The sequence below is a fragment of the Amia ocellicauda genome, chromosome 4 (assembly GCF_036373705.1).
Source record: "Amia ocellicauda isolate fAmiCal2 chromosome 4, fAmiCal2.hap1, whole genome shotgun sequence".
NCBI classification, from domain to species: Eukaryota; Metazoa; Chordata; class Actinopteri; order Amiiformes; family Amiidae; genus Amia; species Amia ocellicauda.
Window position 1 is genome coordinate 49,047,908 of NC_089853.1, and position 118,501 is coordinate 49,166,408.

A 118,501-nucleotide genomic window follows, 5' to 3' on the forward strand; every position below is an offset into this window, starting at 1 on the left:
ATAGACTGATCATTTCTTTGTCAGTGGGCAAACGTACAAAATCAGCAGGGGATCAAATACTTTTTTCCCTCACTGCATGTACATATTGCATGACAGCAAGACCTTCATGCTGTCAGCGTGCAGCACAGGAGCATCCAACTCAACTGAATAGTACAGAGTGGAAGAGCTCTATTGTGCTGACAATTAGATTTTGTACAAACGAACTATATACACCACGGGGCGCAGGAGCCGGCTCTAGTGCCACACGTGGAACACAGGAGAAGTTGACACCTACCAAATAGCACAGCTAATGCAGGGCAACTACAGCTCTTACCATGTCAATAAGTGAACTATGTACACAGCGGGGCACTGGAGAAGCTCAACTGCCCTCCACTGGAGGACAACAGCAGCGGTCCCCTTACTCCATGGCGTAACACAGCCAGAGCAGGCCACAGACCTGCTGACCAAGGAACTATGTACACAGCAAGGCAGTGAAACTGGCACCAACAGCTGAGCTTCATTCTAACCTTTCCAAAATGGAGCCACATTCCTGCTGTTTAACACATATTATATATACAGAGCGGGGTACATGCCAGATGCATGCACCACCACAACACAATGCATAATGAATGAACTATATACAGGGCGGCCTAATAAGGCAACGTACCTGTAGGCCACTTGACAGACCCTGGGAACACATCGACAGGGCTGTCAGCAAGTCCAGGAGCAGCTCGCGTGGGTGCTCGACTGGAAGGCATATTCCGGTTGGTGCAGCCAACACTGGAAGGGACCGGTCCCGTCATGTCCAACCTGTAGAACCGGGCAAATGTAAGCGATGAGGCCCAATCTGCAGCCGAATGTCCTTAATGCGTTCCAAATAGCACCTGAGGGCCCGCACAGGGCACAGCAGGTGAAGTCGACTCTCTTGCTCTGAAGTGAAGGAAGAGGATGAAAAGCCATCAATTCAATAGGCCTGTTGACAAGGAATGGAGACAGCACTTTATGCAGGGTTATGAGTTCAGTGGCTCAAATGGGGCTTGGGAAAGTGCGTCCAGCACTACATCAAGGCACCATGCGGGCAGTGAAGGGATGCGAGGAGGCTGCAGCCATCAATCTCATTTTAGAAACTGCACAGCCAAGAAATGAGACCCAGGGTGCTCGCCAGATACACTTTGAGCGTGGACGGGGACTTGCCCTGGTCCAACAGCTCTTGTAGAAATTGCAATATGACCTCGATGGGGCAATGAATTGGGTCTTGACCGCCGTCTTGGCACCAGGTGCTAAACGTCCGCCAGCGGTAGGAATACTGCAACCTCGTAGAGGGAGCTTTCACCGACTGAATAGTGGCTACAGACCCCAGACAATCAATCGCTCCCACTCAGGGGCCAGGCCCAGAGCTGGAGGAGGCCCGGGTTGGGGTGCCAAAGCGTGCCCTGCACCTGGGACAACAAGTCCGTTCTCACTGGGAGCTGCCAAGACTCTCCGTGGAGGAGGGCGATCAGGTCTGCAATCCAGAATCTGCGAGGCCACTGTGGGGCTATCAGCAGAACTGTCGCTCGTTCTCTCCTGACCTTCTCCAGGACCACTGGGAGAACGGGGAATGGTGGGAATGCATAAAGGAGACACCGTCACCATATGTGGGCTAGCGAGTCGATCCCCAGGGTTCTCGGATGGAGAACCATAGCGGGCAGTGTGTGGACTCTGCCAAGGCAAAGAGATCCACATCCGCCCACAATTGCTGTATCCGTCCATCGCAGACTGCTCCCCAACCCTGCTTGGAGGCGTCTGTCGTCATGACTGCTTGTGGTAGACTGGCCCCAGAGGCACACCGAGGGTCAAATTGTGAGGGATCTGCCACCAACGGAGCACCTTCCAGCACGCCGGAGTGACTGTGACTCAACGTGCTCGATCGCGGCGAGGGTGCATCCTGAGAGACCTGAACCACCACTGCAGCGGTCTCAATTGGAGGAGGCCGAGGGGGAGAGTCTGTGATGCAGCCGGTAGGAGGCCCAGCAGCCTCTGGCAAAGGGACACCCTGACACGAGCTCTCAGTTGGAAGAGGGAGAGACACGTGTGTATTGAGGCAACTCTCTCTGTCGCCAGTGTGGCGGGCATGGCAATGGAATCGAGGCACAGTCTGAGGAACTGTGCCTGCTGAGTTGGCATCAGGTAGCTCTTCTCTCGATTGACCTGTAGGCCCAATTCGGAGAGGCAGCCTAAAATCACGATTGCGTGGTTCTGAACCTGCTCCCTCGAGTGAGAACAAACCAGCCAGTCGTCTAGATAATTGAGGACACGGACCCCCTGACAACACAAGGGGGTTAACACAATGTCCACATACTTGGAAATAATGTGTGGGGCTAGTGACAGGCCGAAAGGGAGAACAGCAAACTCGAACGCTCAGCCCTCGAAGGTGAAGCGGAGAAACTTCCTGTGCGCCTGCGCAATGGGGATGTGAAAGTAAGCATCTTTCAGATCCACCATGGTGAACCAGTTGCCGGGCTTGATGGCCTGGGACATGGTGCGCATGTTGAGCATCTTGAAACAAAGCACCTTGAGGTGGCGGTCCAGACACCTCAGATATAAGATGGGGCAGAAACCACTGAAGAATCCACTTTTTAATTGCTCTCAGAAAAAATCTGACTGTAGAGTAGATTGAATCAAACAGAGTCTTTATTCAAGCCGCTTGGAGAAAAGTAATACACACAGACACGCAGGTCTCTGTTCTTACTTCCCTAAAATCATAGAGCTTACATGATGTTATATACATACTGCAATATCCTGGACAGGGTGAGTTTGAACCAATAAGAGGGAGACAACTCCCTATCTTATGATATCCTCACTATCTTCCTGATTAAGCTTAAACACAATGTTTTCTATTTTATGCCGAAATATGGAGACATATGTAGCCATTTCGTTATTTATATTCCACACGTATCTAACGCATGTCTAGATAGGCAAAGGGGGGTTGTGTGCCCACTTCCCCATCTTCTTGTGGTTTTACTAGAATGTACGTTCTGTACTAAATTTGTATTGTGTGTCTGCAGAGGGATGCATCTGATACTAACCCACAGAAGCTGGTCTCATTATGTGCTCTTTGGTAACCTCATGTACGGGTGAGGTATTTGGGGCCTCTTCACCACCATCTTTCTTGGGCACAAGGGGCACTTCGTGGATTGCTCACTTCTCCAGGAGATGGGCGATTTTGACGCGAAGCACCGGACACTGCAATGGGTCCCTCACTCGCGTCCACACCACGCCCTGGAAGGACGTGTCTGAAATTGAAAGGCGTAGCCAACTGATATAATTTGTAGCACCCAAGAGTCTTGGGTGTGGAGTTGCCAATTTGAGAGTTGCTGGGGGGTGTAAGGGTGGGCCAGATGCTGTTGGAACGCCTCAGGGACGGGGCTCAGGTGGTGGAGGAGGTGGGGTCGGGCCAGGCCCCCTCCTAGCACGAGCTGCCATGGTCTGCCGGGGGCCAGGGCGGCGAGCCTGGTGGGGTGCCTGTCTGTCAGTGAGACACTGGTGGAGATCGGCAGGTGGGCGGGGCTGCGCCTGAGCTGTGGTCTGGCCTGTGGCCTGGGCTGTGACCTGGGAGCCGCGGTCGGGGAGCCTCCCCGCCATGTCATGTATCCAAATTACCTCTAAATTCTAACCAAACAATAATTTCCCCTTACCTCACTGGGCGAGGTCGTGTGCCATTCCCTTGCCGATGCCGGTGTTAGCCCCCGTTCTCCCGTCCAGCACAGCCTGTCTCTGGCACACACCACCTGACAGACACTTCCACAGCAGAACCAGACCTGTGACACAGAGGCACCGCCAGAACACTCGCTGCCCTGCTCAGGAAACGTTTACCCCCACAATACCTTGACACCTATAAATAGATTTAAAAAGAAAACATGAATGCATTTCATATTTTCTCTCTGTAGAGCGGCCTTCCAGATGGCGGCCACACTGTACAACCTGGTCCTCACTGTGGAGGCAGACAACAGCCTCCTTTCCATGCTGCTGTTCTTCAAAAGCCAGCCCCAGGCCCAGCTGCTGACCTCCCTCCTCCGTCCCCAAGGCCGTGCTGCTGGAGGCTCAGCCTGAGGGCTTCACGGAGGAAGAGGAGATGCAGATCTGGACCTCAAGGGTTTGGCAGAAGCACATGGACTCTCAGAGCAACTCCCAGTGTTTAACTTCTAGTTTTGACCATTGCTTTTGCTTCTTCGACCTTGCCAGTTGGATTACCTCTCTTGTATAGTTTGCCTGATTGCCCGACCTCCTGCTAGTCTCTTGACCTGGATTTATGGATTAGTTTTGAAATAGTGATTGCTGGCCCCAGACCTTCTGCCTGTTTTCTGACCTTGTCTTCCTCTCTGCTATTGGATCCTTCACCCCTGTCCGCCCAGGCGTAACAGCCTGTTTGGGGCAGTAAACAGAAAAAGCTTAGTTTTTGTGTGATGTTTGTGTGATGTCTGCTCCTATTTTAAAATTAATTTTCCAGAATGTCTTCCTAAACAAATCTCTAATAAAAGAGGAATATATATATATATATATATATATATATATATATATATGGTTCTTGTTTTCCATCTTTGTCATTTCATTTTCATGAACTGGTTTGATTACAAATACATCCAACTATGTGCCTACAACCTGATTTTTAAAGGGGAATTTAAAAAGGTTTGTATTTTAAAAAGTTTACAGTTCATTACACACCCTGCATTTTATTTGCATGTGTGTGGGGAGGGTGGGGACTGAACTAGCCTGATATACTTGTTATGCCATCCTGTGTAGTACTTTGACCCCCTGTCCAGTTATTTTAAGCACTGTTAATGTTAATCTATTGAACATGTTGTTAAAAAGTATCTGGCATTTTCATATCTCAAAAGTGGCAACCTTAGTTGCAATCAAGGGGTGCAGGGGGCATGACTCCAACATGTGACCTATGGATTTTTATCTTTCAGTACTTGTTCGGGAATCCTGTATTTTATCTTGTGAAATATATATATACTACCTAAGTATTTTTTTGTGTATGTGATTGTAGTTGGTTTTGTATATAAAGGACACTTTTCTTACTGCCTCCAGGCGTGTTTCAGAATTGCAGTCAAAAGTACTATAGTACACTAATGTTATACTTGGCACTACAAACACATTGCAACAGTAAATAATGAAGTAGTTTAATTTTCATCAATGGCATTGTGTTCTAAATATGAATGCACTTGATCATACATGTATATATTAATTATTCATATTATTAGAATCACAATTATAACAACAACAAATAGCAAGAGTCTTAATCCAATCTATGACAAATGCACCCTCACACTGTCATATTATTATTCAATTTCTTAGCAGACACCCTTATCCAGGGTGACTTACAATTTTCACGTTACATCACATTTTATCAGTTTAAACAGCTGGGCATTTATTGAAGCAATCTAGGTAAAGTACAACACCTCAAGGGTACAACAGCAGTGTCCCTCAGCTGCGATTAAACTCATGACCCTGTGCTCCAGAGCCCTAACCACTACTCCACACATCCACTTGCAAGAACAGGGTCATTGCACTAAACACTTGAGCATTCTTTATGTATCTAATAATTAATTCCTTTACAAAAACAGTGTGTAGAGGAGGGACTTTTGAAGCCATAGGATGTATTCCCACTGGTTTGTACTCTAAGGTCTCAGGCCACTTTAACTGCCTGTGTGCATTTACATACACAATCATTAGGTTACTTGCAGCTGCCCTGCCAAAACAAGTCTTGTTCATGCAATTCCCTACTTACAGAGGACACAGTGTCCTCGTTGGTCCCATGGGGTGATGTCTTGTTTTAGGCAACACATGTGCTTTGTCTTCCACATGTTTCACTCCTCACTGTCTGCTTTGTCAGAACCCTTGCCCTGCTATCTCTGGATTCTACCTCGGCATGCATTTTACATTATGGCTTATATATTTATATGTGGATTACTAATATATGCCTATTTGTACTAATATGTCCCTGCACTAATAGCTGATTTAGTTTAAAATGTCCATGTAGACTGTACAAACAATGAAGAAAGCCTACCCTTAAATAACCACCTGTAGCTGTTATATTTCCCAAGCGATACTGAGGGGGAGGTGGTTCTTAAAGTGATAGATAAATAAATAAACAAAGAAGTAAATACATAAATAAGCAGTTCTGTGATAGACTGCAACACTGACAGGTCCGTAAAGCACGACGTCACACGCACCCCGAGCGTCGAATGTCCGCGCGCTCCCTCTCGCGGCAGAGCTACGTCACTGGAAGCAGTTGAGAGTCACGTGATGACGTTGCCAACATGGCGGCGCAGTGCTGAGGTAGCATCCCGTACGGCTCCACTCTCCTTGTGGAGTTCAATTCATTTATCCGTTTCTAATTGCGCAGCTCCGTTGACAATGAAGATTTGAATCGCGTCGAGAAATGCAACAGCAAGAGGAAAGCAACAAAACCAAGAGCATGTTCCTGTCACGGGCTCTAGAGAAAATCCTATCCGATAAGGAGGTGAAACGAACTCAACACAGTCAACTAAGGAAAGCCTGTCAGGTGGCACTAGGTAAGAAATCAGCTCCCAGTTGATTAAATAACTTCTCATGTGTGCTTTAACATGCCTTTAACCTCCTGTTTAACGAGGGTGTTGAAGATATTTGTACAGTGACAGCCCATCCTGTAGTGTTGTCAATGAGGGTGTGTAGGGCCTGCTGCCAATGCAGTGTTGTAATAAGATACTGCATCCAATTTTAACATTTTTCTACATCTTTTGCAGTCCAACTGGTCGTTTTATTAAAATGTGGTTGTAGTATTTCAAGCGAAACTTTCTGCTACTGTGTGATATTAATAAGGTGCTTATTGTGACCATTCGTAATGTGTAAATTGTAGGACTAAACAGCTTTCTGATCTACTATACGAATACATGTTTTTTATGTATTGCCTGATTTAGTAAAGTTTTCGAATGCATTTCAAATAAAACGTGAATATGCGGTTATTGGTCTGCACAGCACTGACACACGGCTTGTGTGTTGGATGGCTGCTGTCAGGTAACTGCCCCCAATGAAACATGAAGCACATCCGTGTCATGATACGGTGCTAGGTAGTACGTGGCGATTCAAGTTAGTTTAGATGATGTCACACATTGACGTAGGCTTCACATTCTTTGGGACACATTGCTTTGAAGTCAGTGTCCCGCATTCAATAAAACCTACCGAACTAACCAAACTACTATAACCACTGCATTGATCTGTATAATTGAACAAGTAACTTGAAATTCCAGCTGGTGTCGGCTGCACTTCCGCCTCAGTGACGTCAGGCTGTGCATGTGGTTGCTCGCTGCTGGGGACGGTGTAGGCAGGTGTAATGAGACGGTGTAACACCCTTGTTTGTGTTACTTTTTTTGTCGTTAGATGTGCATTCTCGATTTTTGAAAGGGGAAATAATGCAATGTATCAGAAATGTCCTTCGCAATCTCAGGGTATTGTGACAGATCAATCCACAAAGTAAAAGGTTCTGTTGTGTCATCGTGATTTTCTTTTCTTTTTCTTTTCATTTTTTTTTTACCCAGGATGAGGTGTGTATATATCTACAAACATTAGCCTAAATAGACTGATTAGACCATAACTTCTCTCTTGCCTTTTTTATATAGTGCCAGCATTTAAGAGAGAATTAAAGAAACAATTTGAAAATAAAATTGTTGTAATTATAAAGCTAATCTGATTATCCCAATAACCCATTCATGTGTCTAAATGTAGTCTGAGACAAAATGTTAATTTCATTACAATGTCAATCCATTGCTCATAGTTTGAAGTTTCCTGAGAAAGCAATTTTCTTTTGATAGCTTTTTTACTAGATACCGAAAAAATACCTAAGTTGTATCTCGTTCTGTTCTCAAATGCCTCACCTCCCAAATACATTGATAAAAAAACATATAATGGAACATCAGAAAGTGTTCATTGTTTAAAAGCTGTATTCAAGCAGTGCTGAATACATTGGTGTATATTTGGGCAAGAAAAGAAAATGTGTGTGAGAGTTTCTAGCTGTTCCCCACAAGATCTCCAACATTGTGAAGTTATCTTTCTGTTGTGCTTGTAGTTTAGGACTGATAAAAAAGTGAGTTATATTTTTCTAGACATATTCTCTCAAACTTTGAATTAGTGGAGCTCTTTTGACATTTACATATTCCTTCCCATTGTTCATTGTACATTAATTTATTTTCACTTTACTCCGTTAATTTTTTAAATATTGTTGATTCTTGTTTAATGTCCTGAATACTGTAATGTAATTTACATACGGATTCATTCTGATATTTATTGTGCTTATCAACAAAGTAATATCACAGATGTCATTACCATTTGACCCAGTTTTCCTAGTTTTTATATATTTATCTAAATATTGTCATACTTGGAGGTATTGGAAGAAACAATGACATTTTTAAATTTAAAGTTGCTTGTTACCTCTCAAATTGACCCAACCATATCATTGAGCATATAGCAGTAATAACCCCAACCCCCCCACCCCAACAAAAGAAAAAAAGTATACTGAGCACGGTGGAAATCTGACTCCAAATAGTATGTATGGTACTTCAGTTTATTTAGGTCCTTTGTCAATGATTAATCTCCAAAAGCTGCTTGTATTGAAAATCAATGTATTATTGAGGTCTCTGTCTTTCCATCTTGCAACATAACCAGAGTTACACCAACATACCAGAGGTCTCAGCTGGGCAGTAACAAGTCTGGAGACGGGGCAGTGCCAATCCAACCCTTTTCTTAGATAGCTGATGTGTTTTAAATCTGACTCTTGGATTTTTGCCATTCCAAATAAATCTTGAAATGAGTCTATTCCTCTCACTAAACTGTCCCATCAGGACCTGTATAGGCAATGTTTTAAATGTAAAGCAGCCTCTGCAAAACATTCATTTTACCAGCCTTCACTCTAGAACTTAAAGACAAGCGGAGCAAATTCCACCTTACAATATCCTCTTTAATTCTTAAGGTCTAGGTTTATAATTTAGATTAAATAATTTTGAGAGGTCTTTTGATAAGTGTATTTAATAGATGTCGACTGCCACTTCAGATTAGGCCTATATTTTTCCTTCAATTGGGCTGATGGGCTAAAGTTATATGATAACATTTCAGTTTTTACCTGAACATTTCAGTCTATATCCCCCCAGACCTTACCAAACTCCTCCAAGAGAATCAACAACAAGGGACTCAGCAGGTTGTTCCATGTATATAGAACATCTGCATGAAGTGCAATTTTATGATGTTGTCCATTTAATTGTATACCTTTAGTAGATGGAGTCTGTCTTATCCATTCTGCAAGTGGTTCAGCATACAAGGATAACAAAAGAGGGGACAGAGGGCAGGGACCTCTTCCCAGTTTGAATCTGTCTGAAACACAGCCATTCATTTGAATTTGTCCATGTACGAGTATATTGTTTGAATTATTTTAATTAATTTGTCATTACAACCAAATCACTCTAGTGTTGATATGGGAATACCCAGCTCAACCCTATCAAAAGCCTTTTCTGAATCAAGACTAACCTTTATCTCACTCATCTTGCTTGTATGTGATTCATTATATGTAGTGTTTGCCTGATGTTACCCTGTGTTTATCTATTTAAAATAAAGGCTGTTTGATCTAAGTTTTTATTAGTTGAGGTAAAATATAATCTTGTCTCTTGGCTATAATTGAAGTATAGCCTATATCTTGTAGTCCGTGCAGAGGATGGAAATTGGATGAAAAGAACACCATTTAGTCTGGTCCTTTCCCTACTGTGGAATTACAGGAATAATGACTTCCCTGCAGGAAACAGATGGCAGATCGCAGCATAGAGAATACTAGATCTCTGAACACTTTCTCAAATTCATTGAGGAAGCCATCAGCCCCTGAGGATTTATTACATTTAAGATATGATATAGCATTATTAATTTCCCCAGTAGTGATTAATCTTGTCAACTCTGCATTTTGTTCCACACTTAAGTTAGGTAAATTTAGAGAATTAAACCAGGAAATCAGTATTTTGTCAGTTCGGTTTCTCCGGTTGTGCATAGTTGTATAGTACTCAATGAAGGTTGTTCTAATGTCCTCTAGTTCCCTTGGTTTTTGGGTCTTGTCATTTATTAATTGTAGCCCTGGCCTGTTGTTTATGTAATCTTCTTGCTAATATATTCCTCGATTTAGTTCCAGATTCATAAAGTTTTTGTTCTAAAACTTTTAATTCAGATTGTACTTCAGTCATTTTGGACTTTTTTAATTTTTTTCTATGGGAAGTAATCACAATAAGTTTTCTTCTGAAGACAGATTTACCTGTATCCTCCAGAGTTCTTCCTCCATAAAGTTTTCTGCTTTTAACATTTAAATCTAAAGTGAAAAGCTAAGTGAAAAATATGTGCAGTGCAATTAAACTGCCACAAACCTACAATGTTAACCCATCTAAAAGCCAAACACCCTTCTGCGAAGCTAGCAGTGACAGGAAATGAAAGGGGAGCAACAAACATTAATATTACTAAATACATACATAGCCAGCTATTGCCAATAGGTGATAACTCGTTTATTATTGTATTATGTATTATTATTCACAATAGTTTTGAGAGTTGAAAGTTATGTTTTGGTGTTTCCTGCTGCTATATTGCTGTATTACCGGTTTCTCTTCAAATTTTGTATTGTGAAGTGCAAAAAACTAAAAATCAATATGTGACCTTTGCACTGTGTAATTTTTCACAGGTTCTTGTTGAATATGAGTCACCTTCAGTAAAGGCTTCAGACAAATATAAGAATATTTATTATCAGATCTGATAGTTACTGTACCACCCTGACATTACATCATTAATTATTAAATGATAAGCTATCCAGGGCAGACTGAACAGTATTCTGTATACAAAATTGATTGGAAAAAAGACTGAAATATTCAGTTGTATACAGTAACTCCTCAGGATCAGGATTGGAAAACTCAGATAGTGTTTTTAAATTACTTTTACTTTTAATTGTACATATTACTTCACACAGGTCTAGCTAATATATGTCAAATTCAGCTAATCTGACAACAAACCTTGAAGAATGCTAGTGCTACCAATACAAAACATGAAGATTCTGAAAGTATTATATATTATCATATGTTTTGTGACATTAGATGCAATAGACAGCTGCTCACAACACATTTAAAGGGTGTAGGTTTTATTATTGGCTTCATTGATTGCTGCACTCCTGAGGGAATGGGGGATGGAATATTGTGCCATTCCTGCAGCACAATTTTGAGTGCAATCAGAACTTTGCTGTTTGCAGTCTCTTACCTGTTCCCTCAAACTCCTCTTATTTTTCAAAATAATGTTTTGTTTTTTGCACCTACAAATAGTAATACCTCTATCAGATGCGATTTAGACTACTGCCTGTCTTATTCTTTCTCTAATAGTTATTTTGCAAAATCCGTTCCTTATGTTTGTATTGTTATACATCTATAAATACTTATTTAAACATTGTAGAATACTATTATTTTGACTTACAGATTTTGGTATTAGTCTTTGAACACTGCTTAAACATTAAACAAATGTTATGGTAATATAATACTCCAGTGCCATGAAGCAACATTCTTTCAGTTTCCAAATACATTTCAAAGCTATGGTGCAGATAATTGTTTGTTTGTGTTGGTGTTCATGTAAGAAATGTCTTGTTCTTTGTGGGTAGAAACATGGCAAACAACAAGAAGGAGAATGTCTGTGTTAATGTTACAACACGCTTGCAGCATTTAAGTTGGTTTCATTGTTTTGTTGTAAAACCATAAAAAACTTCAACCCAGATTTAAATAAATAATTTAACCCATATGATAATGACGTATAACAATTAAAATGTTCAAGGCAGTGTCCTTGACAAATATGCTATCCCTCTGACAAGCATGAACACTACTATTGTTACTAGTTTAGTAATTTAAGAACATAAGAAAGTTTACAAACGAGAGGAGGCCATTCGACCCATCGTGCTTGTTTGGTGTTCATTAATATCTAAGTGATCCAAGGATCCTATCCAGTCTATTTTTAAATGTTCCCAAACTTTCAGCTTCTACCACATCGCTGGGTAGTTTATTCCAGATTGTGACTACTCTCTGTGTAAAGAAGTGTCTCCTGTTTTCTGTTTTGAATGCCTTGAAGCCCAATTTCCATTTGTGTCCCCGGGTGCGTGTCCCCCTGCTGATCTGGAAAAGCTCCTCTGGTTTGATGTGGTCGATGCCTTTCATGATTTTGAAGACTTGGATCAAGTCCCCACGTAGTCTCCTCTGTTCCAGGGTGAAAAGGTTCAGTTCCCTCCGTCTCTCCAAGTAGGACTTTCCCTTCAGACCTGGAATAAGTCTGGTTGCTCTCCTCTGAACTGCCTCTAGAGCAGCAATATCCTTCTTGAAGTGTGGTGCCCAGAACTGTACACAGTATTCCAGATGAGGTCTAACTAGCACATTGTACAGTCTTAACATTACTTTCCTTGTTTTAAATTCTACACTTTTAACAATATACCCTAGCATTCTGTTTGCCTTTTTTATTGCCTCCCCACATTGCTTGGATGGAGAAAGACCTAGGAGTCTATGTGGACTCCTCACTTTCTCATGCGTTACTTCATCTAGATCTGTACCTCCCATAGTGTAATTATAGTGGACATTTTTGTTACCTGCATGTATTACCTTGCACTTGTCCACATTGAATTTAATTTGCCAGGTGTCAGCCCACAACTGAATATTATCTAAGTCCCTCTGAATAGCCTGTGCTGCCAAGATTGTATCTGCTGAGCCACCTATTTTAGTACATTTGACAAGTTTGCTAACTATCCCAGAGTCCAGATCATTAATATAGATTAGAAAAAGCACAGGCCCTAGTACTGATCCCTGTGGAACTCCATTAACAACCTCACTCCAGCTAGAAGCAACTCCTCTAATCGACACCCTCGGTTTCCTATACATTAGCCAGTTCATAATCCATCTACTTACATTACCCTGAATGCCTACAGCTTCCAATTTGAGGATCAGTCTTTGGTGTGGAACCTTATCAAAAGCTTTTTGGAAATCTAAGTATATCATATCATATGCTTTCACGTGATCCACAGCTGCAGTTGCATGTTCAAAGAATTCTAATAAATTAGTAAGACACAATCTGCCTCGTCTAAACCCATGTTGACTATCTCCAAGAATATGGTTTTCATTAAGATGCTCCTCTATCTTCTGTCTAATAATTTTTTCCAACATTTTACAAGTGATGCAGGTGAGACTGATTGGTCTGTAATTTCCTGGCTCAGTTTTGTCCCCTTTCTTGTGCATTGGTATGACTTTTGCTGTCTTCCAGTTAGTGGGCACATCCCCTATTCTAAGTGTCATTTGGAATAATTTAGTTATCGGCCTATAAATAATTTCCCTCATTTCTTTAAGTACTGTTGGAAATATCACATCTGGCCCAGGTGATTTGTTTGTTTTTAATTCTGCTAGTCCCTTTAGTACCTCCTCCTCATTTATCCTGCTCTCTCTTAGGGTTTGACTGGACTGATTGTCAACCTGTGGCATGTCATCTGTTTTTTCTTTTGTAAAAACCTCTGTGAAATACTAATTTGGAACATTTGCCACATCTTGTTCTTTTTCCAAGATACCTCCATTTTTGCCCTTTATCTGTTTCACTTCCTCCTTTATTGACCGCTTGCTGTTGTAATATTGAAAAAAGCTCTTTGCATTGGTTTTAGCTCCAAGAGCTACGTTTCTTTCTATTTCCCTCTTTGCTTTCCTGATCCCTTTCTTAAGATCTCTTTGCAGCTCAACATATTCTATGTATTTTGTTTCGTCACCATCCCTTTTGTATGCACTATACAACATTTTCTTTCTCTTGATATTTTTTTGCATACCTCTATTAAACCATTTTGGCCAGTGTTTTTTGGTCCTCAATTTGCTAAGTTTTGGTACAAATTGCTCCTGAGCCTCAAGTAGTATATTCTTAAAATATACCCATCCATTTTCAACTGACTCTGTATCCAATGGGCTCCAGTCTACCTCTTCTAAGTGCCGTCTCATACCTTCAAGGTTTGCTTTTCTAAAATTGTAGACCATTGTTTTAGACTTGGACCTTATTTTTTGAAAGAATGCCTCAAAGCTAACCATATTGTGATCACAATTTGCCATTGGTTCTCTAACTACTGTCCCCCTGACTCTATCTTGGTCATTTGAAAAGATCAAGTCAATACATGCACTGTCTCTGGTTGGTTCCCTGACAAATTGAGTTAGAAAGCAGTCATTTACCATCTCAACCATTTCTATTTCTGCTTCTGTAGTCTCCACTGGGCTTTTCCATTCTAAGTTTGGGAAATTGAAATCCCCAATTATAACAGCCACATCCTTGCTACATGCAGTCCTGATTACACTGTACAATGCAGCATATTTCTGAATATCTGAGTTTGGTGGCCTGTAACACACTCCTACCGCTAATCCTCCAGATCTTTTGTTCAAAAGTTTCACCCACAAAGATTCTGTTCCGTTACTGGGATCTAATACAAGTTCTTCTGCCTCAATGTCATTTTTCACATATAATGCTACCCCACCCCCTCTTTGATTTTGCCTGTCTCTCCTAAACTGTGTGTATCCTTCCAACTTGTATTCATCCCCATCATTTTCTGTAAGCCATGTTTCTGTCACTCCTACAACATCATAGTCACATGCTAGCACTGTGGCTTCCAAGTCTAACATCTTGTTCCTTATACTCCTGGCATTGAGGTACAAACATTTCAGGACTTTCCTACTGGCAGTTTCCCTTGGTTTTCTTTCCTTAGTGGAACATCTCCCATTGCCAGAGCTCCCTGCCCCCCTGGTTCCTAGTTAAATGATTCTCAATTTCACTGCACATACGCTCTCCCAATGCATTAGCCTCCCTTCTGTTTAGATGTAGACCGTCCGGTTTGTACAGGTCCCATCTATCCCAGAAGAAAGACCAATGCTCCTTAAACCTAAACCGCTCTTCCCTACACCAAGCTTTCAACCACGTGTTAAACTTTCTAATCTCTGCCTATCTCCCTGGCCTGGCACGTGGTACCGGAAGTATTTCAGAGAAAACAGATAGTTATCTTCATACCTATTAAACAGAATGGTTTCACGTGACCTCAAATCAATTAAGCATCTGTACTTTTCTTGTTTTTCCCCCCCAATTCCATGGCATTTTCAAATATTGGTAAAAACTATGCTATTTATGAAAATACATGACCATATCATCGAATAAATGAAAAGTCCAAAAACAAATCCATTACAATTACAAGCTTTTGAAGTACCCTGATGTCAGAAGGAAAAAAGGTTGTAATCTGTCTCGGGGAGATGACCTTTTTATTAAAAAAAATATATATATATATTTTGCCTACATAAAATTCCTGCTTTAAATATGTAAAAAGATGTTTCTTCAGAGCAGCACCTTTAGCAATTGGATTTTATGGTTTGAACCTTTCCTTTCATTGGACAAACTGTTGAGTTGAACAAATGCAAAATGTTTTTAATGTATAGGAATCCGTAACAGAAGGAACCAGTCTTTTTTGTATACCCTCTTAATTATAGAATCACCTGCTTGTAATTTTTTATATTAAACATTTCAGACCTCCAATACAGTACTGCATCACTACTTGTAAACAGTAGTAACGAATTAGAGTTGTGACATATTCATAACCTGGTATTGTTTCCCACCCCCTTATGTTATATTCTGCACTGCATTCGTTTTCTACATGCTCAAAATAAATACTATTATAAAACAAAATATTTGGCCCCCATTCAGCCCCTTTGGTTCAACTTAAATAAATCATAGTTTTGTTTTAGGTGTGAAGAAGCTTTTAGGTTTAGGCCTATGTGTCATTGTTGTGTGTGGAAGTATGGGTTTAAGATCTCTGCATTGCTAGCTGCAAGTGTCATTTCTTAAGAAATTGGGGGGGAAAAGGAGGGACAGTTCTTATGAGGGAGGGGCAAAATACCAAACTCTGTGCAGCATTGCTGACAGACCTGTAGCCCTCTCAATGACTTGACAATGGACAATGGACTGACAATGGAGGATGTTCTCTAATTTCCCAAGATGCTGCATACCTTTCAGCTGTATTGATGTTTTGTAGAAAGATGCATATTAACATTTTAGCGTTAAGTTAAATGTACAAAATGAGGTCATAATAGCTCTATTGTTGTAGTGGTTAAAGTTAAAGCAGGTGTACAATATAGTAACACTTACAAATACTTCAATTATGTTTAGATGTTTGTATTTCCTCCAGGGATTTAAACATGAAGTGCAGCTCCCTGTATAAAACCTTAATCCTTTTAAATCCAGGTTCTTAATCAAATCCTTCCCATAATATAGATGATCTCAATGTGTTTTTAAAATTATCACTTATGCTCATGCGTTTCAACATATTTGTTGTCTTCTGAGACTTGAAACCTGTGACGTCCTCAAGGACCAAATGAAAGGATCCAAGTGCAGGCTTAGATATGAAGCAGATAATCTGATAAGGGCAAAATGAGAGAGAGATAACAAGGACAATCCAAGGTCAATCGATCAGGCAAACAGGCTAGTAGGGAGATCCAAAAAGGGGTAAACGAGAGAGAGTAGCAAAAGGTCAAATACATGGTTAAGCAAACAAGAAACAAGGCTCGGAATTGATCCAAAAGAGAATGCAAGACTTCGCAAAGAAGCTAGGAAACAGAGGGGTTTAAATACTGTGTAGCAAAGAGGGTTTGAACTAGGTGAATGAATGACTAACCAATGACGGGAGAGGAGGACAGAACAGGTGCACCTGGAAGGAAAGAATGGGGAAGAACTGGTTGAACTGGACAAAGGAAAGGAGAAGCACTAGAGTTAGTATTCGTGAGAGGGAGACCTCTGGTGGTGAACTAAGGTAGAAGCAGGGGAGACCGTGACAGAAACCAAGATATCTGGAATGGCATGCAAGCTTTTAAATAGGGGAAGCTGTCATTCTTTCTACTGTAATATTATTTTAGCTTAGTGAGCTCAAGACTTAATAAAGGTTCTTTGAATTGCATGTTTTTTTTTTAATTTATTGCTTAAGCCCCATTAATATGCAAATACAAGAAATAAGGCAACCTCGAACATATAATGGAAAAAGGAAATAGAGAATTACTGAGGAAGTTGCTTCATATTGAAATCTAAATCTATCATATCTAGTATATGTTTTCATAATTCAAAGCAAATCCTATTTAATTGTTCAAAATCTTCAATGTATTTGAGTTTTGAAAAACAATTTACATTAAAGATGTATATCAACATCTGTTCATCAGCAGAAATAATGCTCAGATGAATGTATTACCTTTATTAAGCAGTAATAAAGCTGCAGCCCTGTGTTATAGGCAATATCGTTAGGATTGACCAATAGGAAGGAATGCAATGTAAATTCTGACTAAAATTAACCAATAGAAATAAAATATATAATGTACAGTTTGATTAAATGTAAATGGAGAAACTTTTATTTACAAATCCTGAATTATAGCAAAGTGACACCTGCCAAACATTATCTGAAGGTCTTTGGGTTTTCTGAATAATTTTTTTTATTGTGATAATTAGGCCTTAGGCTGGGCGTTTATGGCCAAAATATTGTATCAGGGTATTTTTCAAATTTTTGACGGTATGACTTTTTTTTTTTTTTTTACAACAAAAAGGTCTAAATATATTTAGACTATTACCACAGAATGGCAACAAAATAGTGGTTTTAATGGCCATTTATACTGTTCTTAAAGCAACAATAATAGGACACAACTAACATTTGAATTACATTTCGCTGTTCTGTGTCAGTTGTCTTGAAACCAAATCATGTCCATACTATCAACAACGTCGCACCTTTCTTCGGGACAAATTCACTGGGGTCATTTTGCTGGGAAGTTTCATATGTAGAATTATAAGGGTCAAAATTAGTCAATTCGTAAATTAGTCAATTCATAAATCACTTCATTAATTTATTGTGCTGTTTACTAAGTGATCTTTCAATTTCATTTACAAAGTGAGCTTTCAATTTCATTTGCCAATTGAGCATTTATTTTCGGTAATTGGCTGGGGCAGCATTCATTCCAAAACGGTGATCAAGTTCGAGAAGTGCAGAATCACCGCAGCTAGTGCAGCTCTGAAAAGTTGCTGCGGAAGGTGAGATGTGGCTGTGAGATGATGCAAATAAAGAGGGATGTGTTAAATGAATGAAAATGAAAGGCGAAGGTCAACACAATGAATCTCTGAACAGCGTTGTCAACACCATAGTTATAGAATCCTAGATCGACGATTCAGCTTTATTAAATAATGGCAGTGCTTTCATAAATAATTACGTAAATTATTTTAATGAGTATTATTTAAATCTATGATGCACAATAAAGTTGTAACTTAAATTAATTGACAATTCCATTTTTTTTAAAAATAAAAACTAAATATAAAAATGACAAATTAAGTGATCCAATTACATCGATTTCTGCAGGGTTTGTGAAGAAAGGCTGTCAGGTTCTTGTAATGCAGATTTGCACAGTTCTTCGCAGATCTAAAGAATCCCACTGATCCCATTGGTGGAGCCGTGCAGATCTGAGCTAAACGAATGTGGCCGGAGTTCTTTGATCAGATGCGTGTGGTGTCAGACAGAGCACCCAAAGCAGCCCGCTCAGCAGTTTGTGGGATACAGGAATGTTTATTGGTAGCTGAATGCTATGGCAGAATGACACATTTATTAGTACATTACAGTATGAAGGTATAGTAAAAGATCAAACCGGTTCGTAAATTAATTAGTATGCAGTTGCATCTTAAAACAATCAATGTCAATTGAAAAGCATTAACAATGCAGGCAATTAACATTAAGAAATAATACAAAAGGTTACAGAATAAAACTGAACCTAGTCAGTATCTAACTTGCCTAAATGGATACTTGCATCCTATGTATTATTATTGCTAATTATAATATTCATGTACAATGACGATAATGTTGCTATAATTACAATCCTTCTCAGGAGTATTCTATAGGAATATTAAAGGATTTAATTTAGGGTTACTGTGCACTCATTATTTAAGGGATTTCCAGACTAATACCTAACTTAACACTTCTCGATGTTCCAATTTACAGGGTAATGATGCCATGACAGATTAATTTTAATTTATGGCATCAATTTCTCTTATGTTATCAAAACAAAATACAATATTTTTTATTATTTATATATGTATATATATTTATTTATATATTTGCTCAGCAGAGTTAAATACCAGCCATAACATTATGACCACTGACAGGTGAAGTGAATAACACTGATAATCTCGTTATCATGGCACCTGTCAGTGTTTGGGATATATTAGGCAGCAAGTGAACATTTTGTCCTCAAAGTTGATGTGTTAGAAGCAGGAAAAATGGGCAACCGTAATGTAAGAGAATTTGGAAATGCTTGGTTTTTTAGTCAATCTAAATAAATAGTTGAACTGAAAACTCATAGGTCAATTGGTTTCTCTTTTAAGATTCTTTTTAGAGGGAAGATGCGGTCAAGTCACAGATGTGCAATAATCATTTATTTTGACAAAAATAGGAAACTAATATCATTCAATTATATTACTGAAAATAAGTAATATTAAGCTTCTGCTGGATTACAGTAAGAAACAGATAATACCCATTTTCTTTCTCCTCACAGTACAGCTTATAGGCCAGTCTGGTCAGGCAGGAAGCGGTGTGTCTCTCTCTGTCTCTCCTCTCCAGCTCTGTCTTGTGTCTCGTTGCAGGATTCAAATTCTCTTTGTTTTCCCTTTTATAAGGTTTCCTTCCAACCAATAGCATTTTGCCACCACCATGACTTGGGTGCTTTATGCTAAAGTAATTTAGAAGTGGGGGTCATTTTGAATTTGGCTAGGAGCCAATCAGAGGACAGGTCCCTTTTGGTCTCTGGTCATAAAGATAGGGTTACCAGGGCTACCAGGGCTACCAGGGAACTTAGATAAAAGGGAGGAGGTCTGTTTCCTCTACCAAACCAGATGATATAGAATTTCCCATAGAAAAATATATTCTAACAAATAATATCTTACAGTAAGGTTCTGAGCGACTTTGACAAGGGTCAAATTGTGATAGCTAGACAACTGGGTCAGTGCATCTCCAAAACTGCAGCTCTTGTGGGGTGTTCCCGGTCTGCAGTGGTCAGTACCTATCAAAAGTGGTCCAAGGAAGGAAAAGCAGTGAACTGGCGACAGGGTCATGGGCGTCCAAGGCTCACTGATGCACGTGGGGAGATCTCAATCCAATCGAGCATCTGTGGGATGTGCTGGACAAACAAGTCTGATCCATGGAGGCCCCACCTCACAACTTACAGGACTTAAAGGATCTGCTGCTAACGTCTTGGTGCCAGATACCACAGCACACCTTCAGAGGTCTAGTGGAGTCCATGCCTCGATGGGTCAGGGCTGTTTTGGCAGCAAAATGGGGACCTACACAATATTAGGCAGGTAATGCCATAATGTTATGGCTGATCGATGTATGTAATCATTTTTGCTGTATCAGTTTCTCTATTTCAGTTGACATGATTCGTCCACATGCAACTTCATTTTGCTGCTATGTAAAGTATGTATGGTAGTACATCGTGTTGTACTGCTTATGTTTCCTTGGTGAGTAACCTGTCTAGTTCCACCCAAGCCATTCTATACACAGCCAAATCTGTAGTGTTGAAATCCCAGTGTTGTTAATATAGTGTTAAAATCAGTGTTGTTTCAATACTAAAAAGATTCAGTTGACACATTCAGAGTTAAACCATATTGAGAGTCAGTGATAATACAGGGTGTCAAATTAAATAGTGTTGATTTTACACTGTACTGGTGTAAAACCAAAGAACTTACCATACCCACAATGCATTGTGGTAGCTTCCTGAATAATTGTTGTTTTATGGTTTTATTTTTTCCTAAATAATTGTATAAATGTTAATTATTGTACATTATTGTTTGAGGGTAAAATGTATCTTTACCCACCAATATATTTATATTTTTGTTGTACAATTTTTCTACCCTAAGTCAAACTCGTGTCTTTGAGTCAACCCCAAACCAGAATCTTTGTCTATTTAGTGAAAAGTAAATTGTTTATATACAGTGAGGGGAAAAAAGTATTTGATCCCCTGCTGATTTTGTACGTTTGCCCACTGACAAAGAAATGATCAGTCTATAATTTTAATGGAAGGTGTATTTTAACAGTGAGAGACAGAATAACAACAAAAAAATCCAGAAAAACGCATTTCAAAAAAGTTATAAATTGATTTGCATGTTAATGAGGGAAATAAGTATTTGATCCCCTATCAATCAGCAAGATTTCTGGCTCCCAGGTGTCCTTTATACAGGTAACGAGCTGAGATTAGGAGCACTCTCTTAAAGGGAGTGCTCCTAATCTCAGCTCGTTACCTGTATAAAAGACACCTGTCCACAGAAGCAATCAATCAATCAGATTCCAAACTCTCCACCATGGCCAAGACCAAGGAGCTGTCCAAGGATGTCAGGGACAAGATTGTAGACCTACACAAGGCTGGAATGGGTTACAAGACCATCACCAAGCAGTTTGGTGAGAAGGTGACAACAGTTGGTGCGATTATTCGCAAATGGAAGAAACACAAAATAACTGTCAGTCTCCCTCGGTCTGGGGCTCCATGCAAGATCTCACCTCGTGGAGTTTCAGTGATCATGAGAACGGTGAGGAATCAGCCCAGAACTACACGGGAGGATCTTGTTAATGATCTCAAGGCAGCTGGGACCATAGTCACCAAGTAAACAATTGGTAACACACTACGCCGTGAAGGACTGAAATCCTGCAGCGCCCACAAGGTCCCCCTGCTCAAGAAAGCACATGTACAGGCCCGTCTGAAGTTTGCCAACATCTGAATGGTTCAGAGGAGAACTGGGTGAAAGTGTTGTGGTCAGATGACACCAAAGTCGAGCTCTTTGGCATCAACTCAACTCGCCGTGTTTGGAGGAGGAGGAATGACCCCAAGAACACCATCCCCACCGTCAAACATGGAGGTGGAAACATTATGCTTTGGGGGTGTTTTTCTGCTAAGGGGACAGGACAACTGCACTGCATCAAAGGGATGATGGACGGGGCCATGTACCGTCAAATCTTGGGTGAGAACCTCCTTCCCTCAGCCAGGGCATTGAAAATGGGTCGTGGATGAGTATTCCAGCATGACAATGACCCAAAACACACAGCCAAGGCAACAAAGGATTGGCTCAAGAAGAAGCACATTAAGGTCCTGGAGTGGTCTAGCCAGTCTCCAGACCTTAATCCCATAGAAAATCTGTGGAGGGAGCTGAAGGTTCGAGTTCGAGCCAAACGTCAGCCTCGAAACCTTAATGACTTGGAGAGGATCTGCAAAGAGGAGTGGGACAAAATCCCTCCTGAGATGTGTGCAAACCTGGTGGCCAAGTAAAGGAAATGTCTGACCTCTGATTGCCAACGAGGGTTTTGCCACGAAGTACTAAGTCGAAGGGAACAAATACTTATTTCCCTCATTAACATGCAAATCAATTTATAATTTTTTTGAAATGCGATTTTATGGATTTTTATGGTTATTCTGTCTCTCACTGTTGAAATACACCTACCATTAAAATTATAGACTGACCATTCCTTTGTCAGTGGCAAACGTACAAAATCAGCATTTAATGGAGTAACACAATGAAAATGTTTTAACACTGAGGAGAGTAAAATTGTATAGTAGAATTAACACTGGTGAGAGTAGTGCAGTGTTAAAAAAAAAAAAATTAACACTTATAAGAGTTGCTTATTTAACTCCCTGAGGGCAGAACTTTTAACTCTGAGGCAGTGTAAAAATGCAAGCTCTGCTGAAAGTGTTAAGTTTACTCTGGTGAGTGTGGATTATATAAACAACAGTGTTAAATTCTAAAAAAAAGTGATGTTAATTCAACACTGGTGAATTTACTATGGTAATACCTAGATAACTAAATCAACAGAAGGGAATTAGTATTCCAAGTTACAAAGCAGGTCCTTAAAACAAACAAATGTATGTTCAACAGTTCTGAAAGGTGCAATTTACTTTACAAAACCCTGTTATGTCAATGCATTATTGACTTAATTAGCATACAGTAGCTGGACAGTGGGCATTGGACAGTAATAGTAATACTTTAGTAGTATAGTTTTTATACAACAAACCAGACATCAATCAAAATTCAGCTCTTAAAATACTAAACTAGAGTGACTGTTTCTTTAAAATAGCTTAAATGCGTCAAATGTAGATGTAGTGTATTTAGTTGTAGGTTGAGGGGCATTTTGTATTTGCCAGTATTACTGTAAAATCAGTTTGCTAAATTTTTTTATATATAAAAAAAGAAATATTTAACACATAAATGCTGTAAATGTGAAATGGAGCTGAAAAAACATCAGCTGAAATTGAATGTAATGGAGTACTTTTATTACTATTATTTTACTGCTCAAATTACCAATTGCATAAGTCTGCAGACTAGCGATGCATGATATTGGATTTTTGCCGATATTCCATATGCCGATATTTTCAAACTCATTTTGGCTGATTGCCGATGTCGATGCTGATACCGATATATACACATCTTTTTTTAAATGACTGAAGTAGAGGCTGCGGACAGATTTTTGCCGGTGCCTTTTTTTCTTGCCTACTTTTCAGAAACTCTTCGAGGTGTTCAGGATGACGGCTCTTAAGATGCATAATTAAATTGGTAGTGTTAAAGGAGTGTGATTTTACCCCTCCTCGCATCACTGTTGCTTTACAAGCATTGCAAATAGCAATTTTGTTGTCTGTTTCAGATACTTCAAAACACTTCCACACAGCATCATGGCGTGGGCGTAGTTAACGCGTCACCTTATCGGCCGTGAAATGTTTGTCTGCCCATGCCGATAATTAACTTCTTCAGTTTTTATCGGCAGATACGATATCATTGTGCATGTCTACTTCAGACATTTTGAATTAACTGACCAGATGCAAAAGTTACAATTGATCATGGTTTCTTAAGTTCTTAACATCTAATACTACTATTAATAGTCACTTTACTACTTACACGTATTTTAGGCTAGTAGTTCTAATAGAGCAAGGAGCTCTGAGTATCACAGGGGGAGTTGACATGCAGGGGTTTAAACTGTGAAGTGATGATGCGCTGGCAAGTTTGGCGTCAGTTATGTGGTCAAGAAAAAACATTCAGAGAACGACAGGGTCAAACCCAAATACCCAAGTAAATTCTGTTAAAATTAGGAAAAATGAAAAAGCACGCCCATTCCAAATATAAACAGTATTAACCTTATATATCCTTAAATGACCACATTATAGAAATGCAAGATTTAAAGGTAAAGTAATTTAACGATGGACGTTTCATTGTTAGTAATGTTGTATTTTATGTTAATAATGCACAAAGCTTTTTTTTCTATTCTCATTATGCTTGCAGTGTGGGTCTGTTGTGCACCATTAGGTACTTTACATTGTGTTGTAATCCTGCCTTTAAAACACTAATACAAAGTTTTAAAGCCGCAAGCCACAGCTGTACCGGTTTAATTTGAACACGCTGTCACATGACAGTCATGGATTCCGGGATGAAGTGTTGAAGTGTTATTCTCGCGCATGTAAACCAGGCATTTTCCTGCAAAACCCGCCCGAGAGCCACACTAGAACTACTGTGAGTGAGTTAAACACACACATCAACTCCACCATAGATGCCACCAACACTGAAAATACATTAACTTCGTAGGGTGGTACAGAAAGATACACTTCATCCTGTCTCGATACTGGTTAGTTTTTCACCAGAACAATGGGCTTTTCTTTTGTTTAATTATAGTTTCAGCAGAAATGTCTTTTTAATAGCAGAATCAATTTTATTTGTGAAGAATCACAAGCATCATTGATTCACACTCATATATTTTTTTTTATTTCATTGCCTGATTGGTCCATACTACATTGTGGAAAACCAACACTTACAACACAATACACTCTCTCACAAATATTTTATTTGTCCACAAGATGCCTTCATGTACATATAGAAATGTAGCAAAGTATTTTTGAATCAACCCCCCCCACCACGTATATTTGTAACTGGGTTTGTGCTTATCTTAAATAGCCCTTGAGATTGCTTCATTGTCGGAATTCTGCCAACATTCTGAAATCTCATGTCTGAAACAAATGCATTGACCCAGCTTACTATGCAAAAGTAGGCTGATCAAAACCGTTCCACACAACACTTGAGTGCTGTCCTGAACCATTTGCTGGTACTCTCTTCAGTATAGTACAATAGTCTGCTATTTTCACTGCAAGTTTTTGACTGCATTACCATAGCAACATGTAAACACTTAGTGCCTATTTCTCATTAAGAACTGAAAGCAAAAAGGCACATTAAGTTAATTATGTGAGCACATCATAATTAAAATAACTCAAATACCCCCAAAATCATTGAATGATAAAATAATCGAATAATTATCCCTGTACTGTAGTAAATTATTCTCCCTTTAAAGGGTTTCTGGTTAACCACTTCCACATTTTAAATTAATGTTAATCCCATAGTTACCATGCATGTTTTTTTAATAATCAAATACACAAATCTGAATACTTTAACTTGAGCCTGATCTGATATGCTGAAAGAAAACAAAATTCCAATGTTATCTTAAATTACCATTGAGAATTTAATGAATAACCTTCATGAACAAAACCAATCTGTTGAGCAATTCTGCTTTATACTAAAATGTTAATGCTATAGAAGTTTTTCTGGTTGTTTGGATGTAATGTTTACAAGAAGGATTTAAACCCCTTCCCTTTTTTTGTAAATTTTTTTAGAAATTATTGTTAATTCCAGCCACAATCTTATTCTGATTTTATCAACAAAGCCTGCTTTCAGTCCTTTCAACAGAGTTCGAGTTATTCTGGCACACATTTTGAACTTCACAGGATTTGTGTTTAAAGATTAATTAATGTAATCAATCAATACATATACATTGTGTTTTGTGTTTTATATTCTCCTGAAAACATTGTATTATCTATTGATATTTGATCTGTAATAATTCATCCTTTTTTCTTTTCAGATGAAATCAAAGCAGAACTGGAAAAACAAAGGTGTGTAGCTTTCTTTACTGATTTATTGTAATTTCTCTGATCTTCCAACAAACCCACTGGATTAATAAAATGAAAGTGGTTGTATAATTGGTAAAAGGACAATAATTTGAGTTTAGAGCACACATGCCCCTTTTCCACTGGTGTCTGTAAACTCTGGTGTTTCCACTGAGTGTTACAGTGGATGTGGCCGATCATAGCCAGTTGCTGTCAAAAGTGATCAACCCATCCACAAAGGAAATATGTAATTTTCAGCAATGTGTTTTTTTAATATGTGGGCCCACTGGAAATAGACATGCATTAAAACTATGCTGAAACATAGAATGTCTTGGTAATTTAACTTCAAATTTAACAGTAACTTTGTTTTATGAACTTAAATTCCTGCATATATATATATATATAAAAAAAAACATATCTCACATTACTTAATTTTCTGTTTTCTGAAGAGCTTCTAACAATGGCCTGCTCCGCATAAAGTTCATATAGGAGGTCCAGCCACTCCGGAAACAAGACAATCGTACAATGCAATGCAAGGCATCAGTCATTTCTAAGATATCTGTTGGTGCTTGCTTTAGCTTTCAAATCTGTGAGCTAAGATTTTTAAATGTAATTTACTGTGCCATCTGCATGATTCAGAGGCCTTTACAGATGTACACTGTCAGGGAATTTGAAAGCTATACTTGGTATCCAGGTATTTACATGGTGTGTGTAATATCATTTTCCTAACTGGCTGGAATAAGTCATGGGTGTATCATGAATTTGCCATCCTTGGCTTGTGACCTGAAAAGAATCAAAATTGCTTTTGCATTCCATTGATTTGTTTTTTGTCAACAGGTGGGTTATTTCACAACATTGACAACATCCCCCACCATTGTTGCTTTGAGATCAGTTATATTAGGGCAGAGTGGGGCATTGATCAGGAAGGAAAATTGGCAAGTTTTCTATGATGTAAAGTAATAATACAGTACAGGTACAGCACAGAATTCGTTTTATTTATTTTTCAAGAGCCTGTAAATGTGTACCTTATTGTTAGCTGTTCGTAGAGCTTCTATAAAACTTTACAATGTTGTTGTGTGAATTATATTCATACTGCTTATTTAGGGGCTTTTCATTTTCTTCCTCCAGGGATGGTTCTGTTGTTCCACCCAAAGCTAACTACATTGAAGCTGATAAGTATGTCCTTCCATTTGAGCTGGCCTGTCAATCAAAATCCCCCCGAGTGGTCAGCACCTCCCTGGACTGTCTACAGGTATCATACAGCACTTTCTACTGCATTCAAGATGTACTTTGTTAAAAACCTTTTTGTTTTAATGTTAGTATTTAATGTTTTAATGCTATATTGCTGCTTCCCCTGGAAGATATATAACTCTGTGGTCTCCTGATCTCCATTAATGCTTAAACTCAGAGAGAGAGAGAGAGAGAGAGAGAGAGAGAATATTGGAAATAGGTTGTCATGTATGGAAAGGTTTTGTTTCAGATCATGTAAGTTCATTAGAAAATAGCGGACAATGAGTGGGTACAGAAAGAGAACAGGAGGGATGCTGCTGTTTCGTTTTCCTGGATGGATGTGGTTTTATGGATCACAAGCACACAGTTGTGGCATACAGAAATGAAGCTTTCTTATGGAGTGAATTCACTGTCAAAATTAGCGAGCACAGAAATACAACTAGTACGTTCAAAACTACAATTACGGTATTTATTTTACGTTTACAATTCAATTCTGCGCCGATGAATATCGTTTACATATTTGTAGTTTCGTTTACACATTTGCAGTTCTGTCTGCGCTCGTTCATTCTCGTTTTCACATTTCACGCTTCTCTCTACGCGCTCGCAGTTCTTTTATCAATAGATCGCACTATCGATCTCCATCACACATGGCTGACCATGACAGACGCTAAAAAAGCTTAACATGGCAGGAAGAACCGTCACTCAAACCTGCTGGACCAATGGAGACCCTGTAAATTCCACCCTCACGACAAAACAGTGCCAAAACTCGTAAACGAAAAAAAAATATTGAAAGCAAGGAAACTGGCGAGGAAAGCAAAAATTGCAGCATCGCAAGCAAAGAGAGCGACTGCAGGCGAGTTTTGCGATCGTTTTTTTTTTTTTTTGCTTTAGATACACTGTTTTTGTTTACAATTCTAAAAAATTTGTTTTCGATTTTTTTTTTTATCTCAACATCCATTTTTTCTCATTTATTTTTTTGTTAAAAAAAAAAAAATGAATGCAATTTTTTTTTTGAATGCGATACTTATGGCGCTAATTTGAGCCCATAGAAAACAGTCACAAATAACTGCGAGTATGTAGAGAGAAGCGTGAGTGCGCAGCGAGATCTGCAAATGTGAAAACGAAACTACAAATATGCAAACTATATTGAATGAGCGCAGAATTGAATTGTAAGCGTAAAATAAAAACCGTAAGTGTAGTTTTGAATGTACAAGTTGTATTTCTGTGTACGCTAATTTTGACAGTGAATTCACTCCATACTTTCTATTCTATATTTGTGTGCGTTTGACTTGATTGAAGTAGCATTGCGGGTCGCTGATTTCTTATTTCTGAGTGGGTCAGCCTGTTAATGTTTCTGCTTGTAGCACAGGTTGATACCTATAGTCCAGACAGCACTGCTTCAGATTTTGGCTGTCAGTGACTCCTGTGATGGGAATTTCTCATCATGATCTCGAAGCTATTGAAATGTTTTAATTACCTGTAAAGAATAATACACTGAATGAAGAATATGATTTAATCAATGCTTTGAAGACTCAAGGTATGGTAATGATGGATTTGTCCAAAAAGCTGCAAAAATAAATAATTACTCCTTATGTTGTTAATTGGTGGGACACCCACTGAGTATACAAGTATATGTGCATAACAGTTCACATACAGTATCTTTTTTTAATAAGTGAATTCCTTGTTAATTACCTCTCGTGTCTGCGTCTTCATTGTATGACTGACCTCTTAATTTCTTAGATCATCTATGAATGATGACATCATATGTTTTTAAAGCAACACCCATATCTCACAAGCCTCATCAGTGGTTTTGGTAGAACTAGACAACTGCACTCTTTTAATGTAGGCTTATTTCCTGTATTGTATTAGCCACAAACTAAACAGTTTATTGAGCTTGCTAAAGAAACTATCAGTTAGTGTAATGGAGGGCAGCCCTGGTTCTGCAGGGCCACAGTTCTGCAGGTTTTGTAGATCTCTCTAAATCCCCACATGCTTACAACATACAAAAAACACTTTATTACTTTTAGTAATAGATTAATAAAATTAATTTGAGATTTGATGTGGAACAAAAACCAAAAGGGAAAAAAAAACCTCTAGGACAAGGGTTTCCCTATCACTGACATAGTAGGTTTTTAAGTATTTGGGGCTCTCTTTTTTGGATTTTACTACAGTGTTTCACCTGATCCAGAATGGTTTCGCCTACTTATCTTGTTTTCAATGGTAGCTTTTTCCCTAGCTCAGCATTAAAGAAGAACCTACTGAGTCATAATTATCTGCAGTTTACCATATGCTCTTTCCAAATCATAATTTATGTGGAAATGCTGTATAACATGAATCCTATCTATTAATAACTGATTCAGAATGAATCCTGGTTAAAATCGTGATATTCAGCATTTTGATTCATCCAGCTCTTGATTATGTTTCTTACTATAGATGTGTAATAAATATGCCCTAGTTTTCAAAACTTTATCATGTTCTATATATCAGGGAAGACACTAAGAAAATGTATTCTGTAAATCCAGATATATTTGCAAGCCTATATGCAAATGTATAATATGCATTTTTCATAAAATGAAAAAAATAAATTGCTAACATTCTTGGCACATATCTAAATTCTTCCAATATGTAATTACTTCCAATGGGTGAAGCACACGAAAATCATTCGACCTCTAAACCAGTTTTGGTATACCATCTGGTATCAGATATTTGTGTTGACCTGAAAGTCTTCAGAAGAAAGCCAAAGCAAATAAACTGGCTTATGGCACGTCTCCACGAACCAGGAAGGAAGAGAACATTTTGGTCTCTTTCAGGGATATGAAATGCAGCTACAGAAACCTTAGTAGCTTTGTACTGTATTTGTTACAAATTAGCTTACTGTATCTAATAAGTAATGAATAAAAGCTCCTGTAAATGTATACATTTTCATGTTTGTTTAGTTCTTGTACACTCAGCTGGCAAATAATATAGTATAATACTGCAAATTAGGTCTCCAGTTTTACGTTAGGACAAGAACATTTGACTATTAGTATGTGTGCAGTGAGTAGCCACCCTAAACTGCGCTGTGCCTCCCCTGACCCAGCTGGAGGTGAATTGACAGGGCAAGCACCTGACTCTTTTCTTCCCCATGAATGGCTCCCTGCCTTTGTAAAACAGGGAAGCGACCAGGAGGCGAGCCTAGAGGAGAGTGTACAGGTGTGTGTGATTGAGAAGAAAAAAGGGAAAACTAAAGGGAATACAGTGGTAACGGGACTGTGCATGAATTATACTTGGACTACGGATAGGATTGTTTGCTGTTTGATTTGTGTGTGATTTGGATTAGATATTTGTGTAGTGAGGGATCTGTATTTTGTGATTAGTTCAGGCTCAATAAGGAGTGTTTTTCTGTTTGTCTTTTTGGATTGTGCACTCACACACTGTATTATAATAAATCACTGTTTCACACTGTAACCTGCCTTGTGTTTCCTTAAACCCCACCTGAGAGCCACGGCAGGGCTTGACATGTAACCAGATAACTCCTTTAATGAATGAACTGACAGCTAATTGTAATTCTAATCCCTGACAGATACTGAAACTAACTCTTCTGTACTTCTCGTCCCATATATTGAAATCCTGAAATAGATTAATAAAAAAAAACTACACATTTCTGAAGCGTTTCTGTGTTTAAATGTAGCATAGAAAATACTGTACAATTGTACCTGCGTTGTTATTTACAAATTCAAGAAAGGTGCTTGCCTTTCGCCTTTTTTTGTTACCTAAAAATACATGGTTATCGTCCTGCAACACAAACTCTCTAGTACTTTGCCAAAGCACTTCACTGTACAGTAATCTTTGTCACTGTACTAGGTTTCCAGGCTATAATGGTATTCCTGCAGCTCACTAGGGATGAGTGCCTCTCTGGTTTATTAACACCACCTCCAGCATTATTGTGTTGGAACTCTGCCATCCAAATATCGACCCAGCCCAGTCAAGGGGGTACATCGTCTGTTCTGACAGTTGTTCACCTGGGTGGGTGAAGCTCACTGGTTGCCTTCCACACTGTTATCCAAGCAGCAACAAACTAAACTGATTCCCTCTTCCATCGCACTCTGATTTATACTCTGAAAATCTCTAAAGTTTCAATGCATACTTTCAATGAGGCTGGGAACTGGGAACTCTCTTATTGTAGAAGTACTTATAAAGAACATTCCTTATGTCCTTTAAATGTCTCTTAATGACATTTTTTAAATGTCTTTTTACACTTAAACTTTTGATGCTGAGGATTATTTTTAAAAAGACAGAGTACAGAGGTACTCTATGTATGTCTATCCATATTTGTTGTCTATTACTCGAGACACGTTTCCTCAAAGCCACATGAAGACTCGTGACACTATGATCACTTTGTTTGTAGAATTAGTTTTCCATTGTGAAGAAGGGTGTCAAGTTTATGTTTTGCTCTTCAGTGTATTTAAAACAAACGTAGCCACCGATGAACACACTCGTAGGTTTTATTGTTTCCCATAAAAAAAAAAAAAGTTATGAGTTTTGTTTTTTAAATTCAGTTATTGTATGGTCAAATGGTCTGTCCCAATGGACAACTGATGAGCTTCACTAATTCGATTAGCCTGAGTGTTCATTTACTTGTGAATAATCTACAGCAAGAGGAAATGCATCTGAATTAGTTATTCTTTAATATAATAGTATTATGTTTTTTTCTGCCACACAGTAATTATGGAATATCAATTTTGCCAAGGCTTCAAACTTGCTTTTAGTGTAAATTCAATTTCAGGCCGTGGTGAGAAGTCCAGTCTTATAATGTTTTAGGATTGTGGGACCAGATTGAGTCCCCTATGCTCACTATGAATTACATACTACAGTTAAAATGATTACATGACATTTAGGCCTAGTTTTGTAATTGAGTCAACAAAACGTAACTTGTCCACTTAGTAACAGTTAAAAGAACAACACTGTAGTTTAGGATCTGATTACAGACACATGGCCTCATAGTGATTGAAAAGGGAATAAGAATAATATTAATTAGTGAACTGAGATCACTTTGGATTTTAACAGTCTATTACTCTTCCCGGTCTCTGAGCTTCAGATTCCAAAGGACATTTGTATATATGTTACTAATAATAGAAAATTATTGAGCTATGATTTTGTGTTTGTAATAATAATAATGCATGTAAATAAAAGATGGACTGAACAGAAAACCAGAATCAAAAGTACATCTGTGTGTGTCTGAAAGAAATACAATAGAGGTTTTCTTGTTTTTGGTTTCTTTTTGTGCTTCATCTGGTCCACGAAACGTGAAAAACAAAGTTTTCCACTGTAGTGGATATTTTTCAGGTTTTTTCAGATTTGTATTCAAGGTAATATGTTTATTGGACAACTGCAGTCTTTGAAAGCAGGCTAATTTATATTAGCCATTTCCCATTGCTAATTTGATCTTGTTGTTTTTCTTTGTCTTAATGAAGTTTGCACTTTAGTTTCATTATGCTGCTTGCACTTGTTAGCTATTAGAAATACGATGTATTTTATATTAACTGTATATTTTACCTATGCACATTTGTAATTCTGAAACCGTAATTGTATTATGGTTGATTTGTAATTTTGTACTATATTATTGCACTTTTGTATTGCTCTTACAGTGAGGGGAAAAAAGTATTTGATCCCCTGCTGATTTTGTACGTTTGCCCACTGACAAAGAAATGATCAGTCTATAATTTTAATGGTAGGTGTATTTTAACAGTGAGAGACAGAATAAGAACAAAAAAATCCAGAAAAACACATTTAAAAAAAGTTATATATTGATTTGCATGTTAATGAGGGAAATAAGTATTTGATCCCCTATCAATCAGCAAGATTTCTGGCTCCCAGGTGTCTTTTATACAGGTAACGAGCTGCGATTAAGAGCACTCTCTTAAAGGGAGTGCTCCTAATCTCAGCTCGTTACCTGTATAAACGACACCTGTCCACAGAAGCAATCAATCAATCAGATTCCAAACTCTCCACCATGGCCAAGACCAAAGAGCTGTCCAAGGATGTCAGGGACAAGATTGTAGACCTACACAAGGCTGGAATGGGCTACAAGACCATCGCCAAGCAGCTTGGTGAGAAGTTGACAACAGTTGGTGTGATTATTCGCAAATGGAAGAAACACAAAATAACTGTCAGTCTCCCTTGTTCTGGGGCTCCATGCAAGATCTCACCTCGTGGAGTTTCAATGATCATGAGAACGGTGAGGAATCAGCCCAGAACTACACGGGAGGATCTTGTTAATGATCTCAAGGCAGCTGTGACCATAGTCACCAAGAAAACAATTGGTAACACACTACGCCGTGAAGGACTGAAATCCTGCAGCGCCCACAAGGTCCCCCTGCTCAAGAAAGCACATGTACAGGCCTGTCTGAAGTTTGCCAATGAACATCTGAATGATTCAGAGGAGAACTGGGTGAAAGTGTTGTGGTCAGATGAGACCAAAATCGAGCTCTTTGGCATCAAGCATGTTTGGAGGAGGAATGACCCCAAGAACACCATCCCCACCGTCAAACATGGAGGTGGAAACATTATGCTTTGGGGGTGTTTTTCTGCTAAGGGGACAGGACAACTGCACCGCCTCAAAGGGACGATGGACGGGGCCATGTACCGTCAAATCTTGGGTGAGAACCTCCAGGGCATTGAAAATGGGTCGTGGATGGGTATTCCAGCATGACAATGATAGACAATAGACTGATCATTTCTTTGTCAGTGGGCAAACGTACAAAATCAGCAGGGGAACAATTACTTTTTTCCCTCACTGTATATCTTGTAAGTCGCCCTCGATAAGGGGTCTGACAAGAAATACATAAACAAATAATGATAATAATAATAAAGACTAACTGTGATAATAGAAAATGCTTTTAATTTTTTTAAATATAAATCATATAAATGAATCATACATATATTTAATATCTTATGTTGGTGATGTAGGGGTCTTTATATAGCCTACATTAAGAGACTTTTGTCTGATAAACATTAATGTTTTTTCCCCCCTCTCTGCAGAAGCTTATAGCTTATGGTCACATCACGGGCAATGCCCCAGACAGTGGGGCCCCAGGCAAGAGGCTAATAGACAGGATTTTGGAAACTGTCTGTAACTGTTTCCAAGGACCACAGACAGATGAGGGGGTCCAGCTACAGATTATTAAGGTACATGCATCTCATGTGGTATATTTAAACTGATATTGTTTTTCCTTATCATCTGTGATGTTTATTAAGTTTTAAGTTTGATGTAATTTTTCTTAACAGATGCAGGTATCTTAAATGTTGTGAGGAACCAAATGCCAAGTGCAATGCTTAGAAACTAGTAAATCATGCCTTTACTCTATTCCATTCTTTGATGATAATGTTGAGTTTGAAACAAAATTCTGTCCCTGTTAAAATTGTGCCTCAGCTTCAGGTAACATATATGTCCCCGTTGCTAAATTAGTGGCAATTAAAAACATGTTAGTAGTGACATGATTTGTATGTTTTTTCGTATGATTAAGGGAAAAAAAGTAGGGAAAATTATCTCCAGTTTAAGCTGTTTGGTCTTTTGCAGAATAATATTTTGATTTAAAGTGATTTAAACCAAATGTCAAGATAGATAATAACAATTCCTTGTAACATTTTCCAGTGTTTGATGTTATGTGCCCTTGTCAACTTGGATTTTAGCTTTTTTGTATGTTTAGCCATTTAGACTACAGTCTGACAACAGCCATTGCACAGAGAAAAAACATAATAATAATGCAAATGCCTGAAAAGCATACCTTTTAGCGGAAGTACAGACAAGGTTTAACATCACACCATTTTGACATAAGAAGCACATGACCATCCTGGATGTGGTTTACCTGCCTTGGCTGTTACTACATAAGACATTTCGGAGCTCAAGTTCATGTAACTATACCTATATGATATAATCTGAATTCTGCCAAACACATTGTAATTATCTATGAACACAGTGATCTGAGTGACCCTTCACATTCATACTTTGCACCTGTAGGCACTTCTGACTGCAGTGACTTCTCCTCACATTGAAATCCATGAAGGAACTATTCTGCTGACAGTGCGGACTTGTTACAATATCTACCTAGCCAGCAAAAACCTCATCAATCAAACCACAGCCAAAGCCACGCTGACCCAAATGCTCAACGTCATCTTTGCACGGATGGAGAACCAAGCGGTGAGCACACACTGCTGTTTCAGGATCCAAATATCATGCTAGTCATTGACCTCTGCCTTCATTGCCTTTCCACACTTTGATAGATCAAACTGTGAATTATTAGTCTGTCAATGTGAATGTGTGTTATTGATGAAAATGGCATGACTATGTTGTGTTCACTATTACTGCAGCAGTCTCTACACCTATAACAGTCAAAAGAACCTAAATTAAGAAGTATAATATTTTAACATAATTGGTTTGATTTTGAAAAGTGGACTTTTGGACCTACACAATATATTCTTTAGTGCTCAAGGTTTGGTATTAATAATAAGTTATCTACCTATAGAGAGAAATAGATAAGGCAAGGTAATGTAAATGTTTCTACTTCCTGCTTCATATGTCACTCACAACCCAGCTTCACAATATTTGATTTCCGTTAACAGGGCATAATTTTCCTGGCTAAGCTTTGGAGTTTCCTCTGTTCCTGTATTTCGTCAAAATAACAGCGTTTAAATATATTACTCACTTATGTTACTAGATAGTTTCCTTATTAATTAATTAATTGAAAGGTAATTTTTAAATCTATTTCCTGACAGCTATCTGTAAGTACTGAAATTAAATTCTGTCAACTCCATACATTTCATAAATCATTTGCTTGTTAAATATCAATATCTACAATTTGTCTCCGCCTTGAACACAAAGAATTCTGGGACATCAGCACAAAACTCATCCGCAGAAGTATACTCTTGTTAGCACTCTGTCAAAGGGTCCATTGAAGGGTACATAAAGCTCCCTAGCCTTGTTCCTTAAGTAATTGGGACAACCGTAAAGATGGTGAGCAAACTACTTCCACCCTGCAAGGGAAGGTAACAAGGGAAACGTTTGGGTCCAAGATTCACATCCAGTATTTTTTTAATCATTATAAGGTGTTTACTTCAACATCATGGATTAGGAGCATGTTTCAGTCTATCAGAATGTCTCCCGTTTTCTATTCTTAAGTTTTCATTTTTGTATCATTTCTATTATTGAAATCACTCCAGCCTTTTTTAAGACCCACACTCGTTCAAGCAAATGTTAAGGTCCAACTGAATCTTCTGTATTCTGCTATCAATATGACCAACTGTAGTTAGTGCATTATTCCATCTTTGCAGTAGCCAAAAAATATGTACTGTATTACTATATATATATATATATATATATATATATATATATATATATATATACACACACCGATCAGCCATAACATTATGACCACCTGCCTAATATTGTGTAGGTCCCTCTTTTGCCGCCAAAACAGCACTGACCCGTCGAGGCATGAACTCCACTAGACGTCTGGAGGTGTGCTGTGGTATCTGACACCAAGACGTTAGCAGCAGATCCTTTTAAGTCCTGTAAGTTGCGAGGTGGGGCCTCCATGGATCGAACTTGCTTGTCCAGCACATCCCACAGATGCTCGACTGGATTGTCAAACAAGTCAAACTAAGTCAAACACCTTGAACTCGTGATTCATCAGACCAGGCCACCTTCTTCCATTGCTCCGTGGTCCAGTTTTGATGCTCACGTGCCCATTTTAGGTGCTTTGGCCAGTGGACAGGGGTCAGCATGGGCACCCTGACTGGTCTGTGGCTACGCAGCACCATACGCAACAAACTGCGATGCACGGTGTGTTCTGACACCTTTCTATCAGAACCAGCATTCACTTTTTCAGCAATTTGAGCTACAGTAGCTCGTCTGTTGGATCGGACCACACGGGCCAGCCTTCGCTCAGGCACCCATGACCCTGTCGCCAGTTCACCGCTTTTCCTTCCTTGGACCACTTTTGATAGGTACTGACCACTGCAGACCGGGAACACCCCACGAGCTGCAGTTTTGGAGATGTCGGCTAGCCATCACAATTTGGCCCTTGTCAAAGTCACTCAGATCCTTACGCTTGCCCATTTTTCCTGCTTCTAACGCATCAACTTTGAGGACAAAATGTTCACTTGCTGCCTAATATATCCCACCCACTGACAGGTGCCATGATAACGAGATTATCAGAGTTATTCACTTCACCCGTCAGTGGTCATAATGTTATGGCTGATCAGTGTATACAGTACTGTGCAAAAGTTTTTGGCAGACGTGAAAAAATGCTGTAAAGTAAGAATGCTTTCAAAAATAAACGTTAAGATTATATTTATCAATTAACTAAATGCATAGTGAGTGAACAGATCTAAATCAAATTCATATTTGGTGTGACCATCAATTCTTCTAGGTAAACTTGCACAAAGTTAGGGATTTTGTAGGCATATAGTCAGGTATATGATTAAACAATTATACCAAACAGGTGCTAATGATCATCAATTTAATATGTAGGTTGAAACACAATCATTAACTGAAAGAAACAGCTGTGTACGAGGAATAAAACTGGGTGAGGAACAGCAAAACTCATCTAACAAGGTGAGGTTGCTGAAGACAGTTTACTGTCAAAAGACATACACCATGGCAAGACTGAGCACAGCAAGAAGACGCAAGGTAGTTATACTACATCAGCAAGGTCTCTCCCAGGCAGAAATTTCAAGGCAGACAGGGGTTTCCAGATGTGCTGTCCAAGCTCTTTTGAAGAAGCACAAAGAAACGGGTAACATTGAGGACCGTAGATGCAGTGGTCAACCAAAGATACTTACTGCAGCAGATGAAAGACACATCATACTTACTTCCCTTCGCAATTGGAAGATGTCCAGCAGTGCCATCAGCTCAGAAATGGCAGAAAACAGTGGGACCCTGGTACACCCATCTACTGTCTGGAGAAGTCTCGTCAGAAGTGGCCTTCATGGAAGACCTGCGGCCAAAAAGCCATACCTCCGATGTGGCAACAAGGCCAAGCGAATCAGCTATGCATGAAAATACAGGAACTGAGGTGCAGAAAAATGGCGGCAGGTGCTCTGGACGGATGAGTCAAAAGTTTAAATATTTGGCTGTAGCAGAAGGCGCCATACCTCCGATGTGGCAACAAGGCCAAGCGAATCAGCTATGCATGAAAATACAGGAACTGAGGTGCAGAAAAATGGCGGCAGGTGCTCTGGACGGATGAGTCAAAAGTTTAAATATTTGGCTGTAGCAGAAGGCAGTTTGTTCGCCGAAGGGCTTGAGAGCAGTACACGAACGAGTATCTGCAGGCAGCAGTGAAGCACGGCGGAGGTTCCTTGCGTGTTTGGCGCTGCATTTCTGCAAATGGAGTTGGGGGTTTGGTCAGAATTAATGATCTCCTCAATGCTGAGAAGTACAGGCAGAAACTTATCCATCATGCAATACCATCAGGGAGGCATCTGATTGGCCCCAAATTTATTCTGCAGCATGACAACAACCCCAAACATACAGCAAACATCATTAAGAACTATCTTCAGGGTAAAGAAGAACAAGGAGTCTTGGAAGTGATGGTATGGCCCCCACAGAGCCCTGATCTCAACATCATCGAGTCTGTCTGGCATTACATGAAGAGAGAGAAGCAACTGAGGCAGCCTATATCCACAGAAGAACTGTGGTTAGTTCTCCAGGATGTTTGAGCCAACCTACCTGCCGAGTTCCTTCAAAAACTATGTGAAAGTGTATCTAGAAGAATTGATGCTGTTTTGAAGGCAAAGGGTGGTCACACCAAATATTGATTTGGTGTAGATTTTTCTTCCGTTTGTTCTTCCTTCCTTCTGTAGTTAATTGATCAATATAATCTATTAACATGTCTATTTTTGAAAACATTCTTACTTTATTTACTTTACTTTTCACACTGGCTTAAAACTTCTGCACAGTACTGTGTGTGTATATATGTATATATATATATGTGTGTGTGTATATATATATATATATATATATATATATATATATATATATACACTCACCTAAACGATTATTAGGAACACCATACTAATACTGTGTTTTACCCACTTTCGCCTTCAGAACTGCCTTAATTCTACGTGGCATTGATTCAACAAGGTGCTGAAAGCATTCTTTAGAAATTTTGGCCCATATTGATAGGATAGCATCTTGCAGTTGATGAAGGGCATGAAGCTCCCGTTCCACCACATCCCAAAGATGCTCTGTTGGGTTGAGATCTGGTGACTGTGGGGGCCAGTTTAGTACAGTGAACTCATTGTCATGTTCAAGAAACCAATTTGAAATGATTCGACCTTTGTGACATGGTGCATTATCCTGCTGGAAGTAGCCATCACAGGATGGGTACATGGTGGTCATAAAGGGATGGACATGGTCAGAAACAATGCTCAGGTAGGCCGTGGCATTTAAACGATGCCCAATTGGCACTAAGGGGCCTAAAGTGTGCCAAGAAAACATCCCCCACACCATTACAGCACCACCACCAGCCTGCACAGTGGTAACAAGGCATGATGGATCCATGTTCTCATTCTGTTTACGCCAAATTCTGACTCTACCATCTGAATGTCTCAACAGAAATCGAGACTCATCAGACCAGGCAACATTTTTCCAGTCTTCAACTGTCCAATTTTGGTGAGCTTGTGCAAATTGTAGCCTCTTTTTCCTATTTGTAGTGGAGATGAGTGGTACCCGGTGGGGTCTTCTGCTGTTGTAGCCCATCCGCCTCAAGGTTGTATGTGTTGTGGCTTCACAAATGCTTTGCTGCATACCTCGGTTGTAACGAGGTATTTCAGTCAAAGTTGCTCTTCTATCAGCTTGAATCAGTCGGCCCATTCTCCTCTGACCTCTAGCATCAACAAGGCATTTTCGCCCACAGGACTGCCGCATACTGGATGTTTTTCCCTTTTCACACCATTCTTTGTAAACCCTAGAAATGGTTGTGCGTGAAAATCCCAGTAACTAAGCAGATTGTGAAATACTCAGACTGGCCCGTCTGGCACCAACAACCATGCCACGCTCAAAATTGCTTAAATCACCTTTCTTTCCCATTCAGACATTCAGTTTGGAGTTCAGGAGATTGTCTTGACCAGGACCACACCCCTAAATGCATTGAAGCAACTACCATGTGATTGGTTCGTTAGATAATTGCATTAATGAGAAATTGAACAGGTGTTCCTAATAATCCTTTAGGTGAGTGTGTGTGTGTATATATATATATATATATATATGTGTGTGTATATGTATATCTATATATATATATATGTGTATATATATATATGTGTATATATATCTATATATGTGTATATGTATATATATATATATGTGTATATATGTGTATATATGTATATATGTGTATATATATATGTATATATGTGTATATATATATGTATATATGTGTGTGTGTGTATATATATATATATATATATATATATGTGTATGTATATATATGTATGTATGTATGTATGTATATATGTGTATATATATGTATATATGTGTATATATGTGTATATGTATGTATATATATATATATATGTATATATATGTGCATATATATGTGTATGTATATATATATGTATATATATATGTGTATGTATATATATATATATATATGTATGTGTATATATATGTGTGTATATATATGTATGTGTGTATATATATATATATATATATATATATATATATATATATATATATATATATATATATATATATGTATGTGTATATAGATATATATATCTCGATATAGAGATGTATAGATCTATATACAGTGAGGGGAAAAAAGTATTTGATCCCCTGCTGATTTTGTACGTTTGCCCACTGACAAAGAAATTATCAGTCCATAATTTTAATGGTAGGTGTATTTTAACAGTGAGAGACAGAATAACAACAAATAAATCCAGAAAAACGCATTTCAAAAAAGTTATAAATTGATTTGCATGTTAATGAGGGAAATATGTATTTGATCCCCTATCAATCGGCAAGATTTCTGGCTCCCAGGTGTCTTTTATACAGGTAACGAGCTGAGATTAGGAGCACTCTCTTAAAGGGAGTGCTCCTAATCTCGGCTCGTTAACTGTATAAAAGACACCTGTTCACAGCAGCAATCAATCAATCAGATTCCAAACTCTCCACCATGGCCAAGACCAAAGAGCTGTCCAAGGATGTCAGGGACAAGATTGTACACCTACACAAGGCTGGAATGGGCTACAAGACCATCGCCAAGCAGCTTGGTGAGAAGGTGACAACAGTTGGTGTGATTATTCGCAAATGGAAGAAACACAAAATAACTGTCAGTCTCCCTCGGTCTGGGGCTCCATGCAAGATCTCACCTCGTGGAGTTTCAATGATCATGAGAACGGTGAGGAATCAGCCCAGAACTGAGCTCTTTGGCATCAACTCAACTCGCCGTGTTTGGAGGAGGAGGAATGCTGCCTATGACCCCAAGAACACCATCCCCACCGTCAAACATGGAGGTGGAAACATTATGCTTTGGGGGTGTTTTTCTGCTAAGGGGACAGGACAACTGCACCACATCAAAGGGACGATGGACGGGGCCATGTACCATCAAATCTTGGGTGAGAACCTCCTTCCCTCAGCTAGGGCATTGAAAATGGGTCGTGGATGGGTATTCCAGCATGGCAATGTCCCAAACACACAGCCAAGGCAACAAAGGAGTGGCTCAAGAAGAAGCACATTAAGGTCCTGGAGTGGCCTAGCCAGTCTCCAGACCTTAATCCCATAGAAGATCTGTGGAGCGAGCTGAAGGTTCGAGTTGCCAAACGTCAGCCTCGCAACCTTATTGACTTGGAGAGGATCTGCAAAGAGGAGTGGGACAAAATCCCTCCTGCGATGTGTGCAAACCTGGTGGCCAACTACAAGAAACGTCTGACCTCTGTGATTGCCAACAAGGGTTTTGCCACCAAGTACTAAGTCGAAGGGGTCAAATACTTATTTCCCTCATTAACATGCAAATCAATTTATAACTTTTTTGAAATGTGTTTTTCTGGATTGTTTTGTTGTTATTCTGTCTCTCACGGTTAAAATACACCTACCATTAAAATTATAGACTGATCATTTCTTTGTCAGTGGGCAAACGTACAAAATCAGCAGGGGATCAAATACTTTTTTCCCTCACTGTATATCCTGTAAGTCGCCCTCGATAAGGGGTCTATATTATTCTTCCAAGATGCAATATCACGATGGACTAAATTTCTGCAATGCTATTGCATCTTTAAAGAAGCTGAATTGACTGTCACATTCCAAGAAAGAAACCCAATTTAATATTGAACTATCATATCAGATTTGAGTGAGTTTCACAGAAGATGACTTTACAAAAATTAAATAACCTGTGTAGTTAATTATTATACCTGTGTGCATGTGTGCGCTCATTACATGAAAACTCCATACTTAATAACAATAGTTTTCGTAACAGTAATAATGAATTATTTTGCAGGTAATGCTTTTATGCCAAGCGATATACATGGTGGATAAGGGCGTCTGCCAAGAAATAAAAATAATAATATTAAAAACAGTCTGCTCATTATTGTGAAGAAAGTCAATCAGTTTTAAGAGCTGGCTTTTCCTGGTGTGTTCAGGCTCTGGAGGTTCAAGAGCTTGAAAAGGGTAGATACCGGCAACAACTGCAGCAGTCTCCTGTCACGGCCCCTGCTAGCAGCTCTCCCAGATTGGACTGCCCTGCAGAGCTGGAGCCCCCAAGGCCCCCCACTCCCCAGCCCAGCCCAGAAACAGACGGTAACACAACAGATGAGCACCACAGCCCCGAGCCCTCCACAGAGCCAGCCTCTCACAATGACTCGGAGCACTTCAATGGAGAGATGGAGGAAGGAGGTTCAGAGAACGTAGCTGCCCAGGACCAGACAAATTGCAGTCCACAAGGTATTTTTTTAATTACTAAATTAAAGACATTATTTTTAATTCTGAGCCTTAAAACCTGTAGTGGTCCAAATATACTTGGAAACACACACTCAGTCTAGTACCGGGTAGACCCCCTTTTGCCTCCAGAACAGCCTGAATTCTTCGTGGCGTGGATGCAAATAGCATTTTGGTCCAGGTTGACTCAATAGCATCACGCAGTTCCTGCAGATTTTTCGGCACACATTCATGTTGCTATCCTCCCTTTCTACCTCATCCCAAAGGTGCTCTATTGGATTGAGATCTGGGGACGGTATGGGCCATTGGAGTGAACTGAAGTCACTGTTTATTTTCGTGGAACTAGCTTGAGATGATGCGTGCTTTGTGATGTGACATTATCCTGCTGGACATATCATATTGAAAATGGGTAGACTGACCATAAAGGGATGCACATGGCATTCAAACAATGCTCAATTGATATTAAGGGGTCTAATGTGTATAAAGAAAACGTGCCCCACACCATTATACCACCACCACCAGCCTGTACCATTAACGTCAAATTCTGACCATACCATCTGCATGTCGCAGCCGAAATTGAGATTCATCAGACCAGGTGACGTTTTTCCAATCTTCAGTCGTCCAAGTGTTGGTGATCACGTGCTCACTGTAGCCTCATCCTCCTGTTCTTAGCTGACAGGAGTGGAACACAGCATTGTCTTCTGCTGCTGTAACCCACCCACTTCAAGATTCAACGCGTTGTGTATTCAGAAATACTCTTCTTTACACCACTGTTGTAAAGAGTGGTTATTTGAATATTTGTGGCCTTTCTGTCAGCTTGAACAAATCTGGCCATTCTCCTCTGACCTCTCTCATTAACAAGGTATTTTCACCCACAGAACACAGAACATTCTCTGTAAACTCTAGGGTGTGAAATGAGATGCTGGAACCACCACATCTGGCACCAACAATCATACCACAGTCTTAGATCTCTAGTCTTCCTCATTCTAATGTTTGGTCGAACAACTAAACCTCTTGAACATGTCTGCATGCTTTATATATTGAGTTGCAGCCACATTATTTGCTCTTTGGATATTTGTCTTACCAAGTAAACCTAATAAAGTGGCCACTGAGTGTATATTTTTAGTAAGTATTCAGTAATTTGGAGAAGTAGACTAACATATGAAGCACAATGGTTAAATGTAATTATTTACTTTATTTGATGTGCAAATTTTAACACCTTACTCATATTAAATCAACTAGTGAAGATATATTCAATATGCCATTTTTATATATATATTAGTTTGTATTCTGAAAAAAAATATAAACTCAACGTAAATTGTTGGTCTCATGTTTTTTTTTTTTTGGTTGTTCAAGGGGGGTGAAAATAGAATACCCACCAGTATAATGGTAGGGGAAATACTGAAGCTAGATAGCGGAGATATTGTATCACTTTAATGTTGAATTTTTCCAGAAATTCCTAATGAAGATCCACATATTGCACAAGAGTTTTCGTCGGAGAGTCAGGAATCCTACACAGCAGCAGGAAAAGGTATGTCTATTCTGACTTCATTTTTATATACATCGGTTCAATAACTTTTTCAGTCACAGACTTTCAATACAGGGAAAACATTGACATCTATAAAACATATGTGTAAATAAACTGAATATGCTATACATGTCTCACTTGGCATTTTCTAATACACACTTCTTTCATTGTGTTTGCTTAGGTTATACTTAATCACTTTACACAGCCCCAGGTTTATAATAAATATTACATAATAATCTTGAATCTGGGGGTTGTTTCTATATATGTTTGTGGGTAGGGAATATAATTATAATTTTTCATTCAGTATACTAGTATGTTTCATCTGGTTTTAGCTTGGGCTTTATAGAACCCAGCAACTGAGCACATATATAATGACAGTCAAAATTACGAGTTAATCTGGTCACTTATATTGCAAAACAAGATGAGCAATCATAATGAAATATTTGGTTTGTCAGAAAAGAATGTTTTGCAATGTTTTTACTGCATCTCATCAAAGTATCCTCCCTTGTTATCTTTCCCAGCTGCACAGTTTCAGAACACGCTGTCAACATTTCTGCAGTGTTTCATTGGTGGTTGTTATGAGTTTAGTCATATCTCAAAGGATATAACTTCTCGTAATTTTAGTGTGAATAAGGTCAGGTGATATGTAAGTTTCTGTAGTGAATTTGGGAAATATTTTGGCAGCCTGGAGTCCTTAAGAGATCAATTTCCCAGAAAATGTTAGCAGTAAATGCAACCAAAAACTGTGGGGCTGACAAAGGGCACTGCTCAATTGGCTCTTCTTTACAGATGTAGAAGAGACTGTGGCTGACTGTGAAAAGCAAGTCCCAGAAATCAAAGATTTAGTGCCCCCATCTGGAAGAACTGAGACTGTTCAAACAAATGGCATCGTGGACGATCGCACATCAGTGTCCTCTACTGACATCTTGGTACGATATCCCAAGGTTCTCTTATGGTCTCTGAATCTGAGTTCAATTGTGATTTATGATAATTTCAGTTCTTTTAAAATATTTCCACAGGGATACATAAACAGTTCAATCAATTTCTCCCAAATAGCAGCATTAATTAAGCAATGATGTGATAGTATGATTCCTTTCCTCTCATAACTATTGGTAATTTCAGATCAAAGCGATAACAGAAAATCATGTAAGGAAGGAAAAAAAAGAAAAAAAAAGTAAATGGCAGAAAATACCAAGAGAAGTTATCGGGCTAAAATCACATTTTCAGCTGTGTTCAAAAAGTACTTGTTTCATGGTTCATTTTAAGTTATGATATTTTTCAGCTTCTTCCTTTGATCACTATATGTTTGCAAGACTGAGTCATAATTGAATGCTTTCCTTGTGTTGCTACTGTAATGCCAACTGATCCATCACAGTCCTTTCCAAATTATCTGATGGATGAGAGCCAAGTTAATAACAGTGATGCAATTGAAAGGTCTTTTATAGGCTTTCATCTCTTCTATTTGCCATGAACATTTGCTTATTTTGTGAATCTTTTCCTAGGATACAGATGCGGTTCATGGCCCTCCTTCAGCCAGGTTCTCTCACATTCTCCAGAAAGATGCCTTCCTGGTCTTCAGGTCTCTCTGTAAACTATCCATGAAGCCGCTGGCCGATGGACCCCCAGACCCAAAGTGAGTGAAAAAAACAACTTATCTAATAATGTAGGGTCATAATGTGTCCTGTTTAAAATGGCAAGCCAAAAGTAGGGTAAGATGGTTAGTGTCAAATCAGCCTTTCTTTATTTGTATAATATAAATATGCAGTGTAGCAAGGATAATGCCTGATCTAAATGTTATTTTCGCTCCCTTTAAATTACTTTCAAATCCCATCCTGTTCCAAAGTGTCCCAATGACTATAGAGCCATATGCTTACCCTACAGTTATCAGTATTGGGCTCTGATGTATTCTATGGTGTTTGAAATTATTTGGTGCTGAAATTTTCGTTAACTGCAGTAATGCTCATTATTATTCCTCTTCTGATGTACATAGTATGTGTCCGTAAACATCAGGACCCAAGTTGTCCAAATGTCCTGATGCAACCAAGACACGTTATATGGCTCTAGAGCATGCAATGGCAGAATGGTACATTGGCATTGAGGCTTTCTGAAGGTGATTTTAAACATCATATTGTTATATAGTGAAACTACAGCAGTTTTTGTTTATTTTTTAAGTTACCCTTTAAGTGCACAGTAAGCAGTAAACAATGACTTAATCTCCTGTAATATTTATTTTTTCACCTGCTGCAAAACTCGGCTCTTCTGTGTATTAACAGTATTTTAATGCATTGAAGTTCTTTGGTTCACAATTTTAATGACCCAGTTGTCAAATTTCTTGCAGAAAGTAATTTTAAATTTGCTTTAGTTGGCATCTTTTCTCCATTACCTTTTTAAATAGTGTCTTAAATGTATATAGATTCCAGTCTCATTCAGCAGTAAATTACAAATTAGGACAACAGAAAATAATGAAAGTCAGTTTGCCTTAAGTTACCCAAGGTTATACAATGATTTAAATCAGTGGTTCCCAACTCTGGTACTGGGGACCCCCTACCCTGCTGTTTTTTTGTTCTAACTGAGCCCCCAGTTACTTAATTGAACCCTTAATGTAACTAATAATTTCCTAAATCAGAGCATTTTAATTATTTTAAACACTATGGGTTTTAAGTTAAAGGGATACTTCGGTATTTTGGAATTTTAGCCAGATGTCTTTCTCACCGAATCTTTTTGAATTCTGTGCATCCAGGTAGAAGAAATTTGTAAATCAATGGTCACAAAAAGCTAACTCTCAAAAGCTGGATGATACATATTTTAAATACTCAAAAGCTTGGCCATTTGTCATTTGTAGTCTTACAATACTATAAATAGTAAATAAATAGTTCAATAAATTCATTAATATACTGGTAATCATAAGAAATGAGTTTACACATACTTCCTTATTTATGGACTGCTTCTGGTTCCACCTGCGCTCTGTGTTTTCATTCGCGCACAGTGAGCTTATCTTTGCATCGACCCCATCACAGCTGATGAAATGCATAGTTCAGCGAGATACAGTGGCTTTCAAAGTATTCACCCCTTGGACTTCTCAAATCCTTTTAAAAATATTCATCAAATTACTTTTGATTTTGTATAGACTTGTAGAGAATACAGTACAGATGTGCTATCCACACAGCTTTTGTGTAGTTAAAAGTTCTGTTAGCCGGCTTTTGAGAGTTCAGTTTCTTCAATCTAGATGCACTGAATTAAAAAGGTTTCCATGGATTCGTATGACTCTGGGTGAATAAGACATCGGTCTAAAATGCCAAAATACCGAAGTATCCATTTAAATATAAAGTTGGATATGGAACTTTTTATCAGTGACACAATTTAAAAAGTAAAATGTAAGTAAATTATTAATTCAATTAAGCCTTCAATTAAGTAATTGAGAGCTCAGTTGGAACAAACTTGATTGCTGTAATCATAAAGACATGATCAGCTTCAGTAAATAGTGTTAATTTTAGTAATGATTGATAACATATGCAATTATTATTTTAAAATTACCTCTTTGTAACCAAACTTCAAAAAGGGATTTGATTAAATATGTGAAGTTTCATATCAAATTGAGAGATGCCACTCAAACTTTTGCCCTTTTTTCCTCCAGGTCCCATGAGCTCCGGTCGAAGGTGGTTTCCCTGCAGCTCCTCCTGTCGGTTCTCCAGAGTGCGGGCCCCGTGTTTCGAACACATGAGATGTTTGTCAATGCCATCAAGCAGTACCTTTGTGTGGCCTTGTCCAAGAATGGCGTTTCCTCTGTGCCTGATGTATTCGAGCTCTCCTTAGCCATTTTCCTCACTCTATTGTCCAATTTCAAGATACACCTTAAAATGCAAATAGAGGTATGACATTTCACTCAAATCCTTTAGGTTATCCTATTACATAATCCGTTTACTAAAATAAACATACAAGTTTAGATTTCTCTAAAGGCTATAGATTTTATTGTTGTTTAATCCTCTATGGTTCAGATTCAACATTCTTTGATAAATTGTGACCTTCTCTTGTATTAAACAGGTTTTCTTCAGAGAAATCTTTTTGACCATCCTGGAGACGTCTTCAAGTTCATTTGAGCACAAGTGGATGGTCATTCAGACACTAACCAGGATTTGTGCAGGTAAATTAAAATGTCTTCTGCTGGTATGGTTAGAGCAAATGTTTTTACTATACATAATATTTTGTTGAAAGGGGAACTAGTATCTGATGTAAATAATTGTCTAATTTACAGTTTTGTGAGTGGGGAAAAACTGAAGTAGTTTTGTTTACGCTACTGCTAATATATTTACATCTGCTTCTTTGCTAACTCTATAACTGTATGATGTTTATCAGCTCTATAATTCTCCATGTTACAGATGCCCAGTGTGTGGTGGATATCTATGTAAACTACGACTGTGATTTAAATGCTGCTAATATTTTTGAGCGGCTTGTAAACGACCTGTCGAAAATTGCCCAAGGGAGAAGCGGTCAGGAGCTTGGAATGACCCCTTTACAGGTATGCAAATATGCCTCCAATTAAAATAACCTAAGGCAATGAACACATTTCCATGGATAACAACAGTACTTAGGATAAGAATAAGAATGGCTCAGTGTGTACATGATTGCTTGTAAGCTTGGAAGGACTTGTTACACAACTGCATGAAACTGTTAAGTGTTTAAGAGGGCAAAATGGTTATAGATGGCATGTTCAACATGTCTCAACAGTGAATTTGTCACAACACATTTGTTTGAGCTGGCCAAATAATTTGAGTATCCCATATGTTTGGTAGGAGGTCACTTAAGTATCAGACCTTAATTCCTGAATGTTCAATGTAAACATTGTAATTGACTGTTATGTTGCTGAATGCTGTTCAGACAATCCATATACCCTTGTTCAAAGCATGTTCTGGTAACCAGATGTATTGTTACAGGAGTTAAGCTTAAGGAAGAAAGGTCTTGAATGTCTGGTGTCCATTCTGAAGTGTATGGTGGAATGGAGTAAAGACCTGTATGTCAATCCAAATCTACAGGCTAACCTTGGTAAGTATAGTATGCTCTAAATTGAACTTAAAACCTTATCCTCATGTTGTTATGAATCTCTGCAGTAGTGGTCAGTATGATTATAAATTGAAGTAATTATTCTAACAATCATTGACACTTTTTAATTTATTATTCCACATGTTGGAAAACACCAATAACTATATATTTGACTGTGTTCTTAGGTACTGTTGCATCATTGTGGCTTATAACTGTATAATAAAGAGTGAGGATTTCAGTTGTAATTTTAATTTCAAGAACACTGTTGATATAAAATTGAGCTGACCCATAGTGACTGGAGTTGTGGTAGGTGATGAGCCACAAGGTGACTTTGAGATTCATATCTGTAATATAATATCCAGAATCTTGCTCAGTATTGTCAAAATATGTGTACGCACACATCCTCCGCAGGCCAGGAGAGGTCATCTGAACTGGAGAGTGCAGAGAACAAGCCCCTGGACTCCCTGGCACGTAGAGACAGTGCCAGCTCACTGGACTCCACTGTGTCCTCTGGCATCGGCAGCAGCGGGACCCATGCCTCCCTGGCAGATGACCCTGAGCAGTACGAGGTCATCAAGCAGCAGAAGGAGATCATTGAGCATGGCATCGAATTGTGAGTACCCTCCTCAGGAGTTTGAACTTCATCCTTTTTTCTCTCCAAGAAAGTACCCAACCCACTATAAATCATTATCACTATAAGTTTGCTGCCTTCCTTCCTGAGATACATGCTCATTATTATTCCTGTTTTTAATTATTAGAATCCACATTTTCTTGGACGTCTATAGCTAGTATGACAGTCTTAGTTTTGCCTCCATTCATTGGCAGGTTTAATAAGAAACCAAAGAGAGGGATTCAGTACCTGCAGGAACAGGGAATGCTGGGAGTGACACCAGAAGATATTGCACAGTTTCTGCATCAAGAAGAGCGGTTGGACACGGTGAGTTCTCATATATGTTGAGTCAAACAAGCAGAGGTCCACTGGGGTCCTGAATTAACAAAGACAACCTTAGTTTCCTAAAATGTATATTTTATAGCATAATCACAAAAAGTAACCAGGAAGTCAGATGAGCAAATATATTTTTTGTAGCTTTACCTTAATCAAAATATTTAAATTAATATTTCACATTTAAAAAAAAAAAAAAAAAAAAGTAGTTTGGGTGGAACATACCAGGACTATAAAAGTCAAAGTGCTTTTCACTACCACTATGTTTGTACATGCATGCCCATTTTATGCTGAAAGTTTATGGGAAAACTATCAAACAAAATGGTGAAATTTTTATACTCTATATACACTCAACTAAAGGATTATTAGGAACACCGGTTCACATGGCAGTTGCTTCAATGCATTTAGGGGTGTGGTCCTGGTCAAGACAATCTCCTGAACTCCAAACTGAATGTCTGAATGGGAAAGAAAGGTGATTTAAGCAATTTTGAGCGTGGCATGGTTGTTGGTGCCAGACGGGCCGGTCTGAGTATTTCACAATCTGCTCAGTTACTGGGATTTTCACGCACAACCATTTCTAGGGTTTACAAAGAATGGTGTGAAAAGGAAAAACATCCAGTATGCAGCAGTCCTGTGGGCGAAAATGCCTTGTTGATGCTAGAGGTCAGAGGAGAATGGGCCGACTGATTCAAGCTGATAGAAGAGCAACTTTGACTGAAATAACCACTCGTTAAAACCGAGGTATGCAGCAAAGCATTTGTGAAGCCACAACACGTACAACCTTGAGGCGGATGGGCTACAACAGCAGAAGACCCCACCGGGTACCACTCATCTCCACTACAAATAGGAAAAAGAGGCTACAATTTGCACAAGCTCACCAAAATTGGACAGTTGAAGACTGGAAAAATGTTGCCTGGTCTGATGAGTCTCGATTTCTGTTGAGACATTCAGATGGCAGAGTCAGAATTTGGCGTAAACAGAATGAGAACATGGATCCATCATGCCTTGTTACCACTGTGCAGGCTGGTGGTGGTGGTGTAATGGTGTGGGGCATGTTTTCTTGGCCCCTTAGTGCCAATTGGGCATCGTTTAAATGCCACGGCCTACCTGAGCATTGTTTCTGACCATGTCCATCCCTTTATGACCACCATGTACCCATCCTGTGATGGCTACTTCCAGCAGGATAATGCACCATGTCACAAAGGTCGAATCATTTCAAATTGGTTTCTTGAACATGACAATGAGTTCACTGTACTAAACTGGGCCCCACAGTCACCAGATCTCAACCCAATAGAGCATCTTTGGGATGTGGTGGAACGGGAGCTTCGTGCCCTGGATGTGCATCCCACAAATCTCCATCAACTGGAAGATGCTATCCTATCAATATGGGCCAACATTTCTAAAGAATGCTTTCAGCACCTTGTTGAATCAATGCCACGTAGAATTAAGGCAGTTCTGAAGGCGAAAGGGGGTCAAACACAGTATTAGTATGGTGTTCCTAATAATCCTTTAGGTGAGTGTATACTGATCCCGTATCTATATCTATATCTCGTCCTTCAGCCCTAGTCTAAATTAATCTAAAATATAGCACACCTTGGATCAGACCTTGTGCCTGTTGTGAGTGCTGCAGCAGACCCACTGATGCTCAGACCTAAAGCGATTTTTAGTTTAATTTGAAAATGAGATTCTGTATTAATATTTTCAGATGCCTTTGGTTTTTAGAGTGATTTATTTAAGGCATGCTCACAAGATTTAATATCAAATAGCTGTGGACAGTGAATCACAGTGAAAACATTCTTCACAACTGGATTGCCAGAAATCTCATGTGAGATGCCCATTAGTGGCAATGCAATCCGTTAAGTTCATACGTACTGTCTCTGGGAGTAAACTGCTCATTCCATAGGTGTCATCTGTGTGGCAAATAAGAAAATGCTGCACTGCTGTGGCCTACAGTTCTAGGCCCCAGGAGAAATATGGAATTTGAAATGAAATAGAACCAATGCTTCGAACACCAAACAAAATATCATTATTGTTGGTTGAGCTGTATATCACTCAATGGCTGTCAAAGACCGTTATGGGCAGTACTGTCCTCGCTACTATTTACAGCCTTTGTTCTGACTTTACACCATGTAGGATATTTCCTGTGATTTCTCTACTCTCTCAGACACAAGTGGGGGAGTACCTGGGGGAAAATGTCCGCTTCAACAAGGAGGTGATGTACTCCTACGTTGACCTGCTAGATTTCTGTGGGAAAGACTTTGTGTCAGCTCTGCGCATATTCCTCGAAGGTTTCCGCCTGCCTGGTGAGGCACAGAAAATCGACCGGCTGATGGAGAAATTTGCCGCTAGATATCTGGAGTGCAATCAGGGGTAAAGTATCAGTGCTAAAAGGGCTTTGGCACATAATATGCAAACTCTTTATTGTTTTTTGATATGATACCCATTCAGAGTTCTGGTCCATTACTTTCACTGATTATTATTAACTCTGTCAACTGAGCAGAAAAAACATGTTAAAGGCAAACAAAAATGTATATATTTTGATATTATTAGTATTACAGTGAGATATAAGGTTGCTCTTAAAGGGAAGAGAGGGAATAAAGGTATTCTATAATGGGAATGTGGAATTCCACTACATGTTTAGGTTATATTACATTAATTCTTCTTTTTAAACAGAATAACCCTACCTATCTGGAGAAAATAAACCATAAATAATCCATGACACCAGCTATACATCTAGATCAGTGGTTCTCAAAAGCACAGAAATGACCCAACCAGGAAAAAAAACAAAAAACTTGTGTACGAATGTGTCTGTCTTCTGCAGTACAAGATCCGTACCTGAAAAATGCAGTAGGTGGCAGCACTATGAACAAACATCTGAATACTAGGACCATATGTGAGCAATTGTTCTGGACACAAGCTAACATAACTTCACAACAAACAAAAAAGTGAATGGAACTTATATTATTGAGATAATTTTCAAAATAGAAGATTGGCATTTCAACCAATGTACGTAATGTGACTCTTTTAGTTTTTCTGCGGTGAACACTGTTATTGTTATCATATTAAATACATGAAACCCTCATCTATAGTCACCGCAACACATTGTGACTTTTTGAAGATGATCAATCATTATATAAACACTTTTTGGGAGGGATTCTGCGATCGCTAGCTTTCAAATTAATTAACACTATTCTTGCAGCTCTAACTGTGACAACTTCAATTTGCAAGTTTTTTTTTCACTATTTTAGACATACTGGAAATCACACAGATAAGTTAAAGATGTCTAATGTGTCCTTCATGTGCTTAAACCCCATTAAAACTTCCAGTTACACAATGCTAATGTCTGACACATGTTGCAAATTAAAGATGTATTTTAATTTTAAATTAATGGGTTTATTGAAGTTACATATTTTGAGATGAAGAAAAGTTTTTTTTAAATCATTAGAATCACTGGTTATCCAGTGTGGAACTTCAATCTGTAGGATATCTCAAAATGCTGCATTTGTCAATTCACAATTTTGCACTACGCCTAATCCTGCAGCAGTGGTTCTTGTGAAGAGATTTGTCTTTTTGCAGGTTTCATGAGTACAACTAAGAATGATCTCTTAAAAGATAATAAAATGTAATTTGTAATTGTTTATCTTCCAACAGGCAAACTCTCTTTGCAAGTGCAGACACAGCTTATGTTTTGGCATACTCCATCATCATGTTAACCACAGATCTTCATAGCCCTCAGGTATGACAAAATTCCTGGTGTTTTGAGATGGCAGGTTGAGAGCAGAGTGACTTTGGGACCTGCACTAGGAGCTGATGAGCTTGTAGGGCAGCATGTGATCTATAGGCTTATAAAACTGAAATGTCTTTAGAACTGGTCTGCTATTTAAATACAACGTAACAATGTTAGTTTCTTAAGAATTATATGGTACACAAATAAGGGATTGTCTTGACAACAGCTTATCCTTTCTAGGTTGATTAGTGTGCTTATGTTGGAATAACTAAAGTAGGTTTAAGTAAAGGTGTGACACCTAAAGCAACAATAGGTTCACTTAGATGTTCTGCATTTTATGTTTTGGAGTTAGTGAAAACAATTTGCCCCCGCTCACATTTTATGAAACTGCTGAAATACAGTGCATCCGGAAAGTATTCACAGCGCTTCACTTTTTCCACATTTTGTTATGTTACAGCCTTATTCCAAAATTGATTAAATTAATTATTTTCCTCAAAATTCTACAAACAATACCCCATAATGACAACGTGAAAGAAGTTTGTTTGAAATCTTTGCAAATGTATTAAAAATAAAAAACAAAAAAAAGCACATGTACATAAGTATTCACAGCCTTTGATCAATACTTTGTTGAAGCACCTTTGGCACCAATTACAGCCTCAAGTCTTTTTGAGGATGATGCTACAAGCTTGGCACACCTATTTTTGGGCAGTTTCTCCCATTCTTCTTTGCAGGACCTCTCATGCTCCATCAGGTTGGATGGGGAGCGTCAGTGCACAGCCATTTTCAGATCTCTCCAGAGATGTTCAATCGGGTTCAAGTCTGGGCTCTGGCTGGGCCACTCAAGGACATTCACAGAGTTGTCCTGTAGCCACTCCTTTGTTATCTTGGCTGTGTGCTTAGGGTCGTTGTCCTGTTGGAAGATTAACCTTCGCCCCAGTCTGAGGTCCAGAGTACTCTGGAGCAGATTTTCATCCAGGATGTCTCTGTACATTGCTGCATTCGTCTTTCCCTCGATCCTGACTAGTCTCCCAGTTCCTGCTGCTGAAAAACATCCTCACAGCATGATGCTGCCACCACCATGCTTCACTGTAGGGATGGTATTGGCCAGGTGATGAGCGGTGTCTGATTTCCTCCAGACATGAGTTCAATCTTTGTTTCATCAGACCAGAGAATTTTGTTTCTCATGGTCTGAGAGTCCTTCAGGTGCCTTTTGGCAAACTCCAGGCGGGCTATCATGTGCCTTTTACCGAGGAGTGGCTTCTGTCTGTCCACTCTACCATACAGGCCTGATTGGTGGAGTGCTGCAGAGATGGTTGTTCTTCTGGAAGGTTCTCCTCTCTCCACAGAGACTCACTGGAGCTCTGTCAGATTGACCATCGGGTTTTTGGTCACCTCCCTGTGCTTTGTGCTCTGACATGCACTGTTAACTGTGGGACCTTATATAGACAGATGTGTCCCTTTCCAAATCATGTCCAATCAACTGAATTTACCACAGATGGACTCCAATCAAGTTGTAGAAACATCTCAAGGATGATCAGTGGAAACAGGATGCATCTGAGCTCAATTTTGAGTGTCATGGCAAAGGCTGTGAATACTTATGTACATGTGCTTTTTTTGTTTTTTATTTTTAATAAATGTACAAAGATTTCAAACAAACTTCTTTCACGTTGTCATTATGGGGTATTGTTTGTAGAATTTTGAGGAAAATAATTAATCCATTTTGGAATAAGGCTGTAACATAACAAAATGTGGAAAAAGTGAAGTGCTATGAATACTTTCCGGATGCACTGTATTCATCATTCGTCAATATTAGAATTAGATTTTTTGTTCTGTAGAGCTTCCTTATATGGTGATGCTCATCTAAAACTACTTCACAGTGAAATGTAATATAAGGGGGAAAAATTTAAGAAGAAGTCAGTATAATATGGATACAGTGAGGGAAAAAAGTATTTGATCCCCTGCTGATTTTGTATGTTTCCCCACTGACAAAGAAATGATCAGTCTATAATTTTAATGGTAGGTGTATTTTAACAGTGAGAGACAGAATAACAACAAAAAAAATCCAGAAAAACGCATTTCAAAAAAGTTATAAATTGATTTGCATGTTAATGAGGGAAATAAGTATTTGACCCCTTCGACTTAGTACTTGGTGGCAAAACCCTTGTTGGCAATCAAAGAGGTCAGACGTTTCTTGTAGTTGGCCACCAGGTTTGCACACATCTCAGGAGGGATTTTGTCCCACTCCTCTTCGCAGATCCTCTCCAAATCATTAAGGTTTCGAGGCTGACGTTTGGCAACTCGAACCTTTAGCTCCCTCCACAAATTTTCTGTGGGATTAAGGTCTGGAGACTGGCTAGGCCACTCCAGGACCTTAATGTGCTTCTTCTTGAGCCACTCCTTTGTTGCCTTGGCTGTGTGTTTTGGGTCATTGTCATGCTGGAATACCCATCCACGACCCATTTTCAATGCCCTGGATGAGGGAAGGAGGTTCTCACCCAAGATTTGATGGTACATGGCCCCATCCATCATCTCTTTGATGCGGTGCAGTTGTCCTGTCCCCTTAGCAGAAAAACACCCCCAAAGCATAATGTTTCCACCTCCATGTTTGACGGTGGGGATGGTGTTCTTGGGGTCATAGGCAGCATTCCTCCTCCTCCAAACACGGTGAGTTGAGTTGATGCCAAAGAGCTCGATTTTGGTCTCATCTGACCACAACACTTTCACCCAGTTCTCCTCTGAATCATTCAGATGTTAATTGGCAAACTTCAGACAGGCCTGTACATGTGCTTTCTTGAGCAGGGGGACCTTGCAGTCACTGCAGGATTTCAGTCCATCACGGCGTAGTGTGTTACCAATTGTTTTCTTGGTGACTATGGTCCCAGCTGCCTTGAGATCATTAACAAGATCCTCTCGTCTAGTTCTGGGCTGATTCCTCACCATTCTCATGATCATTGAAACTCCACGAGGTGAGATCTTGCATGGAGCCCCAGACCGAGGGAGACTGACAGTTAATTTGTGTTTCTTCCATTTGCGAATAATCGCACCAACTGTTGTCACCTTCTCACCAAGCTGCTTGGCGATGGTCTTGTAGCCCATTCCAGCCTTGTGTAGGTCTACAAACTTGTCCTTGACATCCTTGGACAGCTCTTTGGTCTTGGCCATGGTGGAGAGTTTGGAATATGATTGATTGATTGCTTCTGTGGACAGGTGTCTTTTATACAGGTAATGAGCTGAGATTAGGAGAGAGTGCTCCTAATCTCAGCTCATTACCTGTATAAAAAACACCTGGGAGCCATAACTCTTGCTGATTGATAGGGGTTCAAATACTTATTTCCCTCATTAACATGCAAATCAATGTATAACTTTTTTTAAATGCGTTTTTCTGGATTTTTTTGTTGTTATTCTGTCTCTCACTTTTAAAATACACCTACCATTAAAATTATAGACTGATCATTTCTTTGTCAGTGGGCAAACGTACAAAATCAGCAGGGGATCAAATAATTTTTTCCCTCACTGTATATGGTTGAGATACTTATCACCTAATGTAGTCCCTGGTATGTTAGTTATGGTCTGTATCAGGGAAGGCTGTATTTTGGCTGCATCTGTAGAGCCCTGAAAGTATCAATGAGATTTGGTGAGCCTGAATTATACAGGATAACTTCAACCTCTACATAGGCTGCTGGGCCTATAGACAGGGAGGGAGCAGTAATAATAGTAGAATCAGTTTGCTTATACAACATCTAAAGGAATGGTGATGCACATTTTATGTTTAGTTGTGACTAATACATATTGAATTCCAGTGTTCCCTCTCCGCTTTCTAGACAGTGAGAACTGTTAAATAATAAGTGGGGAAACCTGAGAGATGTAAAGTGTATTTTTGTTTTTCATCCACATGCAGCAGAACAAATTACTTTCAATAGTATGTGTTATACATTTTAGATCTTTAAAAAAAAATAAAAAAAAATTCAAATGTACATTTAAGTTTGTATTCTTTCAAAAAGTATGTTTCTTCACGAATGCTGTGACTCACTTGAAAAATGTTTGCGTGCCAGGTTAAATTCTGATTTTAATTGCAAGTTGTGGAATATCAACTGGATTTATATATTTTTTTAAATAAAGCTTTGCATTGTGAGCTTAAATGGTTAAAATTTTGAGTTCTATGATTATGACTATGATTCCAAGCATATATTAAGCTATATAGCACCTGTAGTCTTTCTTGACTTGCTGTCTATCTAGCCATCCATCTAAAACAGATCTGTATATGCACAGGTAAAGGTTTGTTTAACATTTGAATTTGTGTGAGACCATGTAGAGATAAACCTTTCACATTTTCTTGTCAACCAGGTTAAAAATAAAATGACCAAGGAGCAGTACATCAAAATGAATCGGGGAATCAATGACAGCAAGGATCTGCCCCAAGAGTATCTCTCTGCAATATATGATGAGATTGCTGGCAAGAAAATCGCAATGAAGGAGAGCAAAGAGTATTCAATCACACCAAAGTCCAGTAAACAGAGTGAGTCTGAGACATGCAGATCTATGAGTCTGATGGCTTGGATTACTTTACAAGTTGTAGTCATAACATGCAGTGTATAGGAACACTGGCTAAAATAAGCAATAGAGCAAAACCAGGCAGGGATGAATTCCATTCCAAACTGCTGAATCGGCTGTATTTCTGTAGGAAGGGCAGATTTTCATGTAATTTACAATATTTGAGATGTTTCAAATTTGTTACCTGAGATTGAAGCAATGTATATAGGGTTTTGTTTTTTATCATAAAAAATATGCATCTTTACTTTGTCAGTATGGTTTAGTAGATTTGAACTATCACTATTGCACTCCTCAGTATTATGTTTTTTATTTCAATATACATGTATAGGTCTTTGTGTGTGTATATATATATTTATGTAAACATTATCTTATTGAAGATCTGTATTAACATTCTCATGCTCAGTGTGCTCAATAACACTGTCCTCTCAGATGTGGCCAGTGAGAAGCAGAGGAGGCTGTTGTATAACTTGGAAATGGAACAAATGGCAAAAACAGCCAAAGCGTTAATGGAAGCAGTAAGCCATGCACAGGCCCCCTTCACCAGCGCCACCCACCTGGAGCACGTTAGACCCATGTTCAAAGTAAGTCTACTTTCACACTGTCTGGGCATATTATCCAGGGAAATTAATAAGGATATAAATACAACAATATTAAACGGGATAACAACATGCAAAAAAGTATTTCAATCTATGAAAAAACAAAGTACTGAGTTCAGAAAATAAATAAGAAATCAGTAAATTAATTAATGTCCCCAGAGTAAGAAGTTGAGCTGTGTTAAACAGTTTGATTGCTGGGCAGATATTCAGAAGTAGTCCCGAATCTAACAATATTCATGCAGTGTGATGTTTTCTCTTTTCTAAATGGAAACCATTTCACAGTGTTTGAATACTAAATGTTACTCACATGGAAAGAATATATTTTGATTTTATATAATTTTCAAACAACCCTAAATACAAATTACAAAACATTTTCTCTTTGGTGGCTTGACAGCCATATTTCAATGCTGTTTTTATAATAATTATCAAGAAGTAATTAAGTAGTAGTCCCAGAATGTTAAATGTTAAACTTGTTACCAGTCTTCTGTTCTGTTTTGCTGTTTATTTATCATTGTTTACACAACAATTTCTGTGATCACCAGTTTGATTTGATTGTACAAATCTTGTACAATTAAGAAAAAATATAACTGCAATATATATATTTTAAATATAATAAAATAAACTAGACACACATGAGAGGGGATATTAAAATACACTAGTTTAGAAAATATATATTGAGGAGAGCTTTATGCATTGCAGTGAAGATTTCCACAATGTATTTTTAAATTTATTTTCTGGGTGTGTCTTGGTAAGGCTTAGTAATATCTACATAAGAGTAGTATCTACTGCCTGCTAAACAGGATCTTGACTGCTGTTTATTTAAAACTGTTTTAGAGATGAGAAGGCACTTGACCCTGCCCTTAAAGACATGCTGCTGAGAGATGTGCTTTTGCTTTAGGAATGTGGCTGTAAACCAGCCTTTATTTGTATGTATTGTATGCATTTCTGTGTGGTTAATCTTCAGTACTTCAGCATTTTCATGTTAAAACTGTGTAAGATAGCATTGTTCATATGTTATATATGAATTAATATTTATTTAGTCAGAGACTCAATTCAATTGTGGATTAGGCCCCTGCATTTTACACCCAATTATGGAAGCTATATGGAGAAGCTAGTTTAGGTTGCATAGAATCTGCAGTCAGCAACATGTAAGCATTGCTTTCTCCAGCTGGTGTGGACCCCCCTGCTCGCTGCCTTCAGTGTGGGCTTACAGGATTGTGATGACCAGGAGGTGGCTTCCCTGTGCCTGGAGGGGATCCGATGTGCTGTGAGGATAGCCTGTATATTTGGGATGCAGGTAAGCACAATGGGGGCGCTTTCCGAATACAGTACACTAGGTCCTAACATACCTCCCGTCCTGAACCACACACCGCAGTGTCTTAATATGCGTGCTAGAAAGTTAGCCGGGATCAGCAAAAAGTCTGAAACAAATGCATTATTACAGGTTGCGATGCAAACGTAGGCTGATTTGGTGGTTCTTCACATCCTACTGAATATGTACAGTTATTATTTTTGTTATTGTTATTTTTCTAGCTTGAGAGAGATGCATACATTCAGGCTCTGGCTCGCTTTACTCTGCTAACAGCCAGTTCCAGCATCACAGAGATGAAACAGAAGAATATTGATACTATAAAGACACTGATCACAGTGGCCCACACTGATGGCAACTACCTTGGAAATTCTTGGCACGAGGTGAGTAAAGGCATTGAAGAAATCATTGAAACCATGGAAACTTGTGATTAGAAGAGATCAGATGTCTGAAGAGCTTTGGAAGGATGGGGAGTGAATTACAGATCACAGAGGAATGACTCATGAGGATGTTCTAAAGTGTTTCCCTAACAGATAATATATATAATATATGTTAACTCAACATAAGAGTAACACCTTGTAGTAACTGTCAGTAAAATAAATATTCTTGAGGAAGATCTTAAGCTAAAATACTTCATCATGCACTTCCAGAGATGTTATTTATGCATATTTGTAAAATCCATTATTAATTCCTAACCCCATGATTATACTTTTTTGCATTTTGGTAATTAACGTTGTTTGCTTACAGATCCTTAGATGCATCAGTCAGCTGGAGTTGGCTCAGCTGATTGGAACAGGTGTGAAGACGCGCTACATCTCCGGGGTGGTCCGGGAAAGAGAGGCCAACATTAAAGGGTTCCCATCAGGCAGTGAAGAGTTCATGCCTTTAGGTCTAGGTAAGGCCAGTATATACTTCAGATGTATTTTAAATGGTCCTGACTTTCTCCTTCTTTGTTTTTCCTGTTATCAAATATAAAAACAGAAAAGGTAATTGTGAAAGTTCAGGCACAAAGCTGAAATTGCACACAGCTGTTTGTAAAGAGTTTTTAAGTTCTGCAGTTTCCATTCCATATTGTCAAATTAAACAAAATAGATTAAAGGAGCTTAAAAAGAGATCACATGAATGGAGTTGGATCTCATTAGTTGCCATCTTTCTTGTTTTTTTTAGGGAATCTTGTAGGTGGTCCAGATAAGAAGCAGATGGCCAGTATTCAGGAGTCAGTGGGAGAGACGAGTTCCCAGAGTGTGGTTGTGGCAGTCGACAGGTAAGAGTGTTTTAAAGCTGGAACTCTCATAGGAGAATGTCCATTTGCACAGAAATTGTAATGTAGAACTAGAAAGTAGCTCCTAGTATTTTCAGGACACTGTAGGAGGCATAAGCTTCCAAGTAATTCTTATAACAGCTGGGTTGTGGGAGAACATTGGCATTGACATATGTCAATTGCATTAAATCTTATTATCTATAAAATGGAACACAATGAAAAAATTGATTTCGTTCTATTTAAGCATTTGGCAAATTATCCAATGAAAATGAAAAACCAAAAATGTCTCGTGTTCTTGAAACTGGATTTGGAGTTTCTCCACAATTATTTCATATGTTGAGACATTTCCCCCAGTTGAATTCAAATAGTTGTAGTAGTATTCAACACCAACTTCAAAAATACTGTTTAATATAATGGAAAAATTAAGAGATTTCTATCCAAGAATTAGAAGGATTGTTTTTGCATAATTATACAATAAGAATATTTTTCCTACTTCTCCTGGAATGGTGCTGAGTGTTCCCTTTTGTATGAATCTCCATGGGTTTATTTTCTCTCCATCAACCCTCCTTCTGCACAACTTGGAGTTCCTCCATAGGAAAAAGGCATAAGTGCAGAGCTGAATCTGTATTTTTACAGCACCAGACTGTCAGAGCAACAGTCTTGTTCACAGTAAAAGCAAAATATATCTTCATCCAAAAAGTTGTTTGCATTTGCCAACAAATCCTCATACATTCTAATTGTAGCTAAACCAGCAGATATTTTGTGCATATTTTATTTTAGTTCAAATTCTATTTTTAATAACGTGTGTGTGTGTGTGTGTGTGTATATATACACTCACCTAAAGGATTATTAGGAACACCATACTAATACTGTGTTTGACCCCCTTTCGCCTTCAGAACTGCCTTAATTCTACGTGGCATTGATTCAACAAGATGCTGAAAGCATTCTTTAGAAATGTTGGCCCATATTGATAGGATAGCATCTTCCAGTTGATGGAGATTTGTGGGATGCACATCCAGGGCACGAAGCTCCCGTTCCACCACATCCCAAAGATGCTCTATTGGGTTGAGATCTGGTGACTGTGGGGCCCAGTTTAGTACAGTGAACTCATTGTCATGTTCAAGAAACCAATTTGAAATGATTCGACCTTTGTGACATGGTGCATTATCCTGCTGGAAGTAGCCATCACAGGATGGGTACATGGTGGTCATAAAGGGATGGACATGGTCAGAAACAATGCTCAGGTAGGCCGTGGCATTTAAACGATGCCCAATTGGCACTAAGGGGCCTAAAGTGTGCCAAGAAAACATCCCCCACACCATTACATTACATTACAGATTGTGAAATACTCAGACCGGCCCGTCTGGCACCAACAACCATGCCACGCTCAAAATTGCTTAAATCACCTTTCTTTCCCATTCAGACATTCAGTTTGGAGTTCAGGAGATTGTCTTGACCAGGACCACACCCCTAAATGCATTGAAGCAACTGCCATGTGATTGGTTGATTAGATAATTGCATTAATGAGAAATTGAACAGGTGTTCCTAATAATCCTTTAGGTGAGTGTGTGTGTGTATGTATATATACACTCACCTAAAGGATTATTAGGAACACCATACTAATACTGTGTTTGACCCCCTTTCGCCTTCAGAACTGCCTTAATTCTACGTGGCATTGATTCAACAAGGTGCTGAAAGCATTCTTTAGAAATGTTGGCCCATATTGATAGGATAGCATCTTGCAGTTGATGGAGATTTGTGGGATGCACATCCAGGGCACGAAGCTCCCGTTCCACCACATCCCAAAGATGCTCTATTGGGTTGAGATCTGGTGACTGTGGGGCCCAGTTTAGTACAGTGAACTCATTGTCATGTTCAAGAAACCAATTTGAAATGATTCGACCTTTGTGACATGGTGCATTATCCTGCTGGAAGTAGCCATCAGAGGATGGGTACATGGTGGTCATAAAGGGATGGACATGGTCAGAAACAATGCTCAGGTAGGCCGTGGCATTTAAACGATGCCCAATTGGCACTAAGGGGCCTAAAGTGTGCCAAGAAAACATCCCCCACACCATTACAGCACCACCACCAGCCTGCACAGTGGTAACAAGGCATGATGGATCCATGTTCTCATTCTGTTTACGCCAAATTCTGACTCTACCATCTGAATGTCTCAACAGAAATCGAGACTCATCAGACCAGGCAACATTTTTCCAGTCTTCAACTGTCCAATTTTGGTGAGCTTGTGCAAATTGTAGCCTCTTTTTCCTATTTGTAGTGGAGATGAGTGGTACCCGGTGGGGTCTTCTGCTGTTGTAGCCCATCCGCCTCAAGGTTGTACGTGTTGTGGCTTCACAAATGCTTTGCTGCATACCTCGGTTGTAACGAGTGGTTATTTCAGTCAAAGTTGCTCTTCTATCAGCTTGAATCAGTCGGCCCATTCTCCTCTGACCTCTAGCATCAACAAGGCATTTTCGCCCACAGGACTGCTGCATACTGGATGTTTTTCCCTTTTCACACCATTCTTTGTAAACCCTAGAAATGGTTGTGCGTGAGAATCCCAGTAACTGAGCAGATTGTGAAATACTCAGACCGGCCCGTCTGGCACCAACAACCATGCCACGCTCAAAATTGCTTAAATCACCTTTCTTTCCCATTCAGACATTCAGTTTGGAGTTCAGGAGATTGTCCTGACCAGGACCACACCCCTAAATGCATTGAAGCAACTGCCATGTGATTGTTTGGTTAGATAATTGCTTTAATGAGAAATTGAACAGGTGTTCCTAATAATCCTTTAGGTGAGTGTATATACACACACACACACACACACACACACACACACACACACACACACACACACACACACAGGCGTAGCCAAAAGTATTGGTACCCTTGCATGTTATTATTATAATGCACCATTCACCGTGAAAAGTGTTGAAATTAAAATATCTTTTGTCGTCCATACATGCATGTCTTTGATTTGCAGTGGAACAAAACAAAAAAGCTGTGAAAAGAACTGAATTCTTGCTTATTCCATAAAGGCATTCTAAAATGGCAAGAACTCACTGTTTTATGTCACTGTGTGTATCACACTGAACATGGAAAAGAGAAGGAAAACCAGTTGTCTTGAGGAGGTTAGAAAGAAGGTAATAGCCAAGCATGGTCCGACAAGACCATCTCTAAAGAGCTTGATGTTCCTGTGAGCACTGTTGCCAATATTATTAAGAAGTTTAAGGCCCATGGGACTATAGCCAACATCCCTGGACGTGACTGCAAGAGGAAAATTGACCCAAGAATTAAGAGAAGGATTGTTCGAATGGTGGAGAAAGAACCAAGGAAAACTTCAAAACAGCCTGACTGGAGTTTGCGAAAATGCAAGTGGACAAGCCACAGTCCTGGGAGAATGTCCTTTGGACAGATGAAACAAAAGTAGGAGCGTTTTGGTAAATCACAACTCCATGTTTACAGGGAAACAAATGAAGCTTTCAAAGAAAAGAACACCATCCTTACCATGAAACACGTAGGAGGCTCAGTGATGTTTTAGGGTTGCTTTGCTGCTTCTGGCACTGGGTGCCTTGAATCTGTGCAGGGCAAGATGAAATCAGAAGACTATCAAGAATTTTGGAGCAAAACATACAGCCCAGTGTCAGAAAGCTCTGTCTCAGTCACAGGTCATGGGTCCTCCAGCAGTAAAATGACCTGAAACATACCTCAAAAAGCACCCAAGAATGGTCTTCTGTGAGTCCTGATCTAAATCCCATTGAACATCTGTGGAAAGAGCTGTAACTCACAGTTGGGAAAAGGCACCCATCAAAGAAATGATCAGTGTATAATTTTAATGGTAGGTGTATTTTAACAGTGAGAGACAGAATAACAACAAAAAAATCCAGAAAAACGCATTTCAAAAAAGTTATACATTGATTTCCATGTTAATGAGTGAAATAAGTATTTGACCCCTTCGACTTAGTACTTGGTGGCAAAACCCTTGTTGGTAATCACAGAGGTTAGACGTTTCTTGTAGTTGGCCACCAGGTTTGCACACATCTCCAAGTCATTAAGGTTTCGAGGCTGACGATTGGCAACTCGAACCTTCAGCTCCCTCCACAGATTTTCTATGGGATTAAGGTCTGGAGACTGGCTAGGCCACTCCAGGACCTTAATGTGCTTCTTCTTGAGCCACTCCTTTGTTGCCTTGGCTGTGTGTTTTGGGTCATTGTCATGCTGGAATACCCATCCACGACCCATTTTCAATGCCCTGGATGAGGGAAGGAGGTTCTCACCCAAGATTTGATGGTACATGGCCCCATCCATCATCTCTTTGATGCGGTGCAGTTGTCCTGTCCCCTTAGCAGAAAAACACCCCCAAAGCATAATGTTTCCACCTCCATGTTTGACGGTGGGGATGGTGTTCTTGGGGTCATAGGCAGCATTCCTCCTCCTCCAAACACGGTGAGTTGAGTTGATGCCAAAGAGCTCGATTTTGGTCTCATCTGACCACAACACTTTCACCCAGTTCTCCTCTGAATCATTCAGATGTTCATTGGCAAACTTCAGACGGGCCTGTACATGTGCTTTCTTGAGCAGGGGGACCTTGCGGGCGCTGCAGGATTTCAATCCTTCACGGCGTAGTGTGTTACCAATTGTTTTCTTGGTGACTATGGTCCCAGCTGCCTTGAGATCATTAACAAGATCCTCCCGTGTAGTTCTGGGCTGATTCCTCACCATTCTCATGATCATTGAAACTCCACGAGGTGAGATCTTGCATGGAGCCCCAGACCGAGGGAGACTGACAGTTAATTTGTGTTTCTTCCATTTGCGAATAATCGCACCAACTGTTGTCACCTCACCAAGCTGCTTGGCGATGGTCTTGTAGCCCATTCCAGCCTTGTGTAGGTCTACAAACTTGTCCTTGACATCCTTGGACAGCTCTTTGGTCTTGGCCATGGTGGAGAGTTTGGAATCTGATTGATTGATTGCTTCTGTGGACAGGTGTCTTTTATACAGGTAATGAGCTGAGATTAGGAGCACTCCCTTTAAGAGAGTGCTCCTAATCGCAGCTCATTACCTGTATAAAAGACACCTGGGAGCCATAACTCTTGCTGATTGATAGGGGATCAAATACTTATTTCCCTCATTAACATGCAAATCAATTTATAACTTTTTTGAAATGCGTTTTTCTGGAATTTTTTGTTGTTTTTCTGTCTCTCACTTTTAAAATACACCTACCATAAAAAAAAAATATATATACACTCACCTAAAGGATTATTAGGAACACCTGTTCAATTTCTCATTAATGCAATTATCTAATCAACCAATCACATGGCAGTTGCTTCAATGCATTTAAGGGTGTGATCCTGGTCAAGACAATCTCCTGAACTCCAAACTGAATGTCTGAATGGGAAAGAAAGGTGATTTAAGCAATTTTGAGCGTGGCATGGTTGTTGGTGCCAGACGGGCCGCTCTGAGTATTTCACAATCTGCTCAGTTACTGGGATTTTCACGCACAACCATTTCTAGGGTTTACAAAGAATGGTGTGAAAAGGGAAAAACATCCAGTATGCGGCAGTCCTGTGGGCGAAAATGCCTTGTTGATGCTAGAGGTCAGAGGAGAAGGGGCCGACTGATTCAAGCTGATAGAACAGCAACTTTGACTGAAATAACCACTCGTTACAACCGAGGTATGCAGCAAAGCATTTGTGAAGCCACAACACGTACAACCTTGAGGCGGATGGGCTACAACAGCTGAAGACCCCACCGGGTACCACTCATCTCCACTACAAATAGGAAAAAGAGGCTACAATTTGCACAAGCTCACCAAAATTGGACAGTTGAAGACTGGAAAAATGTTGCCTGGTCTGATGAGTCTCGATTTCTGTTGAGACATTCAGATGGCAGAGTCAGAATTTGGCGTAAACAGAATGAGAACATGGATCCATCATGCCTTGTTACCACTGTGCAGGCTGGTGGTGGTGGTGTAATGGTGTGGGGCATGTTTTCTTGGCCCCTTAGTGCCAATTGGGCATCGTTTAAATGCCACGGCCTACCTGAGCATTGTTTCTGACCATGTCCATCCCTTTATGACCACCATGTACCCATCCTGTGATGGCTACTTCCAGCAGGATAATGCACCATGACACAAAGGTCGAATCATTTCAAATTGGTTTCTTGAACATGACAATGAGTTCACTGTACTAAACTGGGCCCCACAGTCACCAGATCTCAACCCAATAGAGCATCTTTGGGATGTGGTGGAACGGGAGCTTCGTGCCCTGGATGTGCATCCCACAAATCTCCATCAACTGGAAGATGCTATCCTATCAATATGGGCCAACATTTCTAAAGAATGCTTTCAGCACCTTGTTGAATCAATGCCACGTAGAATTAAGGCAGTTCTGAAGGCGAAAGGGGGTCAAACACAGTATTCGTATGGTGTTCCTAATAATCCTTTAGGTGAGTGTATGTACACAAGTTGTGATATATTTATAACTTGGGAGATGTTAAAAATAATTACTGTATAAGACTGTTTTATTGTTTATCCATTAAAGATTGCAGAACACAAGTTCTACTTTAAAATATTTACATTTTAATATATTATCTGGAAAAAATGTTATTTGGCACTTAATAATACAAGGGTCCCTTTTTTGTTTTATATGAACTAATAACACTGCCTTTGTTAATCATTGATTGCTGACCCCCCTCAAACTTTAAACCCTTATCCCACCTAGGCATAACATTATTACCACAATTTAAGTCTTCCATAAAAGATTGTGTTCCTTTTGCAGGTACCAGGATATGGAAATATATCTCTCCAGAAATATAGGAAATGTTATTTTTATAGTTAGATATGTCTGAGTTTTATGATGGTTCTTTCCATGCTTCATAAAAAAATGTAACATTGTTTTCACTACTACAGTTAAGATTGATTTGTATGTTGTTTCAAGTAGACATTGGAAAGTGAGCTCCCCCTGTGGTTTGAGAGGCCATGCACAGCACAGAGATCTGTACATCATTTATAAATATAGACAATGTGAAATTAATAGACATGTTACAGTATCTAATATATCTAATATATAAAAATTAAAATTTGGTATTTTCTCTTTAAGAATATTCACGGGATCTACAAGACTAGATGGAAATGCAGTTGGTAAGTATGGAGTAATAGAATGCCTAATAAAAGAAAATCAAGAAGACACACGTGGCAGTGCTGAAGTAGTTTTGAAAAGATGATTAAAACACGAACACAGGAAATATAAGAGAAAGTAGATGCCTTCTACAACTTAAAGCATGACTGGGTTGATGGCATTTATATCACCCTTTCATAGGCTTAATTATAATGTAAATTAGTAGCATGTTCGAAAATCAAATCCTGATGCTAGTTGGCTGCCTGTTTCACTAGGATTAGATAAACAAGATCCAACTCTCCAGGGCTGGTTCCATAAACATAAACTAAGTCATAATAACGATAGATTATTATTATTATTATTATTATTATTATTATTATCATTTTTATTTCTTGGCAGATGCCCTTATCCAGGGCGACTTACAACATAAGTGCAAAACAAAGTGCAAAAATACAGTTAAGTACAAGGCATCAAACATTACAAATTCAAATTTACATTAAACATAGCAATTCAAAATAATACATTTTACAACTTCCAATTTATACAGTTAAGTACAGTAAGGGCGGACATACATCCTGGAAAGTAAAGCTAAGTGCTGTCAAGATGTAAGGTACGCAGATACTCAATTAAATTGGTTGCATAAAAAGGTCTTTCCCTAGACTAGTCTTACTTAGTCAATCACACACTCAATTCCACACTTCATGTGGAACCATGTGTTTTTGTTTATTGAACTAAAGACTCACAATGCTCAGAGTATTTGACTTGCAATACTTTAATGCGCTATACAAGAAAGAGACAGATATCTGACTTCATATTTTGGGATTTATAGCTTGGGATATCCAGAGGGTAAAGTTATAGCCATCCTCAAAAAGCACACTTGCTTTTCCAATTGATAAAGCCTTATACATATACAGAACCTTGTGTGTACAGGTGATTGAGACTTGTGTCCATTGCAGTTGATTTTGTGCGTTGGCTGTGTGCGGTGTCGATGGATGAGCTGGCCTCCCCTCACCATCCTCGGATGTTCAGCCTGCAGAAGATTGTAGAGATCTCCTATTACAACATGAACCGCATCCGACTGCAGTGGTCAAGGATCTGGCAGGTCATTGGGGATCACTTCAATAAGGTTAGAGATGTTGAACTGTTGGTTTAAATTGTGAAAATCTCAATTATAACGTACTACGTTGTTCTTTTTAAATGTGTCTGTATGGTCTTCCTTATGTGTTCAAGATTTTAATGTTAAACAGCAGAGCTGTAAATCAGGTCCAGATATTAAACTATAATTGATGCTCACCAACATTTTTTCAGTTAAATGCTTTGTGATTTATTTTAATGATAGGCTCTACATAAAATGCATCTCTTACTCTTATTAAAAAATTGATAATGTTCTGCCAAATGGGCTTACAAAATGATCCCATTTGAAATATGGTATTTCATGATTTATATTTCTCTGACCAATTTTCAGTGATCTTTCTGGTTCTTTCTCCAGGTGGGGTGCAACCCTAATGAGGACGTAGCAATTTTCGCAGTAGACTCTCTGAGGCAGCTGTCCATGAAGTTCTTGGAGAAAGGAGAGCTGGCAAACTTCCGCTTCCAGAAGGACTTCCTGCGGCCGTTTGAGCACATCATGAAGAAAAACAGGTGAGGGGTGACTGAGTGTGCGCACTTGTGTAGCCTGCTGCCTTAAGGGTCTAATTGCTCACTCTTTCTGAAATAAGAGTGCTTTATATTCACATATGGTATATGTTTTTTTATGTTAAACACAAATTATTTGTTATCTCAACACAGTGTCTGCGTTGTCAATGATACCCTCGATGTATTCTATGAGCTTACACCATGCAAAATAAATCTATGGAATAACCACACTGACAAACCATTTTTGTATATAGACTAATGTTACTGTTTTGCCTAGAAATTGACTTGACCTAAAGGAGGAAATGGATGTGTATTTTTAAACCTAATGAAAAACACTTATTTCAGAAAGAGTGAGCAATTAGACCTTTTAATAATGTGTGAGAAAAATAAGTACACAATGCCTTAGATGTACACTGATCAGCCATAACATTATGACCACCTGCCTAATATTGTATAGATCCCAAAACAGCCCTGACCCGTCAAGGCATGGACTCCCCACAGATGCTCGATTGGATTGAGATCTGTGGAATTTGGAGGCCAAGTCAACACCTTGAACTCGTGATTCATCAGACCAGGCCACCTTCCTCCATTGCTCCATGGTCCAGTTCTGATGCTCACGTGCCCATTGTAGGTGCTTTTGGCAGTGGACAGGGGTCAGCATGGGCACCCTGACTGGTCTGCGGCTACTCAGACCCATACGCAATAAACTGCGATGCACTGTGTGTTCTGACACCTTTCTATCAGAACCAGCATTAACTTTTTCAGCAATTTGAACTACAGTAGCTCGTCTGTTGGATCGGACCACACGGGCCAGCCTTCGCTCCCCACGTGCATCAATGAGCCTTGGCCGCCCATGACCCTATCGCCGGTTCACTGCTTTTCCTTCCTTGCACCACTTTTGATAGGTACTGACCACTGCAGACCGGGAACACCCCACAAGAGCTGCAGTTTTGAAGATGCTCTGACCCAGTCGTCTAGCCATCACAATTTGGCCCTTGTCAAAGTCGCTCAGATCCTTACGCTTGCCCATTTTTCCTGTTTCTAACGCATCAACTTTGAGGACAAAATGTTCACTTGCTGCCTAATATATCCCACCCACTGACAGGTGCTATGATAACGAGATTATCAGTGTTATTCACTTCACCAGTCAGTGGTCATAATGTTATGGCTGATCGGTGTATGTATTATGGCAGTTATGGGGGGGTATGTCCAGCATTGTGGGGCTCAGGAAACACAAGACAGGGTTACAGTGCAAAAGATGTTGATTTATTCACAGACCCGAGTGCTCCTAAACAAAATGACATACAAAACTCCAAAACAAAACCTAACTCTTATTTGTGTCTAAGCTACACATAAACACAGCATTTAAATCACATTGGATTCAATTACATGTATAGTTCAACGGCCCTTTCTTTGCATTTTCCATATTGTTTTCTGAAATTGATGATGGTGTGTTTCAGATCTCCTACCATCCGAGATATGGTGATCCGCTGCATTGCTCAAATGGTCAACTCTCAGGCTGCAAACATCCGCTCCGGCTGGAAAAACATATTTTCCGTCTTCCACCAGGCTGCCTCTGACCATGACGAGACCATCGTGGAGCTGGCTTTCCAGACCACGGGACACATTGTTGGTAATTATACCTCACCCTGGCTGCTCTGCCTGAGATAGCATGGTGAACAAGAGACAAATAAAAACCCTAATATACAGCATGAAAAAGATGTTTGTAGTCTGACCTTGGGATAAATGTATTACTATGTTTAATCTTCCAAGCTTCAAATAATGTAGCACAAAATAAAATTCAGTTCTTTACTGCCAAGCTTGCATCTCAAAGGCGGTTCTCTTCCTCACTCTTGCCTCCCTTCTCTCCCCCAGTAAGCACTTTTCAGAGACATTTCGGAGCAGCTATAGACTCATTCCAGGATGCGGTCAAATGCCTGTCTGAGTTCGTCTGTAATGCAGCCTTCCCTGACACCAGTATGGAAGCAATACGACTCATCCGGCACTGTGCAAAATATGTCTCGGAAAGGCCTCAGGTGAGGGGCGTTTAAAGGTGTACACCATCAATCTTTCTTTCCTCCCTATAGCACAATTATTTTTTTATTAGAAGTAAGTTACAATGTAAAAATGACTTTTTCTAATGCTGTGTTGCTTTTATTTATTTTTATTTTTTCCTTTCAAAAGTTTTAGGTGCTTCTTTTTTCTCATCATATTTAATATGCATCTTTTTCAATCAAATTTGTTGTTATATTGTCACTGATTGATTTTAAAATATTCTGGTGGGCAACCTTATGTATATAGCCTTATAATCTGCCATCTCATCTCACTGCCGTACACCACACAAACTAGAAGGAATTAGTATTATCCCAGTCTTTCCACCAATTTCAACCAGATCACAACATGGTATGAATCTTCCACTGGAAGACAACTGCTCTGCCTGGCATTTAAATATGCTTGAAGTGAATGAGAATTACAACAAACCTTTATCTGTCATGTATAGCTAAGCAAAATCATTATTATCAGGTTAGATCAAAAATCACTGGTTTAATAAGGTACTCGTAAAGAAATAAAGAATGATTAAAATATAGAGCTGCAGATTTACTTAGGTCAGAAGTACAATTTCTGACCAGAGAGCTTAGGTTAGTGTTACACACAGCATAATGTAAAAGTTTATTTAATGTTAATTATATATAAACGTGGGTTTCTGGTTAAACAGTCAAGTGAATTTGAGCAGACTTGTACAGATTCAAAGGGGATTCCTTAATTGTCCTCTATTCATATGTTCATATAATTAACAGAATTCTCTTAGCAGCCTTTAGACTAACAATAATGCACCAAAGCACCACAGAGGTTTCTGGTGTTCATTTCATCTGTGCTCTGCTTATTAACTACATTCATTACTGGATCTGTTGACCAGGTTTTTAACAATTGAAATGTTAAGGATATTGAGAGATCCTGTAGGACAAAGGATCTGCAGCATTTGACTAACAGTGTCTTCATTTAATTAGCCGTATTAGTTAAATGTGTAACGTTGTATTGCTGTATTGCTCCCCCTCTCAAGGCCTTGCGTGAGTACACCAGTGATGATATGAATGTAGCTCCTGGAGACCGGGTCTGGGTTCGAGGATGGTTCCCTATTCTTTTTGAGCTGTCCTGTATTATAAACCGTTGCAAGCTAGATGTCCGAACACGGTAAGAGCCACAACTAACTGAAACTGAAATCATTCAATATGCACATAGTTGTTATGCATACAAAACAGTTTCAAATATTAATTTATCCATTTCTGCCTTTGTACTAGCTTTGTTTTAAATTATTCAGTTCCTTTGATCTTGTGTATATGTAACTATATTGTTTAAAAGGTGATATGAGATGATGATGATTATTATTATTATTAGGCTTCCATGCACGAAGTGCTGGAAACCTATTGTTTCTGTTAGGATTTTTATTATTATTATTATTATTAGGCTTCCATGCACGAAGTGCTAGAGACAACAAGCAGATTTGCCAATCAAGTAGAACAAGCAATAAAAAAAACAATACGAGGTTTGAAAAACATGCACCTAATGGAGATCCACCCACAGCCATGGTACAGTGCTACTGAGGCTGTCACCCATCGTTTTGAGTTTGCACTGATTTAAAAAACAAAAAACAAAACAAAATGAATCACTAACAAAGGACACCTAAAAGAAACAAAAGCAGAATGCACGGTTCAACATTTAACTGTTTATTTGAAGGTGCAAATCAAGTCGTGTTTGTTGTTTATCTGTGCTTTCTCACTTTCTAGGAGCATTCTAGCTACATCAGTAGTGTTCTACTCCTCTGTGATAGCTTGCCATATATTTTCTGTCTAATTATTTGCTTTGTTGTAAACTTCATTCTTCATGGTTAGACAAGCAGGTGATAAGCTTTTCCATCAATCCACATGTATCCCTACTGTTTTCCATTGGTCAGTGTCATTTTTAACACGTGAAATCTGACTGAATCAAACACTTATAACTTTGTTGTTCAAAAAATAAATGTACAAACAGAAAATGCCAAGAATCTTGTTTGGTTTTTCCACAGGGGCCTCACTGTGATGTTTGAGATTATGAAGAGCTACGGACACACCTTTGAGAAACACTGGTGGCACGATCTGTTCCGGATTGTCTTTAGGATTTTTGACAACATGAAACTGCCTGAGCAGCAAACTGAGGTGTGTCTTTATTTTCTGCAAAACACATGTGGTGATAAACATAAAAAAAGCTTTACATTCCACAGTTGTTTTTATTTTTCAGGGAATTAAAAGGTTTTCAAATATTTGCATCAAAACGGATTTGTACGTTCTTCAAAAATATGTCCACCGATTTTACTTTCAAGAACTGCAGTTTCCTTTGTGCAACTCATATAAACAATGAAAATAAATATTTTAAAAAGTGTTTTTCAACAGGTTTGACCAGAAAATGTCCATGATAATTATCTGGTGTTGCTGATGAGAATTAATGAATACATATTTTATCTAACTTGATTAAAATGAATGAGATGAAAATTACTTTTTCCTTTTCTATATTAGGTACAGCATACATCCACAGTTTTATTTAAAGGAGCTGATCATATCCTTTAGTGTATTATTTGAAACACATTTGTTAATGCGTTTTGATCTACATTTTAAATTGCTACTTTTCAGAAAACTGAATGGATGACTACAACATGCAATCATGCCCTTTATGCCATCTGTGATGTGTTCACTCAGTTCTATGAACCTCTAAGTGATGTCCTGCTCCAAGATATTTTTGCACAGTTAGAATGGTGTGTCAAACAAGGTCAGTTCACTTTTCATAGTGTTTTAATAAATTGAGGAATTCCACTGCAATCCTAATGCCTGGACATTTTAAAAATAATTAGTTTTAAAATAAAATAATACATCTTAAACCTAAGGGACTTTATTGGCAGATAACGAGCAGCTGGCCCGATCAGGTACGAACTGCCTGGAGAACCTGGTCATTCTGAACGGAGAGAAGTTCAGCCCTGAAGTTTGGGAACAGACCTGCCACTGTATGTTGGAGATCTTCCAAAGCACCAGTCCCCATGGGTGAGTAAACACAGCCTTCTGATGATTTGAGTGTGCTATTCCAGTCTAATTGAATATGTGGTTGCTAATGGGTGTATTAAGAAATTGATCCCAGGTTCATCTGTGGCTTTATATTTGTGTTTCAAGCTTATTGTGTTCATATGTAATATTTTCAAATATCAGTTGATATTTATGATGAATGTGTTATGATATGCCACAGTAAAACATACATTCATATCAGATTATATTTGTGTAAATTTCATAATACATTTTACTTAATACAAAACTTTAAAATAATCCAACTAAATGTTTTTTTTTCCCTTAAGGAACACTGATTTTAAATATTTAATATGTGTCAGACCTTACAAATATATTCTGAGATCAACATTTTTTTTATTTTTTTTTTTAATGTTGAATCTGATCCTTTCCCAGCTTGTTAACATGGAGGCCAGCCAGCCAAGAGGAGGATGTTGGAGATAAGCATGTGGTGAGCACTGCAGCTTGAAGCTCTGACTGCCTTCTCATATCTGTCTTACATCCTAGTTGTCTAGCAAGAGCATTGGCTTATACAGACAGTCTTAATACCAGTACTGTCTGTGTATATGACATGCCAGTTGTATTCTTATAATGTTAACGAGAATGTTGTTTTGTTATGTGTATTGTAGACTGTAAAGCAAATACACACATTGTTTACATTTACTTTTAAGAATAAAATGTTAATGTTCTGTATTTTACCATGCCTAATTTTGATTCATAGTGCTATGGATCTCCTGCAGTATGAATCAACATGAATTAAGAACTGGGAAAAGTGAATTAGGTAGTTAAGAGAACCTGAAGACATTGCATGCTCTCAATGACTAGGATTGTGGACTTCTCAAGCCTCAGTTGTTTTTGTTTGTATTATCTGTCCATCTATCTATCTATCTGTCATTCCTCCTCCATTAATTTGCCATAGGCTTAAGTATGACATGTATGATTTAAGGATATAATTTGCCAACATTGTACATAAAAAAAAACAAATGTATGTTTACTTCTTTAAGTGGTTTATGTAGATGATATTTTACAGGATGTGGAAATGGACTCTCAGTCTCAGAGCAGCTATGAAAGAAATCTTTCTGAAAGAGGTCAAAGTCAGATCTCCAATGCCAGCGATGAAACCTGGAAAGGAAAATCCTATGCAAGTAAGCTTTCAATGGTTTCCTTTCCAGGATGGTTGCAGTAGTGAACAAAGTGATAATCTGTGTTCTAACTGCATTTTTGAATGTCATGATGATTAATCTACAACAAATGAGATTTAGTTTTTGTCAGAATTTACACGTGTGTTTTACCATTTGTCGAGTCAGTGTGCTCGAGTCACAGATGAGATGCCACTCTGACTCTCGGGTGTTACATGGTTTTGGTTTATTGTACTCGGACGAGCTACTGTTTACCCGTCATCATGCAAATTAAGCGGAAAAGAGTGAGATAATATGCAAACTAGCTCTGCGTACAGCTCTCGTGCTGTTTTTGCAGGAAAATTCCAGATAGGGTGGTTTACATGAGCGAGAACAACACTCGAGACACTGGCATCACGGAATGCATGGCTATCATGTGACAACAAATTAATAATTTCACAAGTTAATAAAAATTCCCTGTAAACTCCAACTTTAAAAACTAAACATGCACATCAAAAGAGTAGGTGGAGGATGAATAACCAGGAAGAATACACTGTACCTTGCAAAGTTCATGCAGAAGTTCAGCCAGTTCTGGACTGAAATACATTTTTAGTGCAAGTATGCAAAATTATTTAATCAATCGTATAGTTAAACGGTTATATTTATATGAAAGTGTGTGTGTGCATGTGTGTGTGTAAATATGCATTCATTAACTCTCATTTTAATAATTTGATTTTGATTGGTTTCAAACAATCTTGATATTTTGCATACAATTTCCATTTGATAATGACTGAATGTAATCAAAGAAAAATGTTTGATTTGGAAATAACTGAGGTTTGTATTTGTTAGAAATTACGGACCAGAGGTTGTTTGCAGGCCTGCTTATCAAATGTGTGGTTCAGCTGGAGCTAATTCAGACCATCGACAACATTGTGTTTTACCCGGCCACAAGCAAGAGAGAGGATGCTGAAAACATGGCGGCTGCTCAAGTAAGAGACAAACGTTGAGTCTTGAGATTCTGTGATACATGTAGTATAATTACATTTAGGCTATACATAAAGCATGTTTCAATCATCTAGTTTTTGTTTACTAGGGTCAAAGGATAAATGTCTATATTCAGAAACATTCACTATCTCTTTTTTTTTTTTTTTTTTTTTTCTTTTCCCCCTCTCCTCTTCGTCTGCCACTAAACCTGAAACCACACTGGCAAACCTTTTTTGCATATGGACTACAGTGTGAATAATTGTTTCTGTAGGGACATTATAGCTTGAGGAACTTGGTGTTTGGAATTATACTTTCATCTGTAGTTTTGTCCAAATATAATCTAGTCATCATAATTGCTGACACCCATAGCCTCATAATATTAGAGATTTGTTACAGCTGTGTGGGTGTATTTCAGCGGGATATTTTGGATGCCAATATTCCTTTGGATGCAGAGGACCAGGGGATGTACAGATACATGTCATCCCAGCATCTCTTCAAGCTGCTGGACTGTCTGCTGGAGTCCCACTGTTTCGCCAAGGCCTTCAACTCTAACAATGAACAGAGAACCGCCCTCTGGAGAGCAGGTTTGAATCCCTTACACCATCTCTCTTCAGACAAATATTGCATTTTGAACCCTGTGCAGTTCCTGTTGTTATTTTAGTTTTTGTTTTACTTGTATGTTGCTTTTCTTTTTTTCTACAAATATATTTAATTAGGGTTGTAAAATATGCAGTTGTTCACCAAATATACTCCGTAGAACAACAAGCCGTTCCATGATCTTCTAGCTCAATCAATATTATATTTTTGTCCTTTTTACTTCCCATTTTGCTTCTGGAAACTTACCAGCCCACCAACAGATTACTCTACTCTATTGAAATGGAACACTGTTTTATGTTCAGGTGTCTTTTTGTTTTATCAGGATTCAAAGGGAAGTCAAAGCCAAACCTATTGAAGCAGGAGACGAGCAGCTTGGCCTGCTGTCTGCGGATTCTGTTTAGAATGTACGTGGATGAGAAGCTGAATGATTCCTGGATCGACATACAAACGCGGCTCCTTCAGTGAGTAGATGACATTACAGAAGCAGAAGCATTAGGTACATTAGGTGGCATGTACATGTAGAAGAGTTTCACTGAATTTTCCTTTCCCTCAGGGTGTGCAGTGAGGCGCTGGCTTACTTCATTACTCTGACGTCTGAGAGCCACCGAGAAGCCTGGACCAACCTGCTCCTCCTCCTGCTCACCAAGACGCTGAAACTCACAGATGACAAGGTAGCCAGGGTTGTACTGCATTGTAGATTTATCACAGTGCTCTACCACATCAGTACTCAATTTTGACACTGATTTGGAGTGCGCTCTGTGTCTTCTAACATGGAAGCATCTTCGGCATGTTGTAGCTCTGTGTGTAGTAAACTCTACTGGGGGAAAACAGGAGACACTTCTTCACACAGAGAGTTGTCACAATCTGGAACAAACTCCCCAGCGATGTGGTTGAAGCTGAAAACTTGTGAACATTTTAAAATAGTCTGGATAGGATCCTTGGATCACATAGTTATTAATGGACACCAAACGAGCACGATGGGTCGAATGGCCTCCTTTTGTTTGGAAACTTTATGTTCTTACTGTGCCTGCTTCCCCTGCATGCCTTGTGCCACTTTGGTGCATTTGTGCAGACTGTCACTGGTCCATTCGGCTCCACTACACAGTACCTCGGTGGCGTCACTGTCCCGGTGTCCTCTGGCCATTTGCTCGCACTGCATTTACGCATTCATTTACTCATTTTAACCAATCGGAGACAATTTAAAAATCACAATCTACAGCTAATGATGCTGTTTTTTAGGCCTTGCTTCCCTTCGATTAGATGCAATAATCTGTATAGGATTAAATGAAAAGCAGGGCCCAGTGACACCAAAAATGACAAACTGCAGTATAACTTACAAATGTGATGTTTAATCCCGATATCTATATTGAATGAGTCTTGAAACATAAGGGTTTGTTTTAATGGAGTTATGTATAAATGGGGATTTAACAAGATATTGCTCCCTTGAATCCCTCTATGCTTTTTTGTGAATTAAGGTTGAATTCATAAACCTCTCAGATAGATCAAATTAAATCACATACACAGTACTCTGTGTTTCAAATGCAACATTAAAGAGCTGGAATTGCTCCATGGTGTTACTCATGATTTTGTGATGTAAAACTTCGTGCAACACATTTTCAAAAGCTTATTCCAAATTATTTCCAAGTTGACTAAAACACTACTTCATTCATTCAATTTAAATGATTCCGAGTCTTTATAAATTGTTTATTTAAGGGTGACCTTTAAAACCTGCTGCATGGGCTTTCCAGGACCAGGGTTGGAGACCCCTGTATTAAATAATACAATATTCCATAAGAATTTCCTAACTATATTTCTTCTGATTTTTGCTTTTCCACACACTAGTTCAAGGACCATGCTTCCTGTTACTACCCGTATCTGTGTGAGATCATGCAGTTTGACCTGATTCCAGAGCTGCGAGCCATCTTGAGGCACTTCTTCCTGCGCATTGGCGCCGTCTTCAAGATCTCTGCGACCGAGGGCCAGCTGCGCCTCAGTGGGACCTAAGCAGCAATGAGGTGTGCAGGGCAGAAATGTGCCCCCATGCAAGGCTGTGGACTGGAGAAGCCCACGTCTCTCAGTTGCCTCAGTTCAAAGGGGTGAGGTGTCCTACAGCTCCTTATGTGAAGACCCAAGACATGACCTTCTCCCCTCACCAAAGCCCTAGGAAAGTTGTGACTGAGCTTAATCTGCTCCCAATGCTCACATCAAGTAATTGAAAAGTATAATTTATTAACATGGTTACAACCCATTTGACAGCATAGTTTGTTATTTTTTTGTTTTTGTTTTTTAGGATATATATATATATATATATATATATATATATATATATATATATATATATATATATATATATATATATATATATGAAAAAAAAAAAGAGAATATCGAGAATGTTATGTGCCCTCTTTATGAATACTGTACATCTGTTTCATGCCTGGAAGTAATGCATAGTGAGCAGAGACCTATTTAAAATCAATGCCTATAGTTTCAAACAATACTCATACCATGCAGTAACCCAGACCTTTGTGTATCTCCTTACTGTGGTTTCATCTCTGAAACGCTGCTGTTCGAGGAGTCTCCCAGTCTTGCTGTAAAAATGAATGTGTTGTATATTAGATTCCTCATGATTTCCAAATAAAGCTAATCTTGTCCCTGTGACAGAGTGGGCTGCAGCATCCATTCTCCTGGACTGTCTTTTAAACCTGAAACCAGACATTCTGACAATCCCCATCCAAAGAAAACTCATGTTAAATTGGGCTTCGTAAGCCTGGATTTCCTCAAGTATTGTTGTATTGTAAGTGAATTTAATACAAGTTTATTGGGCAATCGTGCGTTCAGTGGCTGCCACGGGGGGGGGGGCTCTGGTAGCATAATGATAAATGATAAACACCTGATATTTTATTTAGCCTCTGTTTCTCTCTTTTTTTTTTAATATAAAAAACACAATTATCCATTTTCATACTTTTAAATGTGGTTTTCAGAATTTGTTTAGAAATTCTGCTATCTCTTTCAAAAAGCCTCCGATGGTAGAGTTTTCTGCCATTGTACAGAGAGAACAGACTTCCACACATTGACATAATGCATTTGTTGGAGATGTCATTGAAGCTAAGTATGTGTAGGTTATTTCTACAGTTCACTACTGTACATATTATTATTCAAGTATTCAAATATGAATAGGGAATTGTACACAAACAAAAACAACTTTTGTGAAGCTGCGAGAGGCTGAAAGTTTGTCTAGTCTTCGTTCCTGCACAGAAGGGCTTTAAGCAAACACTGTTGTCATTGTGAGATCCTGTGTGGAAGCGGCTCTTTGCACTTCCCGTGAGTGTGTATATAATACTGAATCTGAATTAAAGATTAAGTCTTTTTTAGAAAGTTGTATTTTTATGATAAAATAATGCAATGGAAAGGGAGTTAAATTTTACCATTCTTCTGTTATGCAGTCATGTGTGTGTGTGTATTGAAAAGTGTCTCCAACTCACATCCACTTAATAGGTAGCAGTTTTGAAATGGTATCGCTTGTGTTTTCACTTTATTTGAACTCATCATCGCTATTAAGGATTTAAAGGAGTGAAGTTGCCACAATGCTCTCTACTACCTATTACATGGATTTCAGCATGTGGGTTGGAGACACTTTTCAATGCTGTTATTCCTTTGTGGTACACATTGCTGTGGACAACTTTTTTCGTGCGCAAACGCTTCCTATATACATATATAATATACATACACAATATAAATCATAATTAAAAAAGTTAGTGTTATGTTTTTGTTGTTCTTTGTGTAGTTCATTGGAGGGATGTTCATCTTGGCCTTGTAATACATTTTTAGAAGTTTGCTTTGAAATATAGTTTTTGTTTTGGTTTGGTTTTGGTTAATTAACGAAAAATCACAGCCATACCCTCTAATATAAGCAGTCGTTTTGGCAGGTGCTTACCTACTCTTGTTTTTTCAGGAGGGTAATGGATTTGTCATTGGGATTTAAAATTAATTGGATGAAAACAACTTCTACATCAGAAGTTAATTTTGTATGGACACTTGCTGTTTGTGCTATTATATTGTCCAATTGCTTTTTCCTAGTATTTTTATAAATCTTGATCTAAATTGTGCAATTCAACTGCTGGGGAATCCTTACCTAAAAAAAGTCGTCTTCACACATTTGTGTAACAATAGTAAGTACATTGCAAAGGCATAAGTAAAGAAACCCTTTGTTTGTTTTTTCATGTAGGTGAGGCATGTGGCTTTTTAATGTATGTCTGTGTTGTGTTGTGTTGTGTGTGTGTGTGTGTGTGTGTGGCGGGGGGGGGGGGGGTTAAATGAGCAAGACTTCTATTCCAAATGTCTTTTGTTACAGGGAAACTAAATAGACTAATCAAACAAAACCGTACTAGTGACTGCATATAATACCAGTTGTACTCCTGGGTTTTAATTTTAGACTTTAAGGTGCAGCTTAAGTTTCACATTTACCTCACCTAATAATGCAGTTTTCATACCGCTGTTTGGATTATTGTATGATGTACTATTCCCTATATTGTACTGTACAGCATTTAATTCTTCCTGAAGTTTTGGTTTGTTATGGAATTCAACCACTATAACATTTGTATCTTTGCAAAATAGACCAGAATCCCTGATCCGCAATATTGTAGTCCATTTTAATGTTTGACTGGGGAAAAGATTGGTCAGATTTCACATTCTGAGAAGATAAAAAACACAAAACACACTTCCAAGAAATGTACAGTACTTCAGATTTCAGGTTAGGTAGTTTGCATACATTTGTAAATGTATGTTTGTTTTTGTTTTGCAGAGCACAATACATAGAATATCTTTGTGTTTACAAATGTACAAACTATTACAACCCCTTAGTCCTGGCAAATGTTCAGTAATAATATCAATTGCTCTACAGTTTAGCAGGCTAGTGATTTCTCACTTCACTTTCCAGTTGTGCAGTGGGCTCCTGAAATAGTTGTTGCTGAGCACCAGCATGTCAGTGATGTGTGATTGCGAGTTCCTCCCACCTGTAACATACTCGGCACTATTATAAATGTGACCTGTCAGTGTATAGAAGGAGAAAACAAATCACCAGTGGTTAGCTGATTAAGCTATTACGTCTGCCACCATTGTATGTATGGTTATGAAGCCCTGCATATTTCTGAATCAAGGGTAAGAGGTTTTTCTCTGCAATGGGACAGTTACGAGAATTATGGTATCTGTGAATGAATGCCAAGTTCTTTGTGTACCAGAAATACCAAATCTCCCTCTCAACTCTGTCCTTTTTCCATTATGGTGTCCCCAAATGCATAACTGTGATTGTGCTAGAATGTTTTAATCAACTGTAAAAGTGATTAAAATCCCAGAGTTAAGTACATTTTGGAACGGTTAAAAACTGCTGTTCCCAGTCTAAACAAAACAAAAAAGTGCACGCTCCAATCTTTGCTTTAAACTCTAGTTCTGCTAAGACTCTATAACAGTGATGTTATACTTCCTTCAGCAAATCAACTGCAAAAGAGACCTATCGGGACAGGGTGCATTTTAGGCCCCAATGCTGCATATCGGCATCATCAATAAATATAAACTCCAGCTATTGTAGCAGCTTAAAGCATGACATTAAATAGAGTTTCACAAATGTCTGTGTATTGTTCACAGCAGAGTCTGCTTCCCTGTACTTTGCTTTTTGCTCTAAAGTTTGAAATTGTATTATAAAGAAATGCATTTTTAGAAACTTTTTTTCTGGATTCTCAGTTCTTCAGACATGATTGCATGTCAGGGATTAAATGATTAAAGAGTTTAACATCAAAAACTGTAAAATCTGTTTTATGGTTAGCATAACTGATAACCAGAGAAATGGGGTTTGGGTGAAAGTTGTTGGCAATGAATTAATAAAAGAATGGGAATGGCAGTGTATTTGAGCTTTAATTTTATTTAATTTTATTATTAGAACATAATGATTTGTTTATTATTTTATTACATAATATAACAAACTTTGTGTGTGTGTGTGCAAAAAGCTGCACAGTTTAATGGTTTTTAATAAAATGGTATTCAAATCTATTGGGATGAAGCCCCATGTTTGTCAAGGATGTGTATATTGTGTGAGATAAGCATGGATTACAGTTCTGGTCATCGTTTTAACGGTAAACCCCGAGATACATTACTTCAAATCAAATCATATCTATACATGCGTTTAATTTGTTTATTTATTATAATTATACTTTTTTGGCCTTGAAAATAAAAACTCCCACAGTCCCTTCAACTCATGCTCCTTGGCAAACCTGTATTTGTTTGCAAAGTACTGTTTAGAACTCTGTAAAGGTAATTGAATAGAATGGAATGGAATGTGACTCTGCTTTAACACAAGTTAGTATTCAGAAAGCTGGGGTGAAACGGGATGCTGCATAATTCTTTGAAAACATTTGTGCAAATGTCTGCCCTTAATTAATCTGCATATCAGTATGTAAACTTTAGTAATCAAAATGTAGTTTTGTAAATGATGAAGTATGTAAACTATGAATTGCATTTAAAATTAATTTCTAAGAGCATTCCTTGCAACAGTGGATGTCTACATTTTTGAGAATCAAAAAAAAAAAAAAATATATATATATATATATATATATATATATATATATATATATATATATATATATATATATATATATATAAGAAAAAACTATGTAAAGTTTAATGTATAATATATATGTATATATACATAACAAAATGAAGCCTGTTGTAATCTTCCAAGCAATTGGTCAATTAATCAATAAAGTTCTAAATTTAAACTTGCATTGCCATTGCATAGATAAGTCATGTTATTATATTTATTGTTTTAAAATATCCACTTTCTTAACACTGATTTGAAACTTTAATAATGAGTTTGCAGTTTTAAGACAAGCCTGGTTAGTGATCAGACAGTGAAAGAAATATGGATGGGAAATTTGCAGGGTCATGACAATAATCCAGTGCAGAAGATGTAGTATTAAGTAATTCCTTTTCACAGTCTGAGAAACAGCAGTGATCTATTGCAATGTCATAGTATGCTACTTTTATGACAGCCAGAAATTATATCTGATACAAAAAAAGAAAAAACTCATATTACATTTGATTTATAACTGTTTTAGGGAAGTATAATTACAGGAAAATACCAACGTATTGACCCTATTGCAAAAAATATGGAATATGAAGAATAAAAGTCAAAATCACATCTTATTGTTATTATTTATTTATTAGCACCCGCTACAATGTCCAGCAGGTGTTCTGTACACCGATGGGTATAATGTATTTTGCACAACTTGCAATTGGACCACACAGTTAACAATACACTGACATTTATCATCAGAGAAACTGAAATCAAAAGGCTGAGATGGACAGCTATAGTGAGGGGAAAAAAGTATTTGATCCCCTGCTGATTTTGTACGTTTGCCCACTGACAAAGAAATGATCAGTCTATAATTTTAATGGTAGGTGTATTTTAACAGTGAGAGACAGAATAACAACAACAAAATCCAGAAAAACGCATTTCAAAAAAGTTTTAAATTTATTTGCATGTTAATGAGGGAAATAAGTATTTGACCCCTTCCACTTAGTACTTAGTGGCAAAACCCTTGTTGGCAATCACAGAGGTCAGACGTTTCTTGTAGTTGGCCATCTCAGGAGGGATTTTGTCCCACTCCTCTTTGCAGGTCCTCTCCAAGTCATTAAGGTTTCGAGGCTGACGTTTGGCAACTCGAACCTTCAGCTCCCTCCACAGATTTTCTATGGGATTAAGTTCTGGAGACTTGCTAGGCCACTCCAGGACCTTAATGTGCTTTTTCTTGAGCCACTCCTTTGTTGCCTTGGCTGTGTGTTTTGGGTCATTGTCATGCTGGAATACCCATCCACGACCCATTTTCAATGCCCTGGCTGAGGGAAGGAGGTTCTCACCCAAGATTTGACGGTACATGGCCCCGTCCATCGTCCTTTTGATGCGGTGCAGTTGTCCTGTCCCCTTAGCAGAAAAACACCCCCAAAGCATAATGTTTCCACCTCCATGTTTGACGGTGGGGATGGTGTTCTTGGGGTCATTCCTCCTCCTCCAAACACGGTGAGTTGAGTTGATGCCAAAGAGCTCGATTTTGGTCTCATCTGACCACAACACATTCACCCAGTTCTCCTCTGAATCATTCAGATGTTGCCAAACTTCAGACAGGCCTGTACATGTGCTTTCTTGAGCAGGGGGACCTTGTGGGCGCTGCAGGATTTCAGTCCTTCATGGCATAGTGTGTTACCAATTGTTTTCTTGGTGACTATGGTCCCAACTGCCTTGAGATCATTAACAAGATCCTCTCGTGTAGTTCTGGGCTGATTCCTCACCGTTCTCATGATCATTGAAACTCCACGATGTGAGATCTTGCATGGAGCCCCAGACCGAGGGAGACTGACAGTTATTTTGTGTTTCTTCCATTTGCGAATAATTGCACTAACTGTTGTCACCTTCTCACCAAGCTGCTTGGCGATGGTCTTGTAGCCCTTGTGTAGGTCTACAATCTTGTCCCTGATATCCTTGGACAGCTCTTAGTCTTGGCCATGGTGAAGAGTTTGGAATCTGATTGATTGATTGCTTCTGTGGACAGGTGTCTTTTATACAGGTAACGGGCTGAGATTAGGAGCACTCCCTTTAAGAGAGTGCTCCTAATCTCAGCTCGTTACCTGTATAAAAGACACCTGGGAGCCAGAAATATTGCCGATTGATAGGGGATCAAATACTTATTTCCCTCATTAACATGCAAATCAATTTATAACTTTTTTGAAATGCATTTTTCTGGATTTTTTTGTTGTTATTCTGTCTCTCACTGTTAAAATACACCTACCATTAAAATTATAGACTGATCATTTCTTTGTCAGTGGGCAAACGTACAAAATCAGCAGGGGATCAAATACTTTTTTCCCTCACTGTATGTATGAGATGGTGCCCTTGACTTAAACTGTTGTAGCAACACATGGAAAAAAAAATTCTGTCTCCTTTCATTTTCCTGAGCCCCCCCCAAGCGATCAGAAAAACACCCCAGGTCACATTCTTACTGTATTCAAACAAAACTAACTGAAAGAAACAACCTGTTCATTCTCTTTTTTTTTAAAACTTCTGGACTTTTGGGTCTAAAAGCCTCTAAAGATGCCAAAAGGTAAAGACAGCACTGTCCGAAAATGGAGAAGAGTTACAAGCTTCACGCAGACATACATCCAAACACCTCAGCGGCTCCTTGTGTGGATTGTGTAATTATAAAGTTGTACACTATGTATTACACATGATGTGGTTCCAGACATCAATACACTTTATCTGAATTGTTTGTCAATTTAAATTGTTTATTTTACTTATTTAGCAATGTGTACGTGTGTACATTTTACAGATTCCTTTATTTAACTTGTAGTCTATTCATTATTTTGTTCATTTTAGTTTGTGTTCATTATTCTGTCTTTACGCTGCTGTTGATCTTATAATGCTGAAAGACAAGATAGATTTAATTAAAAACCTTCAAGATGTGCGAGTGTTTTACATTAATCAAAGTCAAAGGAGGATACACACATTTATGATTATATGAATAAATGTGTTAATTGGGGGGGGTTAAAATGCAATTATTTGTAAAACATGTTATTCTGTGTAGTGTAGTTAGTCAAATTGTCAGTATATTTTGATTGCACAATTTCTTCTATTACAATTTTTTTTGTTACAATTTATGAAGGGTTTGAATAAGTCTGGAGGACACTATACTAAATATATACATATTTTGAAATGCATGTAAGCACAGACAGGTAAATGGCTTAATTAATCTATTCAGACTTTACTGATGAGCAAATCTAGTCAAAGGCAAAATTATCATGGAGGTTTAAAACTTTTTTTTGCACATATAGTTTAGTTTCATAGTATAGTTTATCCAGATCATTAATTATTACATGGTGCTACTCTAAATGGTTAATGAAGAGAAATCCATCTTTCTTACATTCATATAATGAGAAGGTTTTTTAAACTGCAATACATTGATGAATATTACCATATTGTAATTGTAATAAATACAGTAGCTTGCATAAGTATTCTTTTTCACATTTTCTTATGTTACAATCTTAAATGAACATTTATTTAATTGGGATTCTCTCCCACCACATACACAACAATGTGAAGGTGCAAAGTTAATGTGTTAGTTGCATAATTATTCACTCCCCTCAGTGAATACTTCACAGTTACCATTGGCCTCTTGGTGGCTTCTCTGACCTCCAACATCCTTGCACTGGTCACTCCGTTTCGGTGGACGGCTTGCTCGTGGTTGTGCATGTTTCCATTTTTTTTTTTAATTACTTTAACTGTACTCTGGGGGATTTTCAAAGTTTTGGATGTTTTTTATAGCCCAACCCTGACTTGTGCTTTTCCAGAACTTTCTCTCAGACTTGTTTTGAAAGCTCCCCTGTCTTCATAATCTGGTGTCTGTTTGCTCTCTGACGCAGTCCGGGACCTTCCAGAAACAGGTGTATTTAATCTGAGATCATGTGACACTTTAATTGCACACGGTGGACTCTATTCAACTAATCATGTGAGGTAAATACATAACTGATTTTTATTTTTTATTGTAGTTAATAATAAAAATATATATATTTTTTTTCTTCCAACATAGACATTGTTATATGTTGTATAGATCACTGACCGAAATTAAATCAATTTTAGTTCCAGATTGTAACAATACAAAATGTCTTTCTGTTAAAAGAATCAATACTAAACACCAATCTTCTCAGCCAGCCAGTGGGCTAAAAGTCACATGTTCATCCAGGCTGGAAGAAAGTACTGACATGTGTCTTACAGTATTGTATTTCAGCATCCAGACCCTGGCAACCTAGAATATTAGCGTGTTTTGTGAAGTGAGTTTTTTGTTATTCTTCATCAGCTTTCCATTGCCATTAAACAACCAATAAGTGAAGGAGTTGATCCCAATATTGCCAGATTTTTGCAGATAACTTGTTTGCTTTAATTTAGCTATCTTTACACTGTGACCAACATGAGGACAGATGGCTTCTTGATCTGTCTAGCTCATTCAGTTGCATGCTAATAAGTATTTAATCCAAAGATTTTATTAATTTCTTTGAGGAATCTAGAATGTCTGCTTCAATGACATGGATGCATACTTTGTTCCAGATTCCCACAGCCATCTGTGTATAGAAGTGCATCATCTACTCACATTCTCTTGATTTTCTCTTGTGTCCCCTTGTTTATATGTCATTAAATTTCAACAAGATCCCCACAGCACTTTTGCATCAACAATTGTATGTTTAATATCAAAAATGCATACTAATTAGCATCCGGTTCTATTTTTGATCTCAAAAATACAATTGTTGATATCTAGAATACATTTGTTGATACCAACAATTGGCACTTACTTATTTATATCAGATTTTTTTTATATATATATATCAACAATTGTAGTTCTGATATCAGCAATTGTATTCTTGGTATCAACAATTGAATTCTTGATATCAAAAATGCATACTAATTAATATCCGTTTAAGAATGCAATGTCACAATGGTGTGATGTAAATTGCTGATATCAGCAATTATGGATTAAATGTCACAACGGCTTGCCATAGTGTAGCTAAATTGTGCATCACCAGGTGCAAATAATGTACTGGATACCAGCATCATCAGAGGTGTACAACCTGAGAGAAAACATGCAACACATCAACAGTGACACCTGCAAGAGACAATGATGGAAAGTTCAAATCTGTATGAATTGAAAGTTGCATTTGAGCACATGTATCCTAACCACCCCTATAATATATAACTATTAATTTTAAATAAATGTATTGATATTTATAACTTCTCATCAAATAAATACATAAATAATGATACCAACACTAACATCATCACATACAATACTGTTGGGAGCTCCTGCATGCATTATATTTGCCTTAAACCAATTTTTTTAATTAAAAACATCAATTTTCTTTGGTTCTAATTTTGGCAATTTGGGGGGGTTGGTCAACAGGAATACATTTGCGGTGTCTGCAGCCTCAAACTGAGTTATTGAAGGTGGTAAATATTGCGGATTGAGGTTGCAGATATCCCTCGTTGAAGCAGTGACCACTTTAAGTCTACCACGTGCTGAGACCACAGACACATTATAGGTGTGTTGGTAGGAGCGCATTGTGTTGCGCAGGCGCAGGCGCAGTCGAGGCGGGCGCCGTTGAGACACACTTTTGAACCGGAGAACATCGGTGCGGGTGCGGCTCTGTGAGTGAGCGCCGCTGTCTGAACAAGGATACAGTACAGAACAGGTGGGAGGCATCTGTCTAGGTTGTATCAAATAGTTGTTATTTCGTTATCCTACAATTTGCGATGTGGTCATATTGAAGGCCTTTGTGTGGTTATGTTGACTCGGACAGGTCTTGGATGAAGCTTCATTAGACTTGTTTGAATGACTCTCTATAACTCCACTTTGCATTGGACGTGCTGCTGTGTAACATTGGGTTTTAATTCAACTTCAAATAAATACAGTCAATCGCAGCGCCGTGTCATGTGGAAATGAAGGGCATGTACGTTCTGCTCAATCCTTTTCCACAACTAATAACTTTCATTAAATTATGTATTTCATATGAGTCAAAAATGTCATGAAGTTGTTTTTAAGCGATTGCGCTTGGGCATGTTTGTTACAAGACTTACGTAGGGTTCAAATAATCCAGCCTGCTTATTTCGGAATATGATGTATACAATCTCGTAACCACATTTCTGGTTGGAGTGAATTGGCACTCTGTATAGCTATGTGAAGTAGACCCAGTTCTCTGTTGAAACTATTGCCAGAACATCGATAGTAAACCAATAACGCATGTTTTTAGCGTGTACATGAGCACGGCGACATACATGTAATGAAAGAGCGGTTTGATGTTTTCGGGCTGTGAATGTAGTAGTCAGAGCAGTTTCTAATCCTGTGCTGCTGGACTTCAAAAGGCCTCAGTCTTTGGGCCTGGTTTCTGTCCCACTCCGCACTCTAACTTGCTTAAGTCCCGCCCTCTGTCGTGATTGGTGCCGGGCATTGGCTGCTTGATGTTATTGGACAGCTGAAGTGCTTATTTTAAATTTAAACCTGCAAGCACTTTAAAGGTTGACAGCACCACACTTGCGCAGACTCCGCATTCGTGCTGCGTTAGGATTGCTGCTCAGCGCTCGCAACATCGACCGAGTTCTGCCTGATTCATTGACACCAAAGCAAGTATGGCATTTAATTGATGTTCTGTTTTTAGCAGCATGTTTTATTTTGTTAGTTTTGAGAGGCAGAACAGCAAAAAAGGTCTCAGGTTTCTGTGCGTTAGATATTAGGGTGTGATTCTGCTTCATAAACTGTTATTTGCCAGCAGATTCAAAGTACAGATATTGGTCATTGTTGTTTTACGATATCTGTTAAAATGCAATAGAATACATTCTGGTTATTTAAAATAAATTAAAATCCGACCCTGCTTTAGCTATCGAGAAGCCAGTTGAATTGTGGAGAGCTGTTTGCATTTCTAATTAGATTCAACTTAAACTGCTACAAGTGGATGCATGTTTCATAGGATAGACGGAAAGGGACTGTTGTATTCATAGATTTGATCACAGTTTCCAATCATTATTTCCAGCATGCTGGTAAGTTAAGACTGCAATGCCAATATAAGCTATGGATTCTATATTGTTCAATTTGAAAGGAATATATATATTTTCTGACTTTTGACTTTGACTTTTTCCCTGATTATTAGCTATTTCCCTGTTCTGATACATCTTTTGTATATGTGTGTGTTTTGGTAGGCATCATGGAGTTAAATGAAGCCAACTTGCAGACTCTCACAGAATTCCTGAGGAAAACTTTAGACCCGGATCCCACTGTGAGACGTCCAGGTAAGCCCTGTTTACTAAAAGTCAATGCTGATGAGATATTTTACAGAGGTTTCCAGTTCCACAATAATGTTGTTTTAATAGCGAGTCAATATTCTAAATGAGAGGTGTGGTTGTTTTTCTGCTATTATTCCATCCATAACAAGTGACTAGTGGCAGGAAGATGGGTTATAGCCTCAGAAACATACCTTCTGAGAAACCACCATCTAACTTATTTTAGCTAATCTCTGAAGGTTACAGTACAGAAGTGATATTTGGTTACACTGGAAAATCAAAACCTAACCTTTGTGTTGTAATACAAGGTTAAATTGATGGTTTTAATATTATAAATATGATGTTTATAAACCTTTAATGTAAACTTTAATTAGTTTGGTTTGATGACAATTCTGTACAATATCAGTCAGTCCCTGTTTTGGAATACACTCCAGTATGTGTAATTCTTGGGAATTATTTAAAGAAACTGTACTGGATACATATTTCTATATTTTGTTAATGGAAACATGCAAATGACCGCTAATGCTGTTCAATACACAGCAACCCCCATAACCTGTTGCCTACAATTAGAATTAAAATACTTTTTCACTGAGATTCAATTTACAACATAAGAGATCTAAGCAGGTAATGCATGCAAAACAAATACATGGATCATAATACCTAAAAAGCTCTGCATTAAAACAAATCAAAAACCTTCAAGGACATGGGCAATTTTGGGTACCACTACCACCACAGCATGAACAATCGGTTTCAGTAAGTTCTGTTTCTTTGCTAGGTTAAATGTTCTGAACCTCACCCAACTTAGGTAGTGGGGTTCATCATTTATTCATGTTGCTGCTTTCTAGATAAGGGTTCTTTTAATATGTCCTCATGTCTCTAGATACAATTCAAATTGAGAAAAACAGTAGTCAGTTGCTAAGTTGATACTTGGCCTTCTGTATAAAACTACATTTAAATTTGTTAAAGTTTTGTATCAAAACACCATTAATTTCAGCACCCAAGATTTGAAAGGTTTAGGCCTATGTTCTGACAAAGTATTTAACGTATATGTTTTCAAACTTGATGTGTACAGGCATTGTTTCCAGACATGAGTTGGAAGCTCATTTTCTAATAGTCGGTCAGTAAATGACTACTTAGATTAATCTTGGATATTCAATGGATTTTAATGAACGGAACTCATTATAATAGGTGTGAACAGCATGGCAAATTTGGCAAATCTTTTACAAATGCAGTATTTACATGTAGTAGCAGTGATGTGAGTATTGGAGACATTCTTTTCTGTTATCTGTTTAGAAAAGAAGGTAAACTGGGTGGCATCTTATTACTACAGTGTCTACTCTGAGCTGAAAGATTTGTACATTTAAAAAACAAAGCATGAACTATTTTCAGATACTTCCTGTAAATTAATAGCTATATACTGTTTTGGCCATTTGCTTCCAACTGCTCAAGTGAGCCAGTGCGATTTCATCCTCCTTCACAGAAGAAAAAGTATGGGATTTTTTTCCTTCCTTAAGATGCAAATACCAGCACAGTGACTTTTGCTTTGTGCACACAGTTTAATTTTAAACTGCACAATGGTGCTACTTGATCACCTGAAAAGAATGAAGCAATGACCTAGACGTTGACATTTTCTCCTCTACTTCTCATTCTGTATACCAGTTCAGAGCTTAAACCCATAGCCTAGATCTTTGATTTCTTGCTGTCAAGTGACCCCATGTGTCTATCAACGATGTTACTGATAGCGTTATTATTTACCAAGAATTACAATAACAAAACAAAACCAAAAATCAAATGGCTACATAAAAAAATGTAATGTGAGAGCGGTGTGCAATGTGTGCTTGTGCTTTATAGTTTTTTTTATTTCATTTGCCATTCACGGGGAGGGGTGGCAATAAAAGGTGATTTGATGTAAATTATTTACTGGGAGGATGATTATTTTATTATCAGATCTTATATGACAATTCATAAAATGATAAATGTGATATCAAGGTTATCCAGATATTGCTGGAACTCATCATAAAATTTAAAAATGGACTGGCCTTTTAAAAAAAATGTGAAGTAATGCCAAGTGAATTGTAGCAAAAATATTCAGATAAACTTTATCAATCAATATGTTGACATTGTTGCTTTATGCATGTGTTAGTCCATGCAAATATTGTCCTCCAAATACAAATTAACTGTATTAATCCCATACCATGCAACAGTAGAAATCAATACATCCAATTCTATGCCATGTTCTTTGTTCTTCCTAGCGGAGAAATTCCTCGAGTCTGTGGAAGGCAACCATAACTACCCTATTTTGCTGCTCACCCTTCTGGAGAAGTCCCAGGACAATGTTATCAGAGTGTGTGCTGCTGTGACGTTTAAGAACTACATCAAGAGAAACTGGCGCTGTGTGAGTAATGCATGTGTTTGTTTGCTTTCTGAAGATTCAATTATTTGCAAAGCGTAAAGCGCAAATGGTACTTATCAAAATTAATGCATCTTGAACATCTGTGTGCAGACCTTAGTTCTGTTTTTGTTAGAATCCTAATGGAAATAGCTCGCACTGGATGCAGCAAAAGAAGCCGAAATGGGATATTAACTCGTATTGAAAGCAGGATTAAAATTCACATTTTTAATAATCTGGAAGTAGTAAATTCAGCTAGCGATATAATGTTGTTTGGGGAGGCATAACTTCTACAGAAATTAAATACTTTGAATGTTTTCATTAAGTATTTTCTTATTTGAATTGTTGGTTATATAATAACTACTTTTGCCTCTACCTCTACAGGAGTAATTGATTGTTTTATAAACAAGTGCTGTAGTCAAAATGTGTTGTCCAACAAGAAAAAGTCTGCAACAATCCAACTTGATTCAAGATGCATGTCTTGTTACTAAAATATGTACAGTATGAACATGAATGAGCTGCAACTTCTCTTGTATACTCTTTGCATGAGATGTGTACACTTTCTACTGCATGTAATGTGCGCCTTACAAAGGCACTAACCTTTCACACTGGTTTGACGCATCCCTTTCAAACTTTTTCCTTATGTGACCCAGTATTTGACAATGCATGCTTTCTCATGGCATTTCCCCCATACTTTATTGCAAAGCAATGTACAGAATTTTAAATAAATATAATTTAATATTTCTGCCACATTACTGTTCAATAGTAATAGGGCCAAACCATGGCAGGTTTTTGAAAACCATGTTTTATTTTCTGTATTTCTGTTCCTTCACTGAGATTGTCAATATCTTTTAATAAGATTTATTTTTTCCATAACTTCGAGAAGGCTAATTGCACAACTTAGTATTCATTAAAAAGTTTGTGAATTAGAATATGAATTTTCGTGATTCAGCATATTTTCTTCTCTTCTGTTTTGTTTTTAGGTAGAAGATGAACCAAATAAAATCTCTGATCCTGACAGGACAGCAATTAAAGCAAACATTGTGAATTTGATGCTCAGCAGCCCAGAGCAGATTCAGAAACAGGTAATGCAATTTTGTGTTTTATGAATTGAGGAAGAGTTCCTAAATGTACCACTTTCTGCAAAGTAACTTCTCTCAAATGGTAGGCTAGGTATTGGCAACTTCACTTGTTTTTAAATGAGGATTACAATAAAGCTTTGACCAAAATAAATGCATAAATCTGCTGCAGTCACCTCTAGGAAGAAGTGCACATACTCGCATACAAATGTGAGCATAATCGCATCACATTTAATTGTTTAATTAAGGAAGGGAGTCTTTAATTAGGCCAGGTATATTTTGAACTAGAGGTGAATGTTGAATTCAGTATAAATTTATACTCTGTTGCCTTTAATATTTTAATATAATGTACATTATTGTGCATTAGCCTTTTCAGAAACACCAGTGATGTAAATGTTGCTGATCAGAGTGTTTGCTGCAGATTGCCATTTCCATCTCTCCCTTTTTAATGTGAGATTGTTTATCTGCTCAAAGAGCAAATTACAAATGAATCTCCTCCCTTGTTGGAAAGGAGAAAATAATATACTAATATTAGTTTACACAGCGACACATAATGGTGCCTATGCTAGACTTGGATTGGACAAGTGGTAGCCTATACATTTGAGTTACACTATAGGAACGAGCATAAAAACGTGATTTTAGGAATTGTGCATGTTATGCTTTTGGTCTTTACAAATGTCTTTAAATTTGTATCCATGACAGTTATTTTCCTTCTGTTTTTCCTTTATGTAGCTCAGTGATGCCATTAGTATTATTGGGAGAGAAGACTTTCCTCAGAAGTGGCCTGATCTTTTGACTGAAATGGTGAACCGATTCCAGAGCGGTGACTTTCACATCATCAATGGAATCCTGCGGACGGCACATTCACTCTTCAAGAGGTATTTGACTGAAATAAGCACACCTCCCGCAATGGGGCTTTGTGAAGGCACAATTTTTAGACACCCAAACTATCTAATGCACAACATGGAATTTAAAACTAAATGTGTGTATCATTATCTGCCTATTGATCTACTGCAGTATGAAGGTCAGCCCAAGAGGTTTCCACTTGTTTCAGTCAGCAGGGTTTCTTTTCCAGCTCATGACAGCAAAGCTTATTTATTCTTCCCATCTTTATTTATCTTCCTGTCTTATTTTTCTTCTTGTGAAAAAAATATATGAATAAATTCTCTGAAACCGAGGTTTGTTGGTTCAATCCCAGATGGGGGACACTGCTGTTGTATTGCTGGACGTCTGCTATGATTTAGAATATATATTTTTTTTCTTGTCCTGGATTGTGAAGTGTCCGCCTGTCTTTTGTTTTCACAGGTATCGACATGAATTCAAGTCTAATGAGTTATGGCTGGAAATTAAACTTGTGCTTGATACTTTCGCACAGCCTTTGACTGAACTTTTCAAAGTACGTTTTTTATTTTTTCCTATTTCAATGTGTTTATACTTACAACAGTATGTGAGTGTTTGTCTGCAAAATCAAAGAGCAGAATATTCAGCTGCCTTGGCTGCTCTGACAATTTAGAATGACATGGTATACAAAAGTTTTACATACATACTTGTGCTTGAGTGAAGTTGCTTAATTTAGACTAGTGTTAGGTATAAGCAAAGAAGAAACATGAATTTATTGGAAAATTACTTTGTACTGCAATTACTTGCCATTGTAAAGTCTGTTATTTTGTCAAATTGTAAGTACACATTTCTTAAGTGATTTTTGTTTATATTGTCCTGCTTTAAAAGGTAATCATAGTAATATTTTGGTGAGATGTATGAAGTATTTTCATTGGATTACTCAAACAATAGTGTGAAAAGTAATGTTCATTCTCTTAGGTTTGTAATTTCGCTTGTGCAGGTGTTTCAGAAGAACAAAATCTTAACCATCTTCTATATGTACATGTTTTGTCTTTCTATAGGCAACCATTGAGCTCTGTCAAACCCATGCCAATGATATCAATGCTCTCAAGATCCTCTTCTCTTCACTGACCCTCATATCTAAGCTGTTCTATAGCTTAAACTTCCAGGTGTGTTTAATGCTCAGTTTGTATTTATTTACATTTAACTTTCTTCCACATATTTGATTCATTTCAGTTTTCAGCATTGTAAGTGTTTGTTATACATGCCTGCCAGTTACACCATATTAGTTACTTTGAATAATGTCTCATGTTACTTTTGCTTTAAAAGATCACCCTAAAGTTTTCACTGTGATTATCAGTATTCATTAGTAACTTGACTTGTTTTCCAGGACCTTCCAGAGTTTTTTGAAGACAATATGGAGACATGGATGACTAATTTCCACAATTTACTTACTTTGGATAACAAACTTCTCCAAACAGATGTAAGTGTATTATTTTTGTTACGAAGTTGTGTGATTGTGGTTCAGCTTGTCTTTGTATGCAGAGAGATTTTTATAAATTTTACTAACTTCATTTTTTTTTACATCAATTACAGAATCATCTACATAATGTGATGTATAACCTAAACAAAACCAAAGACTTGTATTTATTTTTCCAATTCCGTTACTAACCAGGCTTTGTTTACATGCAAGTGTCAGTAGTGCCAAATGCTGTTCTTAACTTGACACATTTAAATGGGTGAGGCTGAGTTACAACAGTCTTGACACACACATGAGGCATTGTGCATATGGGCTGGCTGCACCACTCTGAGTAAGCCAGAGGGGAAACTCAATTCTCTCCAAAGGGATAAGCTCTTATACTTTGAACCGCCTGAATCACCTGTGCCATTTCATCAAGATAAACTAAAATAGATTTATGAGCCCCAAACAGAATATTATGCAGCTTCTACCCCCTTTCTGCTGCCATGTTTAAGTTTGACTTAATTGAATCTGGAAGGCATTTCTTCTTGGCATTGGCATGGATAGCACAGACATCTCTTACACAAGCCAAAATTTTCTCTAAGAATTTCCTCAAGTTCCCAATTTGAGAACCAGTCAAGGTGGCCTGAATTTGAAAGGTGTGGCTCATGCATTCTTCCATTGTCAGGATGAGGAGGAAGCAGGCCTGCTAGAGCTGCTGAAATCTCAGATCTGTGACAACGCTGGCCTGTACGCCCAAAAATACGACGAGGAGTTTCAGCCCTACTTGCCTCGTTTTGTCACCGCAATCTGGAACCTGCTGGTCACCACTGGCCAGGAAGTGAAATATGACCTGGTAAGTTGAGATTTATACTCGGAGCTTATTTTATTTTTTGTTTGCCATAACCTAAATCCTTCTAGAAAGTGCTAAGCCAGATCTGTTTAAAATAACCATTCTGATCTATGAATAGCATAGAATCTATGCAATAAATTCCCATTTATTGAGCAAGTATTGAAATATAATTTGAATTACATCTCGTCTTTAAACAGAAATCAACAACATTTTCTGTGTTCTGTGAATCTCAAGAAACAACTTCACAGAAAAATAAATAAGAATTCAAGCAAGATTCCTGTTCTCAAATACTGTTTTTTCACTTCCTGAGATTAGATGACTATAAACCTCAGTGCTGTTGTACTGTGCCTTGATAAAGGATTTAAGCATTACACGCGCACACAGATTGAATCAGATCTTCATACCATGTGTATGATTGTCTTGCATTTTTATTGGAATAAATTGTCTGGTCTCAATTTCACTTCAGTTGTTTTGTTTCTTTGGCTCAGCAAGATTCCTGGTTTACTCTGGCTTTTGCCTAGTTAATATTGATCATTGGCCATCTAGTCCTCACACAGCTCACCTTGGTGGACCAATCACTGGTCCAGTAGTACTCGGATTTAAAGCCTGTTACCTATATACAGATTGCAGGTTCAAATACAGGCCATGCCACACTTCGACTGGCAAGTTGTTAAAGTTTGTCCATTTCCCAATTAAATGCATTTGGGTAGTTGGTTTGAGGGCTTTAGTCATGCTATTTTCAGTTCTGCATGAATGACCAAAGTTCTAGACGGTAGCTTTCAACAAATGTTGAAATCGGCTGAATAAAATTTAAAAAAACAAACTATCCATCTTAAGTAATCTTGGATGATGTTACCTAAATTAACTCGATAGTGATTACTTGCACTTGTATATTTGCATGTTGATGCATTTAAGCTGAGTTTAAAATGTGACAAATCTGTTTAACCAATGGTTATTACAGTTTTATATTATGAGTTCCTAGCAAAATGACTCGTACTATTTTTACTACTGTACTAAATAAAGCTGCTTATTATATAATTGCATATAATCCAAACACAATGTTCAATGGACCACCAACACTGAAATTACAAATACTGCTCTCTGATGTTTTTGTTATTCATTAACCCCCTTTTGTTCATGTTATAGCTGGTGAGCAATGCTATTCAATTCCTGGCATCAGTCTGCGAGAGACCTCACTATAAACACCTGTTTGAAGACCAGAACACACTGACCAGCATCTGTGAGAAGGTCATTGTGCCCAACATGGAGTTCAGAAGTAAGTGTAGTTTGGGAAAAGTGGTTGAAAATCCAACTGTTTTGAGGTTTGTTTAGTACAACCAGAGAAATCATGGGCAATTTCTGAAATGTGACAATTGTTGCTATAGAATGATGCAAATGGAGAACTATTTGGAATTTAATAAAGATTAAATCAATTAAGCTTTATTCTTATTTTGCAGGAGCTATAAATCATTATAGGGATGCATTAAACTCTGACCCTTAGTTGTTACCATTCTCATTTTTATGAAGACTGTTTAATACTTGTACCCTACAACAGGAACTAGTGGCAGAACCCTGTAGAATGTGAAACACTTAAATTGATAGATGTTTAATATTATTAGATCAACTACCTTTTCTAACAGCCTCATAGCAGGTCTGTTACTGACTATGTAAATATCTTTATAGCTGCTGATGAGGAGGCCTTTGAAGACAACTCTGAAGAGTATATCAGGAGGGATCTGGAGGGTTCAGGTAATCCAACTCTTCACTGAAAATGAATTCTCTGAGATGCATCATAAATATCTGGTTACCCTGTCAAAGTTCTTGAACTGTGATAGTTTCCTTAAACTAAGATCAGACATAAATAGGTGTATGGTGGAAGTTTAATTCACAGAAGGTATATCACAACTAAAAAGGAAAAACATGCCATGTAACTAGGACTAGACTAATCTTTCAAACAAGACAGGCCCCCGTTTGTCTTTAGAAATCAGTTTGGTTATCTGTCTTGAAAAGATTGAGGAAACAATGGTCTAGATGCACATAGAACTTTAAGCCTCAGGCTAACTTTATGTTCATATGTACTTTAACTTTTTTGCTCCTCATTAATTTAAAACCTCCTATGTTTTTGTATTTGACTTTTAGATAAAATATTGGTCACTTGAAGGGCAAGGTCTTTTACATGATTTGTGATTTTTTTTTTTTTCCTTCCCCCCAGACATTGACACAAGGCGAAGGGCAGCCTGTGATTTAGTGAGGGGTCTTTGTAAGTTCTTTGAGGGTCCAGTGACAGCCATTTTCTCTGGTTATGTGAACTCCATGCTCACAGAATATGCAAAGAACCCACAGGCTAACTGGAAGCACAAAGATGCTGCGATTTATTTGGTCACATCCTTGGCTTCCAAAGCACAGACACAGAAGGTACGGTGCCTTCTGAAGTTGGACAATTTGATTTCTTATCACTTTCTCCACCAAATGTGCTACATTTTGCAGTATGTCAGCAATATTTGGAATTTTGATATTCTTGAGAATCTGACTAGGCTAATTGAAAAATGTAAGTAGAGATAGAACAGCATGGTTCTTTAATTTTCTAAACATTAGGGATTATACTCATATGAGCTGCAAAGTTTTAAATTATTGAAATATTCAGGGAATTCAAGTATTTTTAAATGAGTATTTGTTTGAAATGGTCTAAGTAAGTAAATAACTGCATATATATGGGTTTACATCATTAAATAGATTGTTAAATAATCCATATTATCTGTTGTCATCCTATTTTTATGTCTCTAAATACCCCAAAAGGGGTGTGTGTGATTTATTATCAAGGGAGTTGAAGCAATGTATAATGTCTCCTACTTAAGGAAAAGTGTTTTTCTTATTAAAGAAAATAAAAAGAGAGGCATTAAAAACATATTAAAAAAAGGCTTTGTCTCTTTCAGCATGGAATAACTCAAGCCAATGAGCTGGTCAATCTATCAGAGTTCTTTGCAAATCACATCTTGCCTGATTTGAAGTCACCCAATGGTAAGTGTATAGTTGCATGTTTTGTCTGGAATTTAAGTGAGTTGCAGGTATCAGATATAGTTCATTCAACATTTAATGGATAGATCAATAAGAACAGTACTGTCAATTATAAAGCATATTAAGGTTTTAAAAGTAAATTATGAACCTACTTGATTGCAGTGTGAATCTGCTTGTTGGAATTGGTGCTTGATAGTATAACATGGTTCAAAACTATGACCCAAAACACTTTCACTTGGCACTGACAATGTATTGTTCGCAAGGCTGCCAGTGAAACAATGTAGCTGGTCACGTAGGTTTTGGTTTACAATTTGCTTATGATTTACCAGCTTTGTGCCGCTAAACAGTATATCACCTCCCCGCAGTGACAGCTGTGATTTCTGGTGTGAGATATTGGAATAGGTGTCTGTGAGGTTGTTTACAACAGTAGCATCAACACATTTCCACAACTCTGTACTCTTACCAAGCCACATTTTTCTTCTAATAGTCTATTCAATTTGCTCACGATTCTCTTGCATCCATTTAAGGACAGTTAAACTTCATGGTTACTTCATATTGAAAAATATATAAAACTTATGTAGGTCTAACTTTTTTTTAACCTAGGATTAAACCTGCAAAATTTCTAATGTAGTAATTACAATGAAAACAATAAAAACAGTAAGTGTTTTAAATACGTTAATGTTCTTATTTAAGTGTGTCATGTCGGCGATCACGTTGAATGTTGAACAGATTGAACTACTAAGGACTTAAATTCTGATAGGAGGAATACATTAATGACTATAATGTAGGCTATACTGCACTTAAGTGTATATAATATGCTGTTAAACATACAAGAATAAGCCTTGTTTTTTAAGTAACAATTGAGGGAAAAAAAGTGCATTTAGACATTCGTATTTGTGCACAAAAGAGCCACATGCACTAGGATACATACTACTACACTAAAACACACTGAGCAGTTAACCTTTATATACAATAACTGTTCTTGTTTTTTTTTTTTTTTTCTATTGGTCTTAACTTTTTACAACTGCACAACATTAAAAGCCATCTGCAACTCATCCCTATGTAATAAATTATAGGCATGAAGCTGATACATTTCAGAGACATAATACAGTAAAATAGTCAAAAATGCTTTTCCAGCCACTCTCCAGTTTCTCTAGACAATTATGCAAATATTGTTAATTTGTTTACAAATACGGTGATATTCAATCCTATGTTACCACTGCAAGTCACTTACGAAGTAGGGGGGGGGGCCAAAAAGGCATGGATGAAACTGAAATGTTGAAATCGGAGCATAGGTGGATCGAATTAAGAACTTTTGGTCTCTTTGATTTCCCTCAATATCCGAATACTTTCCTCCAATGCACAAGGTTTGTAACCATAGATTCTCATAATTTAAGTGGTACTTATGTTTGTCAAAGTCTATTTGTTAGTGTGTTGCTGCACCTGTTGCTACCAATATGTTTAGATTTTCCTAATTGTGGTACACAAATAGTGATGCATTAATAGTACGATAACAACATAGTTGTACTCTAAGCAATTCCTTTGTTCAACTTTTATAATTGACAAATCACTGTTCAACTTAAACAAAATTGAAAGTTCTATTACTTAAGGCAGAGGTTCTTATGCACCTAATCAGTTACATGAATATTTTTCTATTTCAGTGAATGAGTTTCCGGTGTTGAAGGCGGATGCTTTTAAATATGTCATGATCTTCAGGAGTCAGGTGAGCAACAAAGGATTTTTTTTTTTATTATTTTTTTTTTTTTAAGTTTACAGTGGAAAACATGATTTCCCTGTATTTATTTTTAACAGTTTTAATTGTCATAATGCACTTGCACTTATGCAAGTGGCATTCAGATTTAGTTTCTCTACATTTTTTGCATTATAATCAATCAGTTTGACCAGTGAAAGATAGACCTGTACTATGTTTACAAGGTTGTATTGTATCTTGTATTTCTTCATTATATTTCTTATCCAGGGTGAGTTACAATTGTTACAGTAGATCTCATTGTTACATACAATTATCATTACCCATTTATAGAGCTGGGTTGACTCTGATATTTAAATCTGATTTGTTTGATTTTTCAATGTAATAGTTGTTGTTTTTAATATGGTGTCACACTGATGGCTCGTGGTGTTTGTAGGTTTGCCTAAAAGTCAGTTCTATTGTTAAATGATGGTCTGGGTCTTAATTGATACCTTAAGAGATGGATTTTATTACAGATGAGTCTTAGATGTGTATTATAAATTTAAGATTTATGCTTAAATATAAAGATGATTATTTTCATTTTCAATTCGTGCCCCTGCTGGGGTTGAGGCATTAATAGTGCTTTTTAACAATCAATGGGTGTAGAAAAAGTAATTTTAAATATTGAGTTTACAAGAAATTTGATTGTGATTGTATTAGTTTGAGTCACAATGAACATTTTACATACTACTGTAACAATGTAATATTTGTATTGTCTTCAGCTACCTAAAGAGCAGCTGCTGCTGGCCATTCCCCTCCTGGTGAACTATCTTCAGGCTGATAGCATTGTGGCTCACACTTATGCAGCACATGCATTAGAGAGGCTGTTCACAATGAGAGGACCAAACAACACCACCCTGTAAGTACTCTGCTTTATCCAAATCCACATCTTTTTGCATTCCTTATTAATACATTTTAAATTTGGTTCATATCATGGAATAGAGGTTATAAGCAGTTTTTCTATAATGTTTACAGCTGTATTTTTTTGTGTGAATGCATTGCTTTTGAGGCAGTTGCTGAATTATATTTCGGAAAGATACAACCTCTGAAGAGCTGTCTGGGTTTAGAAAGCTAATTGGTATTTTCCATCTTACTTGCTTACTTGCAAGTGTAGCCCAGAGTTTAACTGTTTATTTTTTTTGGCACCCCGTTTTATTATCTTTAATTTAATTAATGCATTCTTTGTTTTCACCAGTATCACAGCAGCGGAAATGGCACCGTTTACAGAGCAGTTGTTGAATAACCTCTTCAAAGCCCTGGTGCTCCCTGGTTCTTCAGAGAATGAGTACATCATGAAAGGTTGGGCTTCCTTGTGCCTTTATCCCAGTGATGTTTCTTTTTTTGCAGGACAGACGTTTCCTATTGAATGTAATCATTGGTGTGGGGGAGCCTGCTATGTTCAGTTTGGCTGTAAATGTTGCTGTTGACACTAGTTGACCACAAAGTTCCCATTATGTTGAAATATGGAGCATCCAGAAATTGCAGACATGATCTACTAATCTCACAAGCTGCTGCTTTTATGAGTTCAACTTAAACCGACAAGAAGGAATATGCTCGATGTATTGTAGTTACTGTATACATATGCATAAAAATGCATTCAAAATTCATTACATGCATTTCACTGAATGCTGTCTGATCCTTCATTGTGCTCAGTCTCCCTTCTGTCACTGTATTTTAGTCCCTGCCTCACTTGGTCATTCTGTATGATGCTCTGTATCTGTGCTGAACTGTATCGCTCCCGTGTATGCGATGTACTGCATTTTGTTAGATCAGTAATGCCATAGACTGCAGTTTAATGCCTTATTTATTTGAAATAAAGGCAAGTGCTTTCTGTTTTTGACAGCTGTCATGAGAAGCTTCTCACTTCTCCAGGAGGCCATTGTTCCCTATATCCCTACCCTCATCAGCCAGTTGACACGGAAGCTTCTCCTGGTCAGCAAGGTAATGACCGCTTTCAATGTCATTTATTTTAAAACAAATTACCCCCTGAGGTCTTGTCAACAAATAATTTAAGTTACGTTTTCAACATTGTGAAGCAGTTTTTTTTTGTTGGTGGTGATGTTATAAATATACTTAGTTTCAGTTTGCTTTAATCAAGCTGATTTCCTATTTAGCACTGAAATTTGACCTGTCTAGGACAATCTCTTGAGCTGATTTTGTAGAAACCTGAAACACTGCAAACCTTCAGCAAGTGGCTTGTTGAAATGCAGGATCAATTACTTACAAGCAAACGGATGTGCAAGATTTGAACTTATCTTTCAGTTTGAGTCAAGCTGATTGTAAATGGAATGATTGTGGTTTTAAAAGATGATAATTTCTTTGTCTGTTGCAGAACCCAAGCAAGCCCCACTTTAATCACTACCTGTTTGAGTCGCTGTGCCTGTCAGTGAGAATAACCTGCAAGGCCAACCCTGCGACAGTGAGCAGCTTTGAGGATGCGCTCTTCCCTGTGTTTACAGAGATCCTGCAAAATGATGTACAGGGTAGGCGTTTTAAAATTACAGCATGTGTCATTGGGCATCAAGGAAAGTTAGTCAGTCTCGTGTATGATTCCTGGGCAGTTTCCATTCCTAACACTGGAACCTAAAGTTCATTACTTGCGTAGTTTTAAGTTACTTTATGTGCAAGGTGGCATAAAGCTACAGCTAAACCATCTAAATTAATAGTCTCGATTCACTTCAGAATAAGTGAAGACATAAAGACAATAGTAATGACCATAACAGCTTGATTAACAACCGGCACACATTACTAAACGGATAGAAATTCAATATGAAAGCCATGATTGATTAGAAATTCAGAAACAAATTAAATTAGCTTGGTTTAAAGAAAAGTTCTAACCTAAAATCTACTTACCTAACAATCAATGTGCCATCTTCATCAAAAAGCAGTTAAAGTTAGGGTGTGCAATCTTTTCCAGAAACATGTTTTGTTATACTGTTTGAAAGTCTCTTCACATCCTGATAGCAATCAATACTTTAAGTGGTCTAAATGTAAAAATATATATACATATCTTCTGTGGAAGGGACAGGACTTAAAACGGATTGACCAATCATTGCATTCAGTCCGAATGTAATGATAGGATGTCCTTCCTGTCTGTCAATCTATATTTGCATACCGCCGCGCAACTTGTTCACACAGACAATCACGTCATCAGCACGGGAACCTTGACGCTGTGCAGAGTGAGTGCGAGAATGGAAGGCGAGCCGCAGCTACCTTATGCTCCTTGTTTCTTTTTTTTTTTTTTTAAGGCATAATAACCATGAATAAGTTGTTTAACCTTGCGAATAAGACGTGAGGTAATCTGAAACCATTGCGATCGAGTCCACCAACACGCCTCTCCTGGCACTAAGACTCTGCTGTGTGTGTGTGTGTGTGTGTGTGTGTGTGATAGAGGGGCTGTGGCTTTGGAGACGCCTCTGAAGTGAGGGTGGGCTTTATGCTTTCAAAACAAGCTTGCTAATGGCTGGCCTCTCAGGATTGCATACCCTAGCTTTAATTGAATGCATGCAACAATATATACCTGATGTACTGTACAGCAATGCATCACACTTTGCACAGCCTTTTCATTTACCTTTTGGGAAATAAACTCAATGCATAAAATCAACACATTTTGTGATTTACTTGTCAGGGGTACAGGGCATATTAATCACAATCATTAGAATAGCTTAATCATTGCCATTTTGAAGACAATCTGACAGTTACAATCAGAGGCTGTACTCAACCCATAAAGCTTCTTCCTGAAGAATAAATACATAACAAGCCGTGGCACAAGAGGTGCACAATTAACTAAAGTCTAAAGTTACAGAATAACTAATTGGTATATCCCAATTCAATGCAAAAACAAACAAAACAAAAACAATGACCATGTTGCCTTTATTCATGACTTAACTGCTAAGGTCAGTAGTCATGTATACTGCTCTGTTTTGGATCTATAAAGGACTCATGTTTTCCCAAACTTTCACTGACATTCTCCTTTGCATGTTGATTTTTCCAGAATTTGTCCCCTATGTGTTCCAAGTGATGTCTCTGCTGTTGGAAATGCACTCCTCCAACATCCCCTCCTCCTACATGGCCCTGTTCCCACACCTCCTCCAGCCCGTCTTGTGGGAACGCACAGGTAACATCCCTCCCCTGGTCAGGCTCCTCCAGGCGTACCTACAGAAAGGGGGCAGCACAATCGCAGGCAGTGCTGCAGACAAAATAGTAAGTATTTGCTGCTTTGGTTCTCAGACTTTGGCAGATAAACGTGGTAAACTGTTAACTTTCCTTCATATGCTTTTGGACAAGCATTAGGGAGATCTGAAAGATTGGTTATATGTATCAATGGGCTAGATTGTCATGGCGTAAACTACTTATCAGTTTTTGTTGGATCTTTATTACAGATTACACAATTAGACATGGTAGTAAGATGTTACACCACATCTTGTCTACCTTAATTGTGAGTGTTGCTTTGTCAGAAGGTTGTTAGCTGTGATTTAGTTTAACTGGCTTGGGTTTCAGAAATGTCCTAAATTAGTTTTGTTTTTTGTTTTTTTTCTGCTTGGGCTTTTTTGTTTGGGGTGTTAACATAGAAAGAGGGTTAAATAAGTGTATATACAAATGTTGACTGCTTTCCTAGACTACAGTACAAGACATGTGTAAGCTGTTCTAGGCAAAGGGAAAGCAATAGCTTTTTTAAAATGTATGATGTAAAACAATAATTCCACTCCTATGTAAACTTTTTTTGGAAACTAACATTAATGAAGATCAAGTCTGACTTTGTTTTGTTCTGCAGCCTGGTTTGCTAGGAGTCTTCCAGAAACTAATAGCATCAAAAGCAAATGACCACCAAGGCTTTTACCTCCTCAACAGTATCATAGAGCACATGCCACCGTGAGTATTGAAGTGTGCTGTAGAGTACATGTATTTCCCATTACTCCGAATTGTTTTTTTTCATATTTATTGATTAAAGAAATGCGGAACAGGCCAATATGTGTCTTGGTCACCTCTGGAGTGAATGCTGAGCACATTTTAACTTTGCTCCTCCTATTTTTTGTCCTCCAGGGAGTCCATTACTCATTATAGGAAGCAGATTTTCATCCTTCTCTTCCAGAGGCTTCAGAACTCTAAAACTACTAAATTTATCAAAAGTAAGTTCATTTGTATAGTGGTGTCGTTTTTTTAATTAAAAGACTACGTTTCCATTTTCTAAAATATGTCCTCACATGTTGGTAAGAGTGCATAAGTATCAGATTTTTCTGTTCAATTATATCATATTGGCAAGTTAACACTTCAACATTGTGTTAATGTCCTCCTAATAAAAATACTTGTGAAATATCTTCAAGATGTGCATTCAACCAGACTCAGCACTGTGAAAAGGAAATGTACAAAAAAACCCTAGTAATAAGATCCCAAAACAATCAGTTTAACTGTATGTTTTATTCTATTGTAATATTTCATTATACATAACTGACATAATTGCCGTGTTTTGGCATTAATTTTGTCTGTTTTATTCATATGATTTCCCCCCAAAAGGCATTATGAATCTAATTCTGTAGTGCAAACTCTTGCTACACACTTCAGGGCTTTCAGGAGTCTATTTTGAGAATCAATAGCAACCGGGATATGAACCGTGAACCGGCTTTGATTTGATATATGTTGGTTCAATTTAATTTGAACATGGCAATAAAGGTCTTCACACACAAACAATATACACCGATCAGCCATAACATTATGACCACTGACAGGTGACGTGAATAACACTGATAATCTCGTTATCATGGCACCTGTCAGTGGGTGGGATATATTAGGCAGCAAGTGAACATTTTGTCCTCAAAGTTGATGTGTTAGAAGCAGGAAAAATGGGCAAGCGTAAGGATCTGAGTGACTTTGACAAGGGCCAAATTGTGATGGCTAGACGACTGGGTCAGAGCATCTCCAAAACTGCAGCTCTTGTGGGGTGTTCCCGGTCTGCAGTGGTCAGGTGGCCAAGGCTCATTGATGCACGAAGGCTGGCCGATCCAATAGACGAGCTACTGTAGCTCAAATTGCTGAAAAGGTGACTTCTGGTTCTGATAGAAAGGTGTCCGGACACACAGTGCATCACAGTTTGTTGCGTATGGGTCTGAGTAGCCGCAGACCAGTCAGGGTGCCCATACTGACCCCTGTCCACTGCCAAAAGCGCCTACAATGGGCATGTGATCATCAGAACTGGACCACGGAGCAATGGAAGAAGGTGGTCTGGTCTGATGAATCATGAGTTCAAGGTGTTGACTTGGCCTCCAAATTCCCCAGATCTCAATCCAATCAAGCATCTGTGGGATGTGCTGACCAAACAAGTCCGATCAATGGAGGCCCCACCTCACATCTTACAGAACTTACAGGATCTGCTGCTAACGTCTTGGTGCCAGATACCACAGCACACCTTCAGAGGTCTAGTGGAGTCCATGGCTCGACGGGTCAGGGCTGTTTTGGCGACCAAAAGGGGGACCTACACAATATTAGGCAGGTGGTCATAATGTTATGGCTGATCCAATCATCCAATCATATGTACATCCAATCTGTTTCTGTTGGGTTTTAAGAGTTTTAAGTGAATCATTGTGATGAATTATAGAAACTGCAATAGTTGTTCTTATTGGCTAAATTGTTCTTAATGGTTCCTTTTTGCCGGATTCTAGGTTTTCTGGTGTTTATTAATCTCTACAGTGTGAAGTATGGAGCCATTGCTCTTCAGGAAATTTTTGACAGCATACAGCCGAAGTAAGTGTGACTTGTGTTGTGCTTTACTTCAATAAAATAAACGTGTTTAATTATGTCATATCCCACACAGGGAGCAAACTACCCCCTTGACCCTCCTGAAAAAGCGGAAAAAGCAATTACAGGGGGTGGGGTTGCTTGCTGCAGGTGATATAATTATGCTGAGAGAGAGACTGGTCTGCTAGCAGAGACCATAGTGATTTTTATTTGTATTTGTATTTGTTACTCATACATTAAGTATGTTGGTTCATATTAGATACTGTTCAGTTGACCTTTAAGGACAATTTATAAGGATCATTCCACTGAATCCTTCATCTCTTGATCTACAGGATGTTTGGTATGGTCTTGGAGAAGATTGTCATTCCAGAAGTGCAGAAGGTCTCTGGTCAGATTGAGAAGAAGATCTGTGCTGTGGGCATCACCAAAGTGCTAACAGAGTGCCCTGCAATGATGGACACGGATTATACAAAGCTCTGGTAAGGACAATTACTTTTAAGATGGGGATAGAATAACTGTTCTTTTCACATTGTGAAGCTTAGATTTCAATTTTTGCAAGTATCTCTATATGTCTTAACTAGGTCACATTTTCATTCCAACTCCACCGCCAAACAAATGAGTCCACTCACTGACCCTTTTGTCCACACCAGGACTCCTTTGCTGCAAGCTCTTATTGGTTTTTTTGAGCTGCCTGAAGATGACAGCATCCCTGATGATGAGCACTTCATTGACATTGAGGACACTCCTGGCTACCAGACTGCTTTCTCCCAGCTGGCGTTTGCAGGGAAGAAAGAACATGACCCCATTGGCGATGCAGTCAGCAACCCCAAAATCCTCCTGGCACAGTCTCTGCACAAGCTTTCCACAGCATGCCCCGGGAGGGTGAGTGGTTCCTTCCCGACTGCACAAAAATGTCCAGCTGTTAATAAAACATCTGCCTTTGTTCAGCTGGACCTTTCAAGAGCTTTTACTTCATTGTATGTACAGAAACCACATGACTGTACAATTTAACAGAATACAAATAGTTTGTCTAGTTGTGACTGGGGTTGCTTTATAGATTTACATTTCAGGATATTTTTAACTTAAGTCTGATGGAATAAACGGGGAAAATAAAATTGTACGGGTTCTAAAATTGGTAAGAGTATCAAATGTATATCAGACTGATTATACATTTACCTTTTGTTTTTTCCAGGTACCTTCGATGCTTAGCACAAGCCTGAATGCTGAAGCACTACAGTTCTTACAAGGTTATCTCCAAGCAGCAAGTGTCCAGCTGGTGTAAACCACGGATCGCTCAATCCAGATCATTTAATTATGGTGTAGATCGACAGTCCTATTTGGGGACGAGACTGCGCTGAAACTTACTGAAGCTTATGGCAGTCATCTGCATACATTGTTAACAGATCACCTTAACTGTTTCACCTGTAATCAATCTTGATGGAACATTTTAAGGATTTTAAGAAAATGCCATGCTTAAAGAAGCTAAAAGTTACAAGTATGAATCTCTTTGATGTTATGAGAAGAGTTTTATAAATCTTTTCACACAGTAGTCTCAAATATGGTGGGAGCAATGCAGAGAAATGTAGACTTGTAGAGCTGCTTTCAGTTTTATATAAAGGTACATAGTTTGGGATTGTACTCTGCTACCCTTAAAAGTGCTTTATAAAACATCCCAGTTCAATTCTATTTCTTTCAAAGCTTATCACGCTATCTTCATAGAAAATCAAAAACCATTCACTGCATTCTCTGGAAAGTTAGTGCTGAATCAAGTTGATACTAGTGAAGGAGCTAAGAATTATATCAACCCCCCACTGTACAAACATACAAGATGCTGTTCTTTTCCAGCAAATCATTGGGATTTTTTTTTTTCCCAGTGTGAGTTTTTTGGTTTGCAGTTTCATGCTAGTTAAGCGCTTAAGTGTTTTTTCTAAACTGTACTTTGTCCTGTCTTTATTTATGTCTTGCCTCTTTAGTTTGATACAAATGTGAATAAAAAGCACTCGTGAAATTCTTTGTACATTTCACAATGACACCCAGCTCTGAACCTTTGCTAGTCCTTTCACATTCTCATGAAAGAAAGCTATTATAGGAAAGTTAGAAAATGCTTGAAAGCTCAGTGTGGTCTAGTGGTCTGGGTTTTTCCTAAGCAAATTAGTTTGGGGAATTCTTACCAAGCAAACCTAATAAGAACTGTCACAATTATAGCATGATTTTTGGAGTTGGTTATCTGTGAAGATTCTCTGTATTCTTTGTGATGTTTAACAGTGTTTGCGATGCACATCTGGAAGGTTTTTAATCTATATATTTGATGAAATTTAGCTTCTGTGGGCTCAACAGGAACTGAGCAATAATGAAACCTTTTGAATCGTTCCTATAGGAAAACACTTTTCTGTTTAGTAACATGAAAACTTGCAAATTGAAGTTTGGTAAACCTGACTTATGCCTATTGAGACATTTGAGGTCAATTTATTTTGGATAAAGAAATACGATGTAAGATTAATAAATCAATGCAGTAAGAGAGAATGATCTTAAAAAAGCATTTAGAAATGATGTGAGAAAAAATGGTCATGAGTTTCTGGGAAAAGAAACAAACTTTAAATCGTATTTGGGTTACTGTTCAGAAGATCCTGAAAACATTTGATAAATTTCCATATTGCTAAGATCTGATTTATCAGGAACACAAGTCTAATCTAGGTTTATAAGTATACATAGGCTGATCCTAAAGCCCAATACCTGCTTATAAATAAAGCCAGGGACCTAAAACCTAGTTCATGGAGAGTACTGTCTTCTGTTGGTTTTGTGTTTTTTTTTTTTTTTTTTTAGCTCTCCATTTCTAAATTAACCTGGATCAGTATGTCCTGCATTTTTGTAAAGGCCATTAGATCATGGTTTCAATGTACAATATTTCAGACATAAGTGCCTGTAGAAAAGTAATTAATCCAATTAACAGAAAATTTGAACAATTTATGGATATTCTAATTCATACATAAAATCACTGCAGCAAGCACTGGAAAACTGCAAACTGATGGACAATTACCACAATCTGTTATTTTTCATGATTTATTTGAATGTCACATGTGTCCAAAAAGCTTTACAAAGGTAGTACTATCTATTCCTCTCTATAATCCCTGTACACAGTGGCTATAGAAATTTTACACCCTCTTTCAAAATGTTCACCTTTTTTTGCCTGGATTTTCTTTTCTCGTCTACACATTCTACCCCATTACTACCAATTAAAGAAAATATTCTAGAAATATGTAGAAAATGTATTGCAAATAAAAACGGGAATAGCTTGGTTGGATATGTGTCTATCCCCTTTATAGTAGCCATTCACAATTTGCTCAAGTGTAACCCATTGCCTTCAAAATCGCACACCAAGTTAAGTTGATGCCACCTGTGTAAAATGAAAGTGGTTAACATGATTTCAGGATTCTATAGGTTCCTTCAAAGTAAATATTCAACCACAAGTACCAAAGAACTTTAAAATGACTTCTGGGACAAACTTCTTGAAAGGCATGGATCAGGGGATGAGTATACAAAAAATATCAAATTGGAGGCTAGCAAGAAGTATGGGTATTTATGGCAAAGACTGGTAAAGGTGTGCATGTGTCATCCCAAGCACTCCACAAATCTGGCCTGTGTGGTAGGGTGGCAAGAAGCAAGCCTACCTGACACAAAGAACATCATCCCTACTCTTTTTTTTTTTCACCAGTATTGTACTACTTCAGACTTCATTATGGAAAATCAGACCAGAATTGAATATAATACACATAGATTTGTTTTTCCAATGAGCACAATGATCGTCTATGCACTGAGATACTTCAGAGAATGATGTACTTTGTATGGACTTTTATGGTGAGGGAGGGGAATGTATCACTAAGCAGCCAGTGAAAGGTGATAATGGGATATATGGAGAGATAAGGAACTGAAGGAAGGGGATCATAGCAGACACCGAACAGAAAGTTGAGGAAAAGTTTCATAGTAGAAACAAGGGAGAGAAAACCCTTGGCAAACAGCATAGTTTGGGATGAGCTGAAGAGGGTGGCTTGCTGAGACAAGGATGATCACAATTGAACACTATTGTCAACGAGGTCTTAATAGAGCATTGTATGGTTTTAATATTACCTCAATTTATATTCTACATTTTTCACAATGTTAAAAACACATTGAGTTTCCAGGTTGTATTCATATGCAGGATGAGGTATGCAGACCATTACAGACCAATCAGTCTCACCTGATTGTTGGAAAATGTTGGAAAAAATGATTAGAAAATAGAGGAGCATCTTAATGAAAACCATATTCTTGGAGATAGTCAACATGGGTTTAGACGAGGCAGATTGTGTCTTACTAATTTATTAGAATTTTTTGAACATGCAAATGCAGCTATAGATCAGGTGAAAACATATGATATGATATACTTGATAAGCTTTTGATAAGGTTCCACACCACAGACTGATCCTCAAATTGGAAGCTGTAGGCATTCAGGGTAATGTAAATCCATGGATTATGAACTGGTTGATGTATAGGAAACAGAGGGTGTCGATTAGAGGAGTTGCTTCTAACTGGAGTGAAGTTGTTAGTGGAGTTCCCCAGGGATCAGTACTAGGGCCAGTGCTTTTTCTACAGTGCATCCGGAAAGTATTCACAGCACTTCACTTTTTCCACATTTTGTTATGTTACAGCCTTATTCCAAAATTGATTAAATTCATTATTTTCCTCAAAATTCTACGAACAATATCCCATAATGACAATGTGAAAGAAGTTTGAAATCTTTGCAAATGTATTAAAAATAAAAAACAAAAAAGCACATATACATAAGTATTCACAGCCTTTGCTCAATACTTTGTTGAAGCACCTTTGGCACCAATTACAGCCTCAAGTCTTTTTGAGTATGATGCTACATTCTTGACACACCTATTTTTGGGCAGTTTCTCCCATTCGTCTTTGCAGGAACTCTCATGCTCCATCAGGTTGGATGGGGAGCGTCAGTGCACAGCCATTTTCAGATCTCTCCAGAGATGTTCAAAAGTCTGGGCTCTGGCTGGGCCACTCAAGGACATTCACAGAGTTGTCCTGTAGCCACTCCTTTGTTATCATGGCTGTGTGCTTAGGGTCATTGGAAGATTAACCTTCGCCCCAGTCTGAGGTCCAGAGCGCTCTGGAGCAGGTTTTCATCAAGGATGTCTCTGTACATTGCTGCATTCATCTTTCCCTCAATCCCGACTAGTCTCCCAGTTCCTGCCGCTGAAAAACATCCCCACAGCATGATGCTGCCACCACCATGCTTCACTATAGGGATGGTATTGGCAAGGTGATGAGCAGTGCCTGGTTTCCTCCAGACATGACACTTGCCATTAAGGCCAAAGGGTTCAATCTTTGTTTCTCATGGTCCGAGAGTCCTTCAGATGCCTTTTGGCAAACTCCAGGCGGGCGGTCATGTGCATTTTACTGAGGAGTGGCTTCCGTCTGGCCACTCTATCATACAGGCCTGATTGGTGAAGTGCTGCAGAGATGGTTGTTCTTCTGGAAGGTTCTCCTCTAGCCACAGAGACACGCTGGAGCTCTGTCAGAGTGACCATCAGGTTCTTGGTCACCTCCCTGACTAAGGTCCTTCTCCCCCGATCGCTCAGTTTGGCTGGGCAGCCAGCTCTAGTAAGAGTCCTGGTGCTTCCAAACTTCTTCCATTTACAGATGATGGAGGCCACTGTGCTCATTAGGACCTTCAATGCTGCAGACATTTTTCTGTACCCTTCCCCAGATCTGTGCCTCGATACAATCCTGTCTCAGAGGTCTACAGACAATTCCTTGGACTTCATGGCTTGGTTTGTGCTCTGACATGCACTGTTAACTGTGGGACCTTATATAGACAGGTGTGTGATTTCCAAATCATGTCCAATCAACTGAATTTACCACAGGTGGACTCAAATCAAGTTGTAGAAACATCTCAAGGATGATCAGTGGAAACAGGATGCACCTGAGTTCAATTTTGAGTGTCATGGCAAAGGCTGTTAATACTTATGTACATGTGCTTTTATTGTTTTTTATTTTTAATACATTTGCAAGGATTTCAAACAAACTTCTTTCACATTGTCATTATGGGATATTGTTTGTAGAATTTTGAGGAAAATAATTAATTTAATCCATTTTGGAATAAGGCTGTAACATAACAAAATGTGGAAAAAGTGAAGCGCTGTGAATACTTTCCGGACGCACAGTAATCTATATTAATGATCTGGACTCTGGGATAGTTAGCAAACTTGTCAAATTTGCAGATACAAAAATAGGTGGTTCAGCAAATACAATCTTGGCAGCACAGGCTATTCAAAGGGACTTAAATAATATTCAGTTGTGGTCCGACACCTGGCAGATGAAATTCAATGTGGACAAGTGCAAGGTAATACATGCAGGTAACAAAAATGTCCACTATAATTACACTATGGGAGGTACAGATCTAGATGAAGTAACGCATGAGAAAGACCTAGGAGTCTATGTGGACTCCTCACTTTCTCCATCCAAACAATGTGGGGAAGCAATAAAAAAGGCAAACTGAATGTTAGGGTATATTGTCAAAAGTGTATAATTTAAAACAAGGGCAGTAATGTTCAGAATATACAATGCACTAGTTAGAGCTCATCTGGAATACTGTGTACAGTTCTGGGCTCCACACTTCAAGAAAGATATCGCTGCTCTAGAGGCAGTTCAGAGGAGATCAACCAGACTTATTCCAGGTCTGAAGGGAATGTCCTACTTGGAGAGACTGAGGGAACTGAACCCAGAGTCCAGATCATCCCTGTGGAACTCCACTAACAACCTCACTCCAGTTAGAAGCAACTCCTCTAATCGACACCCTCTGTTTCCTATACATCAACCAGTTCATAATCCATCTACTTACATTATCCTGAATGCCTACAGCTTCCAATTTGAGGATCAGTCTTTGGTGTGGAACCTTATCAAAAGCTTTTTGAAAATCTAAGTATATCATATCATATGCTTTCACCTTATCTACAGCTGCAGTTGCATGTTCAAAAAATTCTAATAAATTAGTAAGACATGATCTGCCTCGTCTAAACCCATGTTGACTATCTCCAAGAATATGGTTTTCATTAAGATGCTCCTCTATTTTCTGTCTAATAATTTTTTCCAACATTTTACAGGCGATGCAGGTGAGACTGATTGGTATGTAGTTTCCTGACTCAGTTTTGTCCCCTTTCTTGTGGATTAGTATGACATTTGCGGTCTTCCAGTCAGTTGGCACATCCCCTGTTCTAAGTGTCATTTGGAATATTTGACTTAGCGGCCTATAAATAATTTCCCTAATTTATTTAAGTACTGTTGGAAATATACCATCTGGCCCAGGTGATTTGTTTGTTTTTAATTCTGCTAGTCCCTTTAGTACCTCCTCCTCATTTATCCTGATCTCCCTTAGGATTTGACTGGACTGATTGTTAACCTGTGGCATGTTATCTGTCTTTTAATTTGTAAAAACCTATGTGAAATACTCATTTAGAACATTTGCTACATCTTGTTCGTTTTCCAAGATACTTCAATTTTTGCCCTTTATCTGTTTCACTTCCTCCCTTATTGTCCTCTTGCTGTTGTAATATTGAAAAAAGCTTTTTGCTTTAATTTTAGCTCCAAGAGCTATGTTTCTTTCTATTCCCTCTTTCCTGATCCCTTTCTTAAGATCTCTTTGCAGCTCTACATATTCTATGTATTTTGTTTTGTCTCCATCCCTTTTGTATGCGCTATACAACATTTTCTTCCTCTTTATATTTTTTTGCATACCTCTATTAAACCATTTTGGCCAATGTTTTTTGGTCCTCAATTTGCTAAGTTTTGGTTTTGTGTTAGACTTGGGCCTTGTTTTTTGAAAG

At 38.3% G+C, this 118,501-nt stretch overlaps 2 protein-coding genes across 5 annotated transcripts; both read left to right on the forward strand.

Moving 5' to 3' along the window:
• The first annotated feature begins 6,274 nt into the window (after window positions 1-6,274).
• On the forward strand, window positions 6,275-80,939 carry arfgef2 (ADP-ribosylation factor guanine nucleotide-exchange factor 2 (brefeldin A-inhibited)). The gene is made up of 39 exons (XM_066702668.1): window positions 6,275-6,539; window positions 25,991-26,021; window positions 27,144-27,267; window positions 34,266-34,412; window positions 35,245-35,424; window positions 42,864-43,164; window positions 44,612-44,689; window positions 45,476-45,615; window positions 46,189-46,319; window positions 48,321-48,555; window positions 48,728-48,827; window positions 49,063-49,202; window positions 49,618-49,726; window positions 50,135-50,336; window positions 50,549-50,660; window positions 52,831-53,036; window positions 54,318-54,402; window positions 58,738-58,909; window positions 59,374-59,525; window positions 60,709-60,837; window positions 61,074-61,232; window positions 61,597-61,744; window positions 62,017-62,113; window positions 69,217-69,257; window positions 70,191-70,360; window positions 70,724-70,875; window positions 72,330-72,502; window positions 72,745-72,905; window positions 73,931-74,061; window positions 74,933-75,062; window positions 75,534-75,669; window positions 75,800-75,938; window positions 76,350-76,404; window positions 76,984-77,098; window positions 77,921-78,060; window positions 78,471-78,639; window positions 78,975-79,113; window positions 79,206-79,323; window positions 80,495-80,939. The coding sequence occupies exons 1-39, from the start codon at window positions 6,407-6,409 to the stop codon at window positions 80,654-80,656; spliced, it is 5,442 nt and encodes a 1,813-aa protein (XP_066558765.1). The 5' UTR covers window positions 6,275-6,406; the 3' UTR covers window positions 80,657-80,939.
• Window positions 80,940-90,779: 9,840 nt separating this feature from the next.
• On the forward strand, window positions 90,780-112,663 carry cse1l (CSE1 chromosome segregation 1-like (yeast)). 4 transcript variants are annotated; one of them, XM_066702669.1, is made up of 25 exons: window positions 90,780-90,931; window positions 92,433-92,522; window positions 94,766-94,908; window positions 95,886-95,987; window positions 96,714-96,859; window positions 97,287-97,377; window positions 97,883-97,990; window positions 98,212-98,304; window positions 98,969-99,136; window positions 100,280-100,409; window positions 100,817-100,882; window positions 101,346-101,548; window positions 102,067-102,151; window positions 103,810-103,871; window positions 104,618-104,754; window positions 105,091-105,194; window positions 105,739-105,836; window positions 106,228-106,378; window positions 107,890-108,098; window positions 108,670-108,767; window positions 108,939-109,024; window positions 110,552-110,633; window positions 110,960-111,106; window positions 111,278-111,509; window positions 111,820-112,663. In XM_066702669.1, the coding sequence occupies exons 2-25, from the start codon at window positions 92,438-92,440 to the stop codon at window positions 111,907-111,909; spliced, it is 2,916 nt and encodes a 971-aa protein (XP_066558766.1). In that variant the 5' UTR covers window positions 90,780-90,931; window positions 92,433-92,437; the 3' UTR covers window positions 111,910-112,663. The 4 variants fall into 4 exon arrangements, with proteins under 4 accessions (XP_066558766.1, XP_066558770.1, XP_066558768.1 ...); XM_066702671.1 differs by having other exon boundaries at window positions 90,869-90,887; XM_066702670.1 differs by lacking the exon at window positions 90,780-90,931 and adding an exon at window positions 91,738-91,863.
• The last annotated feature ends 5,838 nt before the right edge of the window (window positions 112,664-118,501 follow it).

Excerpts from the sequence above, each read along its gene's own strand:
- arfgef2 (XM_066702668.1), top strand. The coding sequence starts at position 6,407 with ATGCAACAGCAAGAGGAAAGCAACAAAACCAAGAGCATGTTCCTGTCA. Across the intron at positions 60,838-61,073 it reads CCTGTATATTTGGGATGCAG|CTTGAGAGAGATGCATACAT; the intron begins GTAAGCACAATG and ends TTATTTTTCTAG. Across the intron at positions 61,745-62,016 it reads GTTCATGCCTTTAGGTCTAG|GGAATCTTGTAGGTGGTCCA; the intron begins GTAAGGCCAGTA and ends TGTTTTTTTTAG.
- cse1l (XM_066702669.1), top strand. The coding sequence starts at position 92,438 with ATGGAGTTAAATGAAGCCAACTTGCAGACTCTCACAGAATTCCTGAGG. Across the intron at positions 95,988-96,713 it reads CAGAGCAGATTCAGAAACAG|CTCAGTGATGCCATTAGTAT; the intron begins GTAATGCAATTT and ends TCCTTTATGTAG. Across the intron at positions 101,549-102,066 it reads CCAAAGCACAGACACAGAAG|CATGGAATAACTCAAGCCAA; the intron begins GTACGGTGCCTT and ends TGTCTCTTTCAG.